This window comes from Macaca thibetana, chromosome 6 (assembly GCF_024542745.1).
Source record: "Macaca thibetana thibetana isolate TM-01 chromosome 6, ASM2454274v1, whole genome shotgun sequence".
Lineage (NCBI taxonomy): Eukaryota > Metazoa > Chordata > Mammalia > Primates > Cercopithecidae > Macaca > Macaca thibetana.
The window spans coordinates 5958984-6102483 of NC_065583.1; the positions used below are offsets into that span (position 1 = coordinate 5958984).

At 48.1% G+C, this 143500-nt stretch overlaps 1 protein-coding gene and 1 non-coding gene across 2 annotated transcripts; both read right to left on the reverse strand.

Moving 5' to 3' along the window:
- Positions 1 to 16483: 16483 nt before the first annotated feature.
- On the reverse strand, positions 16484 to 67515 carry HRH2 (histamine receptor H2). Its single transcript, XM_050793232.1, has 3 exons — positions 67374 to 67515; positions 41060 to 42650; positions 16484 to 17570 (listed from the first exon to the last, which is right to left on the reverse strand). Exons 2-3 carry the CDS (start codon positions 42133 to 42135, stop codon positions 17378 to 17380), a joined length of 1269 nt encoding a protein of 422 aa, XP_050649189.1. The 5' UTR covers positions 42136 to 42650; positions 67374 to 67515; the 3' UTR covers positions 16484 to 17377.
- Positions 21675 to 21781, reverse strand: LOC126957721 (U6 spliceosomal RNA). Its single transcript, XR_007726897.1, has one exon. It is a non-coding gene; the product is annotated as a U6 spliceosomal RNA (small nuclear RNA).
- Positions 67516 to 143500: the final 75985 nt, after the last annotated feature.

Genomic DNA, 143500 nt, shown 5'->3' on the forward strand with positions numbered 1-143500 from the left:
CTCCTGATGTTCCTGCCCTTGTATGACCACCTCCCCTTGAGGGTGGGCTGGCTGGAGACTTGCTTCTAACCAGTAGAATATGACAAAAGTGATGAGGTGTCACTTCCATGAGTAGGTTATACAAAATGGTAACTTCTGTTACAATCTTATGATGCCTCTTGGCATACATGCCTTGATGAAGCAAGATTCTTTCTGGCAAGGAGCTGAGGCCAGCCTGGCTGACAGGCAGCCACTGACTGAGCTCAGCCACCAACCCTGCCCTAGTTGGGCCTTCAGATGAGACTGTAGACCCTGGGCTGAGAATTGATTGCAGCCTCCCAAGACACCGTGAAGCAGAAAACCCAGCTAAGAAGTTTCTGGATTCCTGATCACGCAAATTGTGAGGTAATGCACGTGTGTCATTTTAAGCTACTAAGTTTTAGGGTCATTTGTTACACAGCAATAGGTAACTGGTACATAGATGCATTATTAAATTAAATAGCTTCTATTTTTTTATCTTGAGAAAGTATACTTTTCAAACTACCTAGAAGGTCAGGTTCAAATCTGGAATCTTCAGACTCCTTGGAGTTCCACACCAGAACGTGGTATGGGGAGGAGAGCTGGACCTTGGCAGAAGGCCACTCTGCTCTGTCTCTTCACACCTGGGTTCCATCCCATACACCCCACATCTTACACACGCCCAAGGGTCAAAACTCCATTCATATCCCCCCATAAGTAGCCGCCCTTGGGCCTAGTCATGTTCATGGTCCACTCCTGAGAGGTTGGACATGGGGACAGGCCTGCACAGGCCCAAGAATTGGGTTTTAGCACCATTTGGCCAAGAAAATCTAGGGCCCCAATTCCTGCAAGTGTGATGTAGAAGGGGGCTGGGGTGCGCTCCAGGTGGCCACATCCTTTCCGCCCCATAGACCCTTGACCCTGTGGGGGCCACTGGAGGGACAGGGCCAGGTCTTCCAAAGCAGGGTCCCTCTTGCCTGAGTCTGAGGGTGGTCCTGGGAGGGCCCCCTGTTCTAATCTTCTCAGGCAGGGATGAGGTGTCTCCAGGGATATACCAGAAAAGAGGGGGATCCAATAATACTCAGCCCAGGGGCAGGGCTGGGGCCCACATCTGCTCCCTCTTCCCTGTCTTCCATCTTCACTGGGGCCTGACCTGTGCTCAGCACTTGCTGGCAAAGCGTCTGATGGACAGAGCCTCCAGCTTCCCAGTTAGTAAGGAAGACATACCTTAGAGCAGAGCCAGTCCTTCTCCCCAAGCAGATTCATTTAATTAGAATTCATTGAACATATATTACAGGCCAGGAACCGGGTATTAAGCAGGGAGAAATTTATTAGTATAGAGGTTATTAGAAAGCTCATGGATTGACAGCAGAGCTGGCCTGGCGGGGAGCTGGGGCTGCCCTTGGAAGCCTGTGCACCAGGGCGAGCCAGTTACAGCCAGAGCCCACCACATTCTGTCCTGCACGGAGGAGCTTCTTCCTCCCTCCCTTTTTAAAATTGATTTATAATAGTTGTACACATTTATGGGGTACATGTGATATTTTGATACATGTGTACAATGTGTGATGATCAAATCAGGGTAACTGAGATATCTACCACCTCAAATATTTATCTTTTTTTATGTTGGGAATATTCAAATTCTTCTCTTTTAGCTATTTTGAAATATGCAATACATTATTGTTAACTCTAGCCACCTTACTAAGTTATCAGACACTAGATCTTCTTCCTCCTATCAGACTGTATTTTTGTACCCATTAATCAACTTATCTTCATCCTCTCTTCTCCTCCCCTTCCCAGCCTCCAGTAACCATCGTTCTACTCTCTGTCTCCATGAGATCCACTTTTTAAGCTCCCATGTATGAGTGAGAACATGTGATTTTTTGTCTTTCTGTGCCTGACTTGTTTCACTTGACATGATGACCTCTAGTTCCATTCATATTACAGCAATTTCACTCTTTTTTGTGGCTGAATAATATTCCATCATGTATTGTTATGATTTGGCTCTGTCCCCACCCAAATCTCATGTTGAACTGTAGCTCCCATAATCCCCACGTGTCACGGGAGGGATCTGGTGGGAGGTGATTGAACCATGGGGGCAGGTTTTTCCCATGCTGTTCTTGTGATAGTGAATAAGTCTAATGAGATCTGATGGTTTTACAAAGGGCAGTTCCCCCGCACACGCTCTCTTGCCTGTGACTGTGTAAGACATGACTTCACTCCTCCTTTGCCTTCTGCCATGATTGTGAGGCCTCCCCAGCCATGTGGAACTGTGAGTCCACTAAACCTCTTTTTCTTTATAAATTACCCAGTCTTATGTATGTCTTCATAGCAGTATGAAAATTGACTGATATATATATATATAAAATATATATAATGTGTGTATATATATATAACATTTTGTTTATCTATTATCTGTTGGTAGACTCAAACAAAAACTCAATAGCAAAAAGCCCAAATTATTTGTCTAAAATTGGGCAAAATATTTCTCAAAAGAATACATACAAATAACCAGGAGGTATATGAAAAAATGCTCAATGTCTATCATGAGGGAAATCCACGTCGGAACTGAGGAAAGTGGAAATCACCTGGTGAGCATTGGACAGTCCCAGAGGCAAAAACTCCTTATCTGAGGAGTTCGGAAAGAGCAAAGACCACCTGGTGACCATTAGACAGGCCCTCCGGAGGCAAAGCTCCCTAGATCTGGAGAAAATCAGAAGTAATTAGACTTCCCTAGTACCTAAAGTCGGCATCTGGTTCCAGGCATCTTTCAGTGTTTATAAGTAACTAAAATTTCTATACATCTCTGGAAGGCCATGCCAAAACTCATTTTACAACCCTCAGCTCCTGCCTTGAAGTCCATAGATACCCCTAAGGGAGAATTCACTGCAGCGAGCTGTCTTCTTGCTGAGGTGTCCCACTGCAGGCTTTTGCAGCATTCTTCCTTTCTAACAAACTTTTCCTTTTTCAAACGTATACTATTGTTGGTACTTTTTTTTTTTTTTTTTTTTTAATGAACCCACGAGTCGACCACTTCCCAGTGCTGGGACTCTGACCTTGCCTGGCAGAAACCACAATGAGATATCGTCTCATCCCAGTCTCAACAAAAAGACAAAAAATAACGGGTGCTGGCGAGGATGCAGAGAAAAGGGAATGCTTGCACGTTGTTGGTGAGACTGTAGATTAGTACAGCCACGGTGGAAAACAGTATGGAGGTTCCTCAAAGAACTAAAAATAGGACTATCATATGATCCTGCAATTCTACTGCTTGGAGGAGCTTATTTCTAAATCAGAGTTGCTCGAGCCTTTGATTGGGATATTCTGTCAGATGTCTGCACCCTAGGGGTAAAGAAGGCTGAGCAATGCAGAGGTTTGCAGTCTACACTGGGCAGGAGGGCTTTTCAGGATAGAGGAAAGGATTTAAATGTGAGAGGGTGCTTCCCTATTGGGGCAGCCCTGATTGACAGCTGCTTGCCATGGCAATAAATACAGGGAATAACAAGGTAGCAGGAATCACCCAGCAGCAATGTACAAAAATGAAACATTTCCGTTTTCTTCTAATAACATGTCACTTTCGTTTCCTGAGACCACTGGTTTGGAAGAATAATGATGGATCTGATCTTGCCAAATAAAGGATTTTTAATCCCTTCCATTTTTAAAAGTCACTTTCTATTTCAATTTGAGGTAAATATTTAAACAATCCCCAGAGAGACCTCCACAGCCCTTGCTGCTGTTTATAATCTCCAGCCCAGGACTTCCTCCCCCTTCTCACTGATTTGTCACCTTCCAGTCCTTTAGCTTGCTTTTTACAAAAAAAAAAAAAAAAAAAAAAAAAAGCTGATTCCAGAATATGAAAAGAGGACTGCAGGATCAAAGCCAATCAGTGTTTCTATGTAACCATATTCTGCACCATATTCTGCAGGCAGTAATGTTATGTCAGCTTGTGAATTGCAATTGAATTTAACACTTGGGAGAGTCATTTCAGGTGGTGTCTGGAAACATTTTAGTGTGTTGCTAAGACGAGGAATAACCCCCCCAGATTAGGGTGTCTGTATAAAAAGGACCTTCATCAAACATTAAACCACAGGAATTTTTTTTTTTTTTTTGACCTGGAAACCTTTACCATTTTGGTAACACGTAGGATAAATTAATTTTTATTTACTTCAAAATTATGGGACCTTGAAAACATATATTTACTAAATACTAAATAGGTGCTAGATGAGTTATATGCAATCCTGACTTGATCCTTGATCCCTTTTTACAGATGGGTAAACCAAGGTACAGATAAAGAAGTAACAGACCCCCTAAGGTTCCCTTAGAACTTGAACTGGAGCCAGAGCTCATATCTCAGGGTTTCGAGGCCCAGTGAGGAGTGCAGTTTCCCCTCAGCAAAGGGCTGAGGCCTGCAGTTTGCATATCTGTGTTCTCCTCTTATCTGGGGTCAAAATAAAATTTGGTTTTGTAAACACAAATATGCTGGACCTGATGATGGTTTCAGACCTGGGAGGACAGGGGTCTTAATCCCCACCCCACGGCTCTAAGAGCAATTTTGGCGCGGTTGAGAGTTTCTTGTGCTCGAGATGTTCTCCATGGCTGGCCAAAATTGATACTTCTACATTATCAAAATCAGTATTAGGATCTTTCAAGAAATAGTTTGTGACCTGTGGATGTGGAGATATGAAAGCCTCAGAGAAACCTCTTCCTGGCCCCTTGGAGTGACCCATGATACCAGCTGGTCAAGGAACTGCTCGAGAGGCAGCTCAAAACCAGAACACAGGAGAGCAATTCTTTAAACCTAGAGTATTTTGTGTGTGTGTGTGTGTGCTCTAGGTTCTTACAACCTGCAGCAAGGATTCAACAAAGCCAAGCTGATTGGCTGGCCGTTGTCTCCAGGATAGCAGAAGGGGATGTCTATGAGCACACATCCTTGTGAAGATTGGTGGGTTGTGTAGAGAGGAGGCAGGTCTCTTGCTCTAGGTCTAATTGAGGCAAGGTGGCCTTGGCAGGTGGAGTGGGGTGTCTATAGTCCTAGATCAATCTCATCTTGGAAATAGGGCAGATGGAGCTGGTTTTACATTAAGTAAAAATGATGCACAGAACATGCCTTCTGCCTTTGTCCTGAAGAACTCCCATCAGACATTGTAACCACTCAGAATATCCCATATTAAAGATAATTTTTATGTAATTATGAATTGAACTGAGCTATGGCTGACAAGCTATACTTTGTAGACATCTAAAATATTGCATTTTAGGCCCGGAGTGGTGGCTCAAGCCTGTAATCCTAGCACTCTGGGAGGCTGAGGCGGGCGGATCACTTGAGGTCAGGAGTTCGAGACCAGCCTGGCCAACATGGTGAAAGCCCATCTCTACTAAAAACACAAAAAAATTAGCCAGGCATGGTGGTGGGTACCTGTAATCCCAGCTACTCAGGAGACTGAGGCAGGAGAATTGCTTGAGCCAGGGAGGCGGAGGTTGCGGTGAGCCGAGATTGTGCCACTGCACTCCAGCCTGGGCTAGAAAGCAAGACTCCGTCTCAAAATAAATAAATAAATAAAAAAAAATAAAATATTGCATTTTGTAGATTTTAATCAAACGTAGACTCATTTTAAATTTGCATTTTTCTTTTCATACTTTAAAGGCTGTTTTCTTTTCTTTCTTTTTTTCCTTTTTTTTTTTTTTTTCCAAGTCCCAAGTATCTTTGGAAGCTTCTGAAAATCTTGTGCTCATAACGTGTAATGAATACAATGGCCCTGCCAGCAGGGGGCGTCCCTGCCCACTGGCTGTGGTTAGAACCCAAGATTTCATCTAAGTGTAATGTTGAAAAGGTTAAACACACGACTCGTGCAAATAGATAGTCAACAGAAAACACAGAATAATTTAACTCATTAATGAGAGAACAAGGAGGATGGTAGGTGGAGCTAGTTCAAATAAGAATCTGAGAAACAGCCATAGACCATCACTGAAAGAATGTCTTGGGATAGGATTGCTGAATTAGACACAAACAGGGTAATGTCCTACAGGACAATAAACTATAACCTTTGGTGTAATCTCTGCCACTGTACAGAAATCATTTGCATTTCTAATGGGCCAAAAGGAAGCTATTTACAACTTAATCTTCTACAAGTTAACATGTAACTTTGCAGAGTCTGGGCCCTAATCAATAGTAAACAGTAAGTCAAACACAGGGACATTCCCCTGGAGAATCAGATAGTCCTGGGCGGGCCTGCTAGATAGGTCCCCCCATGTGACACTCAAAGGACATGCTGTCACCTTTTAGCTTTATTCCTAAGTTTTGGGTAAAAGTTCTTAACAATGGAAAGGGGGAGAAAAGGGTTTTTCTAGGGCAAGTCTTTGCTAGGGTCAAGGTTCCCAGGGAGGTAAATGGTTTGGCATTTCTTCAGAGCTATGTCTTTCAATCTTTGTTCAATATTAAACTAGCTGGGTCAGGGAAAAACTGATTTTTCTGTTAACAAAAACTATATACAGAAACAAAGTCACTTACCTGTTTATTTCCATGGTCACAATGGAGTCAGTACTCAGAAAATACTCAGCAAAACATTTCCCAATTTTGTTTCGGTTTTTGTTCCTTCCTTAGTTTCGTTTGGGGAGTATCCAAAAATAAGTTACTGGAAGCACAGGGAAGAGTTTTAACTCTAGACAAGGCATTATTTTTTACTGGTAAGCAGCTCGAAGGCATGAACTACTGGGTTCCTGCATTTCAGCAGAGGACACTGTGAACCCCAAACTCGCTCTGATAGCCGGTGTGTGGCACAATGTCCAGAGTGGGCAAATTCACAGAGACAGAAAGTAGATTCTTGGTTGTTGGGGGCTGGAGAGTCATTGCTAATGGGTGTGGGGTTTCTTTTAGGGAAAAGAAAAAATTTTGCAAAGTTGCAAAATTTAGCAGTGATGGTTGCACAATTTTGTGAATATACTAAATACATTAAGTTGTACATTTTTTTTTTTTTTTTTTTTTTTTTTTGAGACGGAGTCTCGCTCTGTCGCCCAGGCTGGAGTGCAGTGGCCGGATCTCAGCTCACTGCAAGCTCCGCCTCCTGGGTTCACGCCATTCTCCTGCCTCAGCCTCCCGAGTAGTTGGGACTACAGGTGCCCGCCACCGTGCCCGGCTAGTTTTTTGTATTTTTTAGTAGAGACGGGGTTTCACTGTGTTAGCCAGGATGGTCTCGATCTCCTGACCTCGTGATCCACCCGTCTCGGCCTCCCAAAGTGCTGGGATTACAGGCTTGAGCCACCACGCCCGGCCAAGTTGTACATTTTTAAAGGCAAATTTTATGGTATGTGAATTATATCTCAATCAAAAAACACTCCAGAAAAGGGTCAACACAACAAGGGATTTTGGAAAATTCCCTAAAGGGCCAAGTGTAGGGATCAATGCACATTTCTCCAGCTATGAGAGAAGAATGATCCTGGAAACTGGAGTTAGCATGTTTGTGGTTTATTTCCATGATGTTTCAGGGCTCCCTGCCATCTGGCTGGCTCACACTCTAACTCAGCTTGGGCCCGTCCCGTCTTTAGTGACATGTTTCAAAGGAGACAGTTTCCAAGAACTAAGAGGGTCCTCTCCCCTCTACCTCTCGTACACAATACAAGTCTAAAAGATTTAAAATCATTTGAACACCTGCTTAGATCCACCCAGTGCTTTAGCATTTTATGCTGCCTGGGACCTAAATCTTCAAACTGGACATTTCTATAGTATTGTTTCTGGCATTGGAAGGAGTCACAACCACAAGGAAAATCCACCTTAAATAATGTCATTATGTATCAAATGCTTTTATTCATCATCTCTTAATCCTCACCACAACCTGTAAGGTAGATTTTATTAAACTTGTGTAAACAAAATGGTATCTGTGTCCTCCTGATGCCTTGAGATCTGGACAAGGCTGGTTTGATCTCACTCATTCACTACCCTCTAGGAAGACCACAGCCTTCCTGAGATTCCAGTGACTTCCCAAAGGATCCAGAGTCTCCTGTTTTTTTCTGGCTCTGGAAACCTGCCTCCTCCAGGGTCCCTTCTGTTGTGGTCTGTGTGGGCCCAGATGCCAAACTCCACTCCCTCCCCAGATTCCACACCCACTACCAAAGCCAAAATACTCATGAGTGCAATGGTCTCTCCTGGAGATCTTTGTGCAGGAGGAGAGGTGGAGAAGGATTTACAGCATATCAGTGTGTACAACTATAAAACAAACATGAGGCATTCACTTTTCTTCCAAGTGTCATTTTGGGAATGTACATGGTTAACTTCATTCTGTCCCCATCTTAACGACTTTTATCTCTTTTCTCTTTTCTCATCCCTCCTCCTCACCACCTGCCACCCCAGACTGTACCTCACGAACTCCAAATTATTCTCCCACTATTATGCAGATAAATGAATTTTCAGATTCATCCAGGTGCTCAGCAGAACAAAGGGGACCTAGTTAACATTAAGGGGTCTTCTTTGGAAAAGGCAGTTTGGGTTATAAATAGCATAAAGAAAATGTCCCCAGTACCACCATGTCATGGATGAGAGAATGAGACTCAGGGGCCTGTGTCAGTCACTTAGATTTCCCTCTCTGGCTCAGACTGTAGATCAGATGAATGCTGGGTCCCTGGGAGAAGATCCTGGAGTCAACTCAGAATGAGCTCTGTCCCTAAGTCTCTAAGAGAGGTTCAATTTCAATGCCCAGAGCAGCCCTGCCTTGGCACTCAAATCCTGGACTAAGCTCCCAGGTTGGTGGAGGACCTCCATTGCTTTTGGAAGGGGGCAGCCTGCAAGGTCTTGACATTTGGAAGGCTCAGAATTGACAAGTCAAGAATGTACCATTTAGAGTCGGGTGTGTACATCTCATGGCTGGCGACTGCATCCATGTGGGAGCAGGGAAGGCTACACGGGCTAGATCAGGCAGGGCTGTGAATGTCAAGCCCAGGAGCCAGCTCTGCATCCAAAGGTAATGAAAGCTACAAAGATGTTTAAGCAGAAGAGCACTCAATGACTTGCGCTTTGGCAGTAGCAGTAGCTGATGCTTATTGAGCACATGACATTGTCTAAGCTCTTTGGCTGCATTGTGCCAAGCACTTTGCAGGCATGACATCCTTTGAAACCTTCCAACAACTCTGTGAGATACCACCAATTTTCCCCATTGGTGGATGAGGGAACTGGAGTGTGACTTGTTCCCTCAGCTGGAATTCAAAGCCAGTCAGATACCATGACCTGCTGGCTCTGAGATGCCCTTGGGGACACAGGGCGGTGTCCATAGACATTGGACGAGGAGGGAATGAGGACTGGAAGCTAGTGGGGAGTCCAAGAAAGGTAAAGCGAGGCCTGACGTAGGGCAATGGTGATGAAGATGGGAGGAGCGGGCTCACTAAAGACCCTTTCTGAGGTCAGGAGGCTCTTGGGACCTCTCTTGAGCACTGTAGAGAAACCCTGGTCAAGACAGAGGCAATTCCCAATCTCTCTGTATTTCTTTTCCTCTGAGGTCTGCCTGCTCTCTCCAGTTCCCCTGGAGGGGCTGAGGGAAGTGTGTGCGGTGTTGTCAGGGCAGAGGGAAATGGAGGAGGCATCCTCAGTGGTGCCTGCTCTGGGCAGGGGCCACACCCCACCCCTACTTTCTCCTCTAGGGGCTCCCCCAGAGTAACAGGGAAGTTCTGTTCCTGAGTCCACAAACTGGCAGCCTTCTGATCAAATGTGGCCTATAAAAAGGCTTGGTTGTTTCAGTATAGCATTTTTTTAAATTACCAACTTTTCAAAGAGAGATTTATCTAATTTATCCTCCTCCTCTCCCTTCTTTCCTCTCTCCCTCCCTTCCTTCCATCTATCCACTTACTTTAACAAGTATACAGCATTTGGCCGGGCGCGGTGGCTCAAGCCTGTTATCCCAGCACTTTGGGAGGCCGAGACAGGCGGATCACAAGGTCAGGAGATCGAGACCATCCTGGCTAACACAGGGAAACCCCGTCTCTACTAAAAAATACAAAAAAACTAGCTGGGCGAGGTGGCGGGCGCCTGTAGTCCCAGCTACTCGGGAGGCTGAGGCAGGAGAATGGTGTGAACCCGGGAGGCGGAGCTTGCAGTGAGCCGAGATCGCGCCACTGCACTCCAGCCTGGGCGACGGCATGAGACTCCGTCTCAAAAAAAAAAAAACAAGTATACAGCATTTACGATGCCCCCAGCATCCTTCTTAAGAGCTTTACAAATATTAACCCATCTAATATTCCTAATAAATATCCAAATTTATGTCTTCTCCTGAAAAATAGACTCGGCCCACAGTCCCGGGTGGCAGCATCATCGTCCAGCAGAGTTGCTCTGGTCCATTTTGGCCAAGGTCATACAAACATGTGTGCAATTAGCATGGCTGGGGTGGAGATCAACAGCAGGGACATTGGTTGTAAATTGCTAGGCACCCTCTTCTGTTTGTCTTAAGCCAGTGAGCTTTAGTGGCCCCTGAAGGCATCTGAGTTAGACCCTCTGGGATGTCTGTGATGTGTCTCTTGGACAGAGGGATGTGCCAAGGGAAGAAGTAAAATGAATTAGTCTGGGAACAGAGACAGGGATCACTTTGAAATGGAGGTGAGGCCCAAGCTGGGACTTGAATGATGCCTGGGAAGGGAATTCTGCAGCAGACGAGACCATGGAGTGAGAACATGCATGAGAGGTTGGGTCCTTGAGCAAGAGAGGAGAGTGCGGCAAAGGGGGAGGGCTGTGAGTGAGCCTGGACCGTTAGGCAGAGCCAGACCACGGGGGGTGGGTCAGTGGTGATGGAGGTAGAACACTGAGGGGCCCATAGCCAGGCAGTGCCAAGGCCCAGATTTGAGTCTTAGAGATCTCACTGTGGGGCAGGGTAGAAAATCACTGTGGTGTGTGTAGGAGATTGAAGACAACTTCAATAATGGGGAGTTGAGGATCTTTAAAGAACTCATTTCCAGACAGTTGGGGGACCCTGTCTCCATCCTGAGACCCTTGCTCTGCAGGGCTCTGGCGTCAGGCAGATTTCAGGTCATATCTGGCCTGGCTTCTGTGGTGGATTAGATGGTCATTCACCCCTCACCTCAGTTCCGCTGGAGAGTGAAGGGGTGGGTTTACTTGCTTCATCCACGGCTTGGCCATGGGACTTGCTCTGGCTCATGGTGTGTTTGCAGATGAGATGCCCGGAAACTTGAAATGCACATGTGTTGCTGGGCTTGCTCTCTTATGTCCCTGCCATTTCCCGGAGAAGAATATGCCTGGGTGGCCCTGATGGTCCCAGGAGAGCCTGGGAGACACCGGAAGCAATGCTGAACCATCCCAGCAGAGCCAATCCTAGATTAGCTGCCTACAGATGAATGAGCTAAATAAATGTTTACTCTCACATGCCGAGAGATATTGTGGATGTTTGTTACGCAGCACTCCTGCAGCCATTCTTAGCTGATACAGCCTCTAATAGCTGGGTGACTTGGGCAGGACTGGCTTCCTCCACAGAGGTCCAAGGAGGAAGGCAGGACTTGGTAGAGCTCAGGGAGAGCCTGGGGTGAGCCTCAGGAGAAGTCTGAGTATTTCTTCTACCTACCTTTTCTGTCCTGCCCTGGAAGTAGGGCATCTCTAGGAGGACTAGAAGGACTAGAAGGCACAGGTGGGATGTTGAGGCTGTGAAGAGACAATTTCTTCCCAGTGTTGCTGGTGGGAGTGTGAACATGCTTTGCTTCTCTGGAGGGCTGTTCGGCAGCATGTATACTCCACATCCAGAAAGACATTTGCAGGTACACTTATGCTAAACACACACACACATACACAACCAAAAAACCTGCACTTACACATGTGCATGAGATGATCAGCATATCACTGTTTAAACAGCCAAAAAAATAGAAATAACTCAAATGTCTGTGGCTAGGAAGACAGCTAAACTGTGGGGTACCTACCAATACCAATACCATAGAACACCTTCCCACGGCTAAAAATAATGAGGAAGATCTTTATGTGCTAGCATGGTTGAAACTTGAAGACATATTGTTGCATTTGGTTCCTTAGGAGCAGTAGAACTTTCCTGTTAAAAAAAACAAAATAAATAAGCTGAACCAAATACCATACAGCAAACTAGGATAACAGTGGTTGCATGGAAAGAAATTGCTAGGGAAAAAAGATGGTTGGCGGGGGTGTCAAATAAACTCTACTTTTCTTTATAATGTTTCCATTTTAAAAAGAGATTGTATGTCTATTATCAGTTATGTCCTTCACAATTAATTTCGAGATAAAGGTATAAAGAAAAGACCTGGACTTTGGAGACAAGCGAATCTGGCTGGAGCCCCAGCTATGCTGCTTGTTCGGGTTGTTAATTTTGGAGTTGTTAACAGCTCGTGGGGATGCTAATCTCTACCTGGGATGGCTGGTCACGGAAGAGACGAGCTGGTGCCTGCAGAAGGGCTGACATCATGTCTGGGTACAGGAAGGGGCTCGTAAAAGTCAGTGGAAAGTGACGGATGGGTTATCTGGGAACCACGTGGTCCACACTGTGTGTCCCTTTGGGGCCCTATTTCCCTGGGAGTCCTGCCAGGCCCACCAGGTGCATGAGAACTCTGGTAATGCCCCAAATGGCCCAGGCAGTGAGGGCTAAGTTCAGGCCAGGTCAGTGCAGTGGCTCGCCCGGTGGCATCTCAGGACCTGAGAAGCACTTTGTGCTCTGTGACCTTGAATGAGGAGGTCAGGGATATGGCACTGACTTCCGCAAAGACCTCCAAAACATTGAGTTATGAGCCTAGGTCTGTTGACAGTTGGGGCAGTGGCAGGGTGGGGGTGGGGGGCTCCTTCCATTCACCCTGCAGGCTCGGGGCTCCTGAATTCTCACTGGATGCTTGGAATTCCGGTGGGAAACGTATGTTCCCAGCAATGTTTTCCTGCTTGTGTGACATGGGGAGAGCCACCTGAACTCCCCGAGCTCGGTTGCCTCATCTGGACAATGAGGATAATGACCTCACCCTCGACAGTAGTCTTGAGGGCCACACCAAGCATGGTGAACTTCCGGGTGCTTTGCTGGGGCTCAGTCACTGTGAGTAGAATGGGATTCTCCATCCCACCCAGCTCAGTTGGGATTAGATTGCAAACCACCCCTCAATCCGGCTACCAGGCAACTCCCCGCCACCCACCTTGCATCTAAACCGGGTTTAAACACCCCCTGAACCAGGGTACTCAGGAGCCTTTTCCTCTAGAACCTCACAGCTGCTGGGTCCACTTCTTCCCACACTCGAGCACCGCGCCTCCCTCCCAGCCGCAGCCACCCCGCTCTCCACACAGCTGGTTTCTTCCCTCATTCCCTTGTATCGTTCAGGTGCATGCCCATCTTTCAGGCGGGCATGAGCTTTGATTCCCTTGGGTTCCCAGATGTAGCTTGAGTGAGCAGATGCTCATAGAATGTTCCTGTCCACCCCCACCTGCTGCAGGGGCCTCACGATCTGCCCCCGATCCTCCCCCTGATCTATTTTCTCCACCGGAGCCTGAATGCACTTTTCATAACACACACTGCATCATTTTAGCCCCCTCTGCTGAAAACCTTTCAAAGGCTTCCCGTGACTCATGGGAGGAGACACAATTCCTGATGTGGCCGCCAAGCCTCCCGTCTGCCCATGGGGCCTGTTTGGGCCTCACACGCCCTAGTCTTGGTAGTTTCCCAAAGACTCTCTGGTCTCCTTCCCCCTCTGCAACCCCATTCCCCTTTGCCTAGTTAGCGATCACGATTTTTGCTTCTCCGATTCCTACTGGTGGAATCTGAGCCTGCTGGCACAGGATTCCGGACCTTGTAGTTCCTAGGCCCCAGCCCTGGCTGCTTGCCTATAAAGAGCCCGGATATTCATCACACCCGTGGCTGTCGCTCAGGGGTTAACACTTCAGTTCAGGACTGCTTAGCAACATCTGCCAACCCAATTAACTACCTTCACCTGTCCCAAGTCTTCCAGCTTTGTCTTTTCTCCCCTGAAATATATATTAAAACTCATTTTCAGCAGAGTGGTTCCTGTACATTTTGATTAACACACAATCTCTTCTCTGCTTCTTGTGAAAATTTGTCAGGGTCTGTCTTAGCGGGCTCTTCCGGAGGGCTGGAAGCTCAGAATTCCACAACCTCTGGCCTCCTCCCTACCATGCCGGGGAGCACGGCTCACGGCTGACATTGCGGTGATCAAACATCATCCTCAACTCCGGCCTGCCCCCTTCCTTCCTCCTCACAACCCTTTTGTTGGTAGCTCTAGGATTCATTCTTTGCACGAAATCCATGCATTTTCCCTTGACCTGGTTTTCGCTTGTGCCTCATCCATCCACCCACTCTCTATTGTGGGCTTGTTTGATTGGCAAGTTTTCCATTTTAAAGACGCCTCTTTCTCCCACGTAAAAAAAAGGTGTCTCCGCATCTGACAACTCCGGGAAGACTTACCAAGCTCCTCCCAACTACCTGGCTCCCCAGGTCCGTCTGATCAGCCCTTCCCTCCCTGCTGGTGTGGCCCTTTCAGATAAAACTCGCTTCTGGGAAATGTCTTTACTTTTTGAGGCAATTTTTAATTTGGCCTTTACCCCAGCATTTTATCATGACTCTTTTTCTAAATCAAGACACCGTCTGATGAAGTTTGGGAAGCATTTCCTCACCAGGAAGTTAAAAAATAAAACCGCGAGGCAGCATCTGCTTCGATAGTTTTATTGGAACACGACGGTAACACAAACATGGATTTGGGGTCCCACCGCAGATGTTCCTCCTCCGGGCAGCATGCACCCCACTTCTGCAGCCAGCAGAGGCTCCAGGAGGCCTGCAGAAGGCGGAGGCAGCCCAGAGACAGACGTGGAGGGGCGGGTGGTGCGTCGGCCCCTCGGGCCAGAGCTCTGACCAGCTGAGTCTGTGAACAGCCAGACTGGTTTGTTTTCACTCGAGGTCATGTGGCCACGACTGGGAGACCTGCCTGCCTCAGACTCCTGGGAAAACTTCCAAGGAGGGGGTTCTGGGGATTCCAGAAGGAATTCAGCCAAGAGACTAAGCACCTCTGGGGGTCACCAGGGCAAATCATGCCTTTAGGTTTATTGGCAGATACACGGCTGAAAGCATCTGTTTTGTCCACTCTGCACTCTCTGTTCTCTGCTCATTCATCCAACACACATTTATTAGGCGCCTGCCATGAGACAAACTCTCCTGCCGGGGTTAGACAGACAACGGGCACCAGAAACAGACAGGACCCACAGCCTCGTGAGGAGGACAGACAGACAGTGTTCAAGGAATCACACAAACAGCCGTGCCAGTGCCTTCCAAGGAGAGCTCTGAGGGGTGTGGCAGGGGCCTGGCCTGGTGCGAAGGGCCAAGGAAGACTTCCTCAAGGAAATGACATCTCGGGGCACTAAAATGGGCAGGAGGAGCCTTTTGTCGTGGAAACAGCTTTGAGCGTGGAATGGGCAAAGCGAGTTAATCAAACTAAAAGGAAAAGAACAGCAGGGCCAGAGTGAAGTTGTAGAGGAGGCCTGGTGCAGGGGGAGGCTGGAGAGGGCCCAGCAGGGTCCAAGCACGCAGGGCCTGAGGGCCGGGCTGAAGATGATTTTATCCAGCTGTGTGGCATGACCTGGATTGTATCTGGCATGGCTCACTCTGGCTGTCGGGTGGAGGGTGGACTGGGTGGGGGCGAGAGTGCTAAGAGGTGTTCCAACTGTCCTGATGGAGACGGTGGTGGTCAGATGGAGGGACACAGAGTAGATGGGGAGAAGCCAGCAGATGGTGGAGCCAGGGCTCCATGAGGACCGAGGCAAAGGGAGGTGGCAAGGTGGACCCTCAGCCTGTGAAGCCCGGGCAGGCTTAGGTCTGAGAAAGGGACCTGGGGAGCAGGGCAGGTGCAGGGGGAAGGCAGGCACGCAGCTGCAGACACGCTGAGGGAGAGCGCCTCTGAAACTCCCAGGTGGAGGTGTTGCGGAGGCGGCAGTGGGTCTCAAGCTCCCGGAAGGAGCCAAGCCTGCAGTTATAAATCTGTGAGGGATTTCGTAACCGAACCTCGTGCCTTGTAACTGGAGCTGTGGGTGCAGACAAGGTCACAGGGGGACAGATGCTGAGTGAGAAGAGAGGACTCCGGACTGAGCCTGAGGAACAGCCACATCTGATGGCAGGTAGAGGACAATGAGTTGCAAAGGGGACAGAAAAGGGAGGTCAGGGATGTTAGGGAGGGGGAAGACCATGAGGCATCTTGGAAACCAAGGAAGATTGAGTGTCAGGGGCCAGCCAGGAGATGCCACTGAGAAGCCCTGGGGGCAGATGTCCCTCCACAGCCCCCTCTCTCTGGGGCTGGCACTATCCTGTCTCTTTGAGACACTTTATGGATCCTGTGAATAGGAACAGGGGGCCTACCCTCTTGGACGGGAGAATCAAAAGCTGCTTAGAGTGGTCAGGAGACGTGCCCAAGGTCATACGGCCACCAGAGAGTGCTGGGGACCAACTCCATCCACAACCATTACAGTCCCTCAAGCTCCATTCCTCCCTCCATGAAGCCTGGCTGCAGACACTCTCCCCAGCAAGTCCACCACACACCACTTGCTGATGACAAGCACCAGAGAGGGTCATACTCTAGCAGGAAGGGACCCCCACGGCCTGGGGGTCTAAGCCTTGCTAGGAGGAAGGTGGCTGAGTCAAGGAAATATTTGCCCTCTCTCCTGAGAGGCGGTGTAGTGCAGTGTCAGTGGTGTGGGTTTGAGGCCTGGCTTTTCACCCGTCCTCTCATTCATTCACCCATCCAACAAATATTTTTGCATGCCTCCTATGTGCTAGGCACACTTTCTAGGTGCTGAGTGGCCTTGAGTAGGTCCCTTACTTCTCTGAGCCTCAGTTTCCATCTCTGTAAAGCTGGGGTGGTGGTTCTTGCTGTAAACTCATGTTGCTGTAAGGGTTACAAGAGTTCATGCCAGGGAAGCACCTGGTACACAGTAGGCGCTCATGAAAAGCTGTTTCCTTCCTGTCTCTATCTTTACCCTTCCTTTCCTTCATCCTGCAGAACCCAAGAGGGAGTGAGAGACCAAAGCTTTCTTGCAATACCCTCTGCCTTGCTCAGAGGACATGCACGTTCCTACACATACGCACCCATGCACACACAGGTGCATGCATCCCCGTCTGTCCAACCGTCTCTGCTCGTGACTCCCAGGGCCAGCACCAACATGGGCTTTGAACCCATGGGATTCAGCCCACTCGGGCCCAGAGGAGTCTTGTGTGCCTGTCTGGGAATGCTGAGCACAGAATAGGCTGTTCCGCCCTAGGCCTGAGGACCCCACACCCAACTGTGTGTTCCGGGAGCCCCCAGACTCAGTCCAGGGTGAGTCCTTGGTGGCTTTGGAGACTGGGTCCTTAGGAGCTCCAGGAGTCACATCTTGGGGACCAGGAGCAGTATCTTCAGTGTCTTGGGGCTAGGTCTAGACAGCCTCAGAGGGCAGCATCCTCACCGCTTTCTGGGGAGGTCTCTTCTGTGGCTCCTCAGACAGTGGCTCCCCCGATGGCTCCTCCGAGGGGCCTCCCATGTGTCTCTGAAGGAACCTGAGCCCCCACAGGCTCTTGGAGCAGCTCAGGAGGTTGCTGGAGCACGTAGTGCAGGACAGTGCTGGCTTCCTGAGGAGACACAAGCACATGCCAGGCTGAGGTGGCCGCAGAGCAAGGCGGGGCAGCCCAGGTTTAGCCTCTTGATTTTGCTTCTACTAAGTCAGGGCCTGGGAAGGGTGGGATGGGGTGGGGGGAGGGGAACCGCCCTTTGCCACCCAGAGCAGCCTATAGGCAACAAGGACTTCTTCCCTCAACCCACAAGAAGGAGTATTCAGGAGACTTGCTTTCAAATCCCAGCTCTGCTTCTAACATGTTGTATGCCTGTGGTCAATTTACTTAGTGTCTCTGGACTTCAGATGAAGATAAAAATATCCAATTCAGGATTTTTGTTTTGTTTTTGTTTTTGTGTTTCTTGAGACAGGGTCTTGTTCTGTTGCCCAGGCTGGAGTGCAGTGGCGTGATCATAGCTCACTGCAACATCAAACTCCTGGGCTCAAGGGATCCTCCCACCTCAGCCTCCCGAGTAGCAGACATTATAGGTGAGTGCCACTGTGCCTGGCTAGTTTTTATAAATTGCCTTTTTGGCCGGGCGCGGTGGCTCATGCCTGTAATCCCAGCACTTTGGGAGGCCGAGATGGGCGGATCACGAGGTCAGGAGATCGAGACCATCCTGGCTAACACGGTGAAACCTCGTCTGTACTAAAAATACTAAAAATTAGCCAGGCGCAGTGGTGGGCACCTATAGTCCCAGCTACTCGGGAGGCTGAGGCAGTAGAATGGCGTGAACCTGAGAGGCAGAGCTTGCAGTGAGCCCAGATCGTGCCACCGCACTCTAGCCTGGGTGACAGAGTAAAACTCTGTCTCAAAAAAAAAAAAAAAAAGCCTTTTTTATAGAGGTGGGTTGTCACTCTGTTTCCTGGGCTGGTCTTGAACTCCTGGGTTCAAGTGATCCTCCTGCCTTGGCCTCCCAAAGTGCTGGGATGACAGGCGTGAGCCACTGCACCCAGCCCTCACTTTTCCTACTCCTGAAAGAATTCAGTGTTACAGAATACACATAAAAGTAAGCACACATAGGCTGCCTGGCAGTAGGAGCCCCGTCAAAGTGTGCCAGTTCCGAATCTTAGTGAGATGATTCCTGAGCATCTGCAGCATGCCCCGAGTTGGGGAAGAAGTTTGGGAGAAGTCTGAGTTGCTCCATCTGGCATTCAGATCAGCTGTGAACACCTCGGCCACCAAGGGAATCAAACGTACTCCTCCTTCTCCCTTCCACATAGAGGGAAAGGAACACTCGTGCCTTTAGTGTCCATCTGATGATAGCTGTGGGTTTGGAGGCCTGACTTTGTAAGGCTTTGTGAACAAAGACATAGCTGACATCTGCGCTTCCTTCCATGTGAGGGCATGTGCCGGCCAGGCCATTGCAGAAGGTCTGGGTGTGGCCCTTTCTCCCTGAACACCCCACCTGCACCTGGGCCTCAAGGTCATCCCTCTGGCATTTCAGAGCCCGCGGGCGTCCTTTACCGTGTTAGCAGTGTACATATTTGACCAAGCAGGCAGGTATTTGCCCTTGCATTAACATTCCAGATGCAGCCTGTGGCTCTGAGAAGGCAACTCTCATTGCACTCAGTGAAATTATCAAAGAACAGCTAGCTCTAGGCTAGGAAATAACGACCTCCCTTCTTCTAAAGGGCCTAAAAATCACTTAAAATAATGCTATTTTGGAAATACCACATGTTCATAGTAACAAATTCAGACCATAAAGATGAACTAAAATGAAAATAAACATCTCAAGTCTTCCTCTATTCAGTCATATCTCTTTGTTACATGTCAATTCACTCATTAAATATTTTTAAATGAAATGCATTAAGCATCCAAAGAGACGCTATATAAAACACATATACATGGCTTAAGGAATATTGAAAAGATTACCAGTGGAACCACCTGTCAGATTAGGAAACTGAACTTTACCAGCCCCTGATTTGTTTCAGCAAATATTTCTGTATCCCTAAACAATCTATTGTGTTGTTCTGCCTGTATTTCACTTGTATATACATAAAATCGTGTTTTATGATCTTTTCTCTGTAGCTAACCTTTTGTTATCGTTTGACATTATATTTTTGATAGGTATAGCTGTAGCTCATTTTCACCGTTGTAAAGTATTTCAGGGCCAGGCACAGTGGTTCATGCCTGTAATCCTAGCACTTTGGGAGGCCAAGGCAGGTAGATCGCTTGAGCTCAGGAGTTCGAGACCAGACTGGGCAACATGACAAAACCTGGGAAACATGGTGAAACCCTGTCTCTAAAAAAACATACAAAAATTAGCTGGGCCTGGTGGCATGCACCTGTAGTCCCAGCTACCTGGGAGGCTGAAGCAGGAGGATTGCTTGAACCTGGGAGGCTGAGGCTCCAGTGAGCTGAGATTGTGCCACTGCACTTCAGCCTGGGGGACAAAGTGAGACCCCGTCTTAAAGAAAAAAAGTCTACTCTGGGGGGTAGGTGGTCCTGTGTGTGTGGGGGTAGGTGGTCCTGTGTGGGGGGGGGATAGGTGGTCCTGTGTGTGGGGGGGTAGGTAGTCCTGCTCCATAAGGAGCAGTTAAAAACCAACAAACAAAACAAAAGATTGGGCATAAGTTGGTAACTGTTTACATCTGTGTGATGGGTTCAGGGAGCCTTACTATGTATATGTTTGAAATGTGCTGTAATTTTTTAAAAATGGTATTTCATCGTATGAATAGACTTCAATTTATTTATGCATTTATCTGTTAAAGGACATCTGGATTGTTTCCAGTTTTTTACCATTACAAGAAATGCTGCTCGGGACTTCACTGAACCTGTCCCTGGTGCATAGGTATTTGAGTGCTAGCTGAATTCTCTATCCTTTTCCACTAGTCTATTTGTCTATTCTTGCAGCATTACCACCAAGGACTTAATTGCTATATCTTATTTTTTTCCTCTTTAGAAAAGACTTGGCTATTCCTGACCCTATTCTCAACCGTACAGATTTTAGAATCGGCTTGTCCATTTCTATGAGAACACTGTTTGGATTAATGGGAATTGTTCTGAACATACAGATTAATTTGGCAAGGAGAAACATCTTTGTAAAATTGAGTCTTTTCCTGCAGAATCTATGAGTCATTTGAATTAATGTTAGGGTATAACAAGGGTATTGCACATAAGATCAGTATACAAAATTCAGTTGCATATATGCAGTCCAATTCTCTATGTATCAGAAATAGGTAGCAAGACCACTTATAACAACCACCAAAATCACAAGGCACCCAGGTACTCATCTAACAAAAGACATACCAGGTTTTTATGAAGAAAAGTATGTAGTCATTGAAAGATTTATTTAGCTCTTCTTCAATGTCTAATTTTCTGATTGTTCTTATAAGTGGTAGTTTTCAAAAGTTGACAATGTACGTTGATTTTGTGCCTGGCAATGCTGCTTAGCTTTCTTATTCATGACAACAATTTGTAGATACTTTCTGGTTTTTGTATAGAGGATGGTTATTAGCTGTGAATAATAATAGTTTTGTTTTTTCCCCCTTCTTATTTTTTAAATTTATTTTTCTTGTCTTACTGGACTGATCTCTGGTAATATGTTGAATAGAAGTGTGATGGCCATCTCTGCTCCCTATTTTAGAAGTAGTTTATTAGTATTTCCTCAGGTTAAGGAAGTTTCCTTCTGTTCAGAATGTGCTCAGATATTTTGTTTTGTGTTTCAAATCGTGAATAAATGCTTAAACTTACCCAGTGTTTTTTTTTTCTGCTTCTATTGATATAATATTCACAAAGACTTTTTTTCTTCTTTAATTTGTTGATGAGCGGAATTACATTAGTAACATTTCTAATATTAAAGCAACCTCTGTTTCTGTATAAATCTAACTTGGTCGTGAGGAATTATATTTTTCTTTAAAAATATTGCACTATTATGTTTTCTAATGCTCTGAAATTTTTGTTAACTATGTTCATGTTTCTGATTAGCTTGTAATTTCCTTTTTCATACTTATTTTTTAATCTGTTCTCATAAAATAAATAGGAGAGTTTCTCTTTTTTTCTCTCCTCCGAGAGAGTTTGTACAGGACTGCACAGTGATCTCTTTTCTTTGAGTGTCTGGTAGAACTCATTTGCAAAACCAAATACTATTGGTGTTTTATTCATATCATGTATTTATTTTTAAAATATGGAATTCTCATGAATTTGCATGTCATACTTGCACAGGAACCATGCTAATCTTTTCTGTATGGCCCCAATTTTAGTATGTGAGCTGCCAAAATGAGCCTGTCATTTTATTTATTTTTAATGGTTATAGGGCCATTCAGGTTTTCTATTTCTTCCCAAGTCAGTTTTGGCAAGTTCTGTTTACTTATTCACTTCGCCTTAGTTTTTTCTTGTTTTGGGCATAAAATTGATCATAATGTTCTTATTATCTTTTTTGATCTCTGCAACATCTATATTAATATCTCCCCGTTATTACTCATAGTCTTTACGTATGTTGTTTATTCTGTTATCTTAACAAATTTTGCCAGAACTTTTCAAAGTACTAAAGTTTGGTTTTGCTGCTCTTCTCCTTATTAAATCTTTGTCTTCTGTTTCATTAATTTCTTCCTTTGTCTCTGCTGTTTCCTTTCTTTAATTATCTTTGAGTCTATTTTGTTTTCTTTTTAACTTCCTAAATTGGCTGTTTAAATCATTACATTTCAAATTTGCTTTTAAAAATATGAGCCATTAAGGCCATATATTTCCTTTTGAGTGGCGTTTTAGTGGCATCCTATAAGCTTTGATGTACAGTATTTTCATTGTCGTTTACTTTAAAATGTTTTCTAATATCCATAATTATTTTTTCTTCATCCCATGATCTATTAAAAATGTTTACAACTATGTAAGAGTTTTGTTATTATTTAATTTTGTTGTAGTCAGATAATTATTCTGTATGAAGCATATTCAAGGCCTTGAAACATGCTGATACATACTTCTTAGCCTAATACATGGTCAGCTTTTTAAATGTTCCATATGTGCTTGAGAGGAGTATGTACTCTCTAGTTGTTAGACACAGTGTTCTAAGCGTTTTGTGTTTCCCAAATATTAATTACTATTTTATCATAGCTTAATCTGTAAATTTTGATAGAGGTGTATTATACATTTTCTGCTCTAACGATTATTTATCAATTTTTCTTTGTAGTTCTGTCAACTTTACATATTTTTAAAGCAGGGTTATTTGGTACATACAAATGTAAAATGTATCTTTCTGGTGAACTGAACTGTTTATCAAAATATGGTGACCATATTTATCTTTAAAGATGGTATACTTTGGCTGGGCGTGGTGGCTCATGGCTGTAATCCCAGCACTTTGGGAGGCTGAGGCGGGCGGATCTGAGGTCAGGAGATAGAGACAATCTTGGCTAACAAGGTAAAACCCTGTCTCTACTAAAAAAAAAAAAAAAAAAAAAAAAAAAAAAAAAATTAGCCAGTTGTGGTGGCAGGTGCCATCTACTCAGGAAGCTGAGGCAGGAGAATGACATGAACTCAGGAGGCGGAGCTTACAGTGAGCCGAGATCCCACCACTGCACTCCAGGCTGGGCAACAGAGTGAGACTCCATCTCAAAAAAAAAAAAAAAAAAAAGTTGGTATACTTTTGCTTATAGCTACTCAGATTTCTTTCAGTTAGTATTTGCTGGGTACATCTTTTTTTCCTTCCTATGCTTTCAAAAATTATGTTCTTAACATTTTAAGTCTCTTGTAAAAACATTTGTTTGGATTTAAAAAACCAAGCCTGACAATCTTTGTATTTTTTTAATTGGCCAATTTATTCCATTTATATTCACTGTAATTACTGATTTATTTTCATTCATTTCTTCCATCTGTTTTTCTGCTTTACATTTGTCCCATTTTTTTTCTAAATTTTCCCCCCTCTCTTTTCTTGTTTTAAGTTGATTTCTTTTTCTCATTCTCTTTCCTCCATACCATATGGAATCTCTACCTTCTGTTTTTTAAGTGATTATCCGAGGCATTTTGACATGCATATTTAGCTTTAAAAAGCCCAGTGGCAGGAGTCTCTCTCTCTCTTACTTGACTTGCCCCCCATGCTGTGCATAAGCTGGGATGAAACACCAAACTGGGATTCCCATGCTGTGTAGACTCTAGTATAGATTACTTTTAATGGTAAAATCTGCAATTACTTTTGCACCAACCTACCACTTGCAAAGGTTCTAGTAGGTTTAATCTTCTTCAACCCCCTTCACGGTCCCATGGCCCCTCCTTGCCCTGAGCCAGAACACTGGAAGCTAGTGGATGCTAATGGGGTTATAGGTGTGTATAACACGGCGTCTGCTGAACAGTAAGTGTTTGTGATAAACACCTCGTTTTCACATTTCCATCCTCCATTCCCCTTCTCATGCTAACAGCACCTTGATTCTTCTTTGGAATTCGACCTTCCCCACTTTTTGTCCTTGTAGATTAGGTGGAGTTGACCTATTTCCCTTTGCCCTGGCTTCAGGGTTGGGTACGTGACAGTTGGTTTCGGGGATAGACATATGACCCAATCCAGCTGATGAAACTGAAGCCTGGAGCTTTTTGTTGGAATAGTAGGAAAGGGATATACTTTTCCACTGGGTCTGCAAAGATGTTAAGATAGAAGCTTGCACCCACTGGTGGCTCTATGGGAAGACTCCACCTGAGGAGGAAGTCAACACAGTGGAAAGCCGAGTTGAAAGTTGGAGAAAGACAAATTCCTGAGGACATTTGAGCCCTTGGGTCCAGCCACGCTTGAAGCTACTCTTAGTCTCTTCAGTTCTATGAGTCAGTTACCTATCTCCCAAACTCCATCCTCTTGTAACTGGGTTTCTGCTACTTGCAGTTAAGAGGGTTCAGACTAATCACATTCCTAAATAAATGTCATTTGAATCTGAATCTCGTGTTTTTACATGGACAGTGTTATAATATGTTCAGCCACCAGGGGACAGGACCCGGTTTCAGAGCTACTGGGCGTGGGTAGCTTTGCTCAGCCCCGCTCTGAGCCTCGATTTTCTCATCTGTGAAATGAGTTAATAATAGCAGCCTCACAAGGCTAATGTGAGGACAATGGATGATGAATGCCAGTGCCCCTTCCCATTTCCCTCCACTGCTTATCATACAAATGATCAGACAGAACCACCATCTGTATGTGTTACCCTGCTATTTCTTGCATCTGTGCCTTTGCACAGATTTTGTTATTCACACTGCTTTAAATTCCTGCATTTTCTTCTTTGCTGGTCAATTTATCCTGTGTCTTTACTTTTTTTTTTTTTTTTTTTTTTTTTTTGAGACAGAGTCTTGCTTTGTCGCCCAGGCTGGAGTGCAGTGGCACGACCTCAGGTCACTGCAACCTTCACCTCCTGGGTTCAAGCAATTGTCCTCCCTCAGCCTCCTGAGTTTACAGCCTCCTGAGTTTACAGGTTTAATCCCCTCCTGGGATTACAGGTGCATGCCACCATGTCCAGCTAATTTTTTTTTGTTATTTTTAGTAGAGACAGGGTTTCACCATGTTGGTCAGGCTGGTCTCAAACTGACCTCGTGATCTGTCTGCCTCTGCCTCCCAAAGTGCTGGGATTACAGGTGTGAGCCACCATGCCTGGCCAATTTCTCCTGTTTCAATACTCTGTTCAGTATCATCTCCTCTAGGCAGCTGTCTCTGAGGTCTCCCAGAATTACTGGTTCCCTCCTGGCTCCTGCAGCCCCTTTGCCGAGGCACTTATGTCCCTGGGTTAGGTGTCAGCTTACTTGTCTGTCTCCTGGACTAAACAGGAGTGTCATAAAGGCAGGCGTCGGATCTTTCATCATCTACCTTGTCCAAGTTTATGGTAGGTGTTCATGTGTGTTAACGAATGAATGAGAACCCCAATAAATCTCAGTTTGGATAGTGATTCTCCTGTCTTCTGACTTCCCAATTTCACAGATGGTCAGAAGCAGTTGAGCTTCTCCCCGGCTGTTTCCAGTAGCCGGTACCCACTTTCTGGCTTCATTTCACCATCTACCTTCTCACCACCAGCCTGTAAGAGTCTTGTGGGCAGGAGCACCGGAGGGAGATAGTGAGGGAGGTTTACCACTTCAACAAACATCTGAGCAGCAACTGCGTGCTAGGAGTGAATGGGAGGAGGTGTGAGATTCGGAACCAGGAGTCCTGCATTCTGTCTGAGCCTTCCTCATCCACCGCTGCTGGGTCTCAGACAACTCCATCCATCTCTGTTCCTCAGTCCCTCTCCACATCTGTACAACAGGAGCAGTCCTGAAGAAGAGGCTGTGAAAGCCATGAGATGAGATGGGAGAAGTGGAATGTTTTGAAATTTCAGGGAATCCTTCTCTTTCTCCGCCTTTGTAAATGTTTTGTCCCTGAGGGTCCCTAAAAACTGACAGTAGCTCACGCCTGGAATCCCAGCACTTTGGGAGGCTGAGGTGGGTGGATCACGAGGCCAGGAGATCAGATCGAGACCATCCTGGCTAACACAGTGAAACTCCGTCTCTACTAAAAATACAAAAAATTAGCCGGGCGTGGTGGTGGGCGCCTGCGGTCCCAGCTACTCGGGAGGCTGAGGCAGGAGAATGGCGTGAACCCGGGAGGCAGAGCTTGCAGTGAGCCGAGATCGCGCCACTGCACTCCAGCCTGGGAGACAGAGAGAGACTCTGTCTCAAATAAAAAAAACAAAGCACAAACAAACAAACAAACAAACAAAAACCTGACAGTAGAGGGACTGTGTGCTGAGGCTGTGGGCTGATCCTGTACTGAACAACACACGGAAACCCCAGACTGAGAGGGTCAGTTTCATCCTGGGAACTGGGTCACCAGGACGTCACTCCTTTAAGAGGAAATGGAAGTGCAGGAGGTTGGGGAGAAGAGGGGTTGGCTCCTATCCTTGGGGCCAGCCACAACCCACCTCCCGAGAGATCTTTCTTACTGCCTTAGGCTTTTGCAAAAATTGGGGGGGACCCTTTTCTCTAGACCATACCTATTTTTTGGTTGTTTTAAAATATGCCGTGGTGGAAATTTCAGGACACAAAGTCACCTGGAGACCAATCACGGTGTTCTTTTCATTCCCCCTTGTTTTCTGCCACAAATCAACATTACCCAATATGCCCAAATGCCCCAACTGCAGCCCTCTGCTCATGAAAGGAATTCTTTTCTCAAGGCCTTCTCCTGGTTTTCTGGAAGTAAGCACAGAGGGTTTGCCCGCCCTCAGGGTCTGCTTTGAAGAAGTGGAGATTGAGGGGCGGTGGGAACGGCAGGGATCCCCCTTTAAGGCAGGGCTTACTTCTTCCTGCGTTAACAGGCAGCATGAGCAGGCCGCTGAGCAGGCCGGGGAGACTCCCAGCAAGAGCTTTGCAAACATCCTGGGTTTGCTTTTGCACCCAGTGAGGTGAAATGAACCCCGTGGGACTTACTTGAGATCAACAGTTGTCAGTCACAGGCCTTAACCCCTTTTTAATATCTTCCATGATAAAGGGAAAGTGAAGGTCTGGGAGCTTTAGGCCCACAAAGGGAATTGTGATGAGGGAGCTCCTGGGACCCCTATCCCTGAACACTCCTGAGCTACAGCCTCGGACCTGACCTGGAGGCTGCCAGAGGGAGGGGTTGGCTGTGACTCTAGCAGGATCCCTGAATTTGCTGGTGAATGAATAAATGCCTGGCAAGAAGTAGCATTTACTGAGTGTTCCCGTTCTGAGGCCTGAGCTAGGTGTTTTGCATCTTTTTTCTGTTTAACTTTCTCAATGGTACGATAAAGCGAGAACAGGTGTGTGCATTTAACAGACCATGAACGTGAGGCTCCACATAAGTAAGAGCTGCCCCAGGTCACGCAGTAGCAACGCTCAAATCTGAACCCAGGGCTAGCTGACTTCAAAGCACGCTTCCCTCCCACGATGACATGCTGCTTCCTGTGGGGCGGGCTAAATGGATCAGGCAGAATGGTACAGAGGGATAATACGAGGGACACGGAGATGATCTAGGCAGGGCTGCTGGTCTCCAGCAACTCAAGGGTGAGAAAACGTTTGGGTTAATTGCTGCAGTGTAAAAACAGAACTGCCTGTGTGATAACAGGAGCCTGTAAGCGAGCGTCTGCAGGTAGGTGTGCCAGTGTACGCACAGGTGTAAACTACACACAAGGGCAGGTCTGCTTGCACACAAGAGCGTGTGTGTGCTCCAGTGCCTGAGTGTGCATGGGTGTGTTGCCCGTGAGTGTGAGTGGGCGTGCACCAGCAAGACTGTGTGGCACAAAAGCCATTTCTGGCTCTGGAGTTCACGGGAGGCTACATGGAGCAGGTGGTGTTTGAGTTGGGCCTGTTGCCATGAGGGGTGTTTGGGAAGGTGGGTAAGGCTCTTCAGGCAGACAGCAGCCTGAGCTCTGGGGTATTCTCTGAGAACAGGGAATGGCCTATCTCAGCCGAAGAGGAAGCAGCATGGGGCGGAAGAAGATGAGAAGGGCAGAAGGGATTCTGTAGTCGGAGCATGAAGGTCTTGATTGAGGAATTTGTGTGTGATCTGGCAGGCACTGGGGAGCCACTGAAGGCTGTAGAGCAGGGAGAGTGTTGTGAATTGAACAATGACTGGACTCAGTCTGTGACCGGGATGGCCCTTCTTCAAATTCTATGACTGCATGGGGCGGTGAATACTCCAGTGGGGGAATGGGGAAGGGAGCTTGCCTCTCTGGCAAAGCATATTCACTCACTGCTGGGAGAGATGAGGCTGCAGGGGAGTGGGTCTGGGCAATTTTCATGGGCATCCTCTTTAAAGGTAAAACTTTAGGCAAAATGTGTGACTCAGCACGGTCTTTGAGCATGCACTGGGTGCTCAGCCTGGGATCCCCCACGCCACCAGCAGTCATGCTAGCGGGGACTTTACAGAAGAGAGGACTGACCTTCCCTGGGGTTGAACGCCCTGACCAAAGTCACATAGCTGGTGAGCAGAGGAACCGGACTCCTGCCACCTCCACTAGGCGCAAAGTCTGGGCTGAGCCCTAAGAACTACCACTCAAGGCCACCGTCCGCTGAGCTCCTGCTGCACTGTGGCCCGTCTCTAGCATTTTCTATGTCTTAACTCAGTTCCTTCTCACTCCAAGCCCATGGGGCAGGTGCTGAGATTCTCCCCGTCTTATAGAAGAGGAAGTTAAGGCACAGAGAGGTTAGAAGACCTGGCAAGGAGGTCACACAGCCAGTAGGCGGCGCTGAGTGTGTTGCAGACCCTCCGGTGGAAGAAGTGAAGGCGTGGGAGCCCTACTTCCTGCGAAGTCCCTCCCCCACCTCCCTGCCATCCACTTCCTGCTACTGACCTAGGATTGCTGGTAATAAAACCACAAGAGTATGCATGGAGGAGGCCCTTAACATCCACACTGTCGCTTAACTTTTACAACATCCACGTGATTGATATGATAGATATTTATCCTGTTCTTATCTCTAACAGATGAGGGCGTCTTGGCCCAAAGAACTTCAGTCACTTGCCCAGGACTCACAGTGAGTGGTGGAGTCTTGCGAAGTCCAGGTCGGCCCCATGGCAAAGTGGGGAGCTCCCCGCCTTATAATGCACAAGGCCGAACTCAGAGGGGGCCCAGAGTTGGCCCACGCTGCTCCAGAATCGGGGTCACACTCAGGTCTCCCAAGTCCTGGACTGTGTTTGCCCTGCCCAGCTGCTCGAACTTTTCAATAACTGCCACTTTCAGATGGGCTGACTTCACGCGCCCTCTCCTCAAAACCGTGAAATGTTTTTTTTCAAACTGAGGGAAACCCCCAGGCTCCTGCCCACTCATGCCAACGGCGGCTCACACACAGGCAGTTCTCAGTATCAGTCACGATCCCTCATTACATCCCAGCTCTGAGACGCAGGCGAAGTGTCACGCCCATTTTGTAGATGGGGAAACTGAGGTTCACAGAGGCCTACTGTTTGCCCCTGGGCCTTGAGCAGTGCCTGGCAGAGCTGGGAGCTGGGAATTGCCTGGGCCTGTTGAGTGCTGTGTCCTGCATGTAGGCCCTGAATCGCCGTGCCAGTTTCTTTGGTTTGAGACCTTTACTGGCTCTGTAGCCTCTGAATGGCTCAGGCCTTGGACCTGGGGACCTCTCAGACGGTTCCTTCTCAGCCCCTTCGAGGATTCCTCTCCCCTCTTCCCTGTCCCCTCGCCCATCCTTAAATGCTGGTGACCCCTTCTCCGTGCGGTCTATGCCCTCTGCCTTAGTCTGCCGCCCCCACAGCACTTCTAGGGCCCTCTTGCTGATGTGGCTTCGAGGAAGTAATAACCTGATGGGGCTGGCAGCAGGGAGGCCCCCACAGCCTGTCTAGAAAACAGCGAGGCGAAGTGTGGCAAAAGGCTTCAAATACCCTCCCCTTTCGCCAGTAATTGTTTCCAGAAATTCCGTTTCTAGGGAAATAATGTGAAAGAAACAAAGTGTTCCCTGCATGAAGATGTTTATCATAGAGTGAAGAAGAGACAACAGCCAGATGCAACAATAGGGAAGGGTTTTCTCGCACCTACTCCCGCGCGAGCTGGTGTACCCCTGGGGCTCACTGTGTGCTGGACACTGTTCTCCAGCCTCTATATTATTCTTTCTTTTAATCCTTGTAACAACTTTTTGAAACAGGTACTAGTAACATCCCCTTTGACAAGTGAAGAAACCGAGGTTTGGAAAGGTTAATCAGCATGCCCAAGGTCAGCCAGCTCCCTAAAGTCTGACTCCACCAGCCTCAACTGTTACCAGGGTAGCGATGGTTAGTAGTCACCATTACCAGGTAATTGTTGGGAGAGGGTCAACGTGCTGGGCAGCGTGAGATGCTTGTCAGGTGGGGCAGGCTGGGCTGGACTTTGCAATGCAGGGAGACGGCACGGCTCCTGGCCCTGGCTTGTCTGTGTCATCGGCACTGGCCCTGCCACTCAGGCAGCAATGGCAGGTGAAGGCAGACACAATTTCCTAAGTCCCAAACAGAAACGGTGGAGAGAGAGTCAATGTGCTTTAGGTTTGCAAGAGCCCCTGTGAGCCGTTCCCCACCACCCAGGGTGAAGGGGGCACCACCTGGGGAGTGGGGTGGTGGGCTGAGTTCAGTGCTAGGCTGGGCCCTGCTTCCTACTCCCAACACTCTCCTGTTGGGTCAAAACCTGGATGGCAGGGGAGCGGGAGTCACTAGAAGGCGAGTTTGGGGGAGTCTGAAAGCACAGAGGCTGTGCTTCACTTCCCATCTAGAAGCTCAGAACAAGGCTGTCTCAGAGGAAGGGGCCCCTGCAGGGGAACAGAAATAGCAGCTAGGAGGCCTCAAGCTGTACCCCAGTTCCTCCTTCCTCTCCTCCACAGGGGCTGCAGATCGTTAAAATCTCCCAGAGCCCACAGTGAGCCTCAGCACATGGCTGAGACTTGGGGACTGCCTGCTAGGGTGTCCTGGGGTGGGGACCCATAGCAGAGACAAAGGCCTGCAGGGGGATGTAGCTGGCTTTGGACAGTGCCAGGGAGAGCCCAGGAGCCGGCCAACTATGTCCACGTGGCTGCCATGGATAGAGAAGCTGACAAGACAGGTCTGGAGTGGCCCAGAGAATGCCACTGGGGCCAGACAGCCTCTGGGGACTTACACTGGGGGGATGCAGGTGGGGAGGGGAGAGAAGCCTGCAGGGACTGCGTGCCATTTCCAAAGCCACCATGTTTACTACTGGAAGTGGCTGAGCTCCCTGACCCGGAAAATTTAAGTTTTTCCATCATCTGTGAAGTGGTGGCCTAGAAGGTCCCAGAGCAGAATAAAACAAAGTATCTTACACCTGGGCACGTCCAGGTGTGCGTGCCAAGCTCCACTACTGGGGCAAGGGCGCTCACTCAACTGTTCCTTCCCCAGCCCTGGGAGGGAGGCGCTGGAATGATCAGCTCCATTTTTCAGATGAAGAAGACAGAGTTTGAGAGAGAGGAAGTCACTTGCCCCATGTCAGCCAGCCAGCCAGCTGGGGAGGTCGGCCTTCAGAGCTCTGGCAACAGACCGCCGCCATGTCATAGATGGCTTCCCAGTTTGTGAGAGTGTCTCGTAAGGGACGAGTGAATGGGGGAGACAGCAGGAAACTCAGCAGCCACAAAAGGGAGAGACTTGCTGCCTGCTCGGGAACGAAGACCAGGTGGAACGAAAGCAGGGCAGAACGCGAGCGTGTGCATCCTCTTACCACCGTGATACCAAGGCCATGTCTGCACCCACACCAAGATGGGAAGGGAGCGTCGAGCTGGGACTTCAGGGACTAGGAAGGATGGCAACAGACATGGGGTTCTCTATGACTTTCCATTTTATCTTCCATTTTCACAGTAAGCTTTAAAACTCTGTGTCTCCAGATTCAGCATGAGAAGGAGAAGTTCCCTGAATCCTCTGGGCATTGGGGACAGCCCTGCCACCCACCCTGACAGTGTCCCTGGGTGACAAAGGGATGTGGTCAGTCCTCACATGAGGAGGGACTGAGTGTCCTCCATGGACCTGCGACCCCCCGTCTGTGAGGCCCTCGCTACCTTCTGCAGCTTTCTGCATGGATCAGAGACAGGAGAAGCAGGCACACTGATGGCTGTGTAGCACCACCTGCCAGTTTGGGGCAGTCGGGACCACCTCGACTTCCTATCTCCAGGCAGGGCGGGGAGGGAACGGTCCTCCTACCCCAGGAGAGCCTCAAGGGCTGTGTACGCCCTGCAATGCAGGCACACCCCCTTCCACTCTCTGAATGCTCTGCCACAAACAGCCACTGCGAGTGTAATGAACACCCCAAAACAGGGAGCCCTGTGACTCACCACTGCTGCTTCAGGGACAGGGACAGCTGCCAGAATTCTTAGCTCTCTTTTACAGATGGGGAAATTGGGACTCAAGAGGGGGATGCGATCTCTCCAAGCTCACACAGCCAATCTGTGGCAGGGAATGAGGAAGTCTGGTCTGGTCTCCTGTCCCCATGGCTGGGGCTCTCTCAGCAGTCCCGCCCTGGGCCCAGCCTGCACCCTCACCTGCCCCTGACTCCTGGACCGGCAACTCAAGTCGTGACAAGGACACGCTTTACTGAATTTGAGAGACTCATTAGTATGAAAAACACGTTCCTCACCACCCTTGCCAGAAGATTCTTGACACAACACAGTTGGGGGGTTGGCATGCGCTCTCCGTTGTTAAGTATTTATATATAGTTAGTGTTGGAATGGTCCCCAGACACCGATCCAAGTCTCCCGTTTTCAGATGGGGGGCACCAGGCTTAGGGTCAGGACCCCCCTGGAACAATTCAGTAGCACAGCTGAGACATGCATCCACAGAGCCTGCCCTGAACTTTCCAGCTGCTCCTTGGCAAATGGGCCATGGGGAAAATAAATAAATAAATAAAGGCTGCCACTTACTAAGCATTTGCTGTGTGCCAGGCGCTTTGCATAAATCGGTGCTAAATTTTATCCTAGTTCTCTCAGGGAGGCATTTTTATCCCCATTTTGCAGATGAGCATGCTGAGGCTCAGAGAGGGCAAGCCACCTGCCCAAGGTCACACAGCCAGGGGCTGGAAATGGCACACATTTCTTCCCCCACGCCAGGGTTGGCAAACCATAGCCCACAGGCAAATTGAGCCCACCACCTGTTTTTGTCAAAATGGTTGAAAAATAATAGAATAACATTTTGTGACCCTGTGAAAATGATATGCAGCTCAAATTTTTGTGTTCATAAATACAGTTTTATGAGAACACAGCCATCTCCATCCATTTATGTACGGTCTGTGGCTGCTTTCACCCTACAAGGGCAGAGCTGCGGCACTGCAACAGGGATCAAATGGGCTGCACAGCCTAAAATATTTGCTATCTGGCCCTTTGCAGGAAAAGCTTTCTGACCCCTGCCTTTTGCTGGGCTGTCTCCTGAAGGGTCTGGAAAGTACGCAGCCCCCATACGGCTGTGCAGGCCGTTCTCTGCACAAAGGCATCAGGTGAAGGGGGCAAGGGCCTGCCATGAGCCCTTCCTCTGCTTGCCAGGCTGTGCACCCCAGGCCGGGTCCCCTGGAGGAAGGGCCTTTTCCTCATTTGTTCACCTTTCTGTGCTTTTTTTTTTTTTTTTTTTTTTTTTTTTTGGAGATGGAGTCTGGCTCTGTCACCCAGGCTGGAGTGCACTGCAACCTCTGCCTCCCAGGTTCAAGCGATTCTCCTGCTTCAGCCTCCCGAGCAGCTGGGATTACAGGCATGCACCACCACTCCCAGCTAATTTTTGTATTTTTAGTAGAGATGGGGTTTCACCATGTTGGCCAGGCTGGTCTCAAACTCCTGACCTTAGGTGGTCCACCGCTTCAGCCTCCCAAAGCGCCAGTATTACAGGCGTGAGCCACCACGCCCAGCCGCCATGCTCCTTCTTAAGGGTACAAATGTACTAGCAGTGGCCCCGAAGGCATGGTGCCCCTTCCCGCCCCATCTCGGTCCCTGGGAAGGTAGCACCTTCAGACCCGCTCAGAGGGAGCCAGGAGGTGTAGATCAGGGCAAAGGCAGGGCAGGGGAGGGGAAGGAGGGGTTCACAGGTAGAAGCCAGAGTCTCCAGATGGCTTCCAGTCACCATCCCCAGACCCATGTAGGAAGGTTCTCTACCTTTCAGTGACTCCTGGGGGGCCACGATTTATTCTCCTTGACTTTTGAGGCTGTAAAGGGCTTCCCACCTCCTCTCTGCTCTCCTTCCCCTGACTTCCTCTCCAGGAGTGGGAGGGGCTCTCACTCCCCAAACTCTCTGAAGAGACAGAAGAGGAAGAGGATTAACTGTGTGCTGGCACCGTTGCTCCGCGTGGCTGCTGTGCAGAAGTGCAGGCCCTGAGAAGCTGGGCGGGCAGGGATTGGGGCCCCGGTGGCCCAGGGTGCAGCCTCGAGCTCTCCACCCAGGGCCTACAGAGGCCACGAGCCGCCCTAAAGCCCAAACACTTGGGGAAGGAAAAATGGGCCCTTGGAGGGAAGAAAGGGAAGGACAGAAGAAACAGGGGAAGGAAAAATCACAGCAAAAAGGATGGAAGAAAGAGGCAAAGGAAAAAAAGGCAGAAAATAAAGATAGCACCGTGGCAATGTTACGCTACGTGAGGGAGCCAGGCACAGAAGAGCACCTGTTCCATGAAATGTCACACAGGCAGGTCCAGAGAGGCCGAAAGCAGACGCGTGGCCACCTTGGTGTGAAGGTGCAGGGAGCGGAGCGCAGGGAGCGTGGGGGTCAGCTCACAGGTGCAGGGCTTCTTTTGGGGGTGGTGAAATGTTCTAAAATGGATTGTGATTGTAGATGCACAACTCCATGCACATACTAGAAACCACTGAACTGTCCACTTCAAACAGGTGACTTCTATAATATGTCAAATGTAGCTTGAAAAAAACTTACAATAAAATGGAAAGAAAGAAAAAGGCAGGCAGGCAGGCAGACAGACAGGAACAAGAAAACGAAATGGATGGTGAAGAATGAAAATTCTCATTTGCTGAAATACCTGTCACATGCCAGGAATTATGCTAAATGTCTGTGCCCTTTACGCCTTTTCTGACTTTTCCAAGTAAGTCTGATGGTTATCAGCATTTTACAGTAAAGAAGCTGCAGCTCAGACTGGAGAGCGACTTGCCCGAGGTCGTCAAACCAGTAAGTGGTGGGGCCATGACTCATGCCAGGCAGGCCCACCCTCCAGCAGCCCAGGAGAGCACCCCCAGCAGCTATGAGACAGGGCTCCAGCTTCACAAGGCAGCCAGAAGGTTCCTGAGTGGCGGGGCCAGCCGGGGCCCCTGACTGTGGGGTGAGCTGCCCTGGGCGTAAGGCAAAGGGCACTCATAAAGGCCGGGCAGGAACACTGAAACCATGTGCTAAAGGGAGCATTTCAGTAAAGCTGAATGTATAAGTGAACAAGCTGGGGCTCTTGAAGGGGGTGAACACATTCAGGCCCTTAAGGAAACTTATCTTCTGGGCAACAGCTCTTCTTGAGAAGTGTGTGTATCAGACACGTGGCTGCAGCCTCATCTTCTGAGATTGGATTTGGAGCAAAAGATAAAGTCAGTCTTGCTCCTCAAGCTGTGCCCCTGACTTCTGGCCAAACCAGGACATGCCGTGGCGATGCTGTGGACGCAGCCCAGGTTGTTGGGAACTCCGGATTCCAATCCTGACTCAGAAGCTTGCTGTCTATGCTATTGGCCAGAAGTCGCACCACCTTCCCGGGTTCATCTGTGCTGGAGCTGGAGAGGGGTTAGGCTGTTCCCACCCCACGGTTCTGTGATTCAGAGCTGGTGCTGGGTTCTGCCAGGAAACCTGCCCCGATGCCAGTATTTGCAGGGAGGCTTATCGTGCCCTCCAAGCTAAAAACGGGAACCAGGAATCTCTGAGTTCTTATGAGGTTTCTGGAACTTCTCTCTTAGAGACGTGGTTTCCTGATCTCTACAGTGGGGGTGGGTTCACTTCTCAGGGTTCTTGGGGGCCTAGAACAAGACATTCACTCATTCATTTATTCAACCAGCAATATTCCTGGGCCTGTTCTGTGCCAGGCACAGTGCCACGTGTTAGGGTCTAGTAGTGAACAACACAGACAGGGGCCTGTCCTATGGAGCTTACGGTCTAGGGGGAGCAGACGTTAAAGCAATAGGGTAAGTCAAGAGGGGGAAGAAGAGGGCCTGGGCTGAGGGGCGCCTGCGTGGGGTTAGACACCATGTGGGCTGAGGGGAGCCAGAGGGGCAGGAGAGGAGGTCGTGGCAGGGCAGGGCCTTGGAGATGGGAATAAGAATTTGCCGTTTTACTCTAAGCAATAGGAGAAGTGGAGTATAATCCAACTTATGCCTGAAAACCTCACAGAGGGAAGGAAAGCAAATTCAGGGAGCCAGTCAGGGGCCAGTTGGGATGCTGAGCTGATGGGGGGACAGAAGAAAAGCTGGAAGGAGTGGGGAGGCACCAGCTGTGACTCCAGCCCTCCAGACATCAGGAGTAGTGAAGCCACAGGCACAGGCCCAGGGAGTGTATAGGCATGAGGAAGGGCCACGCCCGGAGACCGTGATAGCCCAGGTGCTAATGAATATTATCTCCCGCCTTGGGAGATTACCATGAACAAGTGAATGGGTGGGGAAAGGGCTCAAAGAGACCTAGGCAGGGGTCCAGAAACACAGGGTTCTCCTCCCAGCCTTTCCTGAGTTTGCTTCACACCTCAGACAGGCCACTTGCCTCCCTGGTCCTCATTTTCCCCATCTGGTATGTGTAGGGCTAGCACTGAGGTGACAGTCAAAAACAGGGCCAAGTTCAAATCCAGAGAGCATTTCACCCTAGAGTCTAGGCTTTGGGATCAGAGAGACTCAGGCTCAAATTCTAGCTCTGCCACTCATTAAGGCTGGCGGCCCAGGCCAGCTCCTCTGTTTCTGGGAGTCCCCTGCGGGTGGGGGCCACACTGTGAGAATGCCTGCTGCAGAGTCACATTCCTATGAGAAGAGGGCCTCAGACTTGCGCACTGCTCTACCGCAAACAGTGCTGGCAGGTGGCAAGTCCTTGGTAAATGCTTCTCACTGGGCTCTGGGTGGTTTATTCTGGCTGGGGCAGAGGGTGGTGGATGGGGCTGGGGAGGTGACAGGAAAGGCAGCAAGACGGTGGGCAGGGACCAAATCAGGGTGGGCCAGAGGGTTGGGACTTGTGGGAGGCTGAATAATGGCCCCCAAATGTGTCCACATCCTAATCCCTTGAGAATGTTACCTTACGCGGCAAAACGGACTTTGCAGATTCGATGACGTTACGAAATTTAAGCTGGGGCTCTAGAGTAGCATGGGTTACCCAGGCGGGCCTCAGTGCAATTGCAAGTGTCTTTCTAACGAGGAGGTAGACGGAGAGAGCTGGCTACAGCAGAGCAGAAGGTGACGTGACCTTGGAAGCAAAAGGCTGGAGTGATATGAGAGGGGCCCTAAGCCAAGGCATGCAGGCTAACTACAAGTGGGGCAAGGTAAGGAAAGGGAGGCTCTCTGGAAGCCTTCAGAAGGAACCAGCCCTGCTAACACCTTGATCTCAGACATCTGGCCTTCTGAATTGCAACAGAATAACGTGTGTTATGTTTGGCCACTAGGCTGGTAGGGATTTGTTATGGCAGCCACAGGAAATGGACACAGGGCTACCTATGTGTAGGCGGCCGTGGGAGGCAGAGGAGAGTCCTGAGCAGGGCACTACACTGAGATTCATGATTTAGGGAGCTCACTGTGAGTGACGGAGCAGACAGGGAGAGGCTGGGAGCAGGGGTATCTGAGAGCAGACAGGGGAGAGGTGATGAGGGGTGATGAGGGGCAGATGGTGTCTGCCCACAAGGCAGACAGCAGGTTCTCGAATGGTGGGACCAGCCGGGGCCCCTGACTGTGGGGTGAGCTGCCCTGGGTGTGCTGCAAAGAGCACTCATAGAGGCCGGGCAGGAACGTTGTGGGGGGGCTGCTAGTTGGCCACAGGGAAGGGAGGACCAACCAGCTTGGCCACTCTATCTTCTGGAGTCACCCCTTGGCCGATGGTGCCCCCACCCCACCCAGGGCAGGCTGGCTCAGTTCCCTTTGGAATTCTTGGCTCAGGCAGACAGCCCAATCTTGGCAGTGATAAGGGCTCTGGGTCAGTGCGGGTTTGACCCCAGACGGAGAGCTGGAAGGACATGCTATCAGCCAGCAGGGAAACTGGGAGCCGAACTTATCGAGGGACACATGAGGCCCTGATCGCCCTGGCAGTCTTGGTGGGAATATCAACCTCTGGCTGTTCTTGGCTACCTCCGCCCTCCATGCCCTCAACCACGGTGTGGGGCCCTCTGACTGGCTCCCCAACCCTTCTCTGCCAAAGCCCTCTGCCCCTGCACCACTGGAGGACAGACCACAGCTGTGCTCTCCAGGAGCATGGGCCCTGGACTCGGCTCTGGCCCTGCCTCCATGGCTGCATGCATGACCCTGGCAGGCACTGCCTCTCTGCTGGCCTTTGTTTCTTCACAGCCCCTCACCCAGGGTGCCCGCAAGGATCAGAACAGGAGATGGACACTCATACCCTGCAGCATGCCGGGCACCCAGAGGACAGTCTATGGCAGGCGCTGCTATTTCTGTTGTTGCTCAGATCGCAATTTTGGGTTGTGTCCCTTGGGGCAGTTTACTTGACTTCTGTGAGCCTCAGTTTTCCCATCTGTAAAGTGGAGATTAAGCAAGTCCCTGCTTCACGGGGTTGTGTGGAGGATGAAGTGAGGCCCTGAGTCTCAAGGGTCCAGTCCTGCCTTGGATGAAAGGGTCTTCTCATTTGCATTTAAAAGCTCAGAGGTCTACTCTCCGGGGTGGGCTCCTGGGCCCACGTGCCAGCCCCATCCGGGCTTCAATCCTTGGCATGTGTGGCTCTGAATCTGACCAGTCAGCTTCTTAACTAGACCATGAGCAATTGCAGGTGGCCGAGGGTGGCAGGGGGTGGGAGATGCTCTATCTCACTTCATGCCCTTAGCACTGGGTGCAGGGGTGGGAGTAGGATGCTCCTGAGGAACAATTAATGCCTAGAAACAATGTCAGGCATGAAAACAGGCCAGTAGTGGGTGCTCAATGAATGTCAGCTATTGTTAAGTGCTTATTGAATGAAGAAGTTCCCTTAAGGACCCAGCTGAAAAGGCGGCTTATTAACCCAGGGCTCAAACAGGTAACGGCAAATACAAAGGGATATACAAGACTAAACCCAGGAGTGGCAACCACCTTCTAGCTGAACCACATCCCTGTATTTTTTTCTTTTTTAAGCTTTGTAAACTGAGTAGGCTTTGCACTCCAGCTGCCTCCTGAATAAGAGATTGCGCAAGGATATGGTAGGTGGGCGTTTTGCCCATCAGGACTGGAAGCGGAAGTTTCCAGGTGTGCACTTGGAGGGTGGATTTGAGGGACCGGGTCAAGGGCCTGAGGCCACAGTTCAATGCAGGAGCAACAGGCTTGCTTCAGATGGACAGTGGTGAGGGAGCAGAGGGCCCCAGATCCAAGTCTATGGAGGGACACTCCACCCCTGGGAATGGGGGTAGTAGCTACAAGGACCAGAGGGAATATGCAGGGGTCTCACTAGGCAGTTTTGCCCCCACAACTCCAGAACCTGGAAACCTTGTTGGTGGGTCTGCAGCATCCACACAAGCTTTTCTTGAGTCTGACTTATGTCCTGTTGGGAGACGGCAGAGCATGTTTGTGTCCTTTCGCTCATGTGAGCTTCAGGCAACTCTGGACGGCAAGTAGGAAGCCCGGTGAGGGTAGATCAACTCTCTATGAGATGAGCAAACCGAGGCCTGAGATGGGGAGGAACTTGCTCAGGATACAAGGTGAGTGCCGGCAGAGCTGAGACCAGGGCTGTGCCACTGATTTTCCATAACGTCATCACCATAAACCCCAAAAAAATCTCATTTCTACACCCCCAGTATTCATCATGATTCCTGGCATGTGGTGGGAATTGGATGAATGTTTGCAAATGAATGAATGAACAAATGAACAAACAGATGAATGAAAGGGTCAGTTCCACAGACCAGCATCCTGGAAGGCAAAGCCATGGTCTGTGGGAAGAGAAAGGAAAGCAACATTTATTGAGCAACTTCTATGTGCCAGGTATCCTCTGAGCATTCTTTCATTTGCTCCTCTCAGCAGTGAAAGCCCAGACCAGTAAGCTGCTTCTCCCCACAGGGAGCTTCCTCGGTGCCACTCAGGTCTTTGGTGTGGTTTCCCTTAAGATCCTGCATTGGCTTTGTCACCAGCGAATTTATCCAAATCTCATTCTGATTCTGTGCCTCTTTTCTGCCTGGTGCCCTCAGGAGGGGAATCCTGTTGTCCTCACTTGCATCTCCCGCACTCTGAACATCCGAGAGTCTGCAAGCTTTTAAGATCTATGGCCTCCTTGATTTTGCTTTCTTCTCTTTCCTCTCTTATGAGTCAGTGCCACAAGCCCCTCGTCTACAGTCTCATCCTCTGGTCCACATCTTAGGGGTACCCAGAGCCCTCTTTCCAAAGCATAGATCTGCTGAAGGTACCCTTACCCTTGCTTCTAACTCTTTCACCTTTCCTAAAATCTACAGTATCATGCCCAAACTCAGCCACCTTCAAGGCCCCACCTTTCTGACTCCACTGGCCTCTTTCCCCACCGACTTACACACCCCCACGGTAAAGCTGATGCATAGTAGGTGCTCAATAAATGCTGAACTGAGCTGAGTTTCTCATTTAACCCCACAACAGCCCCATCAAGTGGCAGCATTGGTGACATGGTTATTTGAGTGCTATCCTGGAGGGGTTCGTTGAACACTTACGACTCCTTAGTGGCAGTCAGGCTTCAAACATAAGACTCCTAATTGTAAGGACAATGTAGCTAGGAAAAAGGGCTCGCGAGTTCCAAAGTCAGGTGGCCACTCTTCAGGCCCCAGCTGTGCGGTCCTTGCCAAGTCCTCTGAGAATTTTAATATGCTCCTTTTAAAATGGAGCTAATAAGTTCTCCCTTTGGGGGCCGTTGGGAGGATTAAGCAAGAGGGTGTTTACAAAGTGCTCGTGAAGAGTGCCTAGAACAGAAACCAGCACCATCTAAACAGCAGTTCCTTAAATCATTCCCATCAGTAGCCTCCCCTCCCGGTGCCCCCATCCTGTGCACCAATGGCTAGGGCTATTACCTGTCTGTGGCTCCCTGGGGGGCTGTGACTTCTGTCCCACTCCACACCTGGAGCTTCAGGGGTTTCTCTTCCTGTTGCCTGGGTTCTCGGCTTTGGGTCCTGGACAGCTGAGAGGCGTTGGACCTCACAGAAGTTTTGTGGGAGTTGCGGTTGGCAAGCCTGCAGCAGAAGAGCTGTTGGTACCCGGTACGGAAGTCTCTGTTGAGCGCAGCATACAGGATGGGGTTCAGGGCTGAGTTGGCATAGCCCAGCCACAGAACGATGGCTTCTAACACCTCATTGATGGCATCATCCCCTCTCAGCCCACGGTACACAAACGCGGTGAAGTAGGGAAACCAGCAGATGATGAAGGCCCCCATGACGGCGGCCAGTGTCACTGTGGCTTTGTGCTCCCTGATGGTGGCTGCCTTCCAGGAGCTAATGTGATTGATCCTCTTGGCCTGGTCCCGGGCGACCTTGAAGATGCGGTAGTAGGTGATGCACATGATCAGTAGTGGTAGGTAGAAGGTGACCAGCCCATCCACCAGCCCGTACACTTCATTGACCTGGACTTTGCACTTAGAGGTGGTATGATTGCCCTTGCTGGTCTCGTTCCTGCTGTTCCACCCCAGGTGGATAGACAGGAAGGACAGGGTAATGGAGATGACCCAAATTAAGACCAGAGAGATGGCGACCCGAACTGGGGTGACCAGCACAGGGTACCGCAGTGGGTCCATGACAGCGCAGTACCGGTCGAGGCTGATCATGAAGAGGTTGAGAATGGAGGCTGTGCAAAGCATCACATCCAGGCTGGTGTAGATGTTGCAGAAGACCTTGCCAAAGCTCCACTTGCAGGACAGCTGGTAGATGGCAGAGAAGGGCAGCACCAGGAGGCCGAGGAGCAGGTCAGTGACAGCCAAGGACACGATGAAGCAATTGGTCAGGTTGCGGAGCCGGCGGTTCAAGCCCACGGCCAGACAGACGACCACATTGCCAGCAATGGTGATGAGGATGAGGACCGCAAGGACCACGGTGATGGTGATCTTGCAGGCGGTAGAGTCCAGGCAAAAGGAAGAGGCTGTGCCATTGGGTGCCATGCTGGGACCCTATGGCTCGGTCCCCTGACCAGGGCCCCTGGCTGCTGCTTCTCCGCTCCCAATGTGACAATTATGCCAACCACTGGATTCCAGGCTCCCAACAGAGCCAAAATGTGTCCAATTTTTTTTTTTGGCCAGGGGGTGGGGAAGGCTTCAATGACTGACTCTGGGCTGCTTTTCTAGAAATAAATTAAGCAACACCTTCTAAGGTGTTGAGAATGAATATGAATGAAGAATAGAGAAAAGCAAAGCCTTGAAGCCAGGTTCATGTATCAAACTCCAGTCCTCAGATGATCCCCTGAAGAGCTAGCTTCCTCCCGGGACTGGGGTAGGTCTCCGCTCCCCGGGTTTTGCATAGAATCCGAGGCACTGTCTGGCGGTGGCTTTGGTGTCATGCAGGATGGGTCATGTGGAGACAGAGCTGTATCCCTCTCCATAGCTGGTGCCTGCTCCCATCTGTGTGATGGAGTCAAGTATTGAGGATCTCCCTCTCTGCAGTCAGTGGAGGGCAGGAGCTAAAAAGGCAAAGGTTGGATGTTAAGCACCTTGAAACCAGATAGAAAGCATGACCCGATTCAAGATGTATCCTTCTGCTAGATCTCAACCTCTTGGCAAGACCCCAGGAAGTATGGGGCCAGTCTGGATACCTCTCTTTGGGAGGGACTCGGGCAATCAGGATACATAATGGGGAGGCAGAAGGGAGGCAGGATGCAAGGGGTTGGATACTGAGACTTGTGAGAAGAGTTGGAAAAGCTGGAAGTGCTTGCACTGAGAAAAGAAGGATCTAGACACAGACTTTCAGCTCCACTAGAAGAGGGCCTGCATCTGTTTGCTCCTGGTGCCTGGCCCCACAGACAGACATTAAGCGTCTGATGAATAAAGGATAAAATGAATGAATGAATAAACAAATGTAACGAATCTACTCCTCTGAAGTGCTGAGAACAGTATCTGGTGCTGCTGTTGGGCAAAATGTCTTCATACTCTAAGGTGGTGGCCGGCAAACTTTTTCAGAAAAGGGTCAGGTAATAAACACGTTCTGCCTAGCAGCCTGTGACGGCTCGGCTCTGCCTTTGAGTGAGAATGCAGCTATGCAGATGACGTGCAGACAGAAGAGCGTGGCTGCACTCCAACAAAACTTCAGTAATGAACACTGAAATTTAAATTTCATATCATTTTCACGTGTCACAAAAATCTCTTTTTGATCTTTTTCCAAAATTTAAAAATGTAAAAACCATTCTTAGCCACGGGCTGTACAAAGCCAGGCAGAGGGCCGGATTTAGTCTGCAGTTCGTCACCTGTCATCCACGCCACCCCTGCTCTGAACACATCTCTAAATCTTACTGGTCTTACTTGGCAGAACACGTGATCCCACATCCAGGTCAGCAGGGACAGAACTCACTCAATCCTTCTAATGGTTGCATAAGAGTCTGTGGGGAGGCTCACCATGAATAGGTTTATCCTATCTTCCCCATATCACCCTCTCACGGGCATTTGGGTGGTTTCTCCTTCCTCCCTTCCTCCCTTTGCACTATTGAAGTAGTGCAAACACTACTTCAATAAAGTAACTGCATGTGCAATGCCTCTTGGTTAAATAAGAGCCCCTGGTCACCAGATAATCTCCAAGGCGCCCTCCCAGTGGTGGCTGTATATGATTCCAGCTGGCCAGAAACAAGCGGAGGCCCTGCTCCACGCCCCGGTCCTTCCCTACCAGCTTCTCCTGGTTTTTCAGAGAGCAGGCAATCTCCTGAGCTCTGAGAGTGTGCAGAAATCGAGTTGACGGTGGAACCTCCTCTCAGAAGCAAGCTAATCTCCATAAAACATAAATTAAGCCTCTCCCAGGCTCTTGCCTGGAGCGGTTTGCAACCTGAATACGAGAAGCATCATTTAATCATAACGATTGTGTTCGTGCAGGGATCAGGGTTCCCGATCACCTTCTGCCACCCTCCCTGGCTCAGCCACCAGTCCTGGCAGCTGAACCTCCGGGTATTATTTTTAGCAGATCTTTTCATTATATAAATAGCCCAAACAGCATGGGTCTCACCGCCACACTTAATTAACTTTGGAGGGGGTAGCAATCAGGGTATTTTTTTTGAGAATCCCTATTTCTCATCAAAATTTTTTCTGACTTACCCCAACAGCCGGGTATAGGTATTTTGGCATCAGGCTGACATTTATGTTTGGATGAGAGGTCTTCAAATCTGAGTGAACCAGCCTCTCCTATAATTAGAAAATTCTTTCCTTCTCTCCCCTCCCACCCCTCCTTCTCTTCCTCAGTCCTTTTCAACACACATTTCTCTGAAAACCCAGAATGTGTCAGATGCTTCTCCAGGTGCTGGGAGGACAATGATGACCAAAACAGCTGTGAGTCCTTTCTTCATGGAGTTTTCAAAGAAGAACCACTTCTGCTGTATTCCTATTTAAAGCCCAGCTCCCGTAAATTCTGGTCACCTTTTTCGAGGGCAGGTGATTTTGTACGGCGCTCTGTCTCCCTCCCATCCTCTCCTGTCCCATGTGGGCAGAAGGATTGCCTTAGAGGGCCACGTCATCCCCTTATGGAGCAACCTTCAATGGCTTCTCTTTGCCTGTGAGGAAGAATCATGTCATCCTTGTCACCATCGTTGTCACCATCATAGCTAACAAAAAATAGTCTCTCAAACTGTCCTTTCAAACTTCTCAAGTGATGACAGGCTTATTCCAGTAAGCCAAGTACCCCTGAGGTGTACAGAAAGGGCCAAAAATCAGGGCCACCACACACCTGCGCCCCTGAACCAGGAAGTGACTGCTGCTGACCATTTGGTATGTGGGGGCCTCCTGCGTTTCTCATGCCTCTGCATGCACATGGACACACCCCGGGCACTGTCCATACACAGCATACACGCTACTGAGCAACTGCTTCTCCTTATAATGGATGGCCCTCTAGGTCGCTTAGATCTAAGCCATCCTTCAGGGAGCCCAGCCCACGGCAGTGCAACTGCTGTCATGAGGATATGTGCACAAGGATGTCCACTGGCAGATGTGCAATGGCAAGAATGGAAAACAATCTGAGCTGCCATCTGCAGGGGGAAGAAGTTTCAACGAATCACGGCACAACTGTCCTGCAGGATCGTCCTGGGCAAAGCGACACCACACATAGTAAATAAAATATTACTGAATCCTCACAACCCCACGAGTGAGGAAAATCATTGCCTCTGTTTAACGGTTGAGGAGACTGAGGCTCAAAGAGGCCAGGTGATGTCATGCCCCTAGAGAGTGGCAGAGCCTGGATTCGAATTCAGCTCAAACTCCTTTGGCCTGTATTTAATGCCCATTCTTCAATCAGACTTCAACCTGTCTTTCCAACAGGGTCTCACCCAGCACTCCAGCATCTGCCTGTTAATTTCACAGACTCTCGGGCAACCGAGCATGTCCCCAGATGCAGCATGCCTTCTCCCTCCTGTCTCTGCGTTTGCGTCCCCTATGTCTGGTGCTTCACTCTTCCTTGTATTTACTTTAACCACTCTCCTTTAAAGGCCCAGCTCAGGTACCTGTCTCCTTGAGTCCTCCTAGATGCCTAAAAGCAGGAGTAACCTCTCTGCACTTTGTACCGAGTTAGATTGTACAGCACCTGCTGCCTTGTAGCGTTGATCTGGCTCTGCGGTATTTAATTCTGAAAAGTGCCAGGCCCATTCTGATTCTGTGCCTTTGCACATGCTGTTTTCACTGCCTGGAAGGCCTTTCCTTACCTAGAGAGCTCTTACCCTTTTGTCAAGCCCTGGCCTCCTCTGTCACCTCCTCCAGGAAGTCTTCCAGAGGTAACTTCTCCATCCTCTCTCACTTCTACCTCCCTTGTACTCACCTCAGGCAGAGGCTCATGCTTTCTGAGGTGGACAGAAAGGGGGTGTTTTTTTAATCCCATTGGGCAGAGTGTTGAGTTTTCAAGGCCCTGGGAGCACTCTCTTCTTAGTGGAGTCCTTGGTGATTCACCATGAGAATGTGTCTTCCCAGGAATTGAGTTGTGGTGAGACACAAAATACCACTCTTCTCTTCTATCCTTCCACCTGGTGGTGAAGAGGACCAGGGCTTGGAGGGTGAAGCTCTCCACAGAAAGAGGTAGAACTTGGCAGACTGCCCCAGGTCTGCCTGATGCCACAGCCTCCCTCTCACTACCCACAACCCATGAAACCCCAGAAGAAATGCCGCTGGTGTGCACTCAGTTTGAAAACCAGAGGGGCGAGGCCATCTAGAAAAGCAATCAAGCTGGGGACTGGGATGTGCTCCCCCTCCAAATTTACCAAATCAAGTCCAATACTTTCTTTTCCCTTTTCAGTGGGAAGTGAAACCCCTTTTGTGGTTTAAGTACTTAAACCCCAGACACAGCCCTGGCAATTGCACCCAAGCGGCAATTGCACCCAAGCGGCCAGCAATTTGGGGGAATCAGTTAAGGCCTGATTGGCCTTCTCACTCAGCCTGAAAGATAAATCTGATTTTCCAGGCAATAATGTACAACGGGAAAAGAAAATGGCATCCACGCAGCGACCACTGTGCCTGATGCCCCTGCTGGGCGAGCATCACGGCAACCCTGTGAAACAGGTGGTTTGATCCTTACTCTACAGAACGGACACCATGAGGAGTGAAGGGGAGCCCCTGCGCTGAAAGCAAGGACTTGGACATTGGACAGATCTGGGTTCCAATTCCAGCGCTGTTGCTGAAATAGCTTTGTGACCTTGGGCACGTGACTTCCAACTCTCTGAGCCTCAGTTTTCTCATTTGTAAAATGGTGATGCTACTACCTTCTCCTTCACTTGATGGCTGTGAAATGAAGACAGTAAAGGGATGGAAAACCCTTAGTGCCCGGTACGTGGTAGGTTCTTCCCAATAACATTTTTGTCATTGGCTGAAGCTGCATGGCCAGCAAACAGCATTCATGAGCATGACACATACCAAGTGGCTTCCAGGTGAACACGCTGTGCTGAGGACTGGGCTACAGCAGTGAGCACAGCAGACACATCTGGAGCGCCCAGCACAGGGGTGGGAGGAGACACAATCCGGGACCTACGGTGGAGCTGCTTATTGATGGCAGCTGTGCTAAGGGTTATCTAAAGGGAAATAGCACCGCCAGAATGTATCACGGTGTCGGTATGGAAGGCTTCCCCAGGGAAGCGATATTCGAGTTGAGATCGGTACAGATGGGAACGAGGTAACTGAGTGAACATGGGACAAGCAGATTCCAGAGAGAACAGCCACTGTGAACGTTTGGAGGAGAAAGATGGTGGGTTGTATCCCAAGAGCCCTGAGACGCCTCCGGCAGGTGGAGGGGAAGTTCGAGCAGAGGGTGATGTGATTGGAAGGTGGGAAAAGGGGCACACGGTCCCTGACCTCCTGCTGTGTATCAGGATTCGGCGGTGTGGCAGCTGGGGGTGGGCCGGAGCAGGTGGCTGCCCGGCACCGCCCAGTTCCTCATTCTCATGAGCTATTCATTCTCAGAACTTTTCCCCTGTAATCGACCACTTCAAATGTTCCAGGTGCCTGTTGAGGGTATTGGAAAGTGGCTCCAGCATCAGTCCCCAAGGAGCCGCCCAAAACGGGCTGGGAGGGGTTATTTTGGGGTTGCAAGGAAGTAGAGAGTTATTTTAGTGTTGCAAGGAAGACAAGCCTCTCCAAGCCTAGAGTGGCTGCCCCCATACGAGCTGCTGACCAACCTGGCTTCGGTCCAGACGGTCAGAGCTGAAATGATCCCTGGCCTTCCCAGGGAGCCCTTTCTTTCCACTTAACATGGCAGGACAGCTTCATTTAAGAAATGCTGGTCAATATACCGAAAAGATATCTGAGCTCATGTTTTTCGAGCACTATCCACAGTAGCTAAGATATGGAATCAACCTACACGTCCATCAGTGAATGACTGCATAAAGAAAAGGCAACAGGGCGTAGTGATTCACACCTGTAGTTCCAGCATTTTAGGAGGCTGAGGTGGGGAGGTGGGAGGATTGGCCAGGAATTTGAGACCAGCCTGGGTAACGTAGGGAGACCCTGTATCTACAAAAAGTTTAAAAATTAGCTGGGCATGGTGGTGCACGCCTGTAGTGCAGGGTACTCGGGAGGCCCAGGCGGGAAGATGACTTGAGCCCAGGAGTTCAAGGCTGCAGTGAGCCGAGATCATGCCACTGCACTCCAGCCTGGGCAACTGAGTGAGAACTGAAAACAAAACAAAACAAAACAAAACAAAAAACAAAGAAAGAAAAAAAGAAAAGACGGAAAAAAGAAACAGAAGCAGTGGTATACAGACACGCGCACACACAAAATGGAATGCCATTCAGCTATAAAAAAGAATGAAATCCTGTCTTTTGCAATATTTGACTTTCTGTGTCTGCCTTGTTTTAGTTAAAATAATATCCTCCAGTGCAACTGGAGTCAAATATTGCATGTTCTCACTCAGAAGATGGTAAAAAATGTGTACACATGGACTTAGCACATAGAATGCTACACAATGGAGCCTCTGAATGGTGAGGAGGTGGGTGATAAGAAATTACTTAATAAGTACAATATACATTACTTGGGTGATGGAGATGATAAGTTTTGACTTGACCAGTATGCAATCTACGTATGTTACGTAATTGCACTTGTACTCCATAAATTTATATGAATTAAAAAAAAAAAACCTGGAAAAAAAGTGTTGATGACCCATTATGTGCTAGGAGTTCGGGCTCCTTCTTGCCTTTGCCCAGGAACCCAAGGCAAGCTCTGGGGCAGGGGCTGGGGATACATGTGAACAGGTGTGGTGGTCCCAATCCTCTAGAAGTTCAGATACAGCAAGAAATGGCTAATAAGAGCTGTGGGTGGAGGCCACACAGGCGTGGGAACTGGGACACTGGAGCTTTGGCTCTGAGGGCAGTAGCAGGCAACAGCTCCATGTGTGCGCAAGTGCGGGCGCGGATGTGTGTGGGCCAGAGTGTGTACTCCAGCACACACACATGCATTTGTGGAAGGAAGCATTTTCTTGGGTCTGGAAACCCCATTAATGTTAAAATCACTCAGAGTACTGACCTGGCAGTTGCACTTCTAGGAATCTGTCCTGTGATTCCCAAAGCACTGCTTGTGTTGGCAAAGTCTGGAAGGTGTAAACGTACACATGACAGAACGCGGTGAAGCTGTACAAAAGACTTAGCTGGGCTGATGGGAGGGCCTCCAAAAGTGTGCCGATGCTGAGTGTGATATGCACAAGGGGAACACATGTGTGCATACCCACGCATCTACACGTTAATGTCGGTCAAGGACTGGCTCAGGCGGGCAGCAGTGAAAGGGTAGGGATGGCAGGGATGGCTGCCTCCAGGGAGGAAATGGGAGCTGCGAACAAATGGGAGAAAGGCTTCTTTTCCACCATGTATCTCTTGGGACCTTTTCAATCTTTTCACCTTGTATATGTATCACCTACTCAAAACCTAATAGACATATAGTTTGACTGGTGGAGAATGGAAGGAGAAGGGTATGCTGAGCAGAGGGAACAACATGCAAAGGAATGGAAGCTGGAGGACTAGCTCATGCTTAGGAGTGGGACAGGGCCATACAGTTGAGATGGGCTCCAGGCTAGGATTGGGCGAGGGTTGATGCTTGGTCCACTCAGTCCAGATGCCCCTTTATAAAAAGTCCTCTACTTCCAAGCTCATAGCCCTCAGGGCTCATCTTCTCCTCTCAATCATTGCACAGGTTTTGCAGTCCAACTGTCCTGGTCTTTGAGCATGCCGCAGCTTTCTAATTCCCCTCTTGTTGTTAGGGTAAAAATAGCAACGCCTGTTATGCCCTGTGTGATTGGCCCCCACCAACCTCTCCAGCTAGTTCTCAAGAGGAAAGTGTAGCTGGGGATGGAGTGCTTGGGAGTTTGGACTTAGTTCTGAAGGTAATAAGGAGTCACTGAAGGTTCAATACTCAGCCCTAAGATCTCCCAGGGAACTGGCAGCAGATATGGGACCCCATATCTCTAGATCTCAGCCAGTTAACAACCTATGAAAATACTACTACAAATTGGCATATAAGGAATGCTTACTTCATGACAGGCCTGGCTTTATCTCATTTAATCTTCACCACAACAATGTGAGGAAAGAGATTTTTCTTTTTCCCATTTACAAACACAGACACTGAGGCTCAGCAAAATTAAGGAAATTGTCCAAAGTTTCAAAAACAGTAAGTGGCAAAATCAGGACTTGAACCCAGGTCTGTCAGCCTCCAGAGTCCCTGTTCTCGGCCTCCACATATCTGGCTTTGTCGGTAGAGAAAGGGCTTGGGCTTTTAAAAGAGATGGTGTGATTGCAGTTATATCAACAGCACAAGACACTTCCTCCCTTGTGGTAACATCCACATGTCTTTCATCTTTGTGGTTGCAGGTGTCTAACTCCTTCCTGGCAGGACATTTGGTCAGAGTCTACAGGCAGGAAAAGACTCCTGGTTGAGGCTGTTCATTGGAAAGAAAGTCTGGAGCCTCCCAGGAGCTCTGGTCCTGCCCCTTTATTTCTTCTGAGTCAGGAGGGGTGCAAAGGCAGAGCTTGTTCTTGCTTCTGTCCTCAAGCACGTCTTGTCCCAAGCTCTGCAGCCCGCAGCGGGGCTCCTCTGCACAGGCTGAAAAGTGAATGGATCTGAATGTTGTCTGGAATTGGGAATTGGGGGCGGGTTCTGTAACTGGTGGTGTTGGCACAGACGGGGAAGAGTCTCACTACCCCCGAGACGTGTGTCCTCCAGCTCAGCGCTAGATGGCATGGTCAGAGCAGACACTTGATGATGATGAGTGTCATCCCCTAGGCATCATAGTGAGGGAGAGGGGGACCTGGACTTGACGCAAAGACCCTGGCCACTTCCATTTCCCGAGCACCTACCACGTGCCGGGCACCTGACAGATGATAATAATAGTATCTGGATAGCAGGGGTTTTCATGTTCCCATCTGATAGATGGTAAAACTGAGGTTTGGAAAGCTCACTTGTCTGGGCCCACATAGCCACAGTAAAGACGCAGGCAGGGCTTTGAACATCCATATCCCCCGGCCCACCCTCCCGCAGAAGGCATGAAACCAGCCTGGGCACTGATTTGTGTGACCAGTTCTTGTGTGATGTTTCCTTATCAGTGACAGACTCACACCATTTGCTCGGCCTCTGCCAACAGCAGATATGGGAACCTGAAGCTGCATCCAATGACAAAATTCCTTAGTTTTTGTTTGGGAAAGTCTTTATTTCTCTTTCACATTAAAAAAAGAAAACTGAGGTGGCCGGGTGTGGTGGCTCACGTCTGTAATCCTAGCACTTTAGGAGGCTGAGGCAGGTGGATCACCTGAGGTTAGGAGTTCGAGACCAGCCTGGCCAACATGGCAAAACTCTGTCTCTACTAAATACAAAAATTAGCCAGGCATGGTGGCGGGCATCTGTAATCCGAGCTACTCGGGAGGCGGAGGCAAGAGAATGGCTTAAACCCAAGAGGGCAGAGGTTGCAGTGAGCAGAGATCACGGGCCACTGCACTCCAGCCTGGGCGACACAGTGAGACTCCATCAAACAAATAAATAAACAAACAAACAAAAAACAACCGAGGTGAAATGCAGATAACATACAATGTACCATGTTAAATTGTGCAGTGTTGGGGAGCATTCAGTACCTTCACCATGTTGTGCAACCACCACCTCTCTCTGATTCCAAAACATTTTCATCACCCCAGAAGCAGGCCTTGCTCCCGTTATCAGTCGCTCCCGCTTCCTCCCTTTCCCTAGCCCGTGGCAGCCGCCGACCTGCTTTCTGTCTCTGTAGACTTGTCTATTCTGCATATTGTGGGCACAAAGTGCATATAAATCATGAGGTGAGGGGCTGGAAAAGGACCCCTGATTCTTTTTTCTAACCTGCGTCTCCCCAGCCTCCAAACACCTGGTTGCTCAGGTTATACACTTAGGCATTCTTCTTCTTTTTTTTTTTTTTTTTTTTTTTGAGGCGGAGTCTCGCTCTGTCGCCCAGGCTGGAGTGCAGTGGCGCGATCTCGGCTCACTGCAAGCTCCGTCTCCCGGGCTCACGCCATTCTCCTATCTCAGCCTCCCAAGTAGCTGGGACTACAAGCGCCCACCACCACGCCCGGCTAATTTTTTGTATTTTTAGTAGAGACGGGGTTTCACTGTGTTAGCCAGGATGGTCTCCATCTCCTGACCTCATGATCCACCCGCCTCGGCCTCCCAAAGTGCTGGGATTACAGGCGTGAGCCACCGCGCCTGGCCGGCATTCTTCTTGATTCCCATCTCTCCTTCACCTCTGACTTCCAACCCATCAGCAAACCCTGTGGTTTCTGCCTGTGAAATGCGCTCATGCACAGACACACACACACACACACCCCTACTCTCCTTTGCAGCTGGCCCCGTCCTAGTCCTAGTTCGAGCCATCGCCCTCTCTTGCCTGAAGTTTTGAGACAGGTCCTCACCAGCCTCCCTGCTGCTGGCGCTTGAATCACGAGCACCTGCCTGCTTCTGCCTCGCCAGTTCTGTCCTGTTCCGCACTCTTACCGCCGGCTCAGAAGGCCCCTTGTGATCGGCATCCCCGGCAACCTGCTCCATCTCCTCTTTTACCACCTGAGGCCTCAGTGGGTGCACACTGGCTCCCCTAACCTTGCTCTTATTCCTCGGATACTACACACCTGCTCCTCCCCAGAGCTTGGTCTGTGACCTGCTGATGACCTGGACATTCCCGTCTTGGTACACACATCAGCTCTGCAGAGGGGCATCCTGGACCCCTCCAAGGCAGCTCAATTCACCCTCTTTAACATCCCCCCCATGTGGCCCTCCTAGCATTTCGTGTGTTTCTCTATTGGTTCACTATTTGTCTCTCCCTACCGGAATGAGAGCTTGGCGAGGGTCAGGATCCAGGATCCAGGATCCACTCCGCCTTGCTCCCTAACAGGCACTTAATGGGGAATCCACTAATACTCAATTGGCTAAATGCATTTGAAAATAACCATCATAACAATGCAATATCCCATTTATTGGGCACTTTGAAAGTATCAAGTAATGTTTGAAATATTTTAAATACATTATCCCATTTAAGCTCTTCAACAACCCTATTATGTGGGTACCACTATCCATCTCTATTTTATAGATAAGAAAATTAAGGTTTATGATGTTTTGTGACTTGGCCAAAGTCCTCCATCCGCAGGGGGCTGGCGAGTGTGGCAAAGGCCTGGGGAGGGAGTTTTCAGGGCAGGGGTGAGATGGGATAGCTGAATAGTCTGCCTTGGTTCTTGGGGAGGTAAGATGTGGATCGCCAATGTTTTCAGGGAAGCCCACATCCCTGCCACCCAGGGGCAAAACTGCTCAGGGGCAGCAGCTAGGGTGGGAAGAATGTTGGGCTGGGAATACGGATCCTGAGTTTGTGTCTCTGGTGTGACTCTGACTTGCTATGTTACCTCAAGCAAGTTTCATACCCTCAGTTTCCTCAGCAGAAAAATGTGGAGATGAGCTTAGAATATTTCAAAGGTCTCTTCCAGCAACTGTATGTGTGTATGTGGAGGGGAGAAGACAAGGAATCATGAACCCTCCATAGTGAAATAGAGCTCTGGGTGGAAATAAAACACAGGGCTCCTCGTGTTCAGGAACCTCTTGTGTAGCACCCAAGAGAGGCAGTCATCCTGGCTGCCCTTGCACACCTCCATCGATGGGGGGCTTACTATCTTACAAAGTGTTTGCCAATGAGCCACAGCCATTTAAGGACATTTACAGAGCTCTACACCCTCTTTCTTTGGGAGGTCATACCTCACTGCATAACAAATACATTGCAATGTATGCACTTTGCAAAGAAAATATAATTTGTATATGGCTATTTGACTTAGGCAGCTGACTTTGACCAGCTGGCATAGTGTTACATTTGCAGATGTTCAACTGGACATTTAATACTGGCAATTTTATCGTTTTCTTTTTGTATTTTATACCTGGCACTTTGGGTGTATGTGTGTGTGTTTGCAAACTTTTTTGTGCGTCTCTGAAAAGCTTTGAGGTTCAGAGAAGAAGTCCAAGTTCCTTTTTGCAGGCTTGCTGTCACCACCATCATCACCATCACCTCCACCATCGGTAGCAGCTGTGGCCACATGAGCTGGATACCAGCGCTGCCGCTGACGAAACGTCTCTCCCTCCCTCTCTATTCTCTCCCCCAACCCCCTTCCTTGCAGGTTTTGCCCTTCTGCCAAGGTACAGCTTTGTCTTACAGGCAGAAGTCCCGCAACCAGCTGGGTCACCTTAAAGATAGCAGCAGCACACACATAACCCTTGCCAGGAACATTTACACCCGTTGATTATCTTACGCAACCTCCGCTCTGCTGAGGAACACCAAGCCCATGCAGTGCCCCACAAAGCCTTGGGCAATCCATCTGGCTCCTGGGAACTTTCTAATATGGATCCCCAACTTCTCTTTTCCTCACTCAGAGGCTTCTGTGCACAGAACTGTCCTCCAGTTCCCCAAAGCACGGCCCCATCCCCACGCAGCACTCTCAGCGGACATTAGACATCTGGTTATACAGTCTTGGCATCATTGTATACACTTAGCATACCTTGTCCTTAACCCCATGTGTGCCATTCTTCCTTTCTCTGTTGGCCCCTACCAGGTGAGTGTAAGTGCCACAGGGCAGGCCCCATGTCTGTTTGCCCACCACTGCATTCAGATGAGGCTTGGTAAGCATTGCTACAGGCCCAAATCTGGACATGGCCTGGCAAAGCAAATCAAGAACCAGCCCAGGCAGCTGTCTGCCTGGAAGAGATTGTTGTCATCCTCCTGTGGCCAGTCTTTGGACAACAGTGAGGGTGGGGATTAGGCTTAATCATGTAGACTCTCCACGGGTCTCTGGTGGGCTCAAGGGTCTTGAGGGTTCTGCCCCAGGCAGGTGGTTGCATTTGCAGCCTGGCTGTGGCAGTGCTCTCAGGCACACTGCTGGTCCAAGGGGAAGTTGTGGGATTTCTGAATGATCTATTAGTAGGACCGAGGACAGGAAATAGCCTAGTGGTCACTGTGAGTGGAAGAGTCCCTGTCCAGCATTTCTGATGGATGGCCAGGTTGCCTCTCCTTGATTACCTCCAAAGACGGGGAGGTCATTTCCTTCAAACAACATGTGTCTCCCCTCGTTTTCAAATTTTTGGACAGCAAAGATGGAATCAATGGCCACAGGCTGAATTCAGTCTACTGAGGAGTGCTGTGGGGTTCAAACAATGTTTATCAATTTTTTTTGAGAGGCAACCTTTAACAATCAGGAGATTTCATGTAAGAAGTCTAGGTTTCCAGTTACTTTTAAAAAAAATAATAATTTTGTTTGAGGCAGGGTCTCACTATGTTGCCCAGGCTGGTCTTGGACTGCTGGGCTCAAGAGATCCTTTTGCTTTGGCCTCCCGAGTAGCTGGGACTACAGGCCTGGCTCCAATTACTCTTGAAACAGCCCTGGCCCTCATTCCCACCTGTCCCCTTTGGATTGGAGCCTGGTGCTAGGAGCTTGTTTGGCCAGACACAAGCCCACAGGGAGTGACGCGGAGCAGAGCAGTGACACCACCTGCCTGGCCTCGGAAGCATCAGAGTTTGTCACCCCGAGGGAGCTGCTCCTGTGGTTAGTGAATCTGGGCTCCTTGGAACAGCGGCATCAAGTTACAGAAGTATCGGGTCTCCCTGGTTCTGCTCAGTCCATGAACGGTAAGCGCAGGATTCCTCTAGTGGAGCTCTAGTGCTTTTTGAAAGCATTAAAAGGGGCATTGCTTGGATCCTGATGTGAACAGAATCATGGTACAAAGGCATCTTGAGGCAATCAGGGAAACTTGAACGCGAATCAGGCATTGGGTTATGTTAAGGAATTGTGTTCGTTCTGTCGTTCTGCTAGCTGCAGCAATGGGGAGGTGCCGTGCGCTCGCCAGTTAGAAATAAACCCAAACACTGAAGCTAGGCACGGTGGCCCACGCCTATAATCCCAGCACTCTGGGAGGCCAAGGTGTGTGGATCACTTGAGGTCAGGAGTTTGAGACCAGCCTGGCCAACACAGTGAAACCCCATCTCTACTAAAACTACAAGAATTAGCTGGGCGTGGTGGTGGGTGCCTGTAATCCCAGCTACTCAGGAGGCTGAGGCAAGAGAATCACCTGAACCCGGCAGGCAGACTGTGCAGTGAGCTGAGATGATTGCACCACTGCACTCCAGCCTGGGCGACAGAGCGAGACTCTGTCTGAAAAAAAAAAAAAAGAAAGAAAGAAATTCTCACAAGCACAGTGCCATGATGCCTTGGATTTTCTTTAAAATATTCACATGAACAAACAAAAAATATTATGTGGTGGCAGGGATGAAAGACAACTGGCAAAATGCTGAAAATAGTGAGACTGGGAAAGGGGGATGCAGGGTTCATAATTCTCTCCTCTCTACTGCTGTGTCTCTTTGGAATCTCAAAAACAAATGCATTCAACAAAGCACGGGCCAGGCGCTGTGGCTCATGCCTGTAATCCAGCACTTTGGAAGGCCGAGGCGGGAGGATGGCCTGAGCCCGCGAGGTGGAGGCTGCATCGAGTTTTGATTGTGCCACTGCACTCCAGCCTGAGCTGGAGGAGACCCTACCTTACAAAACAAAACAAAAACCAAAGCAGGGACCTCCTGGGGAACTGCGCGATCGGCTCTTTGTGGACATTGTTGCACTTTGCTTCCTGATTCTGCACTGAGTGAGTCCTGCCCTCAACATTCCTTCCATGCTGGGGAGCTCCCCTCTCCCCTGCTTCTCCCACCCTCTTTCTGGATTTGGACAACTCTGCCCTGACCTTGCTGCCCTTCCCTAGGAGTCTTTGAGTGCCCGTCACCCTCGCTCTGCTTCTGGGAGCACACGGTTCTTCCTGGACAGCCGGCAGAATGGCTGGCGTCCTCCTCACTGACCACCCTGGGCCCTTCCTCCTAGCCGGCCCCTCACCGCGACTCCCATCTCAGTCTCCAGCACCTCATGAAAAAAGGCATCGTTCACAGCAGCTGCAGTGAGTTCTAGTCCAGCTCTGCTGCTACCAGTTAGTCAATTTTGGCCAGATGACTTTGCTTTGAGCCCCAATTTCCCTTCTTGTAAAATGGGGCTAATAACCCAGCCTCACAAGGGAGTTAACAGGTGTATGGGGTCAAGATCAAGACCCTTCTGGAGCCAACTTCCTGAGTGACATTCCCCTGTGCCCCCACCCTGTGAGCAATGGCTGGCAGCGGGGGTCTCTGCCTCAGACTTCTCAACTGGAGGAAGGAAATCCCTGCAGTTCGCCACTGTCTGACTGCTGTGCAGTCAGTGGGCAAATGTGTGCCAAGCCCCAGCACTCAATTCTTTGTTCACACACCGTGAGTGTGAATACTGCACATGCGTGATGCACAAGCCCACAGCACAGTGCTTGGCCCACACTGGCACCTACCTTCCTCCAGCTTCCCAGGTGCCTGTGTCCCAGCCATCCTTCCCCTTCCAGAACCTCATTCCCACACAGTCCCAGCCCTGGGGCACCAAACCATGGCTTTTCAGCTCCTGGCCTAGGTGGCCCACTTTCTAGGGATGCTCACTCTGCCCAATTACAAATATTTGAAACAACTGTAGATATGACCATATTCTCGACAATGGGCAATATTGGGAATGACCTATATGTTCAAAACTAGAATAATGGTTAAATTATGTCATAACGAAATTACTATAGCTATTACTATCATTTCTTAGAAACTATGAAATAATGAGGGAAAATGCTTATATTTAAGTCAAAAAAATAGCAGGATTCAAATTGTAAGGAGACAATTATTATAACTATGAACTCCTAATCTGTCAACTTCCAGGAGATGTGGGGGGACAGCAAAAAAAAATTTATGCCTAGTAGGACAGACTGGATGGTATTAGTGGTTTTATTTTGGATGGTCATACTGGTTATTCTGTCTTCTTTGCGCGTTTCTTTTTCTTTTCTTTTTTTTTTTCTTTTTTTTTTTTTTTTTTTTTTTTGAGATGGAGTTTTGCTCTTATCACCCAGGCTGGAGTGCAGTGGTGCAGTCTTGGCTCACTGCAACCTCTGCCTCCAAGGTTCAAGCGATTTTCCTGCCTCAGCCTCCCGAGTAGCTGGGATTACAGGCACCTGCCACCACACCTGGCTAATTTTTGTATTTTTAGTACAGATGAGGTTTCACCACATTGGCCAGGCTGGTCTTGAACTCCTGATCTCAGGTGATCTGCCTACCTCAGCCTCCCAAAGTGCTGGAATTACAGACATGAACCACCTCGCTCGGCCCGCACATTTCTTTATTCAAAGTTTTCTACGTTGAGAGTGAAGTCTACAGTGACTAAAAAACAACATGTAAGGTGCAAAATAGTATGTATAATATATTCCCCTTTGGGCCAAAAATAAGACCATACATTACATATATATATGCCTTTACTTGCAAAAAGAAAATCTGGGAGAATGAACCACAACAAATTAACAAAAGAGACCTCTTGTTTTTTTGAGCAGGGACTGGGCAGACGGCGGCCAGGGTGCAATGAGGCCTTTCGTTGTGCACCTTGTATATTGTACTTTTGAACCACATGAAGGTCTTATCTACTCAAAAAGTGAAAAGAAGAAACACAACTATCTAATCAGTCTTTAGAAGAGGCAGCAGGGTCCCAAATGAGCTCTGTGGATATTTGTTAAAGGTGCTACTTCAAAAAAAGGGATCTGGAGCCTGGGTGCAGTGGCTCATGTCTGTAATCCCAGCGCTTTGGGAGGCAAGGCGGGTGGATTGCTTGAGCCCAGGAGTTCAAGACCAGCCTGAGCAATATGGTGAAACCTCGTCTCTACAAAAAAAATAATAATAATAATACAAAAAATTAGCAGGGTGAGGTGGTGCATGTCTGTAGTCCCAGCAACTTGGGAGGCTGAGGTGAGGAGGATCCCCTGAGCTGGAGAGGTCGAGGCTGCCGTGAGCTGAGATTGCACCACTGCACCCCAGCCTCGGTGACAGAGTGAGACTCTATCTCAAAAAACAAAAAAAGGAATCTCTGCCTTAGTGCAAGGGTCATGTCAACTGGGGTCTCTGTTGAGCACTTGACTGAACTCGCCAACCTGTACTGTGACTGAGAGGGGCTGGGGGTAGCAGGGCTTCCAGACAGCCAAATGAGGCCCCAGATCCCACCTGCACAAAGCCTTCTCTGAGACTGATGCTTCGAGGAACACAGTTTGGGGGCTGCAGGGCAAGGAACTCCTACTGGCCCAGCCTCTAGGTAGCAGGGCAGAGACAAGGATGAGGCTGGTCCTGGGGTCCCAGATCCCAGGGCCTCAGGGCTCAGGCAGGCAGGTGAAACATGGCAGGCTGCACCCACAGTGGGGGTGTAGCGCCCAGCTGGAGGGGCAGCCACTACGCAGCTGTGGCCACTATGGGCTCAGTGCCATCAGAGCTGCACATTCTCCAGAAGCTGGAAATCTGGATGTTAAGTAAAATCTTCTGGGTTTGAAATAAAATGTCCTAACTATTCAATGAAATCTCATTTAAAACTGTTGGCTCATTTTTTTTTTTCCTAAACAAAAATATCTTGTGGTCTCTGCAAAAGTCCTCTGCCAGCTGCCATCTATGATCTTGGCGTGTTCCTGGTGTTCTTGGAGAGCTAGGTCAGTTTCCAGGATTTCCTTCTTCCTTTTCTAACCCATCTTCCCTATTTTATAATTGCTTTGAGAGCTTGGCCTCCGTTGACATCACATTCACTGGTCAATAGTTTGGGGGAATCTGCCTTCCGCCTGTTTGACAGTCAGACTGACAGGCACCCAGATCTGGCCCTGGGAGTGCGGTAAGGTGTTCAGAACTTTCTAGCTCTAGCAACGGGCTTTCTTAGGGCAGCGAGTGTTCTGTGCCTGGAAGCAACAGTCAGTGTTCCTGTAGCCAGGACCTCTGCTCTGGGTTCTAACAGTCCTCTGATGCCAAGCAGGGATGCCCCTCCTGCCCACTCCAGCCTCAGTTTCCCCTCCCATCTTGCCATCACACCCTCTGTGCTTGAGGCATCCATGGCCTCTCACTGTTTAACTCTCTTTAATTCTCACCCTTCTGCGCTTGTGCATATCCAGATCCCTGGGTCTGGACCTCCCTCTCCCGCTGCCTCTACTCCCCCTCTCCAGCCACCTGGAAAATGCCATGCTCAAATGCCAGCTCCCGCAGCTCCTGTGCCTCCTCGGTCGTAGCAGGAACCCCAGGGGGCTGGCATCAGCTGTTCCCATGTCATTCATTACTTAGATTCCTTCCTTTCCTTCAACCCATAGCCCCTTCAGATGATTTCACCTCTCAGCTTTGAAGCTGTCCCTTCCTCTCCAGCTGCAGAATACTGGCCTTCATCCCTGCACAAGATGAAGAGAAAGAGCCAGGGCATCCTGATTAGGCTCCTGGCCTCCTGCTCTCTCCTCAGCCCCACCCTCCTCCGCACTGTCTGGAGAAAAGGCATTTTAGAAAATGCAAACCGGATCGCCTCTATCCTCAGCTGCAAATCCTTTTGTGCAGGCTGTGTGCGGTGGCTCATGCCTGTAATCCCAGCACGTTAAGAGGCCATGGCAAGAGGATCTCTTGAGCCCAGGAGTTTGAGACCAGCCTGGGCCACACAGCGAGCCCCTGCCTCTATGAAGAAAAAAATAAAGCAGCCATGCATGGTGGGGCTCTCCTGTAGCCTCAGCTACTTGGGAGGCTGAGGTGGGAGGATGGCTTGAGCCCAGGAGGTCAAGGCTGCAGTGAGCCGTGATTTCACCACTGCACTCCAGTTTGGGTGACAGGAAAAAAAAAAAAATTCTTCTGTGGCTCCCACTGCCTACAGGACAAAATCCAAACACCTCAGCTTGACACTGAGGACTTTTCAAGGTCTGCGCCCTTGATTCCTCTATGACCTGCCCCCACTGCCTGGGGGTCTCAGGTCAAGCCTAATCATTCTGAATGCTCTGAACACCCCTGGACGTTTTACAGCTCTGTTTCCTTGTGCACGCCCTTTCTACACCTGGAATACCCAGACGCTCTGTGTCTCCCTGCTGCATTCCCATGCACCTGTCTGTCTTCCCCACTATGCTGGAATCTTTTCTCAGGTGTCAGACGTATCCATTGCTGAATCTTCAGTGCACTGCCCAGGACTGACTGAGCACAAGCAGGGCCCCAGGAAGCATTTGGTGAATGACCGAATGAGTGAATGAGTGGCCCTCATGTTCACAGAGGCTTTGGCTGTTAGATCATTCTCCCAGGAAAAATGGGCAATTCTAGAGCCCAAAGTGGCCAAAGTGTCCAGTCCTTGCTGGAGCTGGAAGTGTTTGCAATCCTTCCTCCTGTTATTGGAGGTTGGGTGCCAGGTCAAAGCTGCCACAAGCTCTTGCAGACTGTCCCCAAGGGGCTGGCAATAACCAGCTGAGCTGCCTGCTCCAGTCCATGACCAACTTGGCTCCAGCCACGCTTCTCTCACAGCAATAGCGCCAGGCCCGCACCCTCCTGGCAGTGCCGTCACACAGCATCAGATAAGGGCAGAGCTGGAAAGGCCCTTTGCAATCAGCCAGTCCCACTTCCTCTGGTTTTCAAATGGGGCAGCTGAGGCTCAGAGTGGGGAGGTGGTTTGCCCAGGGTCACACAGTGAGTCAAAGGTGTAGTCACACCTGGAGTTCTTCAAGATCTTATCAACCAGGAAAATACGATCAAAGGAAACTTGAAGTGTGCTAGAGGGGGGCTGAAGAAGTGTCCTTGAGACTGGGAGGACAAGGAGGGCCTCTCTGAGGCTGATCCTTGAGCTGCTGTGCAAAGGGCAAGCTGGGCAGAGGAACTGGCGAGTACAAAGGGCCGGTGGGGAATGAGCTGGCCCTTTTGAGGCTTTGGCCAGAGCTGAGTGAGGAGAAAGGCAGACAGGGCACGGGCAGGGCCTGATGGAGGGCACCTGATAGACTTCTATGGAGATTGCCTTTCAGTCCAAGTAAGGAATGACTCAATGAAGTTTAAAAGGTGACTCTGATCTGAATAGACAGTTTTTCAAAGAAGATACACAAATGGCCAACAAGCACACCGAAGGATGCTCAAATTCATTGGCCCTCAGGGAAATGTAAACCAAAACCAGAATGATACCACTTCACACCCACAAGGATGGCTAGAATCCAAAAGACCTGAGAAGCTTTGGAAAGGACTGGGACCTCCACGCACTGCTGGTGGGAATGTAAGAGGGTGCAACCTCTTTGGAAACAGTTTGGCAATTCCTCAAACACGCGCCAAGTCAAAGCTTCATCGCCGTGTGACCTAGCCATTGTACTCTTAGGCATATATTCCAGAAAAATGAAAATATATGTCTCCCCAAAAGCCTCTATGCAAATGTTCACAGCAACGTTATTCATTATAGCCCAAAAGCAGAAACAATCCAAATGCCCATCAACTGGTGAATGAGGAAAATGTGGTCTATCCATACCGTGGAACATTATTTAGCCATAACAAGGCATGAAGTGCCGATACATGCAACAACATGGATGAACCGTAACAACATGCCAGGTGTAAGAAATCGGTCACAAAACCTATTGTGTGATTCAATTTTTGTGAAATGTCCAGAATCTGGAATAGGCGAATCTACAGAGAGGGGAAGTAGACCTGTGGCTGCTGAGTCTTGAGTGGGAGTGGGGAGTGGATAGAGGGTGACTGCTAATGAGGACAGGTTTCTTTTGGAGATAGCGAAAGTGGTCTGAAATCAGGTAGTGGTGACGGCTGCACAACTCCGTGTGAATATCCTAAAAATTATGGACTTGTCACTTGAATTGGTGACTTTTATAGTATATGAATTATATCTCTATAATGCTCTTATGTTAAAAAAGACCACCCTTGTTGCTTGAGGTCAGTGGGGGCAGAAGGGAAGCAGGGAGGCCAGGTGACCAATAGAGCAACCTCAGGCTCAAAGGACCAATGCTTTGAAGGCACTTGGTAAACACCTGTGGGTACCTGAACCAGCTGATCTCTGGTCAGGAATGCTCTTCTCTTCCAACCCAGGGTTTCTTAACCTCCGCACTATTGACATTTGGGACAGGATAATTTTTGGTGATGAGGGCTGTCCTGTGTATTGTGGGAAGTTTAGCAGCATCTCTGGCATCTACCCACTAGACACCAGCACTCCCCCTCCCGAAGTTGTGACAATCAAAAATAGCTCCAGACGTTGACAAATGTCTTCCAAGGGGCAAAAACGTCCCCACTTGAGAACCATCGTTCCAACCTCCCTGGCTCACCTGGTGAATTCCTACTTATTCTTCCTGATCTATTTCAAATATCATCCCCTCTGGGCAGCCTTCACCTGCATCCCCTGAGGCCTCACAGTTTCCTCAACACCCCCGTCAAAGCCCTGAGGACCTGCTTAGACACCACTCTCCCCACACCCCACTGTCTGTAAGCTCCGTGTAGCAATGGCTTTTTTTTTTTTTTTTTTTTTTTTTTGAGACAGAGTCTCACTCTGTCTCCCAGACTGGAGTACAGTGGCACAATCTTGGCTCACTGCAACCTCTGCCTCCCGAGTTCAAGCGATTATCCTGCCTCAGCCACCCAAGTAGCTAGGACTGCAAGCACCTGCCACCACGCCCGGCTAATTTTTGTGTATTTTTATTACAGACGGGGTTTCACCATGTTAGCCAGGCTGGTCTTGAACTCCCAAACTTGTGATCCTCCTGCCTTGACCTCCCAAAGTGCTGGGATTACAGGTGTGAGCCACTGTGTCCAGCCTGCAATGACATCTTATATATGCCTGGGTTCCCAGTATTTGGCACAAACCCTTACACTTTGGAGGTCATTGTTGTGCCATTTTTTCACCTCTACAGTGCAGGGATGCATTGCTTTTTACAGCATCTCTGTGATCCCTGCTTCAATGTTGGTTGATTGAATCTGTCAACCCTTCCTGACCCTGATTAGGAGTGTAGGCTGTGGATTTAGATGGCCAGTGTTCGAATTCTGTTAGACATTGGGCAAGTGGCTGAATGCATGTTACTCTTACTTTCCAGTCTGAAAGTGAGACCCATAGGGTTGTCATGAGAACATAGTAAGAATACAACAAATAACAGATATTATTGATATCAATAATTTTGTATTTCTTCTAAGGGGTCTGCCAGGCCTTGATATAATTGCCCCTATTACTGACAAGCCTTCATGTGCCAGCTGCATCCTGGGTGCTGGCAAGGAGAAGACAGGTTACATCGTCCCCATCTTTAAGGAGTCCTGGGGGAGCAGCATACCTGTAAACTGTGGGGTCCTAAAAGATCTGGTTTGAATGGAATCTTGCAGGAAGAGTAGGATGGGGTTGCTAAGCAAAGGAGGGCATTGCAGGCAAGAGAAATTCCAACTGGGAAGTTTGGAGGTGGGCAAGAACACAGTTCATTCTGCCAGCTGGATGTGGATTGTTGTAGGTGGACCAGCAGAGGGTGGGTGGGTGGGGTAGCTGGAGGCGAGAAGGCTGGCCAGAGACTAGACCATCATGAGCCATGTATGCCAGTCTGAGGACTTTGGTCTTGATCCATTTGGTAATGAGGAGTCTTGGAATATTTCTGAGCAGGGGAGCAGTAGCCTCAGCTCTGTATTACCAAATTGACAATAGGATAAAGGATGTATCAGAATCGGAGGGGACAAGATAGGAGACAAGAAGATGGTGAAAATTTCAACCTGGAAAACACTACTTGAACCCTTTTAGAGACAATTCAGTCTTTATTGTAGGCCTGAGACAGGGCACCCTCAGATACAGTGCACCCTTACTGAACCATAAGTTACCTTTTTTTCAATCAGGCACCCTCCTCCCTGCTCTCAGAACTCGAAGCCAGGGAGTCCACTAATTATTAAAGAACATGCTCATTGCATAAAATCTGGAAAGTCAAGAAAAAGTAGTCAGGGAACACATCTCCCACAACCCCACCATGCATGGGCAAACACTGTTAACACTCTTTAGCCTATTTCCTTCCAGTCTTTTTTCTAAGCTCTTGCCACATTTTTGGGACCCTGCCATTTGCATGCCGATGCAAAACATGTTTCCATTCACTAAAAACTCTCAACTTTTGGTGGTCACATGTGCGTCCCATAATTTTATTGATTCCCTACTGTTGGACATTTGGGCACTTTCTGATTGTTGATGAATATCTCTGCACATGAAAGAGGCTTTGTGCACATCTCCATCCTTTCATTTGGATGTACTCCTCTTCTTTAAAACATTTTTTGGCAAAGGAACCTCTCTAGCCTGCTGGGACACCCTTTTTCCCATCATCAGGGATTTCTTCCTCAAGTCTGAATTAAATCTTTGGGATTGGAACTTAATCCTGTTTCCCTTACTATGGGGTGTTGGCGGAGATGGACCACAGCTGGTCTTGTTTTTCCCATGGAATGTCGCCTGGGAGGGTCAGTAGTTAATCATCAGCCTAGAATGGAGAGTGGGATGTGCCTGTGAGCTCAGGAGAATTAGCCTAGACTGAGATAAATAAAGACAAGGTTAACCCGGACAAGGTGATGGAGGAAGCAAAGAAATTGGTGGACTGGGGTGAGTCAGTCTGATATCAGCATCCTATGTAGTACTGAGTAGTGACCTTCCTTCCTTCCAGACCCTGAGAGAAATCTCTTGGAAAGAGTACCCCAACCCTGCTGCCAGCCTTCAGGCTCACGTTCTCCAGTGCTTTGTAGCAGCCCTTCCTGTGACACATGGAACAAGAAGCCAGTGCTGATTGCGCACGTGCCATGTGCCAGGCCCTGTGCTATGCCACAACTTATACAGTCATATTTTGGGGCCAGCACGATACAACCAGAAGCACCCTGGAGGCGGGCAGACCTGGTTCCAGTCTCTGCACAGGCATTTCCTACCGGTGTGACCACATGGCAATCATTTACCTCTGAGAACCTCAGTTTCCTCATCTGTAAATTGGGATTTGATGGCACCAGTTTCCCAGGATTGCTGTGGTGACTCTAATCAATGCCATACTTGTAATGCACCAAGTACCCGGCCTGCAAGGAGCAGGTTCTCGAGATAAGTTATTTTCTCATGATATTGAATTCTCCTTATATCCCAGCTCAGATATAAGGAGAAAATGCCACCATCCAGACCCAGAGATGTCAAAAAATGTAATCTATCCAATTGCCTTGGATAACCTCCAGGGACAGGAAACTCATTAGTAGGGAGGAATTTATAACTTCCTTTTATAAATAAGGAAACTGAGGTGCTGAGAGATTATGCCAGGAGTCTTCACAGGACAAAAACTGCCATCTGAGAGACGTCATGTCTAGAGGAGCATCAGCCTCAGGATAGGTCTGGAGTGGAGGCTGAAGCTTCTGGGCCCCCCACATTCCCTAGGCCCTGCCCTGCTTCCAGTCCAGCCTGGTCACCACCCAGCTTCACCGACTTACCCTCTCTGGCAAAGGACACAAAGGGGACCTAGAACGTAGAAATGACTTCCCAAGAGGCAACCACCTCCAGGACTGGGCCCACCTGAGCTAGGGCATGACAGCTGCCACTGGGGGCCACCACAGCACACAGGCACTTTCCTGCCCCACCTCGTTCACCTCACAACACCTCATGGACGGGGTGGGAGGATTAGCATGGCCCTCAGGAGGAAACTGAGGCTGTCAAGCTCAAGGTCAATGCGCAAACTGGGATTCCTATCAAAAGAGGCCGCTTGCTCCGCTCATCCCACAGGCGAATCCACGTCCAGATGTCCCCAGCAAGGACTCCCACCCGCTGAGCGGTGCCTGTCGTGGCTCCAGTCAACGGTCGTCGGGCAGCAAGCCGCAGCCCAGCGGGATGAAGGCAGGTCGTTCTCGTTCCCTGAGACATAGAAGCCCCCTCCCCACCAGCCCTTGCCCTCCGCTGGCTTCCCTTTAGCAGAAAGTTGCTCCATGCTCCGACAGACACATCGCCGCGAGAAAATGCCACCACCCAGACCCAGGGACAAAACGGGGACTGTTTCGGCGCAAGTGGACTTTCCAAATCCACCCCTCGCGGGCAAAGAGGACATAAAGCCGAACCGCGTCCCGAGCACCGCCGCGGACTGGGACTGCATCCCGAGCTCTCAACGCCCCCTTGGGGAAGGCACAACCCCGGCGGTCACAGAGAAGGAAACTGAGGCTCACAGGCCAAGCGGAGGCACCTGCCCAAGGTCAGGCACAGCCAGGGAGCGGTGGGGCCGGGTCTCGAACCCAGGTTCGGGGCCACGACCGCCGCCGGGGATCCCGGAGCAGCCCCTCAGGCGGCTCCGCCAGCCCACGACGGGTCCCCAAGCCCGCCCGGGACCCCACCCCGCGCCGAGGCCCCGCGGGGAGGCGGCGGCCGCGTTACCTGGTGCTGCTGCCGCGGGCGTTGGCTCCGCACCCGGTTCGCCTCGGTCCCGCGCCCGCGCCGGCTGCGCTCCGGGCAGGGATGGAGCGGGCGGCGCGCGCACGGCCTGCGCCCCGCGCCTCGCACCCACTTCCTCGTCTCCGCCCCCAACTCGCTCCTCCTTGCTCTCAACGCTCCTTCCCTTCCTTCCCTCTCTAAGTCTCTCTCTCTCTCTCTCTCTCTCTCTCTCTCTCTCTCTCAGCGCGCACACACCCACATTTTCTCCCCCAGTCTCCCTCTCCCACGGTCTCACCCACTTTCTATTTTCCGTTCTCCTTCACCCTCCCTCCTCATCTCGCCGACTCTGACACTTGCCCCTTCCTCTTCCTTTCTGACACGCTGCCCCCTCTTTCTCTCCCTTTTCTCCCTGGCTCTTTCCCTCTCCCCGCCCCGCTGATTGCGAGCCCGCCCTTGACCGGACAACCGCCTATTCCTGAGCCCCATGGTTCACCTGCGCAGATACTGGCTGAGTGGCCACAGCTGGAGACCTGCCCCGGGTGGGCGCTGGACCCAGGGGGTCAGGTGGCAGCCCTCACGTTGGGCGCCCAGGGCCCAGCTAGAGTCAGGCTAGAAGGGGGAAATAACTAGTTTTGAGGAAAAGCTTGAATAATTCTGGAATCTGAAATCTAGAAACACAAATGCAGAAATTAATTAGTTCAGGGGTTATTAATTACCAAAAAAAAAAAAAAAAAAATCAGGAAACTTCAAAAACCCTAGAGTGGCTTTGTTTTGGTTGAAGGAAGGGATGAAGAGAGAGAGAAGTAAGGAAGTGGACTTTGGGAAAAGGGGTTTTGGGATAAGGAGAATAATGCCCGCCTTCCAGATGAGAAAACGAAGGCTCAGATGGGAAAACCCGTCTCCTGAATATCAAGATATCAAGGCCACTGTGCTAACCACACAGATCTCCGTGGAGGGAGCCTGGGTGGGCAGGATGGTGAGAGATTTTCGCCAGGCCTGGACAGCAGCCCAGTGCCGGGGAGGCAGGCGGTCAGCTGGGCTGACCGGGTTTGCTTGGGGAGCCTGGTGTGTGGAGGGGGATTTCCGTGGAAGCTTGGCAAAGGATGGGGAAAGCGAGGAGGGTTCAGCTAGCATGCATTTCAGACACATGCCACTGCTGATTGATGCACCACCTCAAGCCATTCTGTCACCACGGACCAGCCCTGTGCCAGGGGCTGCGAGGCAGAGGACGAGGGGCCATGGTCCCCTAGGTCTCAGTTCACAGCTTCTGGGGAGGCTATTGCTGCACTATGCATCCAAGTCATTGTCATCTTGGAATGACAAGAGCCTCCAAACTGGTCTTCTGGACGCCTCTCTTGCTCACCTGCCATTCACAAAGCAGCTCAGATAATCTCTGAAAAGTGTAAATCAGATCGTGCCTGTCTACTTCCCTGCTTCCAGACCTCCCGTGACTTCTTGCTATAGTTCAAGTAAAATCCAAGTTTCTTGTCACTGCTAAGAGGCCTCACCCTATGTGGTTTGCTAGAGCCGCCTCTCAGATCTCATCTCTCACCACTCTTTACCTCTCTCTCTGCACCTCAACCACAGTGGCTTCTTCCCCCTTCCTGGACTAGGCCAAGCAGACCATACCACAGGCCATTTGCACAGGTTGTTTTTTCTGCCGGGAAAGCTCCCCTCTGTTCCTGTAGCTGCTCGAGCATCACCTCCTCAGTGAGCCCACCCCTAACCAACTTATCTAAAGGAGTCACCTTCTTGCCTATAGTGTTTTTCACAGCAGACCCTTTTATTGTAATTAACATATTTATCACTGCCTAAAATTAATTTGTTTTTCTTTTTTCCTTTTTTTTTTTTTGAGATGGAGTCTTGCTCTGTTGCCAGGCTGGAGTACAGTGGTGTGATCTCAGTTCACTGCAACCTCTGCTTCCCAGGTTCAAGCGATTCTCCTGCCTCAGCTTCCTGAGTAGCTGGGACTACAGGCGCTCACCACCACGCCCAGCTAATTTTTGTATTTTTAGTAGATATGGGGTTTCACCATATTGACCAGGTTGGTCTCGAATTCCTAACCTTGTGATCCACCTGCCTCAGCCTCCCAAAGTGCTGGGATTACAGGCGTGAGCCACCATGCCTGGCCTATTCTGTTTTTCATTTGCTTATATGCGTATTGCCTGCTTTATCTCACCGGCGTACAACAGGGGAAGGATTGCAACCTTATCTGTGTTGTTCCCTGTGTCTCTGCAGAGCCTAGAACAGTACCTGGTACACAGTAGATACTCAATAAACATTCACTGAATGAGTGAATGAAAAAAAATGCCATAACAAAGAGGTTTAGAAAATGAAAAAGTTGATTGACCCTGACAAAGGAAAAAGAGGATTCTCTTCAAAAAGGTTACTTTACAGGCCAATCCTAAAAGAAAAGCAACATTTCACCAACTGCAGGAGAGGGAAGGGCCGCGCAGGTTGAGGTGACGGCACAGAGAAAGGTACTGAGGCGTGACGTTCAGCACAGCTGCAAGCCGAGGTGTGGGGAGCACAGACAGAACCAGGAGACAAGGCTGGAGAGGCCAGTGGGAACCTGACCGAGGGAGGCCTGGAGGACTCGGATGGCAGTCTGGACTTGATCCAGTTATCAGTAAGGGGGTTATGGCAGCTCTTTAAGCAGGGGAGAGCTGAAAAGGCTGGGATGTGCGTCCTGCAGTAGAGAAGGCTCCAGTGACCTTCGTCTCTAGGAAGGGCCTCTGTGCAGAGGGAAGAGATGAGACAGCAGCACTGAGGCTAATGGTAGAAATGGAATGAGGTGCATTTCCACTCAGCAAAGAACGTGTTTTTAAAGGAGCTGAAGAGGAAAACGGGCTCCAGGGTGGTGGAACCACCATCCACGCATCTTCAGTGCTGCTCCCGGAAAGAGGTTGATGTGCCTGGGACTTGTGTAGCTACTCATGTGCTGGTAGAAATGATGTGTATTTCTTCTGAGCAGAGGCTTCAGGGCCGAGAGTGCCTGCCATGGTCCTTTCCCGTCTGCCACAGGACTGGCACCATTCAGGTGTTGTGCCAGGGAGAGGCTGCTCCATCACCTGGGTCCCAGAGTGAACCCGCAGAGGCCCAGCTGGCCCCCAGTGGACATGTGGTGTCAGTGAGAGATACTTACATTACATGTTGTAGGCCACTGCAGTTTCTAGAGTCATCTGATATTGCTGGATAGTCACGGTCCCTTGGTCTGCCTTAGTGAGTCACAGGCTTACCCAGGCTGGTTCCAGCACTCACTAGCTGTGATGGATTTTCAAAAACGAACCTGGCAAGTCAGCCCAGGCTTCTTTGCAATGGAACAGCACCTCCTATGGAGAGGTGGAGTGTATTTCATTGCTCCTTGAACTTCGGACTGACCTTGAGACTTGCTCCAACCCATAGAACCCAGTAGAAGTGATGCAGTGTGGGCCGGGCGCGGTGGCTCACGCTTGTAATCCCAGCACTTTGGGAGGCCGAGGCGGGCGGATCACAAGGTCAGGAGATCGAGACCATCCTGGCTAACATGGTGAAACCCCGTCTCTACTAAAAATACAAAAAAATTAGCCGGGCGCGGTGGCGGGCGCCTGTAGTCCCAGCTACTCGGGAGGCTGAGGCAGGAGAATGGCATGATCCCGGGAGGCGGAGCTTGCAGTGAGCCGAGATAGTGCACTGCACTCCAGCCAGGGGGACAGAGCAAGACTCCGTCTCAAAAAAAAAAAAAAAAAAAAAAAAAAAAAAAGAAGTGATGCAGTGTGGCTTCTGAGGTTAGGCCTTAAGAGACGTGGCAGCCTTGCCTTTCCCCTTCTCAGAACAATACCCAAGACCACCACGCTGTGAAGCTATCTAGGATGAAAGACCGTACGGAGAGAAGTGCCCAGCAGTCACAGCCCTCGCAGCAGACCCACTAGCTGAATTCAGCCACATGAATAAGCTCGGGGGGCCAGCACAAGAACCACTGTTTAAAGCTGCTGGAGTGGTTTAAAGTGGTGTAAAGCTAGCTTGAGTGGTTTGTTATGCTGCAGTAAATGACTAGGTAAGTGGCGCTGGGAGAATCAGCACCCATCTTGAAGTCCATTTCCTTGGCTACAAAATAAGCATAACAGTAACGTTATCCTTGTAAAGAGACTGTTTTAAAAAGACTGTCTCTTGTAAAGAGACAATGTCTGTTGTAAAGTGTGTGGATAAGGCTCAGATTTTTTTAAAGAAAGGATATAAAATTCATTTATTCATTCAACAAACGTGTATTGAGTACCTACTGTGTATGTGTCAGGCACTGGGTCTACTCTGGGATGCAGCAACGAGCAAGATAGGCAAGGACCTGCTGTACTAGAGGTAGATGAAATGAGCCTGATAATTCCAGCTACAGATAATTGCTTTGGGGAAAGCCAACAGGGTAAAGTCCTTGAGAGTGACTGGGCTAGCACTTTGTTTAAGATACTTAGGGAAGGATTTTCTGAGCCTGTGACATTTGCACTGAGCTAGGCATTTGTAGAGAAGCGGGAGCAGCTTCCCTGTGAAGGACCAAGAAGTGCAAATGCTCCAGGGTAGGGCAAGTTTGGCCTTGACAAGGAACAGGGACAAAGTCAGTGTGGCTGGGTGTATGAAGAAGAGGGACAATGGCCAGAGATGGGTTGATGCAGGGCCTTGTAGGCCATGGTAAGGTGGTGGATTTCATCTTAAATGCAATGGAGCTGTAGAGGTTCTAATAGGGTAGTGATATCCTTCACACACTGTCAAGTGATTTCCTGCTGGAAGCAGTTCATGGTTGGCCACCCATCTGATCAGGACAGCACTGTTGACCCTGTCCAGCTCTCAAAGTTTCCAATTCTGTACTAGATCTGAAAACCTTTGGAAGCTCCTAAGCATCTTCATCATAAAAGGAGTCCTTGTTGTTACGAATAACCAGAATTGAGGCTCCCTGCCTTGCTGGAGGGCTTTGGGATCTGATGGCCCGAAATCCCTTCTGGCTCTCTGTATGTAACAAGAACCATCTTTCAAAGGAAGCCGGAAGAGGCCTCTCATTCTGAGGAAATCCAAACCACTATTGGACCAAAATAGAAAAACGTACTTTCTTTGGAATGAGTAATCCCTGCTGAGTCTGACTGCTTGAAATCGGAAAACAAAACAAAATAATAACAACCAAAAACCCCCATAAACCCAACAATTAAGATACTGAATGACATGGTATGGTAATAACTTTTACCCAAGTGGTCTGTGGACAATTCTGATAAAAACCTACTGGTTTTTGTCATTGGCTATTTCTTGTCTGCATCCTGTGCTGTGTGGTAGCTCTGGGTTTGTGGTAGGGCACCTGAACTGTGGTTGGGCTGTGTGGGTGCGGATTTCCTGGCTGTTGTGTGCTGAGAACCTTGAGAGAGGTATTGGAAAGGTCTGGGGGCTGGGAGTCCCCAGATGGATACAGCTAATTCCTGCCCCATCCGTGCTCTTCTGGAGACCCCAGACTTAGCTGCTTCCCCCAGCATCTCTGAAATTACACAATGACCCAGTTTTGGCTTGCAAGGGGAGGAGGGAACATTGTTTGTTGACTATCTACTGTTTTCTGTATACTGTGCTAAGTTCTTTGGGTACATCATCTCTAGTAATTCTCATCACAGCTCTGTGAGGCAGATACTCTTATTTCCTCTAAGTTACAGATAAGGAAACTGAGGCTCAGAAAGTCAGATATGTCTCCCAGGTCCCACAGCTAGCTGGGGGATTCACTTCACCAGGTTTCTGCTCTTAACCACTCTGCTCTCCTGGTCCACTCAAACAACAAAACAGACTGTTCTATGGGGACCTAGAGTAGAGAATGATTCAGCCGGGGGTGGAGAGGGATCCAGGAGGCAACTTTTATAGCGGATCTGGAAGCATAAATAGGACTTTGTTCATGGGAAGGGTGGGGAGGGATGTTTCAAGAAGAGACAAAGCATAGAAGGACATTAAGTATGAGGTGTTAATAGGGAAAAAGGGACAGTGGTATTGTTGAGTGATGGGACAGACAGGTGGGTTGGGGTAGAGCATAGAAGCCCTTGAACATTCTGCTAAGAAGCCTGGGCTGCATCCTGGTGGCAATAGAGGGTGGTCAGTGCAAAATAGAATGTTCATCTGAGAGATGGTGAGCGGGAGAACATTCTCCCTGGTGACTGATAGAAGAAGGAACAAACTCAGGCATCTTCTGATTTCAAGGAACAGAGATGCCTGGAACTGGCTCAAGCATGCAGGACTTTATGGAACTGAAATTCAGGAGGTCATGAAAAATGGCTAGGACACACAGCTTGGTCTCATGGAACCTGGACAATCTTCAGGCGACATCTATTCCTTTTTTCTGCCTCTCCTGGAAAATCATCTTCTTTGTCTCCTTGAGCAGACTCTTGTCCCCAATTCCGAATCCCCTATAATTTTCACTTCCATGGTATTGCTACTGGGGCTCTGCTTGGGCCTCAAAGCTACGTGACTCAAAGATCCATGGCCCAGCACAAGTTGACTACAGCTTTGAGTCTCTTAATTCCGATCATAAGAAAGATAAGATCCGAGGGAAGTGACTTGTAAAGTACCTAAGAGAAAGGGAAGGGAAGTAACATTTTCTTGAATGCTTACTGTGTGCCAAGTGGGCACATGGAATATCTCAGTTAACCTCACAATAGCCTCACTGAGCAAAGGGTACAATCTCCATTTTTACAGGAAGGAGAGTAATGTGGTTTAGATAGCTTCCCCTCCAAGTCTCAGGTTGAAATATAATCCCCAATGTTAGAGGCCTGGTGGGAGGTGTTTGGTTCATGCAGGCAGACCTCTCATGAATGGTTTAGCGCTCTCCTCTTGGTGATGAGTGAGTTCACATGAGATCTGGTTGTTTAAAAGTCTGCGGACCTCCCCCCACTTGCTCTCTCATTCCTGCTTTTGCCATGTGATGTGCCTGCTCCTGCTTTGCATTTCACCATGATTGTAAGCTTCCTGAGACCCTCACCAGAAGCTGAGTAGATGTTGGTGTCATGACTATACAGCCTGTAGAAGCACGAGCCAATTAAACTTCTTTTCTTTGTCAATTACCCAGCCTCAGAAATTTCTTTACATCAATGCAAGAATGACCTAATACAAAAAATTGGAACTAAAGAGTAGAGGTTTGCTGTAAAGATAGCTGATGATGTGGAAGTAACTTTGGAACTGGGTAATGGGCAGAGGTTGGAAGAGTTTGGAGGGCACGGAAGAAGACAGGATGATAAGGGAATGTTTGGAACTTCAACTGGCTAAATAGTTGTGACTAAAATGCTGATAGTGATGTGGATGGTGAAATCCAGGCTGATGAAGCCTCAGTTAGAAATGAGGAACCTGGCCAGGCGCAGTGGCTCACACCTGTAATCCCAGCACTTTGTGAGGCTGAGGTGGGTAGATCACTTGAGGTCAGGAGTTTGAGACCAGCCTGGCCAACATGTTGAAACCCTGTCTCTACTAAAAATTAAAAAAAAAAATAGCTGAGCGTGGTGGCATGTGTCTGCGGTGCCAGCTACTCAGGAGGCTGAGGCAAGAGAATCTCTTGAAACCAGGAGGAGGAGGTTGCAGTGAGCTGAGATCATGCCACTGCAGTCTGGCCTGGGCAACAGAGCAAGACTCTGTTGAAAGAGAAAGGAAAGAAAGAAAAGAAAGAAAAGGAAGGAAGGAAGGAAAGAAAGGAAAGAAAAGAAAGAGAAGAAAGAAGGAAGGAGGAGAGGAGAGGAGAGAAGAGGAGAGGAGAGAGAAAAGGAAAGGAAAGGAAAGGAGAGAAGAAAGAAATGAGGAAACTATTGGCAACCAGAACAAAGGTCACCCTTTATATGCCTTAGCAAATAGCTTGGCTATATTGTGTTAATGCCCTAGGGAACTGTGAAAGTTTGAACTTAAGAGTGATTACCTAGAGTATCTAATAGAAGAAATTTCTGACCAGCAAACCCTTCAAGATGTGGCCTGACTGCTTCTAACAGCCTATGCTCATCTGTGGAAGCAAATAAATGAGTTAAGTTGGAACTTATATATAAAGGTAGGGTAAAAGTTTGGAAAATTTGTAGCCTAGTCATGTGGTAGAAAAGAAAAGCCCATTGTCAGGAGCGGAATCCAAGCAGGCTGTGGAGCAACCACTTACTAGAGAGACTTGCATGATTAAAGGGAGTCAGGTGCTGATATCCAGAACAATGGGAAAAGTCCCTGAAGTCATTTCAGAGTTCTTCTAGGAAGCCCCTCCCATCACAGACCCAGAGGTCTAGGAGGAAAGAATGGTTTCGCAGGCCAGGCCTGGAACTTCCATGCACAGCTGCAGTACACTGCTCTCTACATCCTGGTAGCTCTAGCTCCAGCCTCAGCTCAAAGGGGTCCAGGTACAACTTGGGCAGCAGCACCACAGGGTGCAAGCCATAAGCCTGGGCAGTTTCCATATAGTGTTAAGCCTACAAATACTCAGAATGGAGGCATGAAGGAGGCTTGGTGGCTTCCATCTACGTTTCAAAGGATGTATGGAAAAGCCTGGATGCCCCACAGAGAGACACTATTAGGGCAATTCTAAGGGGGAAATGTGGGGTTGGAGCCCCCACACGGAATTCCCACCATGACACTGCCTAGTGTAGCTGTGGGAAGGGGATCACTGGCCTCCACCCCCCAGAGTGGTAGATCTATTGGCAGCTTGCACACCGACCCTGGTAAAGCTTCAAGCATCAACTCCAATCTTTGAGAGCAGCCATGTAGGTTACACACAACAAAGCCAGAGGGGCAGAGCTACCCAAGGCCTTGGGAGCCCACCCCTTCACCAGTTTGCTCCAGCTGTGGGACATGGAGTCAAAGGAGATTATTTTGGAGCATTAACAGTTAACAAATGCACTGCTGGATTTCAGATTTGTGTGGGACCTGTTGCCTCTTTCTTTTGACCAATTTTTCCCTTTGTGAGTGTTTATCCAATGCCTGCACCACCATTGTATCTTGGAAGTAAATAACTTGTTTTGACCTTACAGTCTCATAGGTGGGAGGAGATGAGTCTCAGATGAGACTTAGGACTTTGGACTTGATGTTGGAATGAGTTACAATTTTAGGGGACTGTTGGGAAGAGATTATTGTATTTTGCAGTGTGAGAAGGACATAGGAATTGGGGGTCTGGGGTGGATAAGATAGTTTGGATATTTGTCCCCTCCAAGCCTCATGTTGAAATGTAATCTCCAGTACTGGAGGTAGGGCCTAGTGGGAGGTGTTTGGATCATGGAGGCAGATCCCTCATGAATGGCTTAGCACCATCCTTTTGGGGATGAGTGAGTTCACACAAGATCTGTTTTTTTTAAAAGTCTGGGACCTTCTCCTCTTGCTTTCTTGCTCCTGCTCTCACCGAGTGATGCACCTGCTCCCCTTCATCTTCTGCCATGATTGTAGGCTCCTGAGGCCCTCACCAGAAGCCAAGCAGATGCTGGTGCCAGGCCTGTACAGCCAGCAGAACTGTGAGCCAATTAAATCTCTTTTCTTTATCAATGACACTGTCTCATTTTTTTTTTTACAGCAACACAAGAACAGCCTAATATAAGAAATGACTTGTCTAGGGCCTAACAGCAAGGAATTAACAGAACATGAGAGTTAATTTTATTTGTCACCTTGGATGGAGCCATGATGCCCAGATATTTGGTCAAACATTATTCTGGATGTTTCTGTGAGGATGCTTCTGGGTAAGATTTCCATTTATGTTGGTGGATTTTGAGTAAAGCAGATTGCCCTCCACATTGTGGGTAGACTATTCAATCAGTGGAAGAGCTAAACAGACCAAAAAGACTGATCTCCTTCAAGCAAGAGGGATTTCTTCTTACAGAATCTGGACTTAAACTGCAGCATTAGTTCTCTCCTGGGTCCAATATATATCCTATTTATTTTAATTCTCTGGAACACCCAGACAAATAACCAGAGTAGGAACTCTTAGTCACCTACTAGAGCAAGAATGGGAGAGAACATTTTGGGCAGCTGGGGGGACATGTTGACTGACACGGGCATCCCAGGACTGGGGACTTTAGTAAGAAACTAATAGCCCAGAATACAGGGAAAGCCAAGTCCGGGAATCAGCCCAGGCTGAGCCCCTGGGAGCCTGGCTGGATCATTAATTAGAGGCCTATGAGATAAGGGACTCAGAGGTGAGGCTAAGGAGGTAAACCTAAGGCCCAGCCAAAGAAGTCTTTGGCAGTTTGTTCCTGGTCTAGGCAGAGGCAGAGAGCACTGATATTCACTACCATGATTCTCAACTCCCTTCACCCCTGCTCTGTACCCACTTCAACTGCTGGAAATTTAGAGAACAGCTTTCCTAGCCTCTGTTGCCGCTAGGGGTTGTCATGTGACCCAGTTTGACCAATGTGATGAAGGGACCAGGAAATTTCCTCTTATAATAAGAAAGGCAGACACCAGGCACACCTTCTCCTGTTGCCCCGATGGCTTATCCCATGATCTCCTTCCTCTGATCCTGCAGGTGAGGCAGCCGTATTGTGACCATGAGAACTGAAGAGAAATGGACTCAGAACCCAGATATTGTAAGGCTCCTAGAGAAACCCTGGAAACATCTACTTATCAACGTTTTTGCTGGTGAGCTAATGAAACACCCTATGGTTAAGCTACTGTGAGTCAGAGTGTTTGTTATTTACTGCTGAACACATCCTGATTCAAGGAGGAAATATGTAAATGTGCAGCAGATATGACTTCATCTCCAATGTGCTGCCCCTCGAGAGTGTGGTGCCCAAATTTTCCTCTGTTTTTAGGATATTCTTTCTCTGCATCCTCTACCTGCTTCCCTCTCAAGCTTAGATATTGTCTTCTCTGGATAGCCAACTTCCAAGTTCTAGGCTGGATCACACACCCCTCCACTGAACTGTCTCTGTTCTGCGTACACTTGCTTTCATAGCATATGTCACATGGCAACTTTTCCACAAGACGTGTGCTCTGTGAGGGCAGGAAAGAAGAAGAGAAAAGGGAGTCAGTGATATCGACCTCTTCAGCAGACTTTCACTTTTATCTCATCACCCAGACCTACCACACGGTAGGCACCCTAGCTGCAAGGAAGGCTTGCAAAGTGACGATTTCACCCTTCCAACTTCTATAGTGGAAGACAAGCAAAGGAGAAGAGTACTGGGAATGGAAGCATGGGTTGGCCACCAAGCAGCATCTGCCACAAATGACAAAATATTTTAAGTTCTTTGATGTTTTAGCCATAACATTATTTTTATTTTTTTCTAAATGGAAATATTTTATTATTTTTTCCTAATTCTAAAAGCAACAAAGCTTGTTTTAAAAATGGAAACCGTATGGGTTATGGAGTGAGGTTCCTAAAATCTTTTTCCTTTAGATACAATCTTATGAACAATTTAATCTATGTATTATTTTGGCATAAAATATTTTTTGTCTAAGCAGAAAAATATTTTAGACACTTGTTTGTAAAAGTGGGTTATATAACATATACTGTTTTGTTATCTACTTGTTTTTTTTAACTTAGGACTAGCATGGCCATTGTACATAGTCATACAAATAGATATGACTTAACCCTTTTTACCAGTGGGATAATTTCAGTATTAGTTATCTATCGCTATCTCACAAATTACCACAAACTTAGTGACTTAAAGCGACACATATTTATTATCTCCCAATTGCTGTGGATCAGGAATCTAGGCTTTGCTTAGCTGCATTCTCTGTTTTAGGGTCTCTCATTAGGCTGAAAATTGTCTTCCAGGATTGAGTTATCTTCTGAAGGCTTGACTGGGGAAGAAAGAATCTTGCTATGGTTTGAACGTCTCCTCCAACACTCATGTTGACATTTAATTGCCATTTTGGTGGTATTAAGAGGTGAGACCACTAAGAGATAATTAGACCATGAGGACTCTGCCCTCATAAATGAATTAATGTTATCATGAGAGTGGCTTTGTTATTGTGAAAGTAGGTTATTGTAAAAGCAAGTTTGGTTGTCTCTTCCTTGCTTGCTCTCCCTCATGTGTGCCCGTTCACCCTTCTACCTTTTGCCATGGGGTGATGTGAGAAGAAGGCCCTTGCAAGTTGCTGGAAATTTGATGCTGGATTTCTCAGCCCCCAGAACTGTGAGAAACAAATTTCTTTTATTTGTAAAATATGCAATCTGTGGTATTTTGTTATAGCAACACAAAACAGACTAAGACACATCTGCTTCCAAGCTCACTTACATAGTCAACAGAATTAGTTCCTTCTGTGTTGTTGGACAGAGAGCCTGAATTCCTTCACGGCTGTTGGTCAGAGGCTGTCCTCAGCTCCTTTCCATGTGGTCTTTCCCTACTTCCTCAGATCAGCAAGGCAGAGAATCTGCCAGAAGGGTGGAAGTCCCAACCTTTTGTAATCGAATCACAGAAGTGATGCCCACTCAATGCTGCAGTATTCTACTGGCTGGAAGCAAGTACTAGGTCGTACCCACAGTTTAAGGGGACGGCATTACACAAAGGCCTGGACACCAGGAGCCAGGGTCATGGGCGCTGCCGTCTGCTGTGGTGTCCTACTTGTTCAACTATTTTGCTGAGGCACACTAAGGTTGTTTCCAGTTTTTTCACCAATATAAACAATGTCATCATCCTTGCACTTGTATCTTCACAAACTGGGTCAAGATTTTCTTTTTACTTTTCTTACTTTTTTTTTTTTTTTTTTGAGATGGAGTTTCGCTCTTGTTGCCCAAGCTGGAGTGCAATGGCGCGATCTAGGCTCACTACAACCTCTACCTCCTGAGTTCAAGGATTCTCTTGCCTCAGCCTCCTGAGTAGTTGGGATTACAGGCGCGTGCCAACACGCTCGGGTAATTTTCTGTATTTTTAGTAGAAACAGGGTTTCACCATGTTAACCAGGCTGGCCTCAAACCCCTGACCTCAGGTGATCTGCCCACCTCAGCATCCCAAGTGCTGGGATTAGAGGCATGACACACTGCACCCGGCCTGGTTCAAGATTTTCTTTGGAAAATTCTTCATGGTGGAATTTCTTGTTCTAAAGACAAATAGATTAATGGGTAAGTGGCCTCCCAAAGGCTGACCAAATGTGTATGCCCAATATCTGGGTGTGAAAGTGGACTATTTCTTGTCACACTCACTAATACAGCATTTAACAATTTGTTAAACTGGCTGGGTGCAGTGGCTCAAGCCTGTAATCCCAGCACTTTGGGAAGCCAAGGTGGGCAGATCACAAGGTCAGGAGTTCAAGACCAGCCTGGTCAATATGGTGAAACCACATCTCTCCTAAAAATACAAAAATTAACCAGGCATGATGGCGGGTGCCTGTAGTCCCAGCTACTCAGGAGGCTGAGGCAGGAGAATCACTTGAACCTGGGAGGTGACGGTTGCAGTGAGATGAGATCAAGCCACTGTACTCCAGCCTGGGTGACAGAATGAGACTCCGTCTCAAAAAAACAAAAACAAACAAACAAACAAAAAATCTTAAATATTCTTCAATATGATAGATGGAAACTGGAATATTTGTATTTTAGTTTGCAATTCTTTGTTTCTCAGTAAGGTTGAAAATATTCTCTAATGTTACCAGCTACTTGTTTCGGTCAGGATTTTTTGGTTATCAAGTACAAAAATAGCCTTTTTTTTTTTTTTTTTTTTTTTTTTTTTAGGCAGGTTCTTGCTGTGTCACCGAGGCTGAAACGCAGTGCTTGACCTCGCAGGCACAAGCAATCCTCCTGCCTCAGCCTCCTGAGTAGCTGTAACTACAGGCAGACAGCACCATGCCTGGCTAATTTTTAAATTTTTCTTTTGTACAGATGTGGTCTAACTATGTTGATCAGGCTGGGTTCAAACTCCTGGCCTCAAGTGATCTTTCTGCCTTGGCCTCTGAAAGCCCTGGGATTATAGGCATGAGCCACTTCACTGTGCCAAAAAAGCCATTTGAACTAGCTTATGTGTGAGCCATCGCGCCCAGCCTGCAATTTTTCTATTAGGACATTGCTCTTTTTCCTACTGACCTCTCACATATTTTGCAAATTATATCTTTCCTTTGTCTTTATGCCTTTTACAATACAAAAGTTTTAAATTTCAACGTGGTGACACCTATTGGCCTTATTTCTCACTTCTGACCCTCATGGCATTCTGAGACAGGCCTTTCTCAACTCAGGGTCATAAAACCTTTCTTTCTTTTATTTTCCCTATGACTTTAACAATATCTGTCTTACGTTATTTGAATATCAAATCAATTTCAAATTGGTTTTTACAATTGAATTAATCATCTCTCGAATAATCATCTCAACATCATTACTTGGCTAGGCCCTTCTTTCCCCACTGACCTGCCTTGATGTCCCACCTCCCACTGTCTGTAGTGGTTACTGGCAGGGACATTTGAGTTGGACACACTTGGGTACTGGGTCCCGCTCTGCCACTCACTGGTTGTGTGACCCTGAGTAGGTTACTTAAGGTCTCTGGGCTTGTGCCTCCTCCTTGCAAAGTGGGGATCATCAGGGTTCCAAACTCAGGTGATTGCTGTGGAATGAATTGATCCAGTCCCTCCCAATCACACAGTAACCATCCTCAGGATTACTGTTTCCTAATTCCCCCCAACCCCACTTGAAGAACCTATGTCTGGGCTGTCACTGGTTCCCTCTGTCTGCTCCGCCCCAGAACCTCACCATTTACAACCTCTGGTTCCATAGCCCATGTTAGTATCCTCCAGTCTGGAAGCTTCTAGAGGACAAGGATGGTGCCTCAGAACCTGGTGTATAGTAGGTGCTCAACAAACATCCACAGAAAGAATGACTGAGTAATGTGAGTTCCCCTCCTTGTTATATTTCTTAGACATTTTCTTGGCTATTCTTGAGCATTTTTTCTCCCAAATTAATTTTAATTAATTTGTCAAGATCTTCTCTTGGGTACTAATGGGATGTTTTATTGGCATTAGAGCAAATTAATGAGGTGATTTGAGGCGAATTGGCCTTACAGCCCCAGGAACGTGAGCTGCAGTGCATTTACCCAGCCCTTCTTTCATGAGCTTTGCTAAGCTGCATCGTTTCCTTGTTATTGGCCTGGCCTGTTTGCCTGCACGTTTATTCCTAGATGTTTTGCTGTTTCTCTTGCTTTTATGAAAGGCGTCTCTTCTCCATTGTAGTGGCTGAGCAGTTAGCATCTTGGGTGGAATCAAGATCCTACCGCTTTCTGGCATCAGTGGTTATGAGCACACAGCTTCAGAGTCCAGCAGATCTGGGTGTGAATCCACTTAATGAGTGTATAACCATGAGAAATGACCCTCCACCTCGAGTCTCAGTTTCCTGGCCTGTGACAGAGAAGAACTAACATATGTGCTGCAGTCGTGCTGTAAATATTAAATTAGATATTTTGAGTAAAGCTTTTAGGCTGGCACCTGTACAAATATGCAAGAAATGTCTTCTATTACGGTTATTTAGTAATATTACTGGCATAAATATTTTATAACTCTAAACAATGTACTATCATGCTGGGCGTTTTGTCGTTACTATACACAAAAAATATTTCTGATGCCACACCCCCCACCCCATCTCTTTGGTAACTAGAGGACTGCACTATTTTCTTAGTGCTCTGCCTAATGATCTTTCAGATTCTTGAAAGCAATGTGGATGTTGAGTGTGGAGATGCAGAGAGAGAAAGAGAAATTACTCCAAGACCAGGTGGAGACTGAGGATGGGGACAGGAAACATTGAAAGGCATGAGTGAACGTAACAGGAAAGGGTTCTTGGGGGGAAGGAATGAGAGAGAGAGCGAGAGAGCAGGATGGGAGGAGACAGTAGAGAAGTGTCAAATGTGATGTGGACTTTGGAGGGAAATCCTCAGCTCTCCCCATTGTCTCTGCTCCTCTGACTTTCTGGCCAAGCAAGGAAGTTATGAGCACTGCCCTTCCAACCCAAGACCTCTGCCTGGGTCTCTCCAGGAGGTCCTTGATCCTCAAGACAGAACAGCTGGACCAACGATCTCAGCGCTGCAGCTGCCCGCAATGCATCTATGGAGGCTGCAGGTCCCCTGCAGGGCCCCAGATTCCCAGGCCCCACAGAGGCCTGAGCCCATCAGAAAGTGAAGTGCCTCCCTGTTGCTCCGGGAGGAGGCTGGCAGAAGGATTGGGAAACCAGCCGTGGGGACCTGCATCTGCTGCAGGGCGTGGGCATGGAGAGAAAGGCCAGCAGGCTGCCTGCCCCCCAGCCCTCCCCAGCTGAGGCTTCTCTAGCAGTCTCAGCATGTTTCCCTACCTCTGGGTGGGATTCTGCAGGGCTGGAAGCGTTCAAGCATCCTTCTTTGAAATTCAACGCTAAGTTCTTATGACACCGTTTATTACCTATGAACCCTGTGCATGACTGAGTGTATTCTCTCATTCTGGGCCACCAAGTAAATTTCCTGACACAGCCCCTGCAGGGCACGCATGTTAGAAACTGTCAAGGCAGGAAACAGTGCACTGCAAGTGGGTAATTTGAGCAGTACGTGAGAGGGACTTTTTACAAAGGTGCAGGCAGGCTGAAAAGGAGCCACAAGAGACAGTGCCGCACCCTTGGTGGTCACAGCCAGTCACCTTCGCTCTTAGGGCTGGAGCAGACTAGCCCCCAACCTCACTCCCTGCTTCCCTCCTGGCAACGCTGCCTGTTGGCTGAACACAACAGGAAGCCAGGGGACGAGGGAGCTCTTTGACGTAGCAGGCTTTTGGGGTGGAGAGAGGGTCTGGCAGGACAGATGGACGTTATCCATCATGGCAGGGAAGCCCTACATCAGTCTCCAGAAGAGTGATGGCAGACACTTGTGGCAGGTGCCTGGCTCTTTAGCAGGCCGTTTATCTGTATGAATTTATTTAATCCCCATCACAACCCTTTGAGATAGGTGTGATTAGCAGCAACATCTTTACTTTGCTCACAGGGAAACTGAGGCCTAGACAGGTTAGCAACTTGCCCAAGTTGCCCTGCTACCGAGAGGCAGAGCTGGGACCTGGATCCAGGTCTCGTAGCCTGGGGTCTGAGGTCTGAGGTCTGAGGCCCTCCCCTGCACTGCTCCCTACCCCTTGTCGCGGACCCCTAGAGGAAATCCTCCTGCACGTCAGGTGTTGACTACCTTCCCATGAGGCTCTGCCCTGTAGAATGTGCTAGGCTGGCATGCATCCAATGTTAAGGCAGAACCTCAACTAGGACAGAAGCCTACTCAAGCACCTTACTCAGGGGGATCCACTGGAGATGCATTGAGCTGGCAGCAAGTGACAAGAACAATCAGGTTGCCTGTGACAACTGATGGCTGGAGGTCCTGCGTGTATTTAAACCAGCATTTCTGCTCTCAGTCCTAGTGACAGCCTTGGGTCCCAGCCTCGTACTGTGTCCCAGAATGAGACAGGTAGCCAGGCCGCTGGCTATACATCCCAGCTCCATCACTTTCCAGCCATGTGGCCTTGAACTCACCTCACTCTTCTCACCTGCAAATTGGGGAGACAACAGTTCTATGTTATGGGATTGTCGTGAGGCTGAAAAGAGTCAATGTGAGTAATGATAGCAGTTCGTGGCACATTGTGTACACTGTGTGTTAGCTGTTTCTGCTGGTGTTCATCATCATTATGATTAGACAGAGATCAGCCCTCTCATCATAGGCTTCCAGGGCAGGGCTTCTCAACCCCGGCTGTGCATTAGGAGCTGCTGGGATCTTTCGAGGATGTGTGTGCCTGGGCCGCCCAGCAGACAACTCAATCAGAATATCTGCTAGCGGCCGGGCACTGTGGCTCACGCCTGTAATCCCAGCACTTTGGGAGGCCAAGGTGGGCGGATCTCGAGGTCAAGAGATCGAGACCATCCTGGCAGACATGGTAAAACCCTGTCTCTATAAAAATACAAAAATTAGCTGGGCGTGGTGGCGTGTGCCTGTAGTCCCAGCTACTTGGGAGCCTGAGGCAGGGGAATTGCTTGAACCCAGGAGGTGGAGGTTGCAGTGAGCCGAGATTGTGCCACTGCACTCTAGCCCAGGCAACAGAGCAAGACTCCCTCTAAAAAAATAAAAAATAAAAAATATCTGTTAGCAGGTAAGGGGGGACCCAGGCAAGGGTAAGAGATGGTCCCAACTTCCAGGAGCTTAAATCTAGCAGGGAGCACCAGAGGAACTACAGGGCTGGGTTGGTTTCTTCATTTGAATGTGAACGGTAAGGAATGTTGAAATCAAGGGCATATTTCACAAGAGAAAGGGAGTGAATTTGAACAGGTCTGAGGACACATTTTGCAGGATAGAAAGGAGGTGGGCAAACAGTTGACAGGACAACAGCAAGAAAGTGGAAGGTGCATGCCAGGGGCCATGACCACTGCCTTGGCCCTCTGCTAGGGTTGGGCGTAGGGATGGTGCATGGTAAGCATTTATTTAATGAAGGAATGAAAGAAGGAGCCCACAAGTCCTTTAAAACATAGCATTCACAACCCTAGATTTCTGTGTATTCTGTTTCCTAGGGCTGCGTAACAAAATGCCACAGGCCGGGTGGCTTAAACAATAGAAGTGTATTGTCTCACAGTTCTGGAGGCTGGAAGTCCAAGATCAAGATGACAGCAGGGTTGGTTTCTTCTCAGGGTCATGAGGGAGAATCTGTTCTGTGCCATTCCTCTAGCTGCTGGTGGCCCCCTTGGCTTGTAGATGACGTTCCCTCTGTGTCTTCACATCTCTTCCCTCTATACATGTGTCTCTGTGTCCAAATATCCCCTTTTTATAAGGACACAGTCATACTGGATTAGGGCTCTTCCTAATGACCTCATCTTGATCATCTTCAAAGACCCTATTTCCAAATAAGGTCACATTCACAAGTATTGCGGGTAAGGACTTCAACATCTTTTGAGGGGTACACAGTTCAACCCAGATCATTGCTATCTCAGCCACCCTAAGAGCTTAGACATTTATTCATTCCCTTCATACCTCTATTGAGCACTTAAATGTGTACCGTGCCCTGGATGTTGGAAAAGAAAAGGCTGGGAGGACTGGTTCCCTGGCATCAAGCAGCTCACAGCCTAGAGGGGCAAACCCAAAATAGGTAGAAAGGAAAGGATCCAAGAGGGGGAGGACAGGGGAGAGAGTGGGGCAGAGTGCAGGGGGTAGGGGTTGCTGAGAATAGTCAGGCTGTTCTCAGGGCTCGGTTCTAAATCCTGTATAAACAAGCCCTCAATGAATGTATTTGCATTTATTATCCAAGTTCACTGGCCTCAAGTTCCCCAGGCATTTGAGGAGGTTCTTCCTTTTTCCTTAGTGAACAGGAGGCTTTTAAAAAATAACAGACTTCTGGCTGGGTGCAGTGGCTCACGCCTGTAATCTCAGCACTTTGAGAGGCTGAGGTGGGTGGATCACCTGAGGTCGGGAGTTCGAGACTAACCTGACCAAAATGGTGAAACCCCGTCTCTACTCAAAATACAAAAAATTAGCCGGGCATGGTGGTGGGTGCCTATAATCCCAGCTACTCAGGAGGCTGAGGCAGGAGAATCCCTTGAACTAGGAGGCGGACGTTGCAGTGAGCCGAGGTCATGCCATTGCACTACAGCCTGGGCAACAAGAGCGAAACTCTGTCTCAAAACAAAACAAAACAAACAAACAAACAAAAAAACAGACTTCCAAACACTTTCCAAACAAATTCTCATAATAAATTCTTTTAAAACTGTCAGAATCTGAGCCTTGCATCGAGGTATCACAAAAATCTCTTTTCCCACATTCTAACTCTGGCTCATCTCTTGCCCTAGGAAAAGCATGAACATCCCTATCTGGTTCTACCCCATCCCACCATTCAAAGAGTGGGATCTTTCCTTCCAACCCTCAGCCAAAATTCTCCCAGTATAAGAAACAGTTCTGCCCAGAATCAATGCCGCATGGGAGGCAGTGCCGGCTAAGTTGTTGGTAGCATTCTTCTTGCGTTCTATTTCCTAGCAGGGCCAGGGAGTTTCCCCAGCTTCCCAGAATGTCTAATGACACAAGTAGATTGGAAGCATGTTAAGTGGGGACCCCTGGGCATTTCTCAGTTCTCTTCCCTCCCTGAGCTGACAGATGGAATGCCAACTCAATCCATGTTAGAGTTGCTGATCGGAGTATGGAAGAAATGGTCAGTCCCGGGGTTGAGTGTTGCTTCCGGCCCAACCACATTGCTGTCTTTATTAGCGTAAGGCTCTGGTCCCAGGACATCCCACACTACGGGGCTCCCCTCTGTGACAGCTATTCATAGACTCTGAGAGGTCCTGGCTTGCAGGCAGCCAGCCAAGGCCTGCATTGCACAGGTGGCACCTTCCTTCCCAAGCCCTTGACTTTTCCGGGGTTCTAGATTGTGACTTTGCTCTTCTTGTTTTCTTTCTTTTGGTGATAAACAGTTTTGGTTCACCATTCACTGAGCTCTGATCCTGCCACAGCCTTGGGGTAGAGGGAATGGGGGCTCCTACCCTCACAGAGCTTATGGTCCAGTGGGGAAGACAGAAAACAAGCCAACAGTTATAATGAGGCAAATACGGAATACAAATAAATACAACAATGCAATAAAAGTTACAGAGTGTGACGAGGTACTATGATAAGGGGTCATACTGTTGAGCAGGAAAGGGGTCCCGATCCACACCCCGGGAGAGGGTTCTTGGATCTTGGGCAAGAAAGAATTTGAGGTGAATCCATAAAGTGAAAGGAAGTTTATTAAGAAAGTGAAGGGTAAAGAATGGTTACTCCACAGGCAGAGCAGTGGCTTGGGCCGCTGGACTAAGGATACATAGAGCTATTTCTTGATTATATGCTAAACGGGGTGGATTATTCATGGATTTTGCAGAAAAGGGGTGGGCAATTCCTGGAACTGAGAGTTCCTCCCCTTTTTTGACCATATAGGGTAACTTCCTGAGGTTGTCATGGCGTTTGTAAACTGTCAGGGCACTGGTGGGAGAGTCTTTTAGTATGCTAATGCGTTATAATTAACATATAATGAGCAGTGAGGACAACCAGAGGTCACTTTTGTAACCATCTTGGTTTTGGTAGGTTTTGGCTGGCTTCTTTTTTTTTTTTTGAGACGGAGTTTCGCTCTCATTGCCCAGAATGGAGTGCAATGGCGTGATCTCGGCTCACTGCAACCTCCGCCTCCTAGGTTCAAGTGATTCTCCTGCCTCAGCCTCCAGAGTAGCTGGGATTACAGGCAAGTGCTGCCACGCCTGGCTAATTTTGTGTTTTTAGTTAAGACAGGGTTTCTCCATGTTGGTCCGGCTAGTCTCAAACTCCCGACTTTAGTTGATCTGCCCGCCTTGACCTCCCAAAGTGTTGGGATTACAGGTGTGTGCCACCTCACCTGGCCTTGGCTGGCTTCTTTACCTTATCCTTTTATCAGCAAGGTTTTTGTGACCCTTACCTTGTGCCGACCTCCTATCTCATCCTGTGTCTTAGAATGCATAACCTCCTGAGGATGCAGCCCAGTAGGTCTCAGCCTTATTTTACCCAGCCCCTACTCAAGATGCAGTTGCTCTGGTTCAAACACCTCTGACAATACCACTGCAAATATTGAAAAAATGGAAGTAACATAGATGTTGCCGTTCAAACAATGCCCTGCTATGCAGCCATTAAAGAGGGTGCTGATTAGCTCTAGGGCCTGGTGTGGAAAGGTGCCTGAGATACGCTGCTGTCAAAGACCACCAACTGAAGACCACCAGGAGCACAACTGTAGTTGAAAGGTAAGTTTATCTGGTTTGCTGCAGCAAGGGAGAATGATTTCTGAGGAACCACAGGAGTGTGTTAGTAATTGGAGGGGGTATCGGAGGTGAGGTGGTTGGGAGAGTTTCGTAGAGAATTCGTTTGACTTGGATGGTTCTAGGTGAGAATAAGGAAGCAGGTTCCAAATTGGGTATTGTCAAGGAGCAACAGCAGTTCAGTGATTGGGCGTCTTAATGCATTTTATCTTGGAGGCAGGAAAAAAGCAGCAATCATTCATATGAGTCAAATGAGGGAGTGTTTGGTCATTTATGTGGCCACAGATTGGTTTTGTCTCCATCTTCCTCGGTGCAGCATGGCCTAGTCTGAGCTCCAGACCATCGGGGCTCAGTTTATATTCTGTGAGCACTGAGCATTGAGCATTGGTTTTTTTTTTTTTTTTTTTTTTTGAGACGGAGTCTCGCTTTGTTGCCCAGGCTGGAGTGCAGTGGCCGGATCTCAGCTCACTGCAAGCTCCGCCTCCCGGGTTTACGCCATTCTCCTGTTCTCCTGCCTCAGCCTCCTGAGTAGCTGGGACTACAGGCGCCCACCACCTCGCCCGGCTAGTTTTTTTTGTATTTTTAGTAGAGACAGGGTTTCACCATATTAGCCAGGATGGTCTCGATCTCCTGACCTCGTGATCCGCCCGTCTCGGCCTCCCAAAGTGCTGGGATTACAGGCTTGAGCCACCGCGCCCGGCCGAGCATTGTTTATGTTCAGATGGGAACATCACGGTCTGGCTGCCAGTAGAACCATCTTTTACTTTCTCATTGTTAATAGAAAAAAAAAGGTGTCAAATTTTGGAGGAAGTATACACATACACAAATATGAGGATCTATGTAGAAATGTGCATATGACAGAAATTAAATAATGATTTATTAATAGTGGTTTTTTTGTAGTTGACAGGATTTGTGGGATTTTTTTAAGGTCTGGAAATTTTACATACAAAAAAGTATTTCTGGCTTACACTGGAAAAAGTGGGAATATTTAGCAACATTGAGCTTAAATCATTTTTTTCTCTGTAACGAAATATACCAGGGTTTTGTGGAAAGAACAGTATTGGAATCTCCCAATTCATGTTCTCTGCTATTTAAAATTAGGAAATCTCATTGAGCTGTCTCTGACCTGGATCTGCTAGTAACACCCGAAGAATAATGTTTCAGTAAAAAAGAGAGTCTGAGTTCATGTGGCTAAAAGCCCCTGTAGATCCAGCCACCCTGACTTGGAGTCAGGGTGCTTGAGGAAAGAGCTGATTGTAGGAATACAGGAATGTACCCCAACAGAGCTGAACTTTGGGGCAGCATCAACAGGAAGGGTCTGACCAGCCCGGTGCTTTGCTACACTAGACGAGTGTCCACAGGACTGTGTAAGACCAGTGTTCAACAGCAACACCTTCTGCAATGATAGCAGCAGCAGCCTACGGGCACAGTAGCTCACACCTGTAATTCCAGCACTTTGGGAGGCAGGGGCGGGTGGATCACCTGAGGTCGGGAGTTCGAGACTAGCTTGACCAGCATGGAGAAACCCCGTCTCTACTAAAAATACAAAATTAGCCGAGTATAGTGGCGCATGCCTGTAATCCCAGCTACTCGGGAGGCTGAGGCAGGAGAATCACTTGAACCCGGGAGGTGGAGGTTGCGGTGAGCCGAGATTGTGCCATTGCACTCCAGCCCGGGCAATAAGAGCGAAACTCCATCTCAAAAAAAAAAAAAAGAAAAAAGAAGCAGCAGCAGCAGCAGCAGCTCTGGTGGATGGTGGATGATGAAATCCTCCCATTTCTTTCTCCCCGTGGTATTTTTCAAAATTATAAAATCTTTTTATAGATTTAGGGGGTACAAAGGCAGTTTTGTTACATGGATATATTGCATAGTGGTGAAATTGGGGATTTTAGTGTAGGTATCACTTGAAAAGTGTACATCATACCCACTAAGTCATCTCTCATCTCTCACCACCCTCCCACTTTCCACCCTTCCAAGTCTCCAATGTCTGTTATTCCACATTCTGTGTCCTTGTGGACACATTATTTAGCTCCCACTTATAAGTGGGAAACTGTGGTGTTTGACTTTCTCTTTCAGAGCTATTTCACTTAAGATAATGGCCTCCAGTTCCATCCATGTTGCTGCAAAATACATGATTTCATTCTTTTTAATGACTGAGTAGTACTATGTTGTGTATACATACCACATTTTCCTTATCCAATCTTCCATTGACAGACACTTAGATTGAGTCCACATCTTTGCTATTGTGAACAGTGCTGCAGTAAACATATGAGCACAGATATCTTTTTTATGTAATGATTTCTTTTTCTTTGGGTAGATTCCCAGTGGGATTGTTGAATCAAATGGTAGTTCTATTTTTAGTTCTTTGAGAAATCTTCATACTGTTTCCCGTAGAGGTTGTACTAATTTATATTCCCACCAACAGTGTATAAGCATTCCATTTTCTCCATATCCTTACTAATATCTGTTATTTTTTTGACATTTTAATAGTAGTGATTCTGACAGGTATAAGTTGGTATCCCTTTGTGGTTTTAATTTGCATTTCTCTAATGATTAATGATATTGAGCATTTTTTTCAAATGCTTCTTGGCCACTTGTATGTCTTCTTTTGAAAAAACATCTGTTCATGTCATCTGCCCACTTTTTAGTGGGGTTATTTGTGGGATTTTTTGTTGTGTTGTTTAAGTTTCTTGTTTATTCTGTTTATTTGTTAGATGCATAGTTTGCATATATTTTCTCCCATTCCGCAGGTTGCCTGTTCACTCTGTTGATTATTTCTTTTTGCTGTGCAAGAGCTTTTTAGTTTAATTAAGTTTTATTCATCTATTTTTTCTTTTTTTTTCTGCGATGGAGTTTTGCTCTTGTTGCCCAGGCTGGAGTGCAGTGGTGAGATCTGGGCTCACTGCAACCTCTGCCTCCCGGGTTCAAGCAATTCTCCTGCTTCCCCATCTTGAGTAGCTGGGATTACAGGCACCCATCACCATGCACAGCTAATTTTTGTATTTTTAGTAGAGACAGGGTTTTGCCATGTTGGTCTTGAACTCCTGACCTCAGGCGATCCACCCACTTCGGCCTCCCCAAGTGCTGGGATTATAGGCGTGAGCCACCACCCCTGGCCTCCATTCCTCTATTTTTGTTTCTGTTGCATTTGCTTTTGAGGTCTTAGTAATGAATTCTTTGCCTATGCCAATGTCCAGAAGAGTTTTTTTCTGGGGTTTTCTTTTCCTTTTTTTTTTTTTTTGAGACGGAGTCTCGCTCTGTCGCCCAGGCTGGAGTGCAGCGGCGCGATCTCAGCTCACTGCAAGCTCTACCTCCCGGGTTCATGCGATTCTCCTGCCTCAGCCTCCCGAGTAACTGGGACTACAGGCACCCACCACCACGCCCGGCTAATTTTTTTGTATTTTTTTAGCAGAGACGGGGTTTCACCGTGTTTGCCAGGATGGTCTCGATCTCCTGACCTCCTGATCCGCCCGCCTCAGCCTCCCAAAGTGCTGGGATTACAGGCGTGAGCCACCGCGCCCGGCCTCTTCTAGTATTTTTATAGTTACAGGTCTTATATCCAAGTCTTTAATCCATCTTCAGTTAATTTCTGGATATGATGAGAAATAGGGGTCCAGTTTCATTCTTCTGTATACGGAAATCCAATTTCCCCAGCACTATTTATTAAGTAGGGGGTACTTTTCCAGTGTGTGTTTTGGTCGCGACTTTGTCAAAGATCAGTTGCTTGTAGGTATGTGACTTTATTTCCGGGTTTGCTATTCTGTTCCATTGATCTGTGTGTCTATTTTCTATGTGTACCAAGTTGTTTTGGTTGCTAAACCCCTGTAGTGTAATTTAAAGTCAGATAAAATGCTTCCAGTTTTGTTCTTTTTGCCTAGGATTGCTTTGGTTATTACAATCTGTTTTTTGGTTCCATATGAATTTTAGGATTGTTTTTTCTAATTCCACAAAAAATGACATCGGTAATATGATAGGAATTGCGTTGAATCTGTAAGCTATCTGGGGCAAGATAGTCATTTTACTGATATTGATTCTTCCAATCCGTGTGCATAGCATTTTTAAAATTTGTATCATCTATAGTTTATTTCACCAGTGCTTTGTAGTTTTACTTATAGAGATTTTTCACCTCCTTGGGTAAATATATTCCTAGGTAATTTTTTGTAGCTGTTATAAATGGGATTGACTTCTTGATTTGGTTCTCAGAAGACTGATTGTTATAGGTGTATAGAAATGCTACTGATTTTGTACATTGATTTTGTATCTTGAAAATTTACTGAATTCGTTGATCAAATCCTGGAGTCTCTTGGTGGAGTCTTTAGGGTTTTCTAGGTATAGGATCATCAAATAGAGATAATTTGACTCCTCTTTTCAAATTTGGATGCCATTTACTTCTTTCTTTTGCCTGATTACTCTGGCTAGGACTTCCAGTACCATGCTGAATGGGAGTTGTGGGCATCCTTTCCTTGTTCCAGTTCATAGAGGAAATGATTTCAACTTTTCTCCATTCCATATACTGTTGGCTGTGGGTTTGTCATATACGGCTTTTATTATTTTGAGGTATGTTCCTTCTATACTTAGTTTGTTGAGAGCTAAGAAAGCCTTGGGGTGCTTGGGCAACTCATGGAATGTGGAAAAACTTCTGTGGGCAAGTTGGTGTTCATGTGCCTAGAAAAATAAAAGAGAGATGTTTTAAGCTGGTGAGATACGTAGTACCAGGCTTAGTAGTCGAAATGAATGGATCCACCAGGCGTGGTGGCTCACGCCTGTAACCCCAGCACTTTAGGAGGCTGAGGCAGGCAGATTACTTGAGGTTGGGAGTTTGAGACCAGCCTGACCAACATGGTGAAATTCCGTCTCTACTAAAAATACAAAAATTAGCCAGGTGTGGTGGTGGGCACCTGTAATCCCAGGTACTCGGGTGGCTGAGGCACAAGAATCAGTTGAACCCGGGAGGCAGAGGTTGCAGTGATCCAAGATTGTGCCACTGCACTCCAGCCTGGGGAACAGAGTGAGACTCCATCAAAAAAAAAGAAAAGAAAAAAGAAAAGAAAGAAAAGAAAAGGAAAAAAAAAAGAAAAGAACAGAAAAAAGAAAAAATGAATCAGAAGGCCAGATAGCCTCCAGCCAGCAGACTCCATGGAATCACTAAGCAGATAACCAAGGCCTCAGGCCTTGTACCCTTCTCTCCCGACCCCGTAAGTGCGTGACCATCTAGGTCCTGTGAGAAGTACCCAGCCAATTTTTCTCTAGTGTGGTCAGCCCTGACCTCTTTCCCAAATGAACAAGACCCCCACAGGAGCTGGCTCCCCCACCTCTCCGACCTCATGTCATAATGCTCGCTTCTTCCTTACTCTGCTGCAGTCACACGGGCCTTCTTGCGGCTTCATGAACATGCAAAGTTCATTCCCACCTTGGAGCCCTTGCCTTTGCTGCTCTCTGGGCCTGAAACACTTCCCAGAGCTTTTTACGTGGCGGGATCCTTGCTTCCCTGACCACCCTGTCTAAGTGGGCGGCCCCTCTCACCTCTAGTTGCCCTCCATCCCGTTTCACTGTTTCATTGTCTTCCTTGCATATATCACTCTTGGAAATGTCCTTGTTTGTTCTTTTATGTGCCCATTTATTGTGCATCTCTTTTCACTAGAATCCAAGCTCCATGTTTGTCTGTCTTGTTGTCTGCCAAATCTTTAGCATATAGAACAGTGCCAGCCGCAGGGCAGGAGCTCAGCAATTCTTTGTTAAAATGAATGTTGATTCCTTTAACCCTTTCAGCAAAGGCCAGTTCACAGTGGCCCATGATCTCGATTGGCCTAGAGGACCCATAGGTCACCTGTGTTGTGTCTGGTGGAGACCTGAACTTGGAGCTGACACCATCACTGCCTTTTTTACTTTCCTGACAGTTTTGAGCCTGTTTCCTCTTCTCTGAAAATGAGCTAACCGTACGGGATGTTGACCCACTCTAAGCAGACAGGAGGTCAATGTTTTTGTGTTTGTGAAATCTGAAGGGAGTGGGATGCACAAGTTAGCAGAGTCCAATAAGCAAAGGGAGGGAAGCCAAAAAAAGCACATTTCCTGGTCTCATCTTCTGGGAAGACTTGGGTGGGCTTAGTGCCAGTACGACACCTCAGGGGACAGTGGGGTCCCAGCATGGGAGGTCCCCAAGGAGCAGAGTCGGGAAGGCTCTGGTGCTGAGTAGGATGAGCTGGTGTGTGGGCCTGGGGCCAGGAAGGCGGGAGCCTGGCAGCAGGAACAGCTTGGGCTGGGGGCCTGTGTCGGGAACCGCAAGGGCAGGAGGGAGGCAATGGACATTCATGGTCCCTGATGGTCTTCCAGATTTCAGGTCCTCTTCTTTTGTTCTGGGACACCTGGCTTAACTCCCCTGGGCAGAACTTACTGCTCCCTCTTCAGTGCTCCTATTGAATGTTGCTCATACGTCTTTGACCAGTATCTGGTTGTGCAGTTGACCCTCAAACAACCTGGGTTCGAACTGTGCAGGCCCACTTCTACATGGATTTTCTTTTTTTTTTTTTCTTTTTTTTTTTGAGGTGGAGTCTCACTCTGTCACCCAGGCTGGAGTGCAGTGGCGTGATCTCTGCTCACTGCAAGCTCCGTCTCCTGGGTTCATGCCATTCTCCTGCCTCAGCCTCCCAAGTAACTGGGACTACAGGCGCCCGCCATCACGCCCGGCTCATTTTTTGTGTATTTAATAGAGATGGGGTTTCACCATGTTAGCCAGGATGGTCTCCATCTCCTGACCTCGTGATCCACCCGTCTCAGCCTCCGAAAGTACTGGGATTACAGGGGTGAGCCACCACACCCGGCGTCTACATGGATTTTCTTCTTCCTCTGCCACCTGTGAGACAAGGCAAACTAGTCCTCTTCCTCCTTCTCCTCAATGTGAAGATAACAAGATAAAGACCTTTATGACAATCCACTTCCACTTAACAAAGAGAAAATATATTTTCTTTTCCTAATGATTTTCTTAATAACATTTTATTTTCTCTAGCTTACTTCATTGTAAAAATACAGTATATAACACACATGACTTACAAAATGTGTTCATGGACTGTTTTTGTTATTGGTAAGGCTTCTAGTCAACAGTAGGTTATTAGCAGTTAAGTCTTGGAGGAGACAAAAGTTATAGGCAGATTTTTTTTACTATGTAGGGTCTTGACGCCCTTAGCCTTCACATTGTTCAAGGGTCAATTGTATTTTCACATGTTTTCACATGTTTTTCCTTCCTTCTAGACTCTGGACTCTTGGAGCATAGCATTGATGGCTTTTTTATTTATGTTCCCAGGCAGAATTAGGCAGTACTCCTTCTCCAGTGCTCCCACTGAACATAGGCTGCAGGTTCATGACAACAACTATCTGGTCAATTGGAATTGTTTATTCACACAGGTGGCTCTTTGTTGACCCATAGGGCAGGGGTCAGATATTTTCATCTTTATGTCCCTAGCTCTTAGCACATCGAATAAACACTCAATAATAGCTTATTGAATGATAAAAGAAGAGTAAATATTGCCTGGAGGAATTCTCATTCTCACATGCACCCTACGGATGTTCTCCATAGAGTTTATTATCCCTCAGCCCATGAACTTCCCCTCTGTAACATTAGATTAAAAAGACTTGCCGCTGGCATTTCAAAGAACTTCTCTCCTTTCCTATAGGCAGTAGGAGTCATCCTCTATTGGGCTCCTGTATTGATATATAGCAGCTCATTTAATCTGCACAACACTTCCTCTGATGGCTAGAGAGTGCAAATGAAGCACAAAGAGGTGGGAAGCCAGGATTTGAACCCACATCCAGGAGAGGCCAGAGCCAGGCACGTTTGCCTGTGTGAGGACACCCAGAGGCAATAATAAACCTTTACCCAGGGCTGTAGCAGGATCAAATTTAGTGACAGCTGCTCGAATAATCTTCTGCCCTGCCCCAAGGTGGGTGGGAGAAAGCCGTTCCAAACCCTCAGCTGGGAGCCTGAGCAGATCCAAGATTCCTGAGGACGAGGTGGGGTGGCGTTTGGGCAGACTTGTGCGATGACAGCCAGTATGGGAAACCACTGGACACAGGTTCCAGAGGCCCCTCATTGCCAGCTAATGGTTGGCGTAGCTGCTAGGGTCCCAGGCTGGCAGGCAGCAGGCCCCCCCGTGACCTTGTCTGCCAGAAGGAGACGTCAGCTACACAGGTGTACTGCCTTTGGGGTACATGCAAGATGCAGTCTTAGGGGTCCCAGAACAGCCAGAAGAAAACCCCATAATCTAGTTCCTGTCTGCCTTGACCTTGAGCAAGCCCCCCATCACCTCCAGCAGTGGGTGTCCCACACCCAAGAGTCTGTGGTCCTCCAGCTCCCCGACTGCAGCGTCTCCTCTTGTCCCGGGGATTTTCCTACAGTCCAGATTGTGTCTGGTCTGCCCCTGTTAGAGCTTCCCTAAAGTCTTTCTAGGTTTTGCTAGAACCTTTTTCCCAAGACTAGCCTCCTTCTTCTCTTCCCTAAACCTGCCAGGTGGAAACTTTTGGCAATGGCATGGGCTGAGCACCTCGTCACTGTGAATATTCAAGCAGAGGCTAGTGAGGGCCTCCCTTTGTGACTCCAGGGCCTGCAGTTCTAGGGTTTTCCTGATGGCTGGTATCAGTAAGCCCTGCAAAGGGAACTGTGTGAGCTCCAGAGCTGGCCCATCTTTCCTTGGAAGCTGTCCATTGCTCTCCCTGGCCTCCATCTCATCATCTGTCCATGGGGATGTTGACATCACCTCATAGGATTATTGTAAGGATAAATGAGAGGAGGTTTGTAAAACCCCTAGTGCAGTGCAGGGCACATACACAGCACATGTTCCTCTGCCATTTGGGCCACCACAGCAGCTGGTCTGCTGCCTTGTGCCGGAGCCCTGGCCATGGCCTGAGCTGAATTGCATGAGGATGGACTGGAGGCTGGTGCCCACTGGGAAGGCAACTCCTTACTTTCCACATTGCTTCAGTTTGCATTTGTTCTCTAACACTCCCTCCCTCTAGCCTTTGCTTCTGTGGTTCCTCCTCTCCATATTTACTCACATGCCCATTCAACAATCATATACTGAATTTCTGCCCCTGGTTTTGTGTTAGGCACTGTTCAAGGTGCTGGGAACAATACAACTGTGAATAAGACAGCTCTCACGCAGCTCGTATTCAAATCAGGAGAGAAATAAAGACAATAACAGCAGGTATCTGCAACGGTGTGAAGTGCCCTGAAGAGTGTCAGGCGTGGTGACTGGACAGTGTGACAGGGTGAAGATGCAGACAGTGAGGAATGGCAGGCGACAGAAACCAGCCCTGGCCAATGGACGCTGAACAGGAACTGAACAGGAACAGGCTGGTGGGATCCCCAGGAATGAGGAGTGAAACTCGGAAAGGAGGCAGGTCCCAGGGAGACCTCAACCAGACCAGCCATAGGACAGGCTGTCGCCCTTCCTCTCTGCATGGGCTAGTTGGGCCTCCTTAAAACATGGCTACAAAAGGCTCTAGTGTATGTGTTCTGGTGAACCAGATGGGAGCTCCATCTCCTTTTATGACTGAGCCTTGAAAGTCAAAGGGTGTCACTTCTGACACATTCTGTTGGTCAAGTTCCTAAGGTTGGCCCAAATTCAAGGGCACCCTACCTGTTGTTAATGAGTGACAAGAATATGTAGATTTGTTTCAAAACATATCTACCCAAGTCCTGACAGACCGTGGACTTGAGTGCTGTCACCACGGGGAATAAGTTCTGACTGTCCTTTTGGAGTAGCTGAGGCTGTGTCACATGCCACCCCAAAATTCCCAGGAGGCAAGGGAGAAAGGATTTCCACCCTTCTTTGGCCTCCTTGATGTAAAGGCTGGTTTGATGCTGACTAGCCAAGAAATAACAAGTGTCTGAAGAGATAACATCTGATTTGAGATCTAAATCATAATGAGGCAGTCATGGAAAAGTTGGGAGGAAGGGAAGCATTGTAGACAAAAGGAACAGCAAGTGCAAAGGCCCTGGGGCAGGGATGAGCTTGAGGAGTTCTGGGCACAGAAGGAAGGCCAAGTGGTGGAAGTGCAGTGAGTGAGGGAGAGGCCAGGAAGAAAGGTGGGTGGGAAGCTGCCTTGCTTTTCAGTGCTGCTGCTGCGGCTGTGGCCCCAGAGCTGCCCCCGTCCTGTCTCCTTCCCCAGATTCAGACAAGATTGCCAGGCTCTGAATTCTCTCTGCATCTGAGTTGCACTTTCTCATGAATACCACATACTTTCCACTTGATCTGGAAATGATTTATGGGCACACTTGACTCAGAGCCCTGGAGGGAAAGGACGGGACTATATTTTCTTTTTTTTTTTTTTTTTTTTTTTTTGAGATGGAGTCTCGCTCTGCCGCCCAGGCTGGAGTGCAGTGGCCGGATCTCAGCTCACTGCAAGCTCCGCCTCCCGGGTTCACGCCATTCTCCTGCCTCAGCCTCCCGAGTAGTTGGGACTACAGGCGCCCGCCACCGCGCCCGGCTAGTTTTTTGTATTTTTTAGTAGAGACGGGGTTTCACCGTGTTAGCCAGGATGGTCTCGATCTCCTGACCTCGTGATCCGCCCGTCTCGGCCTCCCAAAGTGCTGGGATTACAGGCTTGAGCCACCGCGCCCAGCCGGGACTATATTTTCATCCCTGTGTCTCCAGGGCCAGAGGCAGCTTGGCACAGGAAAGGTCTCAGGTTGCCTGAGTGATTTAATCAGCTGCCCACGACAAGGGACAGCAGACGTTAGTAACGTAGGAACCTGTGTCAAAAAGTGTTAATGTTTCCAGCTTTTACGTAAATATTGTACCAACTAAACAATCAGAGCAACAGGCCATGTGCAGCTTGTGAGAAAGCGCCTGGTATTCTCTGTTTGCTCAGTTTCGTGGTCAACTAGCCCATGCAGAGAGGAAGGGCGAGAGCCTGTCCTGTGGCTGGTCTGGTTGAGGTCTCCCTGGGACCTGCCTCCTTTCCGAGTTTCACTCTTCATTCCTGGGGATCCCACCAGCCTATTCCTGTTCAGTTCCTGTTCAGCGTCCATTGGCCAGGGCTGGTTTCTGTGGCCTGCTATTCCTCACTGTCTGCATCTTCACCCTGTCACACTGTCCAGTCACCACGCCTGACACTCTTCAGGGCATGTGTTCTAGTGAACCAGATGGGAGCTCCATCTCCTTTATGACCGAGCCTTGGAAGTCACAGGGTGTCAGTTCTGACGTATTCTGTTGGTCAAGTTTCTAAGGTTGGCCCAAATTCAAGGGCACGCTACCTGTTAATGTGTGACAAGAATATGTAGATATGTTTGAAAACTACCACATCATGTCAGTCTTACTCTTTTGCCACTGATTGGTCAAGAGTTGGTGTGTGCAACCTATTTCTGGCCAATGATACATAAAGGCAAGTCTCTTGCAGTTTTTCAAGCATGATTTTTCCTGTATAATAAGAGAGGATACTCCTTTTATGCCACCTTCTTTCCTTCTCTCTTGGGATACATTCATGATGTTTGGAGCTGTGGCAGCCAAATTGCAAGCTGATAGAATAAGAGGGACAGGGTGGGAAACTGGGAAGAGCGTGAGTCCTTGATGACATGGTTGAGCTATTGCCTCTAACCTGGAATCATTTAAGACCAGACATCTTGATATGTGAGAATAATAAACCCCTGCTGTATAAACGCCTTTGCCTGCTGTTCCTTGCAGCTGACCATATGCTAATGCTGACTGGTGTGGGAATTCAAAGCACAGGCTTTGGAACAAGACCTTTCTTCTTCTTCTTCTTTTTTTTTTTGTTTTTGTTTTTGTTGTTGTTGTTGAGACGGAGTCTCGCTCTGTCGCCCAGGCTGGAGTGCAGTGGCGTGATCTCGGCTCACTGCAAGCTCCGCCTCCCGGGCTCACGCCATTCTCCTGCCTCAGCCTCCTGAGTAGCTGGGACTACAGGCGCCCGCCACCACGCCCGGCTAATTTTTTTTGTATTTTTAGTAGAGACGGGGTTTCACCGTGTTAGCCAGGATGGTCTCGATCTCCTGACCGTGTGATCCGCCCACCTTGGCCTCCCAATGTGCTGGGATTACAGGCGTGAGCCACCGCGCCCGGCCGGAACAAGACCTTTCTGTGTTTAAATTCTAGTCCTACATTTAGTCACTGTGTGATCTTGGGCAAACCACTTCACCTGTCTGAGCCTCACTGAATAATGAAGGGAATAACTCTGCCCTACCTCACTGGGATGTTGGGAGGATTGATGAGATCTTGTACAGAACACATGGCACAGCATCTGGCATGTATTACATGCTCAGTAAATTCCGGCTAATGATATGCAGTGATTTAAACCCACATGGCAGGAGCTATCGCTTTCATGATCTCAACAACTTCATGAGATGTGGGTGTTTATATCCTTGTTTTGGAGACAGGGAAAAGAAGTGAGGGTTAGGAAGGTGGAGTGACTTGCTGGAAGTCACATGGCTGGTGGGGGTGGAGTCAGAGTTTCCAGGTCTGGCTGGGTCCATCTGTTCCTTCTCCACTTTGGTTTTGTTCTGACTCTTACTTTGTTTCCTGCAAAGCTGTCTCTGAGATCCATGGTTTATACCATGTACCAAGCTTCCCACAGTCAGCCTCCTTTCCCATGCACTGCTGTCAACTCTATTCCGCTGTGTCCTGCCCAAAGCTGCCTTCTTCTCCCCCGCCCTGTGGGCACCACCCTGTCTCTCTCACTGGGCTCACCGCAGTGCCTCTGGAGAGCTGGTTTGGAGGTTCCAGCAGGGGAGCACACTACTCTCACATGCTTAACGGAAGAATGGTCCTCCTCTCTCAGGGACGGTCGCCCCCTTTGACTGAGCGCACAGCTTTGGGAGGGACACACATGGAGGGGTGAGGGAGGAAGCGGACACCCGCCTAGCCAGCCAGATCAACTGAATCAACTTTGGCAATCCAGTGGGGTGATAGATATCACCACCAGATCGCCCTCCGTCCTGCAGTGTCTCTTGAATGGTCTCCTTGTGCCCAACTGTGGTCCTCTGAGTCCAGAGGATTCTTCCCAGAACATAAATCAGCTTGCATCTCTCCAGTGGCTTCTCAATACTCTTGGAGTAAAGAGCAAACTTCCTGCGGAGCCCTCCCAGGCCTGCAGCCCCTGGGCCCTGCTGTGCTGTGACCCTCCCACCGCAGCCTACCGCACCCCACACGCTGGGCGTCTCCCTCTTCCCTCTGCTGGCTGCCGCTCCCTCTTCTGGGCTCCCTCTTCTGGGCCGGCTCCCTCTTCTCTCTTCTGGGCTCCCTAGAGGACCACTTCTGCCCGCTCCGCCCTTCTCTGATCTCGTGTAACTTTATGCCGCACAACTTTTCAGTCTCACCCTTCACTAGTTTCTTGAGTTTTTTTAAAATCACATCCCCCCTCACCTGGGCTGTGAGCTCTGTGTGGACAGGGAAGCAGTGTAGCTTAGTGGATAGAAGGACGGGCTCTGGACTCATACCAAATTCACGTCCCTGTTTACTACTCATGTGGGCCCTCCCTACAGGCAAGGGATATACCTGTTTTCTGCCTTAGTTTCTTTGTACATGAAAAGAGGGTGATGAGAGAACCCATCTCATTGGGTTGCCGTGGAAATTAAATGAAGCAAATCCACATGATATTATTAGAGAGGAACCTGGGTCATAGGCAGCGCTTAACAAGTATGAGTGACTTCTTATTCTGCTGGCTGCACTGCCCCTCCCACCTGGCAGAGTGCCCCCACCCACGCGGTATGTGCTTAATTAGAACTTGCTGGTTGAGGAATGAGTGGATGATCTGCCTTGCTCCTTCCAATAGCCCTGTGCAGTGGGAAGTTGGGATTATTTCCCTCATTTTGCTGAGAAGGAAAGAGCCCAGCGTGGGCTAGCAGCCTGCCTGTGGGCCCAGAGCAAGTCGGGGGTGGAAGCAGCAGTTGAGCTCAAGGCTCTTGACTCCAGGGTTCTGTCCATCGTTCGGGGGTGGATGGGGTCCTAGAGGAACCCTGCCGAGGCCTCAGCCATCCTCAGCCAGTCAGCAGCAGACCACCAGGACTTGGCTGTCTCCTTCTTCAGGGTCAATGCCAGAGGTCTTTGGCTTATCGAGATGTCCCTTCCCCCCCCGTTCTCCCTGGCTCAGGGTCAGCTGTGATTAGGAGGCGTCTAGCCCTGCGGGCAGATGTCCTTGGGGACCCAGCAGCCAGAAGCAGGTGGGTGCAGGCCCTAATCAGGAGGAACCCCATACGGAGACCCAGATTCCTTAGCATTCCCTCAACGGCCGCAATGTGCCTGGCCCCATGCTAAGAGTGCCTGGAACTGTGTGGCTCCTGCTCCCCCAGGTCCCTTCCCTGCTGCATAGGGCAAGCCTCTGAAACACAGATCCAACCTCATCCCTCCTCTTCCCACACCTCCTCTGAGGTGGTGGGCTCTCCACCACCTCAGCTCCCTGGGCCTGGCATTCAAGGCACTTCTCCTTATTCACAGCCCTGTCATTCTGAAACTCTTATGTACTTGAACACTTGTCTGTGCTCTTACTGCCCATCTTCCTCCTCCACACCTTAAACTCTGTGCCTTGTTCACTGCTATATCCACAGTGGCCCATGCAGTGTCAGGATCTTTTGGTGCTGTATGGATACTCACTTAATAAATGAATAAATGAATGAACAAACCTTCTGTCCCCTGTCTACTGTCCAGTAACATCCCCTAAAGTGTCCCTGATGACATGGTTTGGCTGTGTCCCCACACAAATCTCATCTTGAGTTTTAGTTCCCATAATTGCCATGTGTCGTGGGAGGGACCTGGTGGGAGGTAATGGAATCATGGAGGCAGTTACCTCCAGGCTGTTCTCATGTGACTGATGGTTTTATAAGGGGCTTTTCTCCCTTTTGTTCAGGACTTCTCCTTACCGAGGCCATGTGAAGAAGGACGTGTTTGCTTCCTTTTCTGCTGTGATTGTAAGTTTCCTGAGGCCTCCTCAGTCCTGCTGAACTGAGTCAATTAAACTTCTTTCCTTTATAAATTACCCAGTCTTGGCTGAGCACAGTGGCTCACGCCTGTAATCCTAGCACTTTGGGAGGCCAAGGCAGGTGATCATGAGGTCAAGAGATCAAGATCATCCTGGCCAACATGGTGAAACCCTGTCTCTACTAAAAATACGAAAAAAAAATTAGCTGGGCGTGGTGGCGCACACCTGTAGTCCCAGCTCTTCTGGAGGCTGAGGCAAGAGAATCGTTTGAACCTGGGAGGTCGAGGTTGCAGTGAGCTGAGATTACACCATTGCACTCCAGCCTGGACAACAAGAGTGAAACTCCATCTCAACAAAATAATGATAAAATAAGTAAATAAGTAAATAAATAAATAAATTACCCAGTCTCGGGTATGTCTTTATTAGCAGCATGAGAACAGACTAATACACCTGCCATGCCCCATCCTGGGTCTTACACTTCAGCAATACCAATCCACACCTTGGCCAAGGCTGGTCTCTGCCTGGCATGACCTCCCTTTTTTGACCTGTTCCTTGGTGAAGTCTCAGCTCTTTCTTGACCTTCCCTCACGCTGCCTGCCCCACTGGCCCATCTTCCTGGTTCCTTCCTGCATTCTCCATGGCCTCCATCCCATGGATGACCTCTATCACAGGGCTGTGGGAACCATTAACTAACCTAGATTATGAGCTCCTGAAAAACCCATGTCTGATTCATCTCCTGAACCCCAGAACTGAGCCAGGTCCTTGGACAGTGTAGACACTTGGTAAACACTTGCAGACTTAGTCTTTCAGGTGAACTAGTTTAATCCTCACACACCCTGGGTAATAGGGGTTCTTTGTGTTGGGAAGCGTGCCTGCCACTGGTGAGTAGCAAGGGCGCTGTTGGGCTCCAGATGTAGAGTCCAGTGGTCCAGGACTGAGGCCATGGAGTTGGGCAGACCTGGATTTGAATCTTGGCCCTGCCATGTGCCACCTGTGACCTCAGGACAGTTTTCCTACTGTTATGTGCCTCAGTTTGCCCACTTGTCAAATGAGGACACTAATAGGGTCTTTCTCATAGGGTTGTTAAGAGAGTTAAATGGGACAATCCTTGTAAAACACTTGGCAAAAAGTCTGGACATAGTAAGTGCTCAATAAATGTCTGCTGCTATTATTGTTGCCTTTTTTTTTTTTTTTTTTTTTTTTGAGACAGGGTCTTTCTTTGTCACCCAGGCTGGAGTGCAGTAGTGTGAACGCAGCTCACTGTAGTCTCAACCTCCTGAACTCAGCTTCCCAAGTAGTTGGGACTATAGGCGCACACCACCACACCCAGCTAGTTTTTATTTTTATTTTTTATTTTTCTGTAGAGAGAGGGTCTCCCTATGTTGCCCAGGCTGGCCTTGAACTCCTGGGCTCAAGCAATCTTCCTGCGTCAGCCTCCCAAAGTGCTGGAATTACAGACAGGAGCCACTGTGTTTAATCTGTTGTTTTTATCTTGACCGCATGTCTTGTGCTCTCTTCCACTAACCAGTACTCAGTTACAGCTACACAGAGTAAACTTTGCCAGAAAATAGAAAACAACAGTCCTAAGTCAGATTGTTTTTGACCTTTGGCTGCTAAGGCAAAGGACAGGGATATTCGAGATAAGCTCTGCCTATGGCTCTGATTGGAAGGCTGGGCAACTGGGTCTCTAATGATGATAATGATCTCTGACTCTGAGGAGGAGTTGGGAAGAATAACATGGTTTCCTCTGCAGAGTTTTCCCCAGCCCGGCCCAAACTGTCCCAGCAGCCACATCCCTAGGACCTGCCCCATCTGGGCAGCCAGGAGGTAAGGACCCCCCACTGTGAAAACAGCACAAATGGAAACGACCTCTCTCATCAATACCAAAGCCTTACCAGGCAAAACAGAGGCTTTTTGTGGAAACAGAAAACTGCATTTAGCGATCGCCTGCTCTGTGGCTGGAGTTTTGATGTCCGTGAGCTCTCCGGATTTTCCCAACCATGGAGCCAAAGGACCTGTGGGAAAGACTGTTGGTGCTTGCCACACAGCACACAGCTCCAGAAATTCGTGTAAGTATTTGGGAGCCATGTGACTCGTTCTGGCCAGTAGCTTGTGTGTGGAAGTAACATCGGTCACTTTTTGGCCAAGGCAACTGAAAACCAGTGTACCCCCTCCATTGCTTTCCTTCTCCCTGCCCTGGTGATCTTGGACAACATGTACCCCAGATGACAGAGTTGCAAGACAGAGCAGCACTGTGAGTGGGGATGTGAGGGGCAAGTCACCTATTTTATGTTAGGATGTAATTTGTTACCCCAGCAAAGCCTAGAGTAGTCCTGATTCATGTAGCATTATTTTTCTTGTTTCCAGATAAGGAAATAGAATCTTCTGAATTTGAAGCTGTTACCCACCCCCAAAAAAACAGGGTTGGTTTTTTCACCTGGTGAGTAACAACCAACCCTCCATGAGAATACAGGTTTTGATCAATAGGAGTTTTATTACTTATCGCAAGTCAAAAAAAGTACTGGGAGTATTCTCCAAAGCAGTGTCTCCCCGAGGGAAAATGAGAAGAGGGTTTTATGGGGTGATGGAGAGGGGAGAGGGGGCATCATCGCAGGTAGAGGAGGGGTCCCAGTGGCACAGATGCAGTGAGTCCTCAGGCCAGCACATAGGTCCCGTGTTACAACAGTGACGCTATAGCTCCTCCATGGGTAGAGACTTCAGTGTGATGGTGAGGAATGTTCACTTGGGTTTACCTCTAAGTTGCCGGGGTCTGTCAAACGTTGCTTCCAACTGACTAGGTGACAGCATTCCACATGGAGTTTGGGGAAAAGCAGGCTGCAAGGCAGAAGGCTGTAAAACAGGCTGATTGCTCGAGTTGATGAGTTGATTAAATTCCTATAGTCCCTGGAGACCCTCCCTGTCTGCTTACAAAGTGATTTGCTCTAGATCATCCAACTAGCAAATGGCAGAGCTGGGAATGTGTTATTGGCAGTTGGACTTACATCTTTTCAAGACTCATTCCAAATCAGAATTCTACGTTTCTCTAGCTCAGGATCTGAAGTTGGGGTGAGTCAAGAAAGCACAGCCAGAGGTCTTGGGCAGTGGCCAGGTGAGACAGGGGAATCTGGGCAGATCCATCAGAGGACATAGATGGGTGAGGGTCCCAGCCTCAGCCCAGGAAGTGGGGTTCAGACCTTGTACAGGAGACACACCTGACAGCAATAACTCAAGCATACCCTGAGAATGACCCTATGTTCTAAGAAGAATGTTGGTTCAGAGTTTTTAGCTGGGGAATCGGGGAGTAGCCAACCCAGAGATTCACTCCTTATCCACAAAGAACATCTGAACCCCTGGCCCATTCCTTGGAATGAAGGCCATACAGGAGATGGAGGCCTTTTGTTTTGAGTTAAATAGAGGTTGCTAGGTAGAGTGTGCTGAGTGAAGATTGCTATATAAACTACATGTTTTTTACAAATGGCAGTGGTTCTCCTGTCCAGTCCACTGCCCTTAGACTATCCCATATGTAAGCCCTCAAAAAACCCTATGTGTTATTCACTGGCTTCGGGTCTCTTCTTTGGCCTCTTGGACATGGTGGCATGCCTAGTGGAGTCAACAGGGGTCCAGCACAACTGATCTGAAGCTCCGGCTCCGGATCAGAAGGAAGTTAAGGGAGGGTTTGTGGTTATCTAAACATAAGCAGAATAAGCCCCCATATGGCTAAGGGATAAGACTGGCTCTTGCCAAGGTCATTTCCAGGGACCAGATGTCTCCCAAGTTCAAAGGAAAAAGTTCAGAGCTTAGAAATTCAATTAAGACTTTGAGGAAGGAGAAGAGGGGGCTGCCTAAGGAAAATGTGCTATAATAAAAATGTATTTTTATTCCCATTTCTGGCACTGAGCTCCAAAAATCTTTGGAATTTTCCGAGTTCTAAAAGTGTCTTTGTTTTGCTAATGAGGTGACCTATGGTGGGCCCCTAGATAGTTTTAGGATGAAGGTTGGTTTCCAGAAAGATTAGAGGGTTGGCATTTTGGGCCAGCCCAAGCTCTGGGAAAGGAAGGGGGTTGGAGGTCGAGTTCAATCATACAGCCAGTGACTTAACCGGTCGTGCCCACAAAATCAAACTGCAGTAAAAACTCTGGACACCAAGGCTTGGTGGAGCTTCCTAATTGGTGAACACACCAACGTGGCAGGAAAGCGATGTGTCTGTATTTCACAAGGAGAGGTCACAGAAGCTCCGCACCCCTCTCTCCAAACCTTGCCTTGTGCCTCTTCACTCCGTTAGTCCTTCTCTGTTTGCAATAAAACTGTAATTGTAATCTAGTATTTTCAATGAGTTCTATGAGAACTACAAAACCCAAGGGAGTCTCGGACCCGTGAATTTATAGCTGACTTTTTAGAAGTGTGAGTGGTACCTGAAATGTGTGGCGGCATCTGCAGTGGAGGCAGTCGTGTGATGTTCTGAACTCTTAAACCTGTGAGTCTGATGCTAACTTCAAGACATTTAGTAGGTGTCAAAGTATCGGAGATAAATAAAGGGACAATTATTTGTCCATCTGGAAGAAGAGTTTGAACAGATAGTTTGTTCGCAAGGAGCCCAGAGAACGAGATTAAGTGTCAGTGTTCTCCCCCAGAGATGCCAGCATCTACTGCTTTTAGTGGGTCTTCTTTGCATTGGTAATGGGAAGGCTTAGGTTCAGCTAAAAGACCCTAGCCACTGGGGACATCCAACCACTGTCCGTGCATTTCTTTTTTTTTTTTTTTTTTTTTGAGACAGAGTCTTGCTCTGTCGCCCAGGCTGGGGTGCAGTGGCCGGATCTCAGCTCACTGCAAGCTCTGCCTCCCGGGTTTAGACCATCCTCCTGCCTCAGCCTCCCGAGTAGCTGGGACTACAGGCGCCCGCCACCTCGCCCGGCTAGTTTTTTGTATTTTTTAGTAGAGACGGGGTTTCACCGTGTTAGCCAGGATGGTCTCGATCTCCTGACCTCGTGATCCGCCCGTCTCGGCCTCCCAAAGTGCTGGGATTACAGGCTTGAGCCACCGCGCCCGGCCTTGTCCGTGCATTTCTTATAAGATCATCCTTATCATCACCATTATATTATCAACGCTATCACCCATCACCACCATCATCCCATCATCCTTGCTATTAACATCACCATCACCATTACCATTATCAACATCACCATCATCATCACTCTCTTAGTCCATTTGTGCTGCTACCAGAAAATGCCACAGCCTGGGAAATTTATAAACAATAGAAATTTATTTCTCACAGTACCAAAGGTTGGGAAATCCAAGATCAAAGCACCAGCAGATTTGGTGTCTGGTGAGAGCCCAGTCTCCACTTCTAAGATGGCACCTTGTTGCTCTATCCTCCAGAGCGAAGGAATGCTATGTCCTCACATGGCAGAAGGGATGGAAAGGGCAAAAAGAGGTGAACTCCCCCCATCAAGCCCTTTTACAAGGGCACCTAACTGCCAATCATGAGAGCAGAGCCCTCATGACTCAATCACCTCCCAAAGGCTATACCTCCCAATTCTGTTGCATTAGAGATTAAGTTTCAACATGAGTTTTGGCAAGGACAAAAACATTTAAAACATAGCAATCACTGTCACCATCACCATCCTCATCCCCAGCATCATCATCCTCACCATCATCACCACCATAATCAGTATCACCATCATTATCCTTATCATCACCATCACCATCATCTCCATTACCAACATTATCACCATCACCATCATCATCCTTACCATCATCATCCTCGCCATCATCAGTATAGCCATCATCACCATAGTAATAATCACCACAGTAATAATTATCATCATTCACCATTGCTATCATCATCCTCACCATCACCATTATTATCCTCACTGTCACCACCATCACCATCACCGTCATCATCATTTTCACCATCACCATCACCATCATCACCATCACCATCACCATGATCATCATCCTCACCATCACCATCACTAACATTGATCTAGTGCTTACCATGTGCCAGATCCTCTCTTGAATTTCTGCCACACATTCCATAGCAGTCCAGTGAGGTGGAAACCATAGCTATCCCCATTTTACCTGACGAACTTGAGAGCAGGAAAAGTGAAATGATTTCTCTGGTAAATGCCAGTGAGGGTCCACCAGGATCTAAAGCCCAGGCTACCTCATCGCAGATCCTGCGCTCACAGGTACTTTCTTGTAAGCTGCTCTGCAGAAGTCTTCCTGCTTCCTCCCCTTACCTTATTCCAGGCTGCTATAGATGGGCTGTGTCTCACCCAGAATTCATATGTCGAAGCCTTAACTCTCAGTGTGGCTGTATTTGGAGATAATAAGGAAGTAACAAAGGCGAAATGAGGTGGTCATAAGAATGGGTTTCTGATCCTGCAGGATTAGTTTCCTTATAAGAAGCAATGCCAGAGCGCTGTTTCTCTGCACCTGCTCAAAGAGGTCGGATGTGCACACAGTGAGATGGCGGCCACCTACAAGCCAGGAAGAGAGGTCTTACCAGAAAGTGACCATGTGGACACCTTGATCTCAGACTTCCAGCCTCCAGAACTGTGAGAAAACACATTTCTGTTGTTTAAGCCACTGGTCTGTTGTATTTTGTTACGGCAGCCTGAGCAGACAAATACACAGGTAGACTCAGTAAAGTGAAGGAGATGGGACAGGAAGTGTCATTTCCCTGAGCACCTGCTTGTGGCTTGCCAAGTGCTGACCGATCCATCAGGCACATAGGCACAGACCTAAGGCCCACGATACTTTTAGGGACCCTCAAAATATTTTAATTTCTTCTAAAAAATCATAAGATAATTTTTTCATGTTAAAAAAAAATTTCTAGGGTCCACAAACTTCTGCTATGGAAACAAGGACACATGAAGGCACAAGTACCTAGAGCTCATGAAAGTCATGATGAAGTCCTATGTATCCCTGGCTTTGATCAGGCATCAGCACACATGGCCGGGGGGCCAAATCCAGCCTACTGCCTGTTTTTGTAAATACATATTGCCTGTGGTTGCTTTTGTGCAACAAAGATAGAGTTGAGAAGTTGTGGCAGAGATTGCATGGCTTACAAAGCCGAAAAGACCTACTCTGTGCTCCTTGGGAGAAAAAATATTGTCAACCCCTGCTTTGCATTTATTCATTGAGTTGATCCATGCCCCGTGAGGCTAGACATTTTATCCTTATTTTTCTAGATAAGAAAACTGAGGCTGAGCAAGGTGAAATGGCTTGTCGCAGATCGCATAGATTTGCAGCAAGGAAATGTTGACTTAACAGAAAGCTCTTGTTCTTTCTGTCGTAACCAGGCCCAGTCCGGGTGTTTGTTTGGTCCCCTTCCTTCCTGAAATTGCCCTCTTTTCTTGCTAACTACACAGAATGAAACTGCAACAATTAAGCAAAACTTGTTACCACAATTAATTTCAGTTCAAGCAATATTTTCTGTGCCAAGCCTGTTCCTATACTCGGTGCCATCAATATAAAGACAAAGGGCCGAGTGTGGTGGCTCACGCCTATAATCTCAGCACTTTGGGAGCCAGGGTGGGTGAATCGCTTGAGGCCAGGAGTTCAAGATCAGCCTGGGTAACATAGAGAGACCCCATCTCTACAAAAAATAAAAATAAAAATTAGCTGGGCATGGCGGCATGTGCCTATATTCCCAGTTCCTCAAAAGGCTGAACCAGGAGTATCACTTGAGCCTAGGAGTTGAAGGCTGCAGTGAGCTATGGTGGTGCCACTGCACTCCAGCTCAGGTAACAGAGATCCTGTCTCTAAAATAATAATAGTAATAATAATAATATAATGGTAAAGACAAAGAAGACACACCCTCTGGGAAATTGTATAGGACAGTGACTATTACTTGAGTGTTCCTGCTGGCCGGAGTGGCCGTGATAAGCCATTCTCCCTCTCTGAGCCTTGTGGCTTGCTTTTCTAATAATGCAGCCAGCGTGGTTGTTAAGAGTGGGGCTCTGGGGGCAATAGACTAAAGCTTGAATCCTGTTGTGTAACCTCACCTGTTGTCTCCTCTATGAAACTGAGATGTGAATAGCTTCTCTCTCATAGAGTTGTTGTGAAAAGCAAAGGAACTCAACATGAAAATGCCTTCGAATGCTGCCACAGAAGGGGAGCTTAATGATGATTAACCACTGTTATTATTATCATTATTACGCACCAGGACCACTTAGATTTATTTTTTATTGTTTATTCTTAATTTTTTAAAATTTATTATTTATTTATTTTTGAGATGCAGTCTCACTCTGTCGCCCAGGCTGGAGTGCAGTGGCATTATCTCAGCTCACTGCAACCTCTGCCTCCCGGGCTCAAGTGATTCTCATGCCTCAGCCTCCTGCCCAGCTGGGACTGCAAGAACCTGCCACCATGCCTGGCCAATTTTTTGTATTTTGGTAGAGATGGGGTTTCACCGTGTTGCCCAGGCTGGTCTCGAACTCCTGAGTTCAGGTGATCCACCTGCCTCAGCCTCTCAAAGTGCTGGGATTATACAGGGGTGAACCACCATGCCCAGCCAGACCACTTAGATTTCTGGGCTTGGTGAGAAGGCCTCACATTGGGGTCTGCTAGAGACTTGGAATCTAGTCCAAAGTGTTTCTGACTAGCCACGTGGCTCTAGATAAGTCCCTTCCTCTCTCCAGGCCTCAGTTTCTCCACACAATCACCAGTTAATCTCCACCCAGCATTAATTTTCCCTTTTCTTCTAGACTGTCCTCGCTGCTCTCTCCCTCCTAGGCCTTGTTTCCCTCAAGGATTGCCTGGCGCGGGGCCTGCCCTGTGGCCCCATTGCCCACTTGGTGACTGCCACTGTGGCCTGCCCTCCAGTGACTCAGATGGGTACATCCTAGGTAAGGTCAGAATCCAGGTGCAGAGCCCACCAGAGCCCAGAAAGGCAAACAGGGAAGGAAATGAGAAGAACAGGTTGTAGCTGACTTAGCACCAAGGTATACCTGTTTGCCCAGAGGATGAAACAGAACCCTCCAGAATTTGGAGATTACCCCTCCACAACGGGGGCCCTAGAAGATCAAGCACGTCAGAGCTCGTGGGTGTGCAGTCGTGTGTACAGTTCACGTAGCTCATTCAGAGCCAGGTCTCTTCCCTGTTCATGCCACTTGCTTCCTCAAACCCTCCTTCTCAGCAGGAATCCTCATTCAGGGCCTCCAAGGAGGTCTCCGAGGACCCTCCTCAGTGGGAACCACATCTGAACCTGCTTCTGGCTTCCAGCTGCAGGGGCTGCCTCCTGCCCACCCACCTTCCTAGCTCTGTGCACCCAGCCACACGGGCCTCTTCTCTGTTTTTCTGTAAAGCCAAGTTTGCTCGCACCACTTTGGCTGATAATTTCTCTTTTTAAAGGCTGGCCCCTTTGATTCTACTTCTCCGGGAGGTCACCCCAGCGAAAGCAGCACTCCCCAGACACTCTTAACCTTGTTCTGTATTCTGCAGGGCACCTTGACTCTGGGAGGCTCCTATCTGTGTATTTATTGTCTGTCCCTCTGCCCCAGTGTAAGCTCCATGAGACCACAGCCCTTGTTCCTCCATCCTGACTGCCTTTGCAGGATCAGGGCAGCGCCTGGAGCATAGGAGGTACCAGTCATAGCTGCTGAGGGACTGAATGAGTGCATTCACTCACATCTTAAAACTGCATCTTTCCATCTTTTTTTTTTTTTTTTTTGGCAGAGTCTTGCTCTGTCACCCAGGCTGCAGTGCAGTGGCACCATCTCGACCCACTGCAACCTCTGTCTCCCAGGTTCTAAGCGATTCTGCTGCCTTAGCCTCTCGAGTAGCTGGGATTACAGGCGCCTGACACCACGCCCATCTAATTTTGTATTTTTAGTAGAGATGGGGTTTCACCACGTTGGCCAGACTGGTCTCAAACTCCTGACCTCAGGTGATCCACCCGCCTCGGCCTCCCAAAGTGCTGGGAATACAGGCGTGAGCCACCACACCTGGCCCCATCTTTCCTGTTTTATGAGAGGAGGCTGAGGCCTAGGAGGAGCCATAATGTAGAGAGATTTTCTGAGGGATCTAGCAGTGTGACTTGGACCCCAGGCCACGTGGCAGAGAAGTTGAGGGAGGAGCGCAAGCTTTGGAAACAGGCACCTGGGTGTGGGGCCTTCCTCCGCTTTACTAGCTGTGTGACCCTGGGCAAGTGACTCACCCTCTCTGAGCCTCTTCTTTATCTGTGAAATCATCACTCGGGTGGGTGGTGTTCTGGGAACATAGAATCTGATGAGTGAGTGTGAGTGCGCTGTGTGCTGATGAGGGTGTGGGGATGGTGGTGGTGGTGTTTGTCCCAGACTCTGTGCTGCTTTGCCAGAGGTGGCTGAACCAAAAGGCTCTCAGGGGCTGCAGACCCCGCACCTGCCTAAAAAGCAACTCACAACTCCACCTGGGGTCTTCCGGGAGTTTGCAACCATGACCTCTAAGAAAACATAAACGACTCTGGGCTGTATATATTTTTTTAATTGTATAATAGTAAAATACATAAAGCATTTATAATCTTAGCTATTTTCAAGTGTACAGCTCAGTGGCATTAAGTACATTCACATTGTGTGCCGCCATCACCACCATCTATTGCCAGAGCTCTTTTCACCTTCCCCTGCTGAAACTCTGCACCCATGAAACACTAACTCCCCATTCTCCTCCCCTCACAGCCCCTGGCAGCCGCCATTCTACTTCCTGTCTTTATGAGTTTGACTATTCCAGGTAGGTCGCATAGGTGGAATTAGAGTATTTGTTCTTTTGTGATAGGCTTATTTCAATCAGCATAATGTCCTCAAGGTCCACCCATGTAGCATACATCAGAATTTCCTTCCTTTTTAAGACTGAGTACTATTCCATTGTGTATAGGCCCCATATTGTTTATCCACTCATCTGTCGTTGGACACGCAGGTTGCTTCCACCTGTTGGCTATTGTGAGTAATGCTGCTATAAACGTGGCTGTAGCTGGGCGCGGTAGCTCACACCTGTAATCCCAGTTCTTTGGGAGGCTGAGGCGGGCGGATCACCTGAGGTCAGGAGTTCAATACCAGCCTGGCTAACACGGCGAAACCCCGTCTCTACTAAAAATACAAAAATTAGCCAGGCGTAGTGGCGGGCGCCTGTAATGCCAGCTACTCGGGAGGCTGAGGCAGGAGAATCGCTTGAACCCGAGAGGCAGAGGTTGCAGTGAGCTGAGATCACGCCGTTGCACTCCAATCTTGGTGACAGGAGTGAAACTCCACCTCAAAAATGTATAAATAAGTAAATAAACATGGCTGTACAAATAGCCCTTTGAGGCCCTCCTTTCTTTTGAATAAATACCCAGAAATGAAATTGCTGGATCATATGGTAATTCTATTTTTAATTTGTTGAGGAACAGCCATACTGTTTTACACAGAGGCTGCACAATTTTACATTCCCACCGATGGTACACAAGGGTTCCAATTTCTCCATATCCATGCCAACACTTCTTATTTTCTATTTTTTTGATAGTAATCATCTTAATGGGTGTGAGGTGATATCTCATTGTGGTTCTGATTTGCGTTTCCTTAGTGATTAGTGATGTTGAGTTTCTTTGCATGTGCTTGTTGGACATATGAATATCTTCTTTGGAGAAATATGTATTCAAGTCCTTTGCCCATTTTTTAATTGGGTTGTTTTGCTGTCGTTGAATCATAGTTGTTTATATATTTCGGTTATTAACTCCTCATCAGATACGTGATAGGCAAATACTCTAATTCCATAGTTGCCTTTTCACTCTGTTGCTTCTGTCCTTAGATGCATAGAACTTTTATATTTTGATGTAGTCCAAGTTATCTATTTTTACTTTTGTTGCTTGTGCTTTTGATGTCATAGCCAAGAAAATATTGCCAAATCCAATGTCATAAAGCTTTTCTCCTGTGTGTTCTTCTGAGAGTTTTATAGTTCTAGACTATTTTAAAAGCCAAAAAAAACCATGGTAAAATGTAAAACGATCTCAGTGCAGCCTGGGGCCCTCTGACTCAGATGCCCCAAGCCAACAGTCTTGTGACTGGAGATCATTTGTGTCCAGTTTGTGGGCAGAGCAATGCAAGGCAAGCAGTGGACAAGCTGTCTGAGAGCTCCTTGCATCCCCACATGAGGGGCCTTGGTTTTCCCATCAGTAAAATGTACCCGCTTCATGGATTTGTGAGGATTAAATGAGAAGGAATGTAAAGCAACTGACCCTTCCTGGGTGTCTGAGGCCCTGATCGCTCTGAGCTGTGCAGGGCCTTAGCTGGGTCACCAAGAGAACTCTTGAAGATTTCAGACCAGCCCAATCTCTGCAACAATTCTTCCACAGAAGTGCAGCCCAATAATAAAATCAGGAATTCTCAACTTTACAAATAGCACTAGAAAAGATTAAAGAGGATCCGATTCCTAACCCACTGGACACTTGTTCATGCCCATTTGCCCTCCATCCTCAGCCAACCCCCAGGGCTCCAGCCCCTTCCTCGCCCAGCCTCACCCAATGCCCTCCACCCAGCAAGTACACACGCTCCTCCCTCCTCCACTCTCTGAACACAGATGAACTCCTTTCTGATGTGCTCTTTTCTTTGCCCTTTTTGCTAGGCCTGGATCATATAAAGCTCTTGTGAGACCTGGAGAAGCAGCAATGGCAAAACCAGCATTGTCTATGGGAGGAGCCAGGATGTAAAAACAATCCAGGTTAATAAGTTTAAAAACATCCAATCAGTCAACATGGGTGAACTTTGAAAACACTGTGCTGAGAAAAGGAGCCAGTCACAAAAGCCCACATATGAGATGAACGTCCACAACAGGCAAATCTAGAGAGACAAAGTAGATTGTTGGCTACCTGGGTCAGGGGTGACAGCTAACGGGTACAGAGGTTCTTTTTGGGGTGATGAAAATATTCTAAAACGGATTGTGATCATGGATACACAGCTCTGTGAATGCACTGAAAAAGATTAAACCGTACACTTTAAAAGGGCGAATTGGATGGTGATGTGGTTTGGCTGTGTCCCTGCCCAAATCTCTTCTTGAATTGTAGCTCCCATAATTTCCATGTGTTGTGGGAGGGACCTGGTGGGAGATAATTGAATCATGGTGGGGGATTCCCCCATACTGTTATCATGGTAGTGAATAAGTCTCATGAGATCTCATGATTTTATAAGGGGAAACCCTTTCCACTTGACTCATTCTCTCTTGTCTGCCGCCATGTAAGACCTGCCTTTCACCTTCCACCATGATTGTGAGGTCTCCCCAGCTACGAGAAACTGTGAGTCCACTAAACCTCTTTTTCTTTATACGTTACCCAGTCTCAGGTATGTCTTTATCAGCAGCGTGAACGTGGACTAATGCAGACGGTATTTGAATTATATCTCAATAAATCTGTTAAGAAAAATCTCTTCATCTACCAAAGATACATCAGTGCTCCTAGAGGCGAAGTTGCTGATCCAGGGTCACAACCAGCAAGTGACAAAGCTGGGAACCAAGACTAGTCTGCGTGGCCTCAAGGGCTGCTTTATTCCTCTCCCCTGGGCTGCCTCCCTCAAGGATAAGTGAGGAGGCAGAAGTTTGGCATTGTCCTTCTAAAATCAAAGGGGTATTAGCAAATATTTTAACAGTATTCTCCATGAGCGATCGGATGTGCTTTCTTCTTTGTTCTTTCTGTATTGTTTGAATATTTTAATATCTTTTTTTATTATAAAATGTTTTAAAAAGAATACATTATTCAAGAACTATAGGTGACAGTAAGTTTCATGGGGGTCAGTAGTAAACAATTACTCTTGTCATTGCTCTGCTGAGGTGGCAGGTGCTTTTTAATGTGGCAGGCACGAAACCACTTTTGCAAAATGACATCAATGAGAAAATTGTGGCAGTGGGGGAGAGCTGATTTAGCCAGCCTGCCTTGTGCCTTTAGGCTTCGAGCTGCCTTTGATTATTCCTGGGCTAGCTTTGGAAGACATTTAGTTTACAGTTTAAATGATAACAGCCAGGCCGGGTACGGTGACTCATGCCTATAATCCCAACACTTTGAGAGGCCGAGGCAGGTGGATCACTTGAGGTCAGGAGTTTGAGACCAGCCTGACCAACATAGGGAAACCCTGTCTTTACTAAAAATTCAAAAATTAGCCAGGCGTGGCAGTGCACACCTATAATCCAAGTTACTTGGGAGGCAGAGGCAGGAGAATCACTTGAACCCGGGAGACGGAGGTTGCAGTGAGCCGAGATCGTGCCATTGTACTCCAGCCTGGGCAACGAGAGCGAAACTCCGTCTCAAAAAAAGAAAAAAAACATTGATGACAGCCCTTCCCCAAAACTCAACCACCTTCCTAAAGCTAACGAGAGGCTGCCAGACTACAGAACAGGAGCCTGAATTCTGCTAAGGTATAGACATAAACAACCGCCAGCCATTATTCCACAGGTCATAAGATACGCAACTCCCCAGTCACACCTGCAAATAGCATCACTATGGTAGAACCTAAGTTTGGCCTTTTGGAAATATCTTTTCAGATTTTTTGCATGTCTGACACCTAGGGTTCCACCAGGATCCACCCTCCGATGGTGGCTCCATCTGGACCCACCCACTCTCCTGTGGCCCCACCCAGAAGCGATTCAGGGCAGGAGGATCATTTCCTACACCGTTTGGATTATACCCCCCAACCAGTCCACAGCCACCCCATCCCTTTCCCCAGACTACCTGTGAAAAACCCTAGCCCGTGAATTCCAGGGAGACCGATTTGAGTAATAAGAAAACTCTGGTCTCCCGTTCAGCCCGCTCTGTGTGAATTAAACTCTCTCCATCGCAATTCCCCTGCCTTGATAAATCAGCTCTGTCTGGGGTGTGGGAAAGAGAACCCACTGGGCGGTTACAGGCACTGGACTTAGTGTATGATGCACGATGTGGAGGCAACGGTTGTTCTCATTTTACAGATGAGATCAGTTAGGTTTCAAGAAATGAAGTTGCCTGTCCAAGGGGCACAGCAGGAGATGGCAGGGCCAGGATCCACCCCCAAGTCTGTGGGTTCCAGAGTCTGTTTCTGGAATTTAGGTATTTCCCATGGAGGCATATTGTCTAGATCAGTAGACACAAGGGTCTGGCCACTGGCCACACTCATTGGCCATGATGGTTAGTTCCAGACTCTGCCCTTGTGGAGGAGACGAAGTAGAGAGGAGACGGCACAGGGAGCCATGCTGTATAGGAGCAGTTGGGGGTCTGAGGAGGAGGGACTGGGGGCATAACACTGTCACTGCTTGGTCTTGGCCAGATGGTGCTGGGGAGTGGGGGACTTTGTGAGGCCAAGGAGGAGCAACAGAGGGAGCTGTGACCAATGGTCAAACTTGGATGGGAGATAGGTTAGGATCTAACTGTCCAGAGATGAGATTGGTCAGCCTTGTGAAGTAGTGAGCTCCCCATCACTGGAGGTGTGCAAGCTGAGGTTTGATTTCAGCTTGTCAGAGATGATGAGGGGTGGCTTTATGCATTGCGTGGGAGTTGGATTCGATGATTGTATTAGTCAGCTTGTGCTGAGTAAAATCCCACCCTACCCCTGCTCCACCAAATCTCAGTGGCTTACCACAAGCAGTTATTTCTCATACGTTGGTCTTCAGGTCAGCTGTGGTTCAGCTGGGCTTGAGTTCTTTTCAGAAAGAAATAGGGGATATGGCAACAAGCTAGCACCGAAGCACGAATGTAGCCAGATTCACCATGGTGGGCAAGTGGCAGATAGATCTTAGGATAATAATTTTGGAATAATATTCAAGTTGAAGCTGTTGCCTCTGCTGTGTGATGTGCAATCACTACTCTCCACAGCCCTAAAACTTGAGTAAAAATCTTTTATGTACAGAAGCTTGTGTTCCTGGCAATGGGGGAGTGAGATGATCAGTCCAGCGTTCAGCATGGGAGAGAGTGGGAAGCAAAGGTAGCATGGAGAGTGAGAACTCAGAAAAGGAGATGAGTGCCAAGGCTGACTGAGGGAGAGGGAGATGTCTAGAATGGGGGTGTGAGTTAGTTTCAAGGAATACGCTTAGCCCAATAGGCTGGAGGGGACTCAGGGCCTCCAGGTGGCTGCCATCTGACTTACCTTTGGGGTAGTTTTGTGCTCTATGGATAATCCTTTGCAGCTTGGGCTAGCCATCAACCTAGCGCTGAGACAGAACAGTGTCCTCACAGTGTTGGGGAGTACAACCTGGGGTTGGGCGGACCCTCAGAATAGACCCCAAAGCCAGAATGGAGTCATTGCAGTCTGAAATCAGCCCTGGAGTCTTGTGGAGTCCCTCCACTCTGGGCTGGCTGTTCCAGGCAGAGTGTCAAGGCAACTGCAGTGTTGAGAGAACTTTCTAGAACCTTTCAGCCAAGCAAGTCTCCTGAGGCAAATGTACAAGAGGCAGGACAACCCCAGGCAGCTCTCTATCGGGGTAAGTCAGAATACAGTGTGACTGAGTCTGGAAGAGGGATGCACACGGTCCAGGGAGGCTGGAAGGGAGAAGCCGGTGAGTGCCCCAGGAGCCTCCACACAGGCTACCTGTGAGCAGGGCCTGGGAGGATGGAGCGGAGTTTATCTGATGGCAGCAGGGAGGAAGGGCTTTTTAGGTGGAAGGAGGAACGTGAGGCAGAATCTAAAGGAGCATGACACACAGCCTCACTAGTTAACAGGAGCTTTTTATCTCTTTTCCCATGTATTTCTCTTTCCTGTTAAAAATGGAAAATGTATTCAGATGTATGCTAATTACGCACCCCACACCCGGAATAGAAAAAGTCGTAGGCAGAGGCTGCAGAATCGTCACTCCTGCGGTAGCTTCTCGCGGTGAGAGATCACAGAGGCTGTGGCTTCCGAGGAAGGTCCTCAGACCCCGGTGCTCTAAGCCACCCTTGGGGCAGCTACGCTCAGCAGAAAAGTCGCAGACTGTGCAGCCTCACGGAGCAGGGTTCAAGGCCCAATGCGGGCACTTTTAGGCTGCGTGACCTTGGACAAGTCATTTTGCCTCTCTTAATTTTCATTTCCAAAATCTAAAATAAGGATGCAGGATAAGGATACAGGCCCATCCTCCTGTCACTGTGCCTCCTCCAGGGCCAAGCGCTTGCACTGTCTCCCTGAGCGTTTGCCAACTGGAGGCCCAAGGCCACCTCTTCCTTGATCTAGAAGCTGCCCGGCTGCTTGACCAAAGCACAAGAGCACCTTGATCCGTCTTTCACTCTGTTGTTAAGGAGACCTTTAAGAAGGTGAGAGCAGCCAAGCAGGAAGCACACCCATCTTCCCTGCTAGAACTCAGGCCAGCTTCCTGGTGACCTCTTACCAGGGTCAGCAGCACTAGCTCCATCAACAGGACCTGGATTCCTGTGCCCCTGGCTTCAGGGGGATGCCCAGAATGGAACTGTCTCCCTTTGACCCCACACAGAGCAGGTAAAGCAGTCTCCTCTTTGGATCTGGAGGGCTCTGGAATGTGTAGAGCCTGGGCTAGAATTCTGGTTCAGCTGTGACACCTTGGGCAGATCCACTCACCTCTCTGAGCCTCAGTTTCCTCACAGTTAAAATGGGGATGACAGCATTCACCTCACAGAATTACGATGAGGGTGACATTAAATGAGATAATATATGCAAAGTGGCAGATGTATAGTGAGTGCTCATAAACGGCAGCTATTTTTACCTCCATGAATGCACCTTCAGACTGTGCTAAGTTTTTCGGAAGCTCTCATTCCCTGAGAACCCTGTCCATGCTCTGAACCCCAGCTCAGAGTTTGTGATCTTGCTTGCCTCTCCCTGCACCCCTGTTTTTCTTGCTTAACCTCTTTTTGCTAAAAGGAAACTGAGGCTTAAAGAGGTGAAGTGAAGTGTCAGAGCTAGGATTCCAGCCCACCGTTCTGATGACAGATTTCGGGCTCTCTCCCCACTCTGTCACTCTAGTGGGCAGCTCACATTTGGGGCCAGGGTCCCAGAGGCCCTTCTGGACTCAAGGAAGGATGTCAGCTCCAGGAGAGGGGGCCTGGGGTCCAGCAGTGCCCAGCTTCCAGAGCACTTGGCACAGTGGTGCCAAGATTGTGGGAGTGCTCACCCAGGGAGGCAACGAGGGGTACATGGTCTGAGAATTTAACGGCAATAATAAAATCAACTGAAAGTTAGCTTGCTTTTAAAATTATAACCATGTGCCTGCAATTCTAAACAATGTTCATGATATAATACCCCTCCTTGAAAAGAAATTGTTGGTCTATGTCTAAACAACTGCTGTGGCTGTTATCGAGAATTCGTGCATGTGAGTAAGGCATGAGATCTAATGTATTATGAGAGTAATGTACATTAGCTTCTGATTAGCACGTTTTAATCACTTACTCTTTAAAAATATTATTCTTCATGGAAATTAATTCTTCTTCTTCTTTTTTTTTTTTTTTTTTTTGAGACAGAGTCTCACTCTGTTTCCTAGGCTGGAGTGCAGTGGCATGATCTCGGCTCACTGCAACCTCCACCTCCCAGATTCAAGCAATTTTCCTGCCTCAGCCTCCTAAGTGGCTGGGATTACAGGTGCACACCACCACACATGGCTAGTTTTTGTGTTTTTAGTAGAGGTGGGTTTTCACTATGTTGTCCAGGGTGGTCTAGAACTCCTGGCCTCAAGTGATCCACCCACCTTGGCCTCCCAAAATGCTGAGATTACAGATGTGAGCCACCATGCCCAGCCTCTACATGGAAATTAATTCTGAGCGTTCCTTGTCACACAGTCAGCCTTGACAAACTCAAATTCAGCTGTACATTCTTCTTTTGGGTATAAATTTGTAAAGATGCAGAGTTGTTCGAGTTCACTTTGGATGAAGTTTGTCTCTACCCCTGTGATACTGTATATTCCTGTGTTTGAACAATAGATTTGAAATAAATAATAGCACAGTAATTGTAAAGATGAAGAAACTGACCTTGAGTTTCTTTAACTCTGTCATTCTGCATAATCACTTAAAGCTCTTATTTGTGTTTAAAATTTAAAACAGCAAAGTACACACTTTTAGATGTCATATTTTTGTTTGATAGTGTAACTTCCATTTACACATGAAAAATATGTTTCATGATTTCATTATTATTTTATTTCAGAGTATTATAATTTAATATTCCCCTTGTATAGAGAAGAGGATCTAAAAAATTGTCTTATCTGGATCAGATATGGTAGATATTCCCTGTCAAGGAACAACCAGACTGAAGCCAGTTCCCTGGGGAGCTGGAGCAACCTCTGCCTCCCTGCTCAGATCAGGACTGACTGTCCAGTGGTCTAGGGGACTGAGGCCATGTGCTGTGGTCTCATGAAGGAGGCAGTGGCCAATATGACATGGAAACACAGACTTTGGAATCAGAAAGACCAGGTCTGAATTCCAAATGGCTGTGTGGCTTTGAGTAAGTTACTTCACTTCTCTGAGCCTCAGTGTCATCATCTGTAAAATGGGAGATGCCAACAGTAACTATCTCCTGGTTTGATGAGAGAGTTCAATGAGATAATGTTGCCAAATTCTGCCCAGCCCATAGTTGGTGTGCAAGGACTGGTGGCCACTGGCTTTTTTGTTGGTTTGTTTTGGTTTTTGTTTTTTTGAGATGGAGTTCTGCTCTTGTTGCTCAGAATGGAGTGCAATGGCAGGATCTCAGCTCACTGCAACCTCCGCCTCCTGGGTTCAAGCGATTCTCCTGCCTCGAGTTCTGCTCTTGTTGCTCAGGCTGGAGTGCAATGGCAGGATCTCAGCTCACTGCAACCTCCGCCTCCTGGGTTCAAGCGATTCTCCTGCCTCAGCCTCCTGAGTAGCTGAAATTACAGGCGCCCGCCACCGTGACCGGCTAATTTTTTGTATTTTTAGTAGAGACAAGGTTTCACCATGTTGGCCAGGTTGATCTCAAGCTCCTGACCTCAGGTGATCCACCTGCCTTGGCCTCCCAAAGTGTTGGGATTACAGGTGTGAGCCCCCATACCCGGCCCAGTCATTGTTAATGATGTAATTTCCATTCATCAAGGGCTAGCAAGGAAGGAAAAGATTGGAAGTGAAAGTGCCTTTGCAAAAATTATGACAGTGGCAGACATTTGACCTGACTATATCTTCCTTCTAACCCCCACGCTGTCCTTGCTCATTCCTAGATGTATACTGAGCTGATTATGGGAGGAATTTAGTTTATAGTTTAACTTTGAAAAAAAGATGATAACAGCCCCTTCCCAAAACTAACCAATCCTTCCTTGGGGATTGGACTTACTTTGTAAGACTAACATTAGCCAGAAGATCAGAAGTTACAGCTCGAGAGTCACGCAGCCAGAGGCCACAAGATTCCGAACCTCCTAACTGCTTCTGTAGATGGCATCACTATTATAAGACCTGAGATTGGTGTTCAAGGTATTGTTAAGGCCCTGAATTCTGATGGACCAGCTGGCACCACCTAGACTGGTAAACTGGCTCATCTGGTCTTGGATCCCCACCAAGGAACTGACTCAGCACAAGAAGACAAGCTCCAGCTCCCTATAATTTCATCCCCGACCCAACCAATCAGTGACCCCATTCCCTAGTCCCCTGCCCACCAAACTACCCTTAAAAAATCCTGGCCTTTGCAATTTCAGGGAGGCAGATTTGAGTAATAATAAAACTGTCCTTCCACTTAGCTGACTCTGCATTTATTAAACTCTTTTTTGTTGCAAAAACCTTCTTTTCTCCAGTGCACTGCCTTTTCTGGGCAGCAGGTGAAATGAACATATCAGGCTGCTGGCCCATTTCAGAGGCAGAACAGGGTGTGAGTGTGGGCATTTCCAGTGTGATCCCTGGCAGCTGGGATGAGCAGAAGAACAGAGGTTCTGTTTATGGGCTCAGGTACAAGATCTGGAGGGTATGATTTCTCAAGTGAAACTAGAGATGGAGAGTTTTCAGTGAAATCTTTCATTTTAAAATGTTGGTTCAAATACTTCTAAAACACTGTGAGGGTCAAACAAAACAAATGTGTGGGCTGAATGTGATCCATGGGCCACTGGTTAGCAACCACAGTCTAAGAAAAGATGGGTCCTGAAATACAATGAGAAGAAAGTCTGTTGCTCTGAGAAACATCAGTTAATCTTTCTTTTCTTTCATCTTTGGCTCTCTAGCTCTGCTTTTCCTCTTCCCCTGTTTTGACTCTCCTCTACTCTCTATTTCATCTGTAAATGTCTCAGTAGTTATCTTTGAAATATTAGCACTCTTTATAATGTAACCATAATACCATTATCATACCTAAAATAATAGCAGTATTTCATCAAATATCCAGTAAGTATTTGATACTTTCCCTGTCTTATATATATATGATATATATCTTATATATCAACTCATATGTTCTAATTCAGTGTTTTCAAACCCTTTTTCATCATGGTCCCCCTAAGTAGCTTTCATAGACATATTTTCCCAGTCATCATAGCCTTCCCTCTCCTAATGAAATTTTAATAGCACAGATATACTCTATATTTCTTTGGATTCTGCAGCCCTTTGGAGAGCCACAAACCATTATAATAGCTAAGATTTTTCCATCATCCAAGAAGCAGTTTTTGCTCCACCGGTGACAATGGTCCACCACCACCTTGAAAAATGTATGCTCTAGTGAGATCCATATGAGATCCACACATAACAATTGGTTGATGTGTTCTCTTAGACCTCTTTTAAGGTTTCCTCTCTATCTCTCTCTCTCTCTCTCAAGTTTTAAAAGCAATTAAGAAAATAATAATGTGTACATCTGTCTTTTAGAATTTCCCCTGAATTTTAGCTGAATTTTGCTGTCTGCATCTCCCTGGTGTTGGTTACCATGTTCCTCTGTCCCATGCATTTTCTGTGTATTGCTAGCTGGATCCAGTTGCGTTAATCAGGATGGGGATTGATTTTTTTCTTCCTCTTTCTTTTGCAAGACTATATCTTTTACTGATGGGAACAGACATTGATGATCTGGTCTAGATTCATTAATTTATTAGGGTTTCTCTCCCTTTAAGTAAATTGCTTCTAAGAGTTAATTCCTCAAAAGGCTGAAAAAATTTGCATTTCTTAAGGGTTGATTCATTGCACTCCCTGCAAAGAATGTTTTAAAGCTCCTTAATCTAAAACACAATGGCTATAATTAAAAGTTTAGCTCTGGTGGCTCTTGGAGGGCAGCAAAGTCATGCATGTGAAATTCGTGTATTTCACAGCTCACTACAAACATAAGGAGAAAGGATGACCCAATCAGAAAAGTTCTTTCTGCCTTCTTTCCCTCCTTTGTTCCAATAATGAGTATTTACTAAGATCCTATCGTGAGTGCTGGATTCTCTCTTAGTATATAGGACCCCGTATTGAGCCAGCCAGAGTGGGGAGCTGGTGTTCCCAGAATAAACCTGTTCCTGACATGCAAGACATATCTCCAAGGTATTTTTAGGTGTTGGTGAGGGTGTGGGGAGATAGCTCCTTTAAAAGCCAAATCCTCACTTGGAAGAGAAATAGGTTCACCAGAGGCTGCAGATCTGGTTAGAGTGTAATCTTTAACACAAAGCCAGATTGTACAGGGCAGGGTTTAGCCAAAGACTTGCTTCCAATGCTAATGAAGCAGAATTCCATCTTGAAGGGTGGAAGGAGGAAGCGTGGGGATCCAAGAGGGGCTAAGAACAAGATCTGTCTTTCTCCCCGGCTGCTGTCTCTGGTGCCTAGTGGATGCTTGGAACCAAGTCTTTGAATAAATGAAGACCAAGTGAGATAATATAGAGAAAAATGCTTTTGCAATCTGTAAAATGCTGTTATAGAATACTGGTTTGTTGTTTATTAAGGTGAATATTGACCTTGACCTTGGAGAGTGAGGGTGGGGTAAAGAATGTAGGGAGGAAAAGGAGTTATTACGTACCAGGTACTTTAAAAACATGGGTCTTGTTTAATTCCTGTAGCCCTTGTGGGAAGTAGGAATTCTTTTTTTTTTTTTTTTTTTTCTTGAGACAGAGTCTTACTCTGTCACCCAGACTGGAGTGCAGTGGCATGATCTCAGCTCATTACAACCTCCACCTCCCGGGTTCAAGTGATTCTTCTGCCTCAGCCTCCTGAGTAGCTGGGATTACAGATGTGCACCACCATGCCTGGTTAATTTCTTTATTTTTAGTAGAGATGGGGTTTCACCATGTTGACCAGGCTGGTCTCGAACTCTCAACCTCAAGTAATCCACCTGTCCTGGCCTCCCAAAGTGCTGGGATTACAGGCATGAGCCCTTGAGCCCCTGTGCCCTGCCAGGAATTCTTATTCTATGATTTGTCGGATTCTACACATTTATTTTGTCAACCTAAAAAAAAAAATCAAAAAGCTCAAGATCTAGTTGAAAGAGTTTATTCAAGAGCAGTGCGGGGGGCGGGGGTGGGTGGGGTGGAAGGTGAGAATGGTCTATATTATGTAGGCGAAAATGGAGGTGCTAAACAGTATTATAAGGTTTTCCATACAAAAGCTAACATACAGATACAAGATTGTTTGGACGATTGATTACACTCTAAGGGGGTTGCTTAACATTCACTTGTGAAAAAGTAACAATCACCAGGGTCTCTGTCTCCAAAGTCATTTAGTCTATGTTTGAATAAAGAATAGGGGATCTGGTTAATACATAACATTTCAACACAAAGGTCAGGAAGCAAAAAACATCCAAAAACAGCCGGGGTTATGTGACTCAGTTTACAAGGCTTAACTTTTCCCCTGGCCACAATACATTTGGAAGTCCTGAAATTTTATTTTCTTTTTACAGTTTTGATTTTGCACATTCCAGAAACACACTAGACTGGGTGCTAGACAATTCTGACAATCCCTCCGTTTCTTTATTAATTCATTCAATAAATATGTATTGCGTGCTTGCTCCAAGCCACTTTGCAAATGAAGACACTGGAGTCAGTGCCTTGGCATGTCACTTCATCCCTCTGGAGTTCGGCTTCTTTAAGTGTGAAATGAGAACAATACAACTGGCTTTACTGGTCTCCTGGGAGGCTTCCCTGAGAACCTGGCGCATGGTAGGGACTGGCCAAAACAGCAGGGCAGGGTAGCCCAGCCTGAGTTTTCCTTTGCTGTGTAGACCTGGGGTTCTTATTTGGATGATATTCTAATTGGGGACCTCTGTCCACTTTGTTTTTCTTCCTTCCCTCCCCTCCATTTCTTCCCTGTCTAGGCAATGCATGCTTATGTAATTATGCCCTTACTTAAGAAATCCCACAGGCTGATCTTGAAACAAACCAGGCTTGGAGACCCCATCGGAGACCCCACATAGACTCTCCTGCTTGGAGGGAGTCGCAAACAATTACTTCACTATCATCTGACTGAAGTCAAGATAGCTCCAACCCTGACAGGCAAGCGAACGAGACTCACCACAGACCCCGCACCCTGCACCACTCCCACGTGTCTCCTATACCAAGTTTCCCTTTAAAACCCTATGGTAAATTTTAAAATTTAAAATAGTACTTCAGACTGGGCGCGGTGGCTCATGCCTGTCATTCCAGCACTTAGGGAGGCTGAAGCGGGCGGGTCACCTGAGGTCAGGAGTTCGAGACCAGCCTGGCCAACATGGTGAAACCCTGTCTCCACTAAAAATACAAAAATTAGCCGGGCGTGGTGGCGGGTGCCTGTAATCCCAGCTACTCAGGAGGGTGAGGCAGGAGAATTGCTTGAACCCAGGAGGCGGAGGTTGCAGTGAACCGAGATAATGCCACTGCACTCTAGCCTGGGCGACACAGCGAGACCCCATCTCAAATATAAATAAAATAAAATAAAGTACCTAAGAATGCTAGTTCACCATCTTCTTGATTTGGTGGGTCTCTGATTAAAACTGCTTTCCCCACAACTGATCCTCGCTTCTCCTGTTCTGGTCCCATTACAATACCATTTCCTTGGGGGAATTTTGGAAATGAGGGACAGTATTTTTTTTTGTTTGCTTTTTGTTTTTTGTTTTTTGTTTTGAGATGGAGTCTTGCTCTGTCGCCGGGCTGGAGTGCAGTGGCCCAATCTTGGCTCACTGCAACCTCTGCCTCCTTAGTTTAAACGATTCTCCTGCCTCAGCCTCCTGAGTAGCTGGGATTACAGGCACCTGCCACCACGCCTGGCTAATTGGGGCAGCTTTTTTGTTGCCAAGAGGATTGTGAATGCTTTCAGCATTTAGGGGAAAGGCACAAGGATGCTTGGGTCCTGCTGTGGGCACAACAGTACTGCACAGTGAGGCATGAGGAAGAATTGTCCAAATCCCCCAGATATTATAATGTCCCACCAGGCTAAACAGTACAACCATCGATCAATAATACTCCAATATTTAATAGGGAAAAGCTTTCACAAAATGATATGTAAAATCTCAGTAACTCAGGAGAAGTTTCTTACAGAAGGAGAGGCTTGAATGGAAGAAAAACACTGTCTTGAGATGATTGACCAATTTCTCTTTTATGTGCATGTAATTCATCGTAGACCATATACTTCCAATCTCATGTTTAGTTGAAAAGGGTTTCCAGCCAACAGTATAGTTACTACAAAAAGAGTCATTGAATACTGGTAGCAAAAGAGATTTGATATCTCTTTTTGAGATGGAGTTTAGTTCTTGTTGCCCAGGCTGGAATGCAATGGCACAGTCTCGGCTCACTGCAACCTCTGCCTCCCGAGTTCAAGTGATTCTCCTGCCTCAGTCTCCTGAGTAGCTGGAATTACAGGTATACACCACCATCCCCATCTAATTTTTGTATTTTTAGTAGAGACGGGTTTTGCCATGTTGGTCAAGCAAGTCTCGAACTCCCGACCTCAGGAGATCCACCCACCTTGGCATCCCAAAGTGCTAGGATTACAGGCATGAGCCACCACGTCCGGCCTGATACTTCTTACAACAGACTTAGATCTGAATTGTACTAAATTAGTGGAAATATATGAAATGCAGAAATCTCACTAAGTTTCATGGAATAAAGGTTTCGAAAATATTTAAAATGATTGCTGTTCAATATAATTTTATTTTTCTTATAGCATAGTGATAAGAAATCTATGTTCTAGAAATTGCACATTAAAATCATTTATTTTGGGATTGCCTGATATTTTTCCTTTTCCTCTTTATTTTTATTTATTTATTTATTTTTTAGACAGAGTTTCACTCTTGTAGTACGGGCTGGAGTGCAATGGCACAATCTCAGCTCACTGCAACCTCTGCCTCCTGGGTTCAAGTGATTCTCCTGCCTCAGCCTCCCAAGTAGCTGGGATTACAGGCTCCTGCTACCACGCCTGGCTAATTTTTGTATTTTTAGTAGAGACGGGGGTTTCACCATGTTGGCCAGGCCTCAAGTGATCCGCCCACCTCAGCCTCCCAAAGTGCTGGGGTTACAGGCATGAGCCACCGCAGCCGGCTTATCTTTTTAATCTAATAAGGTTTTCAGTTGACCACAAAGATTTTCTTAAGTCTTTAGTGTTATTATTTTTCCTTTTCCAGACCATACCTTACGTGTTGTCTCCTGTTAGAAGAAAAACTTTAGACAAATTAAATGTAACAGCGTTTAATTGAGCAAAGAACAAGTGGTGAATCGGGCAGCCCCCTAGCCAGAATAGTTCAGAGGTACTCCAGCACTGCTGCGTGGTAGGAAAAAATTTATAGATAGAAAAAGGAAAATGACATACGGAAAACAGAAGTGAGGTACAGAAACAGCCGGATTGATGAGAGCTGGGCGTTTGCCTTATTTGAACACGGTTTGAACAGTTGGCTGCCTATGAGTGGTAAAGTCTGGCTTCTGGGATTGGCTGAGACTTGGCTACTTGTTACAAGAGTAGGTTATGTCTGTTCACACATCCAGTTAGGCTACAGTTCACTACTTATAGAGAAACCTTTAGGCAGAGCTTAAAATATGTAAGGAAGCAGCTTCAGGCTAAACTTAAAATTTAACACTCCTCTCTAAGGATACAGAGTCCCAGGTCTTGAGACTGAGTGAATGCCTCAGCGTATACTAAAATTTCAAGACAGAAGTTATGTTTGCTGGGATACTTCGTCACTACCCTGTCCTTTGTCACAACACGGAGAATTATTTTGACACTACGCTTATAAATAAGGCCCACCTACTTTGCGAGAATATCACGCATCCTGATTTTCTCCATTAGTCTTGGCATGTTAACCAAACTCCAATGAAGGTTATCTCCCTTTCCTTATCACATGTCAGTCAGCCTAGTCTATTTATACCGACCCTAACACTGGCTTTTAATCTGAGGTCTACCCTGCCTCTGCTCCTTCATGTCTCTGTACTTCTTACACCTTCTATAAGGCATCTCAGCACCTTGTCCTCTTTAATCCAAATTTATACACTATAAATAGGAACCGGCATCTGACTACTTCACTGTGTCTTCTATATAGTCATGTCTGAGCACTTACTCATTGAAATATGCATTATTGCATTATGGATTTTTAAATATTTTCTTTTATATGTGTATGTATATTTTTGGGTGTGTTATATATATATTCACATCTTGGGTGTAGGTAGGTTATGTTATCTAAAATTTCAGGATAGTAAAGGGAACGCTTTTTTTTTTGTGATGGAGTTTTGCTCTGTCACCCAGGTGGGGTGCAGTGGCGTGATCTCAGCTTACTGCAACCTCTGCCTCCTGGGTTCAAGAGATTCTCCTGCCTCAGCCTCCCGAGTAGCTGGAATTACAGGCGGCTGCCACCATGACCAGCTATGTTTTGTATTTTTTTTTTTTTTTTTTTTTTGAGACGGAGTCTCTGTCGCCCAGGCTGGAGTGCAGTGGCCGGATCTCAGCTCACTGCAAGCTCCGCCTCCCGGGTTCATGCCATTCTCCTGCCTCAGCCTCCCGAGTAGCTGGGACTACAGGCGCCTGCCACCTCGCCCGGCTAAGTTTTTGTATTTTTTTTTTTTAGTAGAGACGGGGTTTCACTGTGTTACCCAGGATGGTCTCGATCTCCTGACCTCGTGATCTGCCCGTCTCGGCCTCCCAAAGTGCTGGGATTACAGGCTTGAGCCACCGCGCCCGGCCATGTTTTGTATTTTTAATAGAGACATGGTTTCACCATGTTGGCCAGGCTGGTCTCGAACTCTTGACCTCAGGTGATCTGCCTGCCTCGGCCTCCCAAAGTGCTGAGATTACAGGTGCCCAGCCAAAGGGAATACTTTTTAAAAACTGAAACAAATCAAACTTCCCCCTCAGAAATATATATATATTTTTAACAGCAAGGATTGGATACACTGGAAATGCATTTTTTTCTGATTTGCTTTCAAATATTACTACAAAAATATTAATTACAAAAAATGATTACAAAAAATTGATTACATATATTGATTGCATTGCGTGTAAGGGGCTGAGAGCCTTGTCTCCAGAAGATCCCGATGACACTGGGGCTCTGTGACTGAAGCCTTGTCCTGCAGCCACAGCGTCCATCCTAAAGGGTTGTCTCTTCACTGCCCCCTCTGCCTCGGTCCCTCCTGTTCCCCTGCAGCACTCCAGGGTGACAGGCTCACCGTGCTCCTCCCTGCTTACCAGCAGTCTTTCAGGGCTTTCAGTGTACACAGCATGAGCACTTCATGTTTGCACAAGGCAGGCCCAGCCACTGCTTCCGCCTCTGAACTCTGGGGAGGCTCCGTGGTTGGAGGGATCCAGACAGCCCTTATGTCGTGCCCCTGCCTCATCACTCTGGTGCATTTTGGGGTCTTGTAATGGCTAAGGCAGGCAGGATGCCCTGCTCAGTGCTTCCCAAATGTCAGTGTGTGGAGTCCCATCATGTAGTATCTGCCATGTTCTGCCGATGTCATGAGAAGGCTGTTCAGAGCACAGATTCTAGATGGAAGGTGCCTGGGTTCAAATCCTCCCTCAGCTGCCTCCTGTGTGGCCATAGAAAATGACTCAACCATGCTGTACCTCTGCTTCTCCATCTGGGAAATGGGTATAATAATGGCACCTGCCTTACTGGGTTGCTCTCTGGCTTTAATGAATTAATCTGTGAAGAATGCCCAGCCCGTGGTAAGCATTACGCAATTGCTGGATACACATTGTTTAATATTTTCTTGAGATCAGCTCACTTTTTAAAAATTTAAGTTTAGCTTTGCTCTAAGAAATAATTCTCCTTAACAGCACAGATTGTAGCTGCTGTTTGTATGTTTTTCCCATTTACTTTCAAATAAGCACCTGACTATTAAAATGAAGACTGGCGGTCTGCATATCACATGTCGACAGGGTGGATATGTCCCGTCCCTTCCATCCCAGAAAGAAAGGCTCACTTGGGGATCCCCAGTGTCCCAGGCCCAGGGAGGAGCAGGCACTGCTGAGTACTTCACCGATTTGACAGTTGAGGAAACTGAGTCCCAGGTCTTGTCCAAGACACTGAGAAGGCGATTCCCCTCCACCGCCCGCAGGGCAGGGGTGAGGGATCACCTCCATATTCATCACCGTGCTCCCAGGCACTGCTGGAGCCTCTGAGAGGAGACTGTTATTCCGTTTTTGCTGAAGTCATGCATTTTGGAGCTATTTGGCTTCTTTCACACCCACCCCTAGTGGGGGTGGCTGTGGGAATCGTGCTCTGGCAGATAATTAAAATTTCAAATGAGTGAGGAGCCAGGAGGCCTGTATCTTCTGGAGGAGATGTGCTAATGGGCTTGAAGTGAGGGCCGCAGCTGTGGGGCCAGGGAGAGGGCCTGAGAGGACATGGCTGGGCCGCCCCGGAGCTGCTCTTCCCCCCACCAACCCCTCCACCCTCTACTCCCCTCCCTCGGCTGCAGAGGCCTCGCCCCTGCTGGAGTCCCCTCCCTCCCTCCCAGCCTGCACATGGCCTTCTGCAGGGGAAATGGGACTCTGGCTTTCCTGGTCACAGCCCTTTGGTGGCTTTGCACGGCCTACAGCAGGGAAATCTCAAAATAAGACCCCCAGACAAACTGCAGCAGCAGCACCTAAGAACCTGTTAGAAAAGCAAATTCTTGGCCCCACCCTAGACCTGCTGACCCAGAACCTCAGAGATGGTGCCCAGAAATCTGCATTTCACAAGCCCCCAGGTGGTCCTGATGCTGGCTCCACACAGGATTGTTGATGTAAGTGAGCTTACTGTTCAGGGTGGCCGGCCCAGTGCCTGATGCTGAGTAATTCAACAATGATGACTATTTATTGATCAACTACTATGTGCTAAAGACTGTTGTTGGTGTTTGGGATAAATCTATGAACAAAATGAATCAAGATCCCTGCCTCGTGGAGCTTTATAGTCTAGCTGGGAAATACAGAGCACACGTAAAAATAAACCCCAAAATACAGTACCTCAGTACATGACACAGGCTGTTAGGAGATGATAAGACTATGGGGAAAAGAACAGGAAAGGGCCATGTGGGAGGATCAGGAGTGGCAAGTGGGCAGGTGTGGCTGCGTGGTTTTGCCATTAAATAGAATGAGTGGGGACAGAGACATGTGAGTGAAGACTTGCAGGAGGGGATGCATCAGCCAGCAGACATCTGGGGAAAGGCATCCCCAGCAGGAGCAGACATAGGACCAGAGCAAAGGCCTCTGACAGCACCTGCCTCGCTTGCTGGCGTAGCAGCCGGGCGGCTGGCAGACCAGGCATAGTGAGCGAGGGGAGTCTGACCTGAAGGGGAGGCCAGGATGAGAACAGGGCTGGACCTTGCGGGCCTGGCAGACCTCTACTTAGAACTGAGACTTTCCTCTGAGTGGAATGAGAGTTACTGGGAGTTTTTTGAGCAGAAAACTGACATTGATGGGACTGATATTTGAAAAGGCTTGCAGTGGGTGCAGGGTTGAGAAAAGGCTTAGGTGAGGGTGGTGGTAGGTGGGGGCCTCTCAGGAGGCTGCCTTAGAGTCCAAGCCAGGGAAGACGGCAACGTGAACCAAGGTGAAGAGTCGCAGGTTACAAGATACGGTTGAGCAGAGGCAATGAGGTTTCCTGGCAGAGTGGATGTAGAGTGGGAGAGGAAGCGGGGAAATGACCAAAGATTTGGTCAGACAGGACAAATAAGTTCTGGAGCTATAGTGTACAATATTGCAACTAAAGTTAATAATATAAAGTCTTGTGTAGTTGAAAATTGCTAGGAGAGTAGCTCTTAAATACTCTCACAACAAAAAATAATAAGTAGGTGAGGTGATGGAAATGTTAATTAGCTTGATTTAACCATTTTATGATGATACAGATATCAAAACATTTTAGTGTACACCATAAATATATACATTTTTTATTTGTCAACTCCACCTTAATTTTAAACAAGAAAAAAAAGAAGGAAAAGAAAAAGAAGGAAAATATGGCCAGGCATGGTGGCTCACACCTGTAATCCCAGCACTTTGGGAGGCTGAGGCTGGAGGATCACAAGGTCAGGAGTTTAAGACCAGCCTGGCCAACATGGTGAAACCCCATGTCTACTAAAAATACAAAAATTAGCCGAGCATGGTGGCTCACACCTGTAGTCCCAGCTACTCAGGAGACTGAGGCAGGAGAATCGCTTGAACCTGGGAGGTGGAGGTTGCAGTGAGCCGAGATCGCACCACTGCACTCCAGCCTGGACAACAGAGTGAGACTCCATCTTGAAAAAAAAAAAAAAAAAAGAAAGAAAGAAGAAGAAGAAGGAAAATGTAAGAAAGGAAATGTGAAGTCAGAGATGATATACCAAGGTCTCGTCTGAGTTGGTGGAAGAAGGGGGTCGCTGCAAACGGAGACAGGGAAGGTTGTGGGTGGAACAGTGTTTCAAGGGAAGATCTGAGTTAGGTTTAGACATCTTAAGTTTGTCTATCAGATGACCAAGGAGAGATGGTAAGTAGGAAGTTAGACTCAAAGCGGGGGTTCAAGAAAGTGCTCTGAAGACGTCAACTCGAGACTTGTCAGACAGATGACATTTAAAGCCTCAAATCTGGCTGGGAGCTCTAGGGAAGAGAGTGTTGGCAAAGAAGAAGTCACCAAGGACTGAGCCCTGAGGCACAAGAACATTTAGAGAGAAGGAAAGAAAATCCTTAGAGCAAAGGAGGCTGAGAGGGAGATCAGAGGACTAGGAGGGATCAGGAGGATGGGGTATGGAGCCAGGAAGGGCGGTGTTTTTCGGAGGTGGGAGAGATGCTCAACACAGCGGAGGGCCCTGCAAGAGGAGAACCAGGCCCCCACCTGGGATCTGTTGATGTGGAGTCACTGGTGACTTGGGCAAGAACAGCTTTGGTGTAGAGTTGGGGGAAAAGCCTGACTGAAGTGGGTTTAAGGTGAAGGGGAGAATTGGAAGCCACAAGCATGGTCAGCAGGAACTTGCCTACAAAGGGAAACAGAGAAATGGAGAGGTATCTGGAGGTGGGGTGGGGTGGCGTAGGTGGGATCCAAATAGCAGCATCACCAGGGGTGTTTTTGCAAACTAAGTGTATGGGGCTATGAACCAGCAGTGATGGTGCCAAGGGGTGGCTGGAAGAGGGTGGAGGGGAGTGGGTGGAGGGCGTCTTAAGTATCTGCTCCCACATCTCTATCAGCCACCCACAGTCTTGTCATACCACATACAATCTCAATAAAAACACTGTGTCTGTGCTGCAAATGCAGCATATTCAGTCAATTCGGGGCGAGGCTGGGCCTGCATATTTTTAGCAGATCCTCAGGTGATTCCAGTAAGTGCTGCCACTAGTCTAGAAAATTCTCTGCCTGGATAGCTCCTAATCCTCCTTCAAACTCCAGATCAGTTGGAAAAACTTCTCTGGGTACTTTTTTTTTTTTTTTTTTTTGAGACGGGGTTTCCCCATGTTGGCCAGGCTGCTCTCAAACTCCTGACCTCAGGTAATCCGCCCCCCTCAGCCTCCCAAAGTGCTGGCATTACAGACATGAGCCATCGCACCGGCTCTGGGTACTTTTTGAGACAGGAAAGTCAGGGGCAATTGTGTGGGGGTCGTGGGTGAATGTGCCCTGGGAACATGAGGCATGAGACACTCTTTATCCTTCAGTAGCCAGGGATGTTCACAGAATGGTGAAGAATTGTTGAGTTTAGAAATAATGTTGTCAGGCCAAGCGCAGTGGCTCACACCTGTAATCCCAGCACTTTGGGAGGCCGAGGCAGATGAATCACAAGGTCAGGAGATCGAGACCATCCTGGCTAACACAGTGAAACCCCGTCTCTACTAAAAATATAAAAATTAGCTGGGAGTGGTGGCATGTGCCTGTAGTCCTAGCTGCTTGGGAGGCTGAGGCAGGAGACTCACTTGAACCCGGGAGGCGGAGGTTGCAGTGCACCGAGATCACGCCACTGCACTCTAGTCTGGGCAACAGAGCAAGATTCTACCTCAAATAAATAAATAAATAAATAAAAGATGGGAAAGCTATGTTCTTAACATTTTTGAAATGATAATTGATCCTAAAAATTGTTACCAATACTAATGCACAAAGCATTTTATAAGTTTTAGACTAGTAATCAAAAATAAGATACTAAAACTGAATTTAAGACTGTCTCAAAAAAACAAAAATAATGATAATGTTGTCTTGTAGACTCTTCAGGATTATTTGATTCTATAGGAGTCTGTGCTTTTCATGGTCTTTGAGTTAGTTACAACTCTGCAAGTTGTAGAAAACTGACATTGAAGCAAATGACTCTTGTCCATAGTGACACAAATGAACTTTGCTGTGGAGACTCAGTTGATTTCTGCCCTGTGGAAGGTCAGATCTGCAAATGCTAACAACTTCATTTCAACATTCCCGATTGCTTACTCAAGGGTCTGTTCCTCAGACTCTCCTTTGAACCTGTTCTACGAGCTTGTTGGTTCTCTCATTATTAATGAGCTCAATATGATTTTGGACACGTATTCGTTTTATATTTGTGTCACAGTCATGAGCTTCCCTTTTAAAAATGATTCTCTAACTGTTTTTAATTTGAAAATGGTGGCTAGTGTGCTCTGTGACGAGTGGAGAAAGAAAAATCTTAGAGAATGCTTGATTTGTGAGCATTGTCCAAGTCCGGCCAAAGGGAGTTTTGCTAAAAAGATCAAGGGTCTTCTTGTGGAACTCAAGGGTAGGCAGAAGGCCCAGGCTCCATTTAAACTGGGAATGGGGCATGCAATTCTGTCCCCAGGCTGCTGCCCAGGCTGGAGTACAGTGATGTGATCACGGCTCACAGCAGCCTGAAACTCCCGGGCTCGGTGATCCTCCTGACACGGCCCCAGGAGTAGCTGGGATTATAGGCATGCATAACCATGCCTGGCTCAGCCTTTTTAAGGAAGTCTCTGATGTGCTCAGAGATCACCTGCTTTCAGAAGAGCTGGCCTCAGGATGCTATCCCCTCCTGGCCCCATCAGTGCTGGCCACTGGTGAGGGGGTGGGGGTCACAGAGCAGCTCTCCATATTGGGCTGTCTATTACAGGTTATCATTCATCTGCATTGGCACCTTCAGGACTCTAGGAAGACAGAGTCAGCCACCAGAAGCCTTGGGCAGTCCCTTCCTGAGCACCTACTGAATGCTGCATCCACTGGACCCCAAACCCCATTTTACCAGAGTTTCTCAAAGTGTGCTCTGGAGGCCACCTGCATCCACATTGCCCAGGGAGCCTGTTTAAACAGTCAACTCTTAGGGCCCATTCCAAAGCTATAGAACCAAACTTTAAGCAGGCGCCCAGGGACTCTGCATCTCAGCAGACTCCCTGGGTGATCCTGCTGTATACCATGGCTTGGGAGTGGCTGTGTCATGTCAGCCCTGCAGTTAGGAGCACAGGCCAGGGACCTGCTCCTCTCGGCTCTCTGAAGAAGGTGGGGAAGCAGTAGAAGACCTTCTGTGCCGAGGCTGTGGGGCCCTGCAGGGTTCCGGTCCCACAGGCAGTTTGGAGAAAACTACTGCCAGGGTGTCCTCTGAACACAAGGCTAACCCTGGGCTGCAGGGAGGGCCCTTCTCTTCACTCTCTTTCACTTAGGTGGGGGTGGGGGAACAGCAAGCAGAGAGAAGACAATGAGTCACACCAGGCTCCATTCCTCACTCCACCACCCTGGTCAAGCTGCTTCACTCTTTCATCCCGGTTTCCTTACACTATATAGTGGGCCGTCATTGGCGAAATGGATGTTAGCTGTTTGATGTCATCAAAACACTATTGGTGTCTACGCTATTTCCTCTCCTCCGGTATTATCGCTTCCCCTTTCCTGGGAGGAGCCCTTTTCCCACACGAAGTGCCTATGGCTTGGGTCCCTCCATGAGTCACATGAGGACAATGAGACCCAGGACCAGGCCTTCGGTTGAAACCACCGGGAAGAAAGGCAATCTCCCCATTGGCTGGGAGCCGTGGGACTGTAGGCTGGGGGCCAGCTTCTCTCCACGAAGGGGAATTTTGCCTGGGAAGGAAGCCAGTGTAGGGGAAAGCAGGCTTGAGAGGAAGGAGACCAAGGAAAAGTCGAGATGACACCCAGTGAGTCCCTGGATGCAGTCAGACCCCAAAGCCAGGTCTACCCCAGGCGTAACGTGCCAGCAGATTCTTTTTCTGTTAAAGTTAATTAGAGTTGATTTTCTGTTGCTGAAGGAGTGATAGAAGGCCGAATGCAAGCAGCAACTACCAAATCAGAAGCTTGTGTCTGATGCTAAATGGTGCATCACTGCTGTCTGTTTAGCACTTGGCGACTGGGATCCTCTTTAGCTTCTTATAATTTGAGCTGGATACTTGCTCTTTTTCCTTTATTTCACAGCTTGACCCACAGTAACAGCCTGCAGAGTTGAATGCTTGTGTGGAGAAGGCATGTGGCTTTTGGCTAAGTGACTGTCTTTTTTAATTGGCTGCCTGGAGGGGGTTAAGAAATCAGTGCAGAAGAATGCTGGGCTTGATTAGTGATGTCTGCCACGAGAGCAGAAACTGAGTGCAGGTGTGCAGGCTACATCCTTGCCAGCGTGAATTAGTCTTTGATGTTGTTTATTCCAAGTCAACAAAATTTGACTTCCCCAAATTGGTTTCCCAAAGTGGTGCCACTTGCCAACCCAATTCAGGAATTGGAGCATAGGAAGATTTATGGCCAGAGGTGACTGTGGCCCCTGTGGTGGAGGGGAATTCATGAAGGACTAGGGCTGATGGCCAGAGGTCACATTCAGCCTCTTTCAGGTTCTGGGTGCCAGTGGGCAAATCACTTTTCCGGGGCCCCATTGACTGAGTCTGTAATAAAAGGGAGTTAAACTTGAGGCCCCCCCACCCCCGCCCACGAACTTGTCTGCCAGAAACACTGCCCTGTGCAGTCCTCCCACTGGACTTAACACCCCGATGACATCAATTTACTTGTCATTCCCCAAACACACTTTGTCTCTGTGTCTTTGAGGATGTTTGTCTCCCTGTGAGATGTCATCTTTAGCAACCCCTCATCAGTCCTCAGGGCCCTCCTCAAATGTCCCTTCTTCTACCTCAAGCAGGGGCTGTCAGAGCCTTCACTTGGGTTGAGGCTATTCCGTGGCTGAGTCTGTCACCCCCCACCAGGCTGTGAGCTACTTGAAGGCAGGTCCAGGTCTGATTCGGCTCATGCCCCAGAACTTGGCAAGTGACCTGGCACAGACAGAACAAGAGCTCAGTCAATGTCTGCCGAATGAATTGGTAAATGACCACTTTACAGAGACAGGAGGCGGCTTAGAAATGGAGGGAAAGGAAAGATCCTGAGGAGTTATTCCTCCCTCCCTCCCACCCTTCCTTCCTCCTGCTCTCCCTTCCTCCCTCCCTCCTTTCCTTCCTCTTTCCTTTCTTTCTCCTTCCTTCCCTCCTTCCTTGCTGCCTCCCACCCTCCCTGCCTGCCTTCCTCCTTTCCTTCTTCCTTTTCATTCCTTCTTCCCTCCCTCGTTCCCTCCCGCCTTTCTTCTTTCTTCCTTTCTCCTTCCCTTCTTCCCTCCCTCCTACATTCCTCCCTCCCTTCCTCCCTACTTTCCTTCCCCCTTCCTCCCTCTCTTTCTTTTCCCCCCTCCCTTTCTTTCTTCCTCCTTCCCTTCCTATTTCCCTCTCTCCTCTCTCCCTCCCTTCTTCCTTCCTTCTTCCCTCCTCCTTTTCTCCTCCCCTCCCACTTCCTTCCCTATCTGTCCCTTCCTTCTTCCCTCCCTCTCTCCTTCCTTCCTCCCTTCCTTTCTTCCTCCCTTCCTCCCTTCCTTTTTCTCTTCTTCCCTATTCTCCTTCCTTCTCCCTCCCTCCCTTCCTTCCTCCCCTACTTCCTCCTTCCTTCTTCCCTCCCTCTCCTCCCATCTATCTTCTCCTGTAGAATTTCCAAGCAGAAAGAGCCTTTGAGATTGCTGTCATTGCCTGTGGAGATGAAACCCCTGCCTTATGGAATTGGCCTGGGCTGTCTGGGCTAGAGGGGTGGGAAGTGGCCTGTTCTCCTGATCTGCCTTCACCTCAGAAGGCTGTGCCACCGCTGCTGCTTCTCCAAAGAGTCAATCAGAAAGCACTGTTTACATGCTAAAGCCTGTTTTTCTCTGAACTTCCTGCAAATTGGATGGAATGTGCTAAATACATAATGAATCTGCTAAACTCTTTAATGCACTTGCAGCTCTTATTGATTTCCTCGTTGATTACATATAATTTGCTGAACTGATTTGGCTGTGTGACTTGAAAGGCATTTGGGAAAAATCTCTGTAATTTGTCACTCAGCTCACCCTGGACTTTAAAATGAATACAGAATGATACATTAGAAAAAGTTTCAGGGTTGTGATCCAGATTATCTTCAACGGATGACACCACATTCAAAGGAACAATACTGAGTTCCAATTATATGCCATGCTGTGTGGGAGCTGCTGGGGTTTCGCTGATGCCCAGGAGGACATTTCTGACCTTGGCATGTTCACAGTCCAGTGGGGTGGAGGGTGGTGGATAGACAAGCCTGCCACTGCTTGCAAGTCAGAGATTGGGAACACGGAAGAGGAGCCATTAAGTTCATTTGTGAAGGTCACAGAAGTCTTCAGAGGGAATTTGAACTTTGAGCTGGCAGGCCAGATGTGGTAGATATCTGTTGATCTTGCCTGACCAGCTTCCTTTCTCCCTTCTTTGATAATAGCACCCAGGTTGGCTGGGCGAGGTGGCTCATGCCTGTAAACCCAGCACTTTGGGAGCCCGAGGCAGTTGGATCGCCCGAACTCAGGAGTTTGAGACAATCCAGGGCAATATGATGAAACCCCTTTGCGACTAAAAATACAAAATAGGCCAGGTGTGGTGGTGGGTGCCTGTAATCCCAGCTGCTCGGGAGGCTGAGGCAGGAGAATGGTGTGAACCCGGGAGGCGGAGCTTACAGTGAGCTGAGATTGCGACACTGTACTCCAGCCTGAGAGACAGAGTGAGACGCTGTCTCAAATAATAATAATAATAATTAACCGGGTGTGGTGTCATACACCTCTAGTCCCAGCTACTTGGGAGGCTGAAGCAGGAAAATCGCTTGAGCCCCAGAGGCGAAGGTTGCAGTGAGCCGAGATCGCGCCACTCCACTCCAGCTTGGGCTAGAGTGAGGCTCCATCTCAAGAAAAAAAAAAGTAGCACCCAGGTTTTCATTGACAAGTCCCATCCCATCCTCCATCCCACGAGGTCGTGATGGAACAGCTGTTTCCCCCCACCTCCACATCACAGGCAAGATTTGGGTCCTTCAGACCTTACACTTGAAAATCTCAATTTGTCACAGCATCTTATAAGGACAGAAGGTAGTTGCAGCCTTGACATCCCCAAACTGCCCTGGAATTTCTACTGCTGAGACTCAGGCCCTACCTGGGTTCTTTCCTTCTGGAATCTCAGCCAAGAATCCTTTTTAGGGTCTAGGAGCAGCTCAGTACCAGAGTGGGTTTCTCTTGCTCACAGTCCTAAGTGGTACAGTGGGGGAAGCACCTTTCTCTCCATCCCGCTGAGGAAGAATCCATCTTTCCTCCCTGTCAAGACCACGACCCATGGCCATCCCTCTGTCAGAGCCAAATGCCATGACTTCCATATTACATTTTCCTCCCTGAGCTCTCCACTGACCTCCAAACTTGTACATTGATATAGTTTGGGTGTTTGTCCCCTAAAAGTCTCACATTGAAATTTGATCCCCAGTGTTGGAGATGGGGCCTAGTGGGAGGTGTTTGGGTCACAGGAGTGGATCCTTCATGAGCATCATGGTGCCATCCTCATCCTTAAGGTAATGAGTGACCTCTTGCCTCTATTAGTGCCTGAAAGACCTGATTGTTAAAAAGAGCCTAGCATCTCCTCTCTCTCTTTTTTTCCTTCCTCCCTTGCCATGTGATGCCTCTTCCCCTTCCCCTTTTGCAATGATTGGAAGTTTCCTGAAGCCCTTACCAGAAGCAGATGCAAGCACCATGCTTCTTGTATAGTCTGCAGAACTGTGAGCCAAATAAACCTCTTTTCTTTATAAATTATCCAGTCTCAGGTGTTCCTTTGCAGCAACACAAGACAGACTAAGACAACATCAAACTGCCTCACTAACAGGGCCCCTCAAGTGTCTACTACACATCCAAACCACGTATCTTCATTCCCACTCTCCTGTCCCCACAACCAGCCAGTTCTACTCCATCTTGGTAATGATATATATTACCATCCAACCTTTAGCTCAAGTGAGTTGTCATCTCTCTGCTTGGTCCTCTCTCTACCAGACTAACCCCTATCCATTCACCAATCCTGTTGGTTCCACCCCCAGTTCCATTTGGAACACATCCTTGACCCCACATTGACTCCATCAATCTAGACTGAGGCATCGTCTCTCACCTGGGATCTGCAGTAGCTTCTTAAACC

Excerpts from the sequence above, each read along its gene's own strand:
- HRH2 (XM_050793232.1), bottom strand. The coding sequence starts at position 42,135 with ATGGCACCCAATGGCACAGCCTCTTCCTTTTGCCTGGACTCTACCGCC. Across the intron at positions 17,571-41,059 it reads CCCCAGGGAGCCACAGACAG|GAAGCCAGCACTGTCCTGCA; the intron begins GTAATAGCCCTA and ends GTGTCTCCTCAG.